Below are 142694 nucleotides of genomic sequence, written 5' to 3'. Positions count from 1 at the left end.
GTCACCTATTGTGATTTTTAAGCTCTAAGTCATTTCAGTGACTCATACAGAGATTTTCTCTATAGACAGATAGAAACATGTAAACAGAGGTGGTTCACACTTGAGCTCTGGACAATTTTCATCTTGCAGCATGATTCATATTTTAACCAGATGAGTACCATGACTTTTGAGATGGTTCTGAAACTAAACGAGAGGGAATACTCTGTGCGGGACAAACACTGTTCAGGTAAAGACCTCTGAAATCACCTGGGATGAATGAAGATCCTAAGATCCTAAAGTCGTGTGCTAGTTGTTGTTGTTTATTATAGACACAGTATAGGACATGGTGCTTTATTGAATTTTCTAAATTTTTACTATGATTTTGCTGACAATAAATTCATAAATTCATTTTAATATTTTAATGTTCCTTTTATTTGGTTATAAAATGTTTCTTTAACGAGTCTTAAAACAAGTCTTTTATTACACTAATTTCATGGTCACTCCTTTTCTAGAAGTAAGTTAAGGCAGCACATTAGAATTGGTAGGAGTGATTCATTTCTGTGGATCTCAATGAAATACTGATTCATCAATAGACACATCAGTTCAGAACACTGATAATGATTTGTATAACTCGATGTTCACAGAAGTCCCTGTGTTTTTGTGTGTGTGTGTTTTTTTATGTATTAAAATGTTTTTGTAAAAATATCTACCCTTCAGGATACAACACCTCTTTCGATCTGTGCATTAAGCATTTTGAATTTGATCTCCAAAAATAGATTTTTGGTTAAATACAAAACACTGCCATTCAAAAGATCTTATATTTTATTTATTTTAAATAAATTACTCTTATCCAACAAAGATGCATTAAATTGATCAAAAGTGACAGTATAGACATGTATAATGTTACAAAAAATTTCTATTGTAAATACTGTTCTATATTTGTTTATAAACTAATTAAATTTTTCCTTCATTCTAAAAAAAAAAAAAAAAGAAGAAATCCTGAAAGAATTCATGGCTTCCACAACTGTTTTTTAAAATTGATAATTATAAGAAATGTTTCCTGAGTAGCAAATCAGCATACAAATGGAAGAAAATTCAGCTTTGCCATCACATATTTAAATTACAATTTAAAGTATATTTAAAAAGAAAACAGTTACTGTTTTGTTTTTTTTTACTGATTTTTGGATCAAATAAATGCATTGAAAAACATTTTTTAATTTTACCAATCTCAAACTTCTGAACAGTAGTCTACAAATAAATATCAAAAGACTTTTTTATATTTAAATATCTAGATTATTTGTGCCATATATTACACGAACCTAGTAAAGGAAATGATGGGGTAGAATGGGATGTGGACACAACATGGGCCATATTCAAATCTGTGTCTCCCACATGAGCTCCATGTGTCTGGATCATGGGAGCTAATGTTTTTTTCAGACATTTCAATGCAGCAAATTTCCATTAAAGTTTCATGCAAAAAGAGATTATCTTCCAAACAGCATTCTGTTTAATGATGAAGGATTTTCTCATGCACATCTTGAATCTTCAGTCCAATCACCACATTTCCTCTGTCGATGCTGGAAATTCTTTATAAACCCTCTGTGCTCATTTCCAGAGATTGACAAAGCCCTGATGACTGTCAACATTCTGCGCATCAGTCAGGTGTAAAGAGGACGAGTTGCTATGGTTACCTGAAATGTTTCTCCATGGAGAAACTGTGGCACTGTACACATCAAACGCAGACAATCCATAAAGTCGCAATATGTAATTACTGTTCTGGGTAATATGACATGAAATAGTCTGTATAGCATTCAAGATGTGTCATTTCTGTGGAACTAAACATAATTGCAAGTATAATTTCCATGTAATTGACCTATCGGTAAGCCCCTCCCCTCGAACACAGATGAGCCAATGGCAGTTGATTATCAGCTGCATGACAACTGTAGGTTTCAGTGCCATAGAGAAACCCTGGAAGATCCGAAGCTTGCATTGGTTTGATGATGTTTATGGTGCAAAGATGGCAAAACAATGTGCCTGTGGTACTTGTAACAGTGATTCCAGGTATCCTGAGAGAACTTATTTTATTCCATTTCCTAAACACAAACAAGACAGAGCAAAATATCCCTAAGAATTCAACCCCAATCCCAAAGGTAGATGTAAACATTAATTTTCTGGTTGTCTTGCTCTCATTAAATTACGATCTGCTTAAGTAGAACGTTAATGTTATCTTGCGCTTCGGTAAGATGTATCCAGCTAAAACTAGCTGATGTTAAAATTAGTGAGTCCATGTTAATGTACAATCCTAAATAGTGAACTGTTATATATATATACTTTTAAAACTTTTTTGTCTAACTTGAAGTAATAAGGGAACTAAAACTACGTAACTAATTCACTAAATTAACTCAAACTAATCAATAAAATGTGTGTGTATATATATATATATATATATATATATATATATATGACAAAAATAAAAAAAATTACTAAAACTTTAATTTAAATAAAGTGAAAACAGAAAATATAAAAATAAAATCACTATACATTCAATATCAAAAATAACACAACACTGAATTGGTATCAACTACTGAAATGTTGGTGTCGTGATACTCAGTTCAGCTCAGTTTTTCTTGAAAGTCCCCTCACCAAATTAGTTTCTCACTCATCATAACTCACACAGCTTGTGTGAGAAGTTAAAATTAAAAGCAATAATTCAGACCATGATCAGTAGATATTTAAAAGCTCTCCAATATCAGACTTCTGCTCGTTTCCTCATTGCCAGGGGAGAAATATGGTGATTTGACATTGTATTAGAATTAGAATGTATTATTGTCATTCTGAAGTTTCTAATTATTACCCTTCATTGGCATTTAGGTGTAGACTTCATTAATCTCTCAGATAATTATTTCAGACGCTCTCTCAAGGTTTAGTGTGCCTGAAGCTCCAGATAGGAGAAATTAATTCGATTAAACTTAGTTTCACTGTGCTGTACCTTTCCTTGTCTCCATTTGGTATCTGTACAAAAACAGCTGAGGGTGAAATTCACTGAACAGTTGCAGCACTTTTGCACATGGTATTGTAACACACAAACATTTCTTTTATCACAATCCAACCTTAATCCAGTTTAACCAGGTGCTAAAATTTATTTCAATCATCTCTAAATTAAATAAAAATACATATATAATTTATAAATATATTTATAGTGTGGCCTGTTATTTATTGATTTTATCTCTATCATTGTTAAACTTCCATTGATTTTCATAGTAGACAATTATTGTCAAATTTTAGCACATTTTTTTAGGGATGCAAAATATGTCAGCCACCATATCGGTACCAGGCAACACATGCTAAATATTTCTGTTATCGTTATTGGCCTGAAAATAAAATTTGGCTTAAGAAATACTTAACTTGTTTGCATTATTAATGTATTATTTTATTCATGTGTACGACTTTTTATGATGAAATTTGGTAATGGGAGAGTAAATATCGGTTATCGCCTTAAAAAAAATTGGTTATCGCTATCAGACAAATTTTCATATCGGTGCATCCCTAAATTATTTTAGATTAGTATGCACATTTAATAGTAATTTTTAGATTTATCCTAATAATATATTTATTTGGTTTCAATGTTTCCTTATTTTGAGTACCACAAAGCAAAATTAAAACATTTCTTTATGAATAAAAAATAATTAAATCAATTGAAATGTTTTCATAAATACAAGATATATATATTTATTTTTTGATAACTAAGCTACCTGATGTATTAAATATGATACACCAAAAAAAAAAAAAAAACATGCATGATATTTCAGTAAATGTACTTTTATATTTACATTTATATGTTATATGTCAGGTCCCCAGCTAACAAAAATATATTTTTTGCTAACATTCACATTGAGTTATGAAAATGTCATTTCTGAATGTTACCTAAACGTTCAAGACATTCACTTTTGAAAATATTTTAATTTGATTTTTATATTAATTAATAATTTTTTTGAAAACGTTAATAGAACATTGCATTTTTTAATATTATCCAAATTAACTTTTGAATATTCTAGAAATGCTCTGAAACAAGCTGAATGTAAAACCTTTCATAATTAAAACGTTCAATGAACAATGTATAAATAATGTTTTTGTGCTTATGTTTTGAGGACATTATTAAATACCAGATAAATAGTACATTAATACCCTTATTGGAAAAACATGTGCTCCTAACCTTGAGAGAACCTTACCAGAACATTAATCAATGTTCAGAGAATGTTCTTTGTTAGCTGCGACTGAGCTAAAGAGTTGACTAAAGCAGAGAAAAGATGCTATACAGGCAAAGTAAAGAATTACAAACTGCAGCAAAGTACATGTGCACTCCAAACAGGGAGACTGGGAATTGGCATGCAAATTGTGTTCAGTTCAGATTTGAAGGTCCATTTCTACCATTACATGATTTGCATAATTCCTTTTTTTTTTTTTTTTTTTTTTTTTTGAAGCAGGAGCTAAAACATGCAGACATTGCTTTCAAATAAATGTTGCTATCAGCGATCACATTTATTCCTAGCCAGGGCCGTGCACAGACCTTTTGAGGGGCATGTGCTGAAACTGAAAAAGGGCACCCCCCCCCCCCTTTTTATATCAAGATTATTTAGTAAGCCTGCATAAAAGGAAGAAATGGTCACATCTTCATGACAAATTCAATAACACAAAATAATAGTCTCAAAAGCTTTAGATTTATTCACGATTAATAACAACCATAATAATAATATTAGATAATTAGATAATATAGATAAACAGGGTTTTAAGGGCTTCTTTAAACCTAATACAACAGCAACCTTCTGTGAGCCATGTATCTGGCAAAAATTTGATACTGTGGTGGACCAGGGATGTTGGTCTCTTGAAGGTCTCTTATTCACTAAACTTTCCCTAAAATAAGCCAGCAATGAAAAAATGAATAAAAATAGTGTGAAAAGTACAGTTGCAGTGAAAAGCATTTCTGAAGGATCACGTGACACTGAAGAGTACTGATGTAATGATGCTGAAAATTCAGCTTTGATCACAAAAATAAATTACATTTTAAAATATTCAAATAGAAAACAGTTATTTAAAATTGTAAAAATATTACACAATATTACTGATTTTGCTGTATTATGGATCAAATAAATGAAGCCTTGGAATGAATCATGAATTACATTCTGTATGATAAAATATAAAGATTTCAGTGATCTTCTGTAATTTTTTTTTTTAGTTACTACTACATTACTGTCGTAAACCATGTTTTACTACATTTTATACATGTCAGGACGAGCGGAGAGTATACCATAACATGATTAGCCTAAATGTTAATAAATTAAGTGTATCAGCAATCATAAATCAAAGAAGAAATTTCTTAGAAATATGTTATCTAGGTAACGAGGATCACTCGTCGCTGTGTAAGTTCCAGTACGAAACAGCGGGGGCGCACCTGTTATGATTTTCCGATGGTAAAAACAAACTATATGTTGTTGTATTACTTATCAATATATCGTTTTTGATAGAGTTGTTCCGATTCCGATACTAGTATCGGAAATATCTCCGATACCACAACAAATTCTGGCATCGGCATCGGCGAGTACATGAACCCATATACCGATCCGATACCATTTTCTTAAAAAAGACCTAGTTATGACCGCAAGCTTTGCCTAACCGCTGCACGGTTCTTCTTCGCTGCTCAAAATGCATTGAAAACACAGGAAGTTGTGCTGTGTTGCCACAAGCAACCCCTGTTTAGAGCAGCGAAGAAGAAATGAAAACGCGTTAGCAGCCCTGATCTATATATGACTGAACATTCTAAACTGCCAAAAGACAGTGAAGCCGCTACTATATTATAGATCAGTGGTTAGCAGTATGTCTCTGTAGTACCGGTAGTTACAGACTCTCGAGTATATTCAGTACCGGCAGCTGCGTTCAGTCACTTCCGTGTAAGTCAAAGCGCAGGGCTCCAGACAGTAGCCGAATATATACTAGTGTCTGTGAATATTAAACTGCAAAATACTATTTAAATATTACTCCCGCAAAATCTACATCTCTGTGGGTGACTGGCACAGATGCGCGAGAGCTCGCTGTTTTGTAGTCTCTGCTGTGTGTCATGAGGACACGAACGCATAAACCGTCACTTCATGAGAATTTACCGTTTCATTTGAGAATACTGTCATATCATAAACACAGACACTCAAAGATCTTCATGGCAGCCCATTAAAATAAATGTTTGGTTTACATGAGTAAATTGACAATATATAAAGCTACTGTTGTAGCCTACAGTAATAATAATACATCTCTATAATAATAATAATTATGCCTAGATGGTTGCTTGTTTTTTACTTGTTTTTTAATTGTTAGAGATTATCTGATTAATAGATCTTTTTTTATATTCCTAGACTTATTTGTTGCAGTTTTTTTATACAGTTATATTGTAAAACTTAAATACCTTTTTTAGTTTGCGGTGTTAGATTTTTGGCTGCATTTGAAGTTCTTTTTTGCATAAGAAAATAAATAATACTGTCAAATTCATGTTAGATAATAAAAATACTGTAATAAATACAGTAGTTCACCATGTATTTGTTCATGTTTTATTGAGGGATCTGTCTGAAGCACACCATAAAAAAATTCTAGCAATTTACACAGGGCTAGTAGTATATACAGCTGTATATACAGATATACACCCAGGTATCGGATCAGTACTCGGTATCGGCCGATACCCTGAGCCCAGGTATCGGAATCGGTATCGGGAAGAGAAAAAGGGTATCGGAACATCTCTAGTTTTTGACCAGCGAATGTGTGCAAATGTGATTTTTTTTTCTGTCCGTCATTAAAACGGCGACGGCGCCTGCCGCTGCGGGCATCACATTACATTTTCATCTAGGTTACAAACTAGTTTTTTTAGCTATATAGACGGAGCGCTCAGTTTTTCCTGTGGTAAAATGCATTTGGCCAAATTAGTATTTTATAAAAGATGAAATGCAACTGTATGCACAGACTGTGTTGGCTATGTATTGGCTATGACTAGATGGCAAATGCTAGCCCTCTCTCTCAGGCGACGTCCCACATGTCTCAGTCAGTGAGTCAGTCAGACATCAAATAAATAAAATATGAGCCTTTATAGACAGTGTTTAGTAGTACTTATTCAAACAACAAGATATTTATTTACCCTTTGCAAAACTTTGTTCAGCTCAGCTGGTGTCTACTGTGCGGCTGCAGTGGAACTTCAGTTGATTCAATGAATATAGAGGGGGCGGAGTTATCAGCTTACTGACAGCTTGAGGATCGAATAAGATTTACATAAGCTCGTTTTAAGAACTTTCATTTGGTAAAACAGACAGACAGACAGACAGACGTAAAGGGTGACCAATAGCATTGATAAAAAAAAAAAAAAAAAAAAACACCACCAAAAAAAGGGCACTTCGGAGTGTAAGGGCAAAAAGGGCATGTGCTCTGCACAGGTTGAGCCCTACCTGTGCACGTGCCTGTTCCTAGCAAATTCTAGCCCAATTCTGCTTGAAGTGTGTTTGTGTGGCAGTACACCAAAGAGAGAACGAAAGCAAGAAAGTGAAAGAGAGAAAACAGAGACAAGTGTGAGAATGCAGTAGCATGTGTGACTAAATATGGTGAGAGAGAGCAGTTGGGTGGACACAACAATTACGGACTAATTTATGATTCAGTGTCTGTGAAATTGGGCTTTACTGGTTGCCATAAGAGATATATTCTGAAAATTCCTTGCAAAGCTATTCATCCATAATGTCAAATGTTGTTGCCCAGAATTTCTCATCAGTGGAGACTGATGTACTCCACGCATCAGAAGATTTCTGTGTGTAAACATGGGGCTATTCTGAACAGCCTACATGTGTTAGTCTTATTGCTGTGTGTGTATGGTTTAAGAGATACAGTACATGTGGCCGCATGCGAGTGGCAGGTGTGACCACGATCGCCTTGATTACAATTTCACTTCTCCTCTGCTGAAACAACTGTGTCCAACTGAGTTTTTGCAGCTGAGGTCAATGGCAGGACATCTCACCGACAAACTGTTCTGATTGGTTGAGCCATATTTAAAGCCATTATAGACACAAACCTGTGACCACATATTCTATATCAATGTGCCAAGTTGCTAAGTTGCTTACCAACTTTAAACAGCCTAATTAAATGTATTTCTTGGTGGGAGAATTGTTACTTATTATTACTTATTTTATTATTATTATTAAATGTGACAATTCATAAAGCATTAAAGATTTTTATTAGGTATTTTCTGCAGTTATGCCAATAGGTGGCAACACTTGACTATCTTTATCATTCAATGGCTGCATCCAAAATCGCATACTTCCCTACTGTGTATAGCATTGTGTAGCATTTCTGAAGTGAAGCCAAACAACTGATCCTGATAGGTCACAATAACGATGACATGAATGAAGTGCGTCCAGATTACATTCATAAATTTCTAGAACATATTCATAGTGGTTGCAAAATAACTATGTGTTCAAAATCTACTCAGAGAGTATACAATTTATAAGATTATTTGTTAAAACAAAATTAATTCAGAAGCAAATTAAGTGATAGTTTTATGCGTGAATCATTGATTCATTCACTCAAATTATTCATTCAAAATTCCGATTTAATTCAGGAAGAGAACATCCTTTTTGTTAGAAAATGCGAATCATTTTTTTCATATTTTTTTGTTTCTTTTTTTCCGAAGCAAAAACAGACAAGTATCAATAATGTGTTAAAAAATGCAAAACTTTGTTTTTAACTTCTTATTTTGCTTGACTTATTATTACCTTTCAATATCTGTGCTGGTTTAGTGCCGCTTTAGCATTGCGCTATTAATGACAATGGTAAAAAGTGGGAATGATCACCTATTTTATGTTAATTTATGTATGTGATACATTAAGGCTGTGAATCCATCCTTTTTCTGAAAATAATTCACACTTGTGGGAGAAGAAGAGCTGTCTTAACATTGCAGACCGATAACAGTAAATTTGATTTGCTCGTGGCAGTTCAACCAGACCTGTAAGGACATGTTTCATGTTACCATGTAGAAGAAGAGGAACAGACATTCTAGACACTCAGTGAAAATCCTTTTAAGGTTTAAAAAAAAAGTGCAATGGTTTTACATTAATGTAAGAACAGTAGTAGATGTCTATTCACCCAGTAAAAGCCTTCAAGTGAGTGTTTATGAAGTGCCTGTAAGATCACATGAAGTAAGATGATGTCTAAGTCCAGTGGCTTACTTCCAAACAGATGATCCACACATTACGACCTACTCAAATTCTGTCACTATGAAAAGCAACAGGTAGAGCTAGTGTTTGAGCTCACCCTGAAAACCCTTTTCTTGCCAGGTTCAGTTGAACAGTCGGACCAGTTGAACAATAAAATATTTATTTTTACACAGTAGAACTATATACATGAAAATATATTTTCAAAAGGGGGTCATCATATCTGGAGCTTCTTGGCATCAGAAAGTCTGTTTTGAAAAAAAAAAAACAGTTCACACATAAATGAAAATTCACTCAAAATCATAATTCTCAAGTCTCATTTGTGTATTTTCAAATATATAATATGGTGCATAAAGTCATGCATAGAAGTTTTTTTTTTTTGGATCTTGATTTTTGTGTCCAAAATATTGTTCTGGAATGACACGAGAGTAAGTAAATGATGACAGAATTTAAATTGGGGGGGGGGGGGTTACTATTCCTTTAGGCTTCCTGTTGCTTAAGGTTTCGACTCAAGAACTGTTGAGAGGACAAAGCCAATCGATCTAAAGGTTTAATGATGGTTTAATTACAGTGTGCTCCTGAGCAAAGAACTCTATCAGGGATTTGTGCTTACAAAGATGCTGACTTAAAGTAAATGAAATACACATCACAAAAAAAGTGGTTCCTGAGCATCCTCTGAAACAGAACATTCAATAATTCATTGACAGAATGAATCTCAAAAGGATCTCACAAATGTTTGTGCACTTTTTCATGAAACGTCACCCATAAATCAGACTGCAAGTTCATTTCATGCAGTTTCCAGCCTGGGTAGTTTGAGGTGTGTGAGTCTCTCTTCTACGGGTAGATGGTAACACTTCAGTGGATTTGATGGAAACTCACAGTATGAGTCTATTCAATACAGATGCTACTAGAAAAATGTCTTAACAAATATTTGTGGCTGAAGATAATTAGCTGGATATTTATTTATTTTAGATTAACATATTAAATTATTTATTTGTGATAAGAACCACAAATGAGTAAAATATTAAACATAAACACAAACACACACACACATATATATCGTCTCCTTGGAATTATAAGGTTCTATCTGACATTTTTGTCAAAATTTAGTTATTCACATATTCTTACTCTGTGTCAACGTATTTACATTATGTGATAGATTTGTTTTATGTTGTGTACATTATGGGACTTTTTATTTTAAAAAGAATAAGGTTCTATCTAAACTTTGAAGCTCAATATCTCAAAACTACTCGGAATGCAGATAGAACCTTATAATTCCAAGTTTCTGAAGAATCATGTGACACTGAAGACTGGAGTAATGGCTTGAAAATGAAAATTCAGCTTCGCATCTCAGGAATAAATTACATTTGAAAACAAACTAAAACACAGTTATTTTAAACTTTAAATTTCACGTTATTAATGGTTTGTATGTTTTTTTTTTTTTTTAGTTCAAATAAATGTTTTAGCATAAGAAACCTACTTTAGATGCATTAAATAACTTAAAACACCCTCAGGAGTTCATTAGATGTCATGCCCAATGCCCTGTCAGTAATACAACGTCATTGTTATAAATTCAGACAGATCTCCAAGCTGGAGACTGCAATGATTGTGTGTGTGTGTGTGTGTGTGTGTGTGTGTGTGTGTGTGTGTGTGTGTGTGTGTGTGTGTGTGCGTGTGCGTGCGTCCATGCGTGCATGTGCAAAACTAAGAGTCTCAGATATATGTCTAACTGCTGTGGCATGTGTTAATGGCCTTCATTAGCACCACACAGTGAAGCTGCAGTAGGTAACAGGACAGTCACAACAGGACTGTAAACAGAGCGAGATATGACACAGACCTCAAAGGACCATTGACTGACGAAGACCAGGTTCTCTTTGTTAATAGGACAGGACTGGAATATAATTGTCTGAATATAATATACCTTTTCAAATGTCTGATTAATAGCATCTGCTCTGAAATTGAACTACATTTCTGCTGAATGTATCTATCAGAGAAGATGTAGGTCTTGAATAAAATATGACACATTAGGGATGTAATACCTCACTTCTGCCAGTGCAAAAATAGAGCTCTAATTGGAAAGCTCATATATTGTCATTATAATCACAGGTCTCATTGCTCACTGAAGTAACTCGAAAGTCGTGTAGTTTTTTGTTTGCTAAGGTGTTGCTACAGTATGTATGGATGGAACATTAGATACAATAATAGAATGAATGACAGAACTACTCACCCCCAGGAGCTGTAATGGCCAAATAAAAACCATATTACAATCACTTGATATTCATGATGTTGCCTAATGAATATTCAGTATACTCTGGCAAGAAAGCTTATGCCATTAACAGAAATATATAAAAAAATAAAAATAAACCTATTTATTAAGAACATAGATTGAAGCATTAAAGTAAAATATGACAACAATTTCAAACTGTAGCATGTGCCTGGACCAAGTACATATAAAAATAAAGCATTGCATAACCATTACATAACTATTTTTTTTAAATGCTGGCACAAATTATTGCGACAAAAGGCATGCATCATGCTCACACACCTGGGTTTAAACACTAAAAGCACCATGCAAGTAATGCACTCAAAAAACAATGTTGTTTTAAACCTTGAATATCTGAGATTGACGCCTGGCATTTGGAGGCAGATATTAATCAATTCACAGAGTGTTTCATTACATCTCACCGGTTCATTGAGGAAATAAATCCAGATTTACACACGCTACACTGAGCCCTATTTCCTCCTCCTGCAGGATAAATCATCCTCGTATGGATAGGCAGCTTTTGTGCTGTTGATTGGGTCTCACTTTGTGTTTCTTATCATTTCTGTAAAATGTTCTGTTGGTGGAATGATCAGACCCTTGCCTTATATCATTTCTATGTGAAAAAAAAAAAAAAAAATCTTAAAGCACGCAACCTTCAAGGGAATCGATTTAACAAAAGTCCGGAAAAAAGGAGGAAAAGCAATTAGATGAGTTTAATGAATGTTTTATCAAAGATCATGTCAAGGTTAGAAGATATTCCTCTCTTGATTTAATAAGCTGAAATGTCAAATGCTCCGACACGATCCGTGAGTAAGAATCCCACTCCCATCTTTAGAGCAATGCCAGACTATACACTGAGGAGAGGGGGGTGGATCTGACCTGGCCCAAAGCCTAGAGCTGTTCTCGTGGTGGCCGGTAAGTTCTGAGACAGATAAATATAGGGAAGATTAGATAAGACATTGAAACATTTCTGTATCTTTCCCATTTCCAACACACTTAGGGGGAAATTCAGAACATCCAGAACTGAAAAGAACTCAGAATATACCAAAACATGCTTTTAAAAGGTAAAACTAACACTCTCACTAGTTGCACTAGTTAGTTTCTATGACAACTCATTAATTAGATTACACATAATTTGATTCTGTTTATTATCGTGTATTTAACGTCCTCAGTTTGCTCGCTATCTTTGTCTGGTCCCTTGTCGTGTCATGTGTTTCATGCTGTAACACTTAACAATAAGATTCATTAGAAGTTAACTGTATTAATTAACATAAACAAAGCATGAATAATACTTTTACAGAATTTATTGGTCTTAGTTAATGTTATTATTCAAATTTCAAGTTGTATTTGTTAACATTAGTTAATGCACTGTGAACTGAGTTTGTTTCATTTAATAAACATTATCATTTTGAAAGTGAAAAGAAAGTGAAGTGACATTCAGCCAAGTATGGTGACCCATACTCAGAATTTGTGCTCTGCATTTAACCCATCCGAAATGCACACACACAGAGCAGTGAAAACACACACACACACTGTGAACACACACCCGGAGCAGTGGGCAGCCATTTATGCTGCGGCGCCCGGGGAGCAGTTGGGGGTTCGATGCCTTGCTCAAGGGCACCTAAGTCGTGGTATTGAAGGTGGAGAGAGAGCTGTTCATGCACTCCCCCCACCCACAATTCCATCCGGCCCGAGACTAGAACTCACAACCCTTCGATTGGGAGTCCAACCCTCTAACCATTAGGCCACGACTTCCTAATGGAAGTCGCTTTATCTTTTTAGTCTATTGTCTGTATAGTTTTATTTCAGTTTTTGTTATTTTAGTATATAAAGTTAAACTACATGAAAATGAGATGTTGCCTTATTTTTTTTAAATATGTGTTAGTGTTTATTTCAGTTATTTCAAGTTTATTACGGCTTTAGTTAATCTATGCACGAAATGCAGAAAACATCCAGATGCATTGCAATGCACAAAGATCTGGTTAGGTGGAATGCAAAAAAAAATGCTTTCTGTGTCAAATGCACTGATTTGAATGTGTTGTCTGTGTTGTTTTAGCATTCAAATTGTATCTATAATAATAGACATTGAATATTATATTATGAAGGAATAATTATCTCATTATTGCAGTCATACACACAGTACGTACAGTTTGTCTGAGTCGTGCACTCATGTTAATGGTGAGCTTTTATGCGGGTGGCTTGATGCATCGCAGATGTCGACTCACCTCTCAAATCGCAAAATGCTTTTACGTTGCATAATTAAACAAAGTCAGTTATGTCTTAAGATGGATCATGTGGTGAAACTTTTTGCCTTACTGATAATACTGCTATAATGCTTTTCAGATGCATGGCATTTTTCTAAACACTAAACTGATGGTCTTTTTTCCAACCATCTCTCAGAAATTTTGGGTAAAGGGAGCCCTCTAGAGACTAAAATCTTAACATTAGTTATGCCATTGTGAGGTTTCCATTTCAATGTAGTTCAAGTGCCCCTTTTTTAAATTATGGGTGTAACTGGAATTATATGGTTTGGGTAAGTAATTAAACATAATCTATAATCCATAGTCCATAATCCATTACGACTTTTCTTCCAGTGAAAATGCACATGCCCTGTGGTTTCCTACTTCAAAATCTGCTGACATATTAGTTTAGAACTGTTAAGGACTGCTTGTAAACAGCGATTGATCAGTGCATATATCTCTCCTGATCCAAACGAGACAACTGAGGTGTTTTTTTTATCAGCTGTTTAGACGCTCATTCTGATGGCACCCATTCACTGCAGAGGATCCACTGGTGAGCAAGTGATGCAATGCTAAACTTCTCCAAAATCTGTTCTGATGAAGAAACAAACTCATCTATATCTTAAATTGACCTCAGGCTGAGTACATTTTCAGAGAATTTTCATTTTGGGGTGATCTATTCCTTTAAGAACAAGATGTGACATTCTGAATTTGAAAATACTTTTTGTGAGCTAACAGTAGATTTTTTAATTGAAGTTACTATGGTCAAAAGGTGGAAAAACGCTGGGAACAAAGCACGCTGACAGTACTTATCGGAATCGAACCACTTCAGTGTGATTGTGAAATAAAGAAGCTGTGTTCATTCCTCTTAATTGCTATTCAAGAAAAAATCTTTAATTGCTTTTCCTCACAGTCATTCAGCACACTTGGCAACCAAATCAACAGCGAGCAAATTAGCCCCCGATCTGCAGCATCCCAATCGTCGATGCAGAGAGGTTATGAATACCGTCTTTGTTCTGCCCACTCAACCCCTTTACGTCCAAGAGGCTTGAAATAAAATAGTAAGATTCAAATCATTATAATGCATTCTCTAAAGAAACAGGATCTCCGATGACACACTGTTTAATACTGTACAGGGGTTGCCATGACAAAGACATCAGTGAAATACTGACCATGTCATGTCATTCTTGGAAGTGCATTAATATTCATATTTTTCACCTAGTGTACTGCATGGAGCCCTTGCATGTGGCCACATATGAAGCCTGTTTAACACGATGTTTGAGTACATTTGTCTGTAACAATCAACTTGTTGAACAACATTTATTATAGTTGGATTTTTACTTACAAATGGATTTGACACAGCACCTCTGTAAACACTCCCTCCATAAAATCAACCATTTAAAATGTTTATTTTTAAACTCCAAACTTTTTGATTATCTAAGGACTAATTTTGATATGTCAAATGATTTTGCTGGGGGAAAAAAAAGTTACATTTTTGGCTGTGGCCATTAATGAGTAACTGAGCAGCTGTACACTATGTCAAATTTTGCCCATAAATTGCCCACTGAAACCAGTGCATCCACAGAATATTCCTTCAAATGTGATTATTTTCGTCACATTGTTTACAAATGTGCCTGATCCCAATAACACTGTAAATATGCTGAATCCAGCGTTTGCTTAATAAATCCTGGTGAACATGTGGTATAAAGGAAAATGTGACCCAAGTCTCTCATAACTCAAAAAAAAAAAAAAAAAACATATATAAATGATGTTTATTCAGTGAGTTTTAAAAGGGGTCCGCTTTTACAAAACTTATACTTCCACCCATAAATGTCCACCTTAACAACTGTACTCAAAATATATTGGTCATGTTTTCTACAAATGTGCTTGGACTGGATAACATCGGAAACACTGAACTTAGCTTTTGCTGAACAAATCCCTGGTGAATATCTAAATAAAAGGGCTACTTGTGATTCTTAAAAATCTTAAGTATTAAGTACGCTATTAAATATTATGTTCGTTCATTAGGTTTCAGCAGTAGGCCTACCGCCGCTCCCTATACGCAGAGTAGGCTACGCAGTCTGTGTAGGGCACCATCCCAGTTGCGCAAAAAAAGAAATAAAAAAACTATTTCCGCTCGCACATCATGTTTCCAGCTGAATGTTCATAATTGATGGATGGACATCTATGCCCGGGTAAAGGACATCAGCAATCCGGCGCAGAGAGAGAAAAAAACCTGCATAAAGTTGGCCTGGCGTTGGACGTTCGAGAGTCTCAAATTTAGGGACCGTCTCTAAAGTTACATACGATATTGGTATACACTTTTCTATCGTCAGTAGCATTTGAGGAGAATGACTTACAGTCATAAAAACAACTGTAATTGTTCATCTAGGTGTCAGCTATAATGCAGAATTGAATTGAATGTTTGATATTTATTAAAATAAACTAAATCATATGTAAATTATGCTACTCTTTCACATGGGCTCAAACGCAAATTTGAAACTCTACAGCATTTGAGGAGAAAGACTTGCAGTCATAAAACAATTGTAATGTGTTCATTTAGGTGTCAGCTATAATGCACATCTTATATATATATATATATATATATATATATATATATATATATATATATATATATATATATATATATATATATATATATATATATATATATATATATATATATATATATAAAATTTAGGTAAAAACAAGGCCCGTTTATCACTCTCAGGCACATTCCTGTGAAAGTTTTTATTTATTTTTCAGGTTCCCTTACGAAAATTATGGTTTTAACAATAACACTCTTGTAGCCAAGGTAACTGCAAATTAACCATGGTTATACTTCAAATAATAATTTACAATGCCTTTACAATGACTTAAAATGCATTATATAAAAAACAATGAGGCAATAATGATTGGTTAATAATAACACTGTTCAAATACATAATGTAGGCAAATACAAAATAAACAATTTATGTACATGTTATTACAAATGAAAAGGGAGCCAAAGCCATGTAATTGCTTCTGTTACACTCACAGGACAATCAAGTCCTTGTTTAGGCTACTTACCAAACATTTAATTCAAATATTCACTTAATCTTTAATTTTTGGCCACCTTTTTGTTATAGATGACATAGCCTTTATAATTTATTTTGCTATAGATGACACAGCCTTTATAATTTCTTCAACAAAAAACGTGCATATCACAACCCTTACAAAAATAAACCATGGTTTTATAATAGTAAAACTGCTTATTTCCTTTTGCCTGATTTCTGAATGCTTGAGACTAAAATAAATTGGAGTCATAATAAAGTAATAGCCATGGGTAAATGTCGAGAGCTTCAATTGTAATTTGTAAATAATACAATTTATTAATTTACTTTTTTATTTGATTAAAGTTCTATTTTGACCCCTATAGTAGTTTTTTTTTTTCTTCATCATATTTGAGGAGGGGGGGGGGGGCAACAATAAATCCTGCTTAGGGCACCCATTTGGCCAACAGCGGCCCTGGGTTTCAGAGGGGTCAACATTTTAAAAAAATTCCTGTCATTAAATTAACTGAAGTCCTTATAGGTTCATTCTGTGTAGTCAAAATGTTTGCTAACCCTACAAGATTTTTTTTAAATAAAAATACTGGTAGTTTTTGTTATTTTTCATGTTGTTTACAACTATAATAATAGAATAAAAAATTATTACAGTGAGCCCTATCGAACTTTTATGCTTATTTAGTGTTTTGAAGATGCTGCTGTAAAGTAGCTATACTCATGTGTGTAAAAATAAAACATTATTTTAAACTCCTTTGTCGAGATTCAAATCATAACACGCAGCCTGAAACCAATCCCGTGCAATGAATTGTGAATTCATTCTTTGGTATAAAACCCTAGCTTTGATATATCTGCATGAAGATTAAGCTGGAACCAAATGTCTGACATCATTTTACCTTTAAAGTTAATAAACAAACCCATCAGGAGTGACCTTGCCTAACTTTTCTTCAGCACGCACGGACGGTGTTGAAAACAGCTGTGAAACTCTCATCACTTGCCTCCCTCGGTGATGACAGACGCCCTCTGAACTTCCCGGCTGACCCTCTGAACTGCAGTTTTAATGACCCGAGTCTGGCTCTCGGTCAGGTGCCGGCTCGTGCTGCCGTCATCGGACTCTTTGGGCTTCGCGGTCACAATGTTTCTCCTGGAGAGCTTGGATGAGAACGTGCCCATGTGGAAAAGCAAATCCCCGAGTTTATCAACAACATGGGAGATAGAGTTGAAGTAACGACGAATGCCAAAAGAGTTTCCCTGTGTTTTCGAGATAAGTCACCTTAGTTCAACCATAACATTCTAATGTGGCTGTCCAGTTAAAAGTGCCATTGGCGGACGTGCGCGACCTCGAGGGTGTAATTTATATTACATACACAGGGGGCGCTATAAACACTGCATATTCTGATCAGTGGAGCCGTTTTATAAAAACAGTCCCAAACAGTATATTATTGAGCAGATTTATTTAGAGTGTGACGAAAAGTTTTGTCTCTTTATCTTTTTCTCTGTGTCTGACCTGTGTTCCCTGGAATTAAACCCTGCCATGCTGGTTTCTTGTGGCCAGAGAAGAACTGTTGCCTGGCTGAGGTTTTTTCTCCATTACTGATGCAGTTTTGGTTCCTTGCCATTGTCGCCTTTGGCTTGACACTATAAATGTAAAAAAAATGCATGCAGTAAATCTTACTTTAAGTAGGCTCAGGGGCGGATCTAGAAAAATATTGATGGGGTGGCGAGAAGGGGGCAGGAATTTTTGAGGGGTGGCAACATATGGCAGACGTATATATACTGAATTTAGTCACAGTTATCGCAGTTTGATGATAAATATATGTGCACACTACAAAAGGGCACAGGTAGTTTTATCAAATGAAATGGTAAAATCCTCTCATAGCGCGCTGGCGTGCACATGTTTACCATACCTACATCATGCGTCAATATAGTGAAGAGCTGAAAACACCACGCGTGCTTCGGTGTGTGTGTGTGTGTGTGTGTGTGTGTGTGTGTGTAGTAGAGCACACATTCCCAGAGACGTGTATAACAACACCTTCAGGGCCGCTGCTGGCCAAATGGGTGCCCTAAGCAGGATTGTATTGTTGTGCCCCCCCTTCCTCAAATATGATGATGGAAAAAAACACCTACTATAGGGGTGAAAAAAGAACTTTAATCAAATAAAAACCAAATGAATAAATTGTATTATTTACAAATCACAATTGTAGCTCTTGACATTTACCTATGGCCATAACTTTACTATGACTCTAATTTATTTTATAGTCTCAAGCATTCAGAAATCATGCAAAAGGAAATAATTATAGTAATTACAATAATAACAAATATTACAGTACGTTAATACTTTTTAAATTATTATTTGAAGTAACAAAATCATGGTTAATTTGCAGTTACCATGGCTACAAGAACAATGATTGATTGTTTTCGTAAGGGAACCTGAGAAAAAAAAATCTTTCACAGGAATGTGCCTGAAAGTGATAAACGAGCCTCGTTTTTACCTAAATGATTTATGCTTTATTTCAATATATATTGAAAATGTATAAGGTGTGCATTGTAGCTGACACCTAAATAAACACATTACAATTGTTTTATGACTGCAAGTCTTTCTCCTCAAATGCTATTGAGCTTGAAATTTGCGTTTGAGCCCATGTGAAAGAGTAGCATAATTTACATATGATTTACAGATTATTTTAATAAATATCAAACATTTAATACAATTGTACATTATAGCTGACACCTACATGAACAATTACAGTATTTTTTATGACTATAAGTAATTATCTTCAAATGCTACTGACGTTAGAAAAGTGTATACCAATATCGCATGTAACTTTAGAGACGGTCCCTAAATTGAGACTCATCCAACGTCCAATGTTTTTTTAACTTTTAGTTTTCCTTTCTCTTCACTGGATTGCTGATGTACTCTACCCGGGCATAGATGTTCATCCATCAATCATGAACATTCAACCGCAAACATGAGGTACGAGCGGGCGCGAGCGCGGATGGGAGAATGGAGGAAGTTTTTTTTTTTTTGAACAACTGGGATGGTGCCCCCTCTGCGTGCAGGGAGCGACGGTATACACCTTTAATATTGCAGACACTAGTCCATATCAAGATTTGATTATATGCTCTACTTTTGATTTATTCATTAAAAAATGGCCGAATTTCGTGACGTTCTGCTTTAGCCAGTTCCAGTTCCACGATTAAATCCCTGTCGCTATTCAAACACAAATGGGGTGAATTTATGAATGAAAGTGTGAAAGTTCTGACACAAAACGAAGTTGTTACGTATCCTCACGCTTTTTAAAAGTGGTTAACTATGTTTGACAGAAAATCGAAAATTATTAACTTTTTTTTAAATTATATTTATATCTGGATATATGTCAGAGTTCGGAGTGGGTTCGCGAATCATTTGAGTCAGTTGGGGAGTTCGGAGCGGGTTCGCGAATCATTTGAGTCAGTTTGGGGATCGCGAATCATTTGAATCAGTTCGGGAGTTCGTAGCGGGATCGCGAATCATTTTTGTCAGTTATGGGGATCGCGAATCATTTGAGTCAGTTTGGCAGTTGGGAGCGGCATCGCGAATCATTTGAGTCAGTTCGGGAGTTCGGAGCGGGTTCGCGAATCATTTGAGTCAGTTTGGGGATCGCGAATCATTTGAATCAGTTCGGGAGTTTGTAGCGGGTTCGCGAATCATTTGAGTCAGTTCGGGAGTTTGTAGCGGGTTCGCGAATCATTTGAATCAGTTCGCGAGTTCGGAGCGGGATCAAGAATCATTTGAATCAGGTCGGGAGTTCGTAGCGGTTTCGCGAATCATTTTAGTCAGTTTGGGGATCGCAAATCATTTGAATCAGTTCGGGAGTTCGGAGCGGGATCACGAATCACGAAAGATTCGCGCTTGTAAATTTTCAAATTGGCCATAACCTTTAATTCGTTGTTGCCAACTGGGGTGGCAGCAGGGGTGGCAAGGCTTTCAAATGCCACCCTATGCCACCCCGGTAGATCCGAGTAGGCTCATGGAACAAAATCCAATGGATCAAATCCAAATATTTTTACATTCAATATTGTTAATTTATTTTTAATCAGAATCAGAAAGAGCTTTATTGCCAAGTATGCTTGCGCATACCAGGGATTTGTTTTATTGACATAAGCTTCAGTATACAGAGACAACAACACAATAATAATAATAATAATAATAATAAAATAATAATAAAATAATAAATAAATTGTATAAACAGTTGTGCTAGATGATAATCGACTAGAAATTGAGTAAGATGCAGGGATGTACTAGGATGGAGGGGTAAGCTAATCCCAGTAATCCTTATTTTACTAAAAAATAAAATACAATTTCATGTCAATCATCAGAAAAACAAACCACAACAATGAAAAACAGGATTAAACAAGAATCTAAAAAAAAAATCTAGGCAATCTATGGACAAAAACCATCAAAATATGTAATTAAAATTACAAAATTACATAAGAAAATGAACTAAGATTTGAAATGATTATTAAACTAGTTCCTCTCTTTTGGTTGATATTTAAATTAGTTTATTGCACAATTATAGCTTAACATCCCAGATGCTAAGCAATGATGTTAAGTGAGGACAAAATGAGCTGCTATCAAAGTTACTAAGTGTAAGAAACCAGTCTCTATTTAAAATAATAATAACAATGCTTATAATAAATTAATTTGATCATATAATTTTTCCAGAAAAATGAAAAGGCTAAATGTGAGTGTTGACCACAAGATGTCATTGTCTGGAAAGTTGATTCTAAATGCCTGTCGGTCATAACAGAATGGGAAAATAACTGCATGATACACTTCAAGATTTATTTGAAGATTTAATTTATTATGAAATGAGTGTCTAAAATTAGTGTCTGGATGTGAATGACTTTTGTACTGTATGTAAATTCCCAAAATGAAATTGAAGTAGCAAAATCCAACTGAAGGCAGCCATGTTTTATTTTTATTTTTTCATATTAGCACCTTTAAGACAATTTGAAAGTGTTAAATCAAAGCCCTATATGAAACTATGATGGAAGCACTGGTTGCTTTAAAAGGACAGTTCATAAAAAAAGTAAAATTCTGTCTTTATTTACCACCTTCATATCATTCCAAAACCATATTACTTGTTTTGTGAATTTTAAGCTAAGTGTATGGAATAAACCACCTCAAACATTCCTCAAAAATCTTAAAGCCATGGTCCCCATTCACTTTTACTGTAAGGAAAAGAGCAGCTTGGACATTATCTATAAATATCACCATTTGAGACCAACTAAAAAAAAGCTTTAAAAAGGTATTAGGTGGGGAAATAATGACAGAATCTTAATTTTGGGGTGAACTTTCCCTTTGAAATTGAATGGGTGCAGCTGTAGAATAATGTTCAATCATGACCCAAACCGTTTGCTTGTGCAGAACCATGTGGTCTGAAGTTTTTCAGCTGTTCCATGAAACCTGGATTTGGACATGAGGCCGGACGAGCTGATTTCACCAGCGCAAACGTGTCCCCAAATGGCTGATTTTCCTTCAACATCAGATATCCAATGACGACCGAAACAGAACGTGAAACTCCAGAATTGCAGTGGACAAGTACAACTCCTTTCTAAAGAGAAAAATGAATTGTTCAGTCAGACAGCAAGAAAATAAATCGTTTCCAGAAGCTACTGGAATCCCTCTGTGGAGGCATTTAATTTCACATCATTACATACTCCATTATTAAGCATGTAATTAATCCAGTGCTAATGGCAAGGAATTACAAAATTGCAAGTTACGGGTAAGTGAACCACTTTCAGCCTAGTTGAGAAGAACATTATTTCATTAACAGAGCTGTTGTTTCCCTTTGCATCATAGAAGACATGGTAAATTAGGAGACAGGAATCACTCTATATTTGTTTCACAGAGGAATGGAAACTTATTTCCAGCAGCCATTGTAATCATAAACCTTAGTGAATTTGAATCATGAGGCAGTGTCAGGTTGAGGGTGACTGTCGACACTATTTAGTAAAGAGGTTGTATGACAAACAATGGCCCGTTAGTGATATGATCTTTCTACAACTTGCTAAATAATGCATTGTGAAAACTCAAACATCCATTATTCAGCATGCCACACCGTTACCTAGAATAATGAACGGAATTAGCCATTGGGCAGTATCACATAGGCCAGGCGTTAATGCCCAACACGCAGGAAATTACACAGAGAGAATGCACCTCTGTACACTGGTGTTACACTATGCAAAAGTGCAAGATTTGTGCAAAAACATTCTTGGAAAACACATGATATTAATGTGATGTATGAAACAAAAGGCAAATGTTACCTCAGCTTTAGCCTGGTCGATAAATTGTGCACATTCCTCGATATATGATGTGATATTAGTGTCAGGTAGATCCAGTATGCTCAGTGTTTTATAGATGAACAGGTCAGGAAATGCATTTTCCACACCATACGCAACATTTAATATATGTGTGACCTGAAATCAATGGAAACACATTATAAGTCTTAAAACAAAGTTATTTTTCAAAAAATACTATAAAAATGAACTCACCTTATATTTCCTCAAAGTGCCAAAGTCATGAGCGGCATCTTGTGACCCTTTGAAATGAAGATAATTAAAATGAATTATTATTACAATATAATGGAATAGAATAGAATAGAATAGACTTTATTATCCCATTTTTTTTTTAATTTGTCTTAGACTTTAATACTACAGCCATCAATCGACATCACACACGTATAACATATACCACACAACTCCAAGATAACAATAATAGCAATAATAATAATTTTAAAATTACTTATTAAATTACACAAGTCTTTAAAAATACATAAAAAATTTATCAATACAATATATGAAAATGTACATAAAATAATTTATAATAGTGTTTTATACCATTTGTATTTTATTCTTATTTATAATTCTAATTTTAGATACAATTATATAAACGTACATTTTACTTAATGCATACATTAATTATTCAATATACAACAAAAATGATACATAAAATGATTTGTTTAGTCGAGTCAAGTCAAGTCTGATTTATTGTCAATTCTTCCACATACTACAAACATACAGAGAATCGAAATTGCGTTACTCTCAGACCCCCGGTGCATACATATAACATTAACAGTAGAGCCTAAAAATCTAGATCAAATATAAAATATAAGAAACAACTATGCAATAAGGGAATGTAAATAATACATAATAAAATAAAAAATAAAGTTAAATAAAGCAGCGCAAGGCACATAAAATCCTTGTAAAATTGTTAAATATATATATATATATATATATATATATATATATATATATATATATATATATATATATATATATATATATATATATATGTATGTATGTATGTATGTATATATATATATATATATATATACATTTTATACAGATTTAGATAGAAATGTCTATTCCAAATGATCAAACAGCCCATTCCGAGAGTTTATTACACTTGGAGTACTTTTGTACTTTTCTAGTGTCAAATGAGAAGATCAACTACTCACCAAGTAATAGATACGGTTTAATATATCCAACTTGAAGGTCCCAGTTATTATCCTGAATATATCCGCATGCAGTTTCAGGCTGTACTGTTTCCTCAACCACATGTACAGTGGAGCCTTTCCATGTCTCAATGATCCGCCTGCCGCTCAAAGTCGTTACTCTGGTGCATTGTTTCCGCAAATTAGCTTTGGAGAAGGATTTTATTTCTTGTGCGAGCGACTGCATCACATTTGCGGTGGAGATGTCCAAGAAGAAATGTAAAGGACCGAATTTAAGTTGCTCGTTGCTCCCTCACTAGTGGACTAATGCCCGTCTACATTTCTGTGACCTCGATACTACCTGAAAACTGAGAAGATTCATCAGCGCACCTCAGCATAATTACCCGGGGAAGACCAAAACAGCAGTGACACCCAAAGGAGAGAAATATAATTGCATATATGTCTTTGGTGGAGCCCCATTCGAATACGTTTTAAAAAACTTTTTTTTTTTTTTGATATACACTATACTGTTCAAAAGTTTGGGATCAGTAGGCCTTATATGTGTCTCTTCTGTTCATCATGGCTGCATTTATTTGACCAAAAAAATACTGGGAAAAAAACAGTAATATTGTAAAATATTATTAACATTTAAAAGAATAGTTTTTAATTTTAATATAGTATAAAATATTATTTATTTCTGATAGGCAAATCTGATTTTTTAGCATCATTACGCCAGTCTTCAATGTCAAGATCGTTCAGAAAACATTCTAATATGCTGATTTATCTATGTTGGAAACATTTTTTTTCATGATTATTTGATGAATAAAGTTAAAGCATTATTTAATATAGAAATCTCGTCAAAGTAGTCTTTACTGTTACACATCCTTGCTGAATAAAAATATTAATTTATTATTTCTACAAAAAATACTAGACATTGAGCAAGCACTACAAATGCCATTTGTTAATGGTTTCTAAATTATATTTATTAAATTACACTTTCATAAAAACATTTCAAATTTGTGTTGTTGAAGTTGCATTTACACGATTTTGATCAGCATAATTTATTTCATTGCTCGTGTGACAGCATTTGCTAATCTTCAGCTATTCAACTCTTTAGCATAAATAATCTCGATTTCTTTATCTAAACAAAAAAGTAATATTGTAAAATATTATAATAGTTTTCTATTTAATAAACTATAAAATATAATTTATTTCTGAGATGTAAAACATTCTAATATGCTGATTTATCAATGTTGGAAACAGTTTTTTTAATGATTATTTGATGAATAAAGTTAAACAGCATTTATTTAATATAGAAATCTTGTCAAACTAAATAAGTCTTTACTGTCATACATCCTTGCTGAATAAAAACATTAATTTATTTCAAGAAAGAAAGAAAGACTTCTACAAAAAAGACTAGACTCAGACATTAAGCAAGCACTACAAATGCCATTTTTTATGGTTTACTGGTGAATTATATGTAGTAAATTGGCTACACTCAACAATCGCATCTTCTCAACAGCACGAGGGGGGCGGAGGTCCTGCAGAGGGCTCTGGTCACATGACGTAATGACGTCGTTGCCGGAAGCAGCCTCGTTCTGGCCGTCAGGGCAACACCTAGAAAAAAAAACCACTCGTCCCCGACGACGCGCCTCAAGCCCGTAATATGGGCGGATTTTAACACTAAAAACCTACTCGTTCTGGCACCTTAACCTTTAACACTACACGAGGAATCCGTTGTGTTGTGTCTTAGCTCGTTTTAACGGACGTTTGAGCCATGTCTCGGGGCGCGCTGCAGCCGAGCCAGCAGAAGCTGGCGGAGAAACTGACGATCCTCAACGACCGCGGCATCGGGATGCTCACGCGCATCTACAACATCAAGAAGGTGAGAATAAGAGCTACTTGCATGTGTGTTTCGGACAGTTGCTGTAAGCGCACACATATACACACAAGAGGTTGATGGGGCCAGGCCCTGATTGTGTGCGTGCGCGCGTGTGTGTACGCGGGACACAGCCATAAATCAATGTTTACGCTGTATTCTGCATTACTGGCTCATTTGAATGAGATTTAGTACAGGCTTCAGCCGAAACGAGTCGATCTGATCCATGTAAATAATGATTGTTTTAATGGTGAGTTGAGGATAAGTATTGTCTTAGGTTTACATCCCCTGCGATCATAAAGCAAGATGCCATGTTGTACATCTATGTAACGTTACTGGCACTGTCTATTCAATGCACAAAGCCATGATTGAGAAGTCCTGTGAATATTGTGTGTCCAGACTAGGACCCTAAAGCATTTTTAATGACCCATCTACAGAGGATAATCTAATCCAGACATCTCAGCTCTGAAAGCGTGAGATTTTACAAAGATCTGATTGTGGCTAGTTGGTAGTGGCACGACAGTGCTTGATAAATCAAATCTTTCTGTTTGATATGTCAATGGGTGTGTTGAAAACGGCAGACTAAGCCCTTGCACTCCTTCAGCCATCATACCTGAAGCCCAGGGTATGTCTGACAGATGTCAGATCTGTAGGACTCTAAAGCACATCTGCTGGTGGTTTGACATTGTTGTGTCCTGCAGTTTTGCTATTTCATCAATTCCTTTTGATAGTGAAGAGTAAGTGTAATTGTTTGAGTTGTAATAAAAAAATTGGGCTATGATTTAAGATTCAGAGGCATTATGGGATATTAAACATATTTGGGTGAATATCACAGAATCAACATTATGTCTGGATCATATTTTAATACAAAATAAAAATAAATTTTGCTTAAATGTTTTATATTGTGACATTATTTTCATGGCAATATAAGCAGATCTTCCCCCGGAAATTCTCATTTTGTTTTTGGGAAAAAAATCCCTCATATTAATATGTACATTGTGCCCTATGTTTTTGTTTTTTTACTTTTTTAAGTGCACAAATGTGAATTTGGCTGGAAAGTGCTTCATTGTCACAAAGTAATTATGGTATTTATTTATTTAGCTTTTTTTTTTTTTATCCTCTGAATGTTCATAAGGTTCCCCTAGCAGTCAGAGGAGTGAAATATCTTGAATCATGCAAACATAACACACAAATTAAAGCCTTTCGTTTCTAGTCCGCATGCTCAAATAATTTTTTTTTCTTTCCCATTGCTTATAAAGCCAGTTTCTAAGGTTTTTGAGAAAGGCTTAGCATTGAGGCTAGCAGTAATGAAAGCAGTCCAGATTAGAGGTCGACGAGTGGATTAAAATCTCGAGTGGGTTTTAATATTAGTTACATATTAATCATTAAAGTTAGTTCATAGTTCATTAACTAATGTTAACAGAAGAAACTTTAAAATAAAAAAATGTGTCAATAATTGTTCAAATTAACACACTTCTACAGCTTTCATTTATCTTAATATTAGTAATGCAAAAGCGTAGCGTTGCATCTAGGAAAATTCGCAGGTATTGACTGAACGCATCCCATTCAATTCAAGCGGTGGTCTGAAACTGTTTAAGCACCAAATGAGCAAAAGCTTACTTCAAGTATAAACAAAGTGAGATATATGTATTTGAAGTCATATAAAAAATAAAAAAAACAGAGCAAACAGAGAAAACATCAATATATATATTATAATAAAACATACTTTATTAGAGCCACAGAAAGACAAATGTTTCATTGAAAAAGGCACTATATACAGTTTTACAGCCTAAGAAGTAAATTCATTATATACATTAACAATGATTTGAGGCAGATTTAATGTAATTTAATGTAAAACTGTGTGAATGGCGCTCTTTGGCGGGGTAGGATTTATTTCGGCTGCGTGAATGTATCAATTTTTCGCATAACGGCTTTAAAACTGACACTTTGCTGGCTAACAAATGCATTAATGTGAGCAGTTGGATATAGACTAATGCAAATAGATGATAAATAGATGGGCCGGTTTGAGAGTTTGACTAGGGATGGGTCACGATTTTCAGATATTTGATTATTTGATTTAATTACAGAATATCGATTAAGCTGTGCGACTATTTTCTAAGGATGTGAACCGTTCCCGAGGGCATCTGACCCCCAAAGTCCGGTTTGGTTGACTGTGATCGCTCCGTGCTGCACCTGGACGTGGTTGGTTGGAAGAGGTGGGACAGAGGGCGGTTCAGTTTAATTACGGTGCAGTACGCATCCAGTGTGAGCGCTAACCGCACAGGAGCAGGGAACTACTGTGCAGCATGATTCAGTGAACATTTCTGCAATAGATCTATAAAGCAATATATTGTGAGAGGGTCTTCTGTGTCACCGCTTCCCAAAAGACTCAAAATAATAAACCACAAAGTTAACAAAACGATGAACTCCACAATGCTGAACGAGAAACTTTCTGTTTCCCATGTATTAAGTCATGATTATGAGCTAGATGCATTAAAATGATTTGTTATTTGTTAAAGGAATAAAATTTTATATTCCACTGGTTAATAACAATAAACATTTTACCGCCCATAGGATATCTAAAAAAAATTCTCTGTTATGTAGATTTTTCTGAAGTAAATAACTATGTGACTATTTACAAGCTTTTAATTAACAAGCTCTGTCTATTAAATGCCACTCCAGTTATAAGCAGGTGATGGTGATTTTAGCAGTGATCAAGGAAGCAGCTTTACTGATTAGATGCGCATGATCATATCGTTAGATATATCGTCCAGCCCTAGTATGGTAAAATATGAAATAGGTTATTTTTATAAATACAGGTGTTAAAATTAATGTTCACATAAGTGCCGTCATTCAGGATGTTCACAATATGTTTTAGCGCGTATGTGTTTTAAGCCTAATATTCATGGCTGAATTAATCTGTTCTAATCTTAATTAATCTGTAAACTTTTTTTAAAATGCGATTTATGGTCATGCTCATTTTAAAAATAGAAATGTCCTAGGCTCCTACAGCCTTGTGAGCAGTTGATGATTGACTGTTATGTTAATAAGTTTGTTATCATACATATTGAAAGCCTGAATAGTCTCTCTCCCTCTCTCTCTTTTAATGGGTGTGTGTTTATGCGTGTGAGTGCATGGGTGCATGCATGGGAGGGGTGCGATTTTCAACTACTAATCGAATAATACCCAGTGATTATCGAATATTACTTTTGCATAAAATGCACATCCCTAATTTTGACTGTATGATAACCTTAAGCATTTTTTTTTTAACAAAGCAAGAATGTGTTCCCCTCAGAAACACATTCATATAAACACCCAAATCAATATTTAGGATTTTCTTCCAATAGTTTGTGCATCATGAACAGTGAGTGATCTGCCTGCTGCAGTATTTTTCTCTTTGTGTCCTTTGTGTCTTCAGCATCTCTGGCCTGTGTTAACAGGTGTTAAATTACATTTTGGAAAATGATTGCATTGCAACGCAGTTTGTGCAAGTCCAGAACAGAGACAAGTCGCAATAAGACAAAAAATGTCCGGTTGCTGATAGTATAAGTTCCAGGGGCAGCTCCTTAAGTTCGGCCATCCTACACACACGTGACTGACCGCTCGCTCACACCAACAGGAGGAGGAGGGCTGTGTTACTCTCTACACTGCACTCAATCTGAGGGTTTCTAACACTTTCAGTCTTTGAGGAGAGTGCATACCGGCATAACAGAAAATATTAGTGGTTGTGAAATTTTAAAATCGTTGTATACCTTGAAACTGGTAATAGGCCCATGCCTAATGGCAACAATCATGACATTAAACATTTGGGTCAGATTAGCGTGGCGTGTATTTTGGTCACATTGTTTTAACTGCTTGAGGTAAGGCGAATGTTTGCATCCTCTCAGCCTTGATGGTAAACATACTGCTGTTCTTTCTTGCTAATGCAGCATATATACAAAACAAATCTTCATAATTTTCATAATGATATGAAAATATGCACCACAGTGTAGTATAGTTCCAGCAATCAACTATCGGTGCCGATTAATCGGTCGACCACGAGTCCAGATCACAGCAGAAAGTAGGCTAGTGGAAGATCAGCGCTGTTAGCTTTTTTCCCTCCCTCTGGCCTTGAACTCACTCAGATATGTGATGTGAATTCATCAGTGTGTGTGATGCCCGTTTAGAGAGCATGAAGGTCTCTGGAGTGCCGCCTGTCTCTCCATGCCCACTGATGTCACTTGTGTATGTCTGACCTCACTCATTCAAAGTCATCGGGGGTCAACCTAATATTAGTCATATTCTGCTGTTCTTCTGTACTCCCATGCACCAGATCCATTCAGAATACAACAAGGTAGAGTAGACTTTATTTCCAATAATTTTTTTATTAATCTCATTATTTCTTATTGTATTATTTCTGTCAAATTTAGTTGAGGGATGGCTTTTCCACAGGAATAGAAATTGGGATACATGCTTTTGGTAGTCCTGTTGCCTAGCAACTGGCAGGCATTGCATTGAATGCTGCTCATGTTACAATGTGTTGGATACAGAGAGGGAGTTAAAATTATGTTCATAGATGTTTATTTGATTCTGACCATACATGACATGACTAGGGATGCACCGAATGTTCGGCAACCAAAATTTAAATAGCAAAAAAAAAAAAAATGACGTGACGTGATCAAATAGAGGTGCGTGCTAATGCAGCAAACATGATGGCAGTGAGGAAAAATTTAAAGCTGTCCGAGAAAGATGCAAAAATTATAACAAGATCCGTCAGCGAGAGACTGTTTAGTACTGCATCACATGTCTTCGATTTTGGTGGTTACTGTATGATGATTGAAATCACGAAATGCCCTTAAACAATTAAAAAAACTGAAGAATGTTATGTTTTTCTAATACAATCATGAATTGCATGTCAAACTGCGCTGCATGCGCCAGAGTTCAAAGTCAAAAGCGCGAGGAAAATCTGTGCTGAAACAGTGTTACTCGTCAGCTGCTTAGTAACATTTTTATGATTTTTTACAAGGCATGTGACAATGTGATTCGTCCAACAAATGTCTTTCCAGATTCTTAATGAGAATCATTTGCCAACAAAAGTTGACGGAGGAATTCCTGTGGGTTTCTGCCAAAATAAAAGCTGAGAAAAAAAAAAACCTCCAACATTAATAAATTTTATTATTGTAATTTTACTGTTGTTCTGTAAAATAAAATAAAAAATGTAAAGTAAAATATATATATATATATATATATATATATATATATATATATATTTATTAATTACAACAGCTATATTAATACATTTATTTTGACATTTACACAGTGTTCAGACTGGGATCTATAATATTTTCTAATGTTTTAAAATAATTATTTTCTGCTCAGCAAGGCTGCATTTATTTGTATAATAAAAAGTACATGTCTGATTCAAGAACGGGGTCTAAAAATGAACAAAGGCCTCCTGTAGTTAATCAATGCATTTTTTTTTTGTAAGAAAAATTTCCATATTCAAAACTTAATAATCACTTTAATGTAGCTTGCGCCAACAGTTGTACATTGAAGCAGCTCTGGGGGGGACCTGAAAAACCACGTTCGGTATTCAGCCTTTGGCCCAGTGTTTCATTTTTTTCAACTTCGGCTAAGTATTTTTATTTAGGTTCAGCCTTAGAAATTACGTTTTTTTTTTGTTGTTGTTGTTTTTTTTGCTATTTTTGCTTTGTAATATTTAATATCTAAGCCAACAGAATTAGAATCTTTGTTTTTCATATAGGTTTAGGCTATAACTTAAATAGACATATTCACCTCTCATCTTGCTTGTGCAATTTAAGCATAGACTGATAACCGTCTACTCTGACTTAGTTTTAAACATGAGTTGTGGTAAATGCTTATTGGATTTAGCTTAACTTAGTTTTAGTTGGAAGCAAAACCGTGTCACAGCAGAATCTTTCCATGGAAACAACCTCAGGAAGTGCATTCTTATCTCACAGTGTGTTTAGCTCAACATGAAATCCTAAGAGACCCCTTTTTCACCAAAAGAATGCTGGTGCCAAAGACAGTGCCCAAACCTGGAACCATTCTGGGATGAGTTTCCTGTACAATGATGGAATTCGCTGATAAACTGCCATAGTGTGCAAAGGTGTTGGAGTAATGATGTCTACAAGATCACAATATCAGAAGATTCTGTCATCATTTACTCACCTTCAAGTTTTTTCATACCTGTATGATTTTCTTTCAGCTGTTTAACACAAAAGAAGGTATTTTGAAGAATGTTGGTAACCAAACCAACACCATTGACTTTTATAGTATGGAAAAAAAATACTTTGGAAGTCAATGATACTGTCAGCGGATTGGTTACCAGCATTATTCAAAATATATTGTTTTGTGTTGAAACTCATACAGGTTTGGCACAATTTTATTTTTTTAAAGTGAGCAGCTTCCACTTGGGCTGGGTCAGAAGATTCGAATATTCGTTTGGTGGGTTGTAATTGGGCGTGACTTTGCCACTCTGTTGCCTGGCTACCAGTTTCTCCAAACAGCCAAGTAAATGTTATGCCAGCTACGCTATGTTAAATATAAAAAAGAAAAAAAAATGTCTTCAGTAAACATTTGCGCTTATTGATATTATACCCGTCGTCGCCTTCTGTTTATTTTATTTTTCACATCAAGAGCTGTCTTTTTTTATTTGTTATTAGTAAATCTTAATATCAGAGCTCCGTTAGTGCCACAGATGAAAATGAAACTGTATCCGTGTGACTGGCCCAGATCGGCACTGAAGGGAATGGTTAAGCAAAGCGAACCGTTCGGCCAGATGGTGGAAAAGTGTCTTATGAATCACCCATGAGTAAACGTCATGAATCAGTTCATCTGGAAGAGAAGACAAAAATGCAGAAGACCTCAGCTGCATGGCAGCACTTTATATTGAGTGAGGACAAGACATAGGCAGTGTGCAAGAAATGTGATTTGAAACTGGCCTACCACAACAGCACATCAAGTTCTGTAAGTTGTACGCCTATAGTATATTGTTGGTGTAAAAAAAAAAAAAAATCCTCTATGTTAATCTTTTATCCTCCATGTTAATCAGTAATTTATTAATTAGTTTATTCATTCTGAACGTGTCTCATGCCTTTTGAAAAGCCCCTGTGACAACTTTTGTACCTTTTTTTTTTTTCTGAAAGTGTGTAAAGAATCCAGCACATAGGAAAAATGAGTTATTCTTTCGAGAGCTACACCTCTAGGAGTAACAGTTAAACTAAATTCAAATGAATGAGCACATTTAGTGCTGTACTTGTATCATGTAGTACTCTTACCTGCTATTACTTCAGATTGAAATTGCACTGATAGTCAAAGTTGATAAAGTATAGATTCAGTTTGCGGTCTATGACGGTTCACTGTAATTGGCCCTTTGGTCTTATTCTGTGCATGAGATGCTTTGATGCATTGGAAGCAGATAATAATGACATTTTTGTTTGTTTGTTTGTCTGTTTTGTTTGTTTGCTCGCTCTATTCTTGCAGTCTGTTTCTGTTCGTCATTCTTTAAGTTCTAATTTCAGTCATTTTGTGAACATGTTTGGTTCCCTTTTACTTGCATGGATTATATTTCTTTGACTAATCACCAACTTCCTGGTCTTTTCTTGAACATGGACGTGAATTCTGAACTCAGCCCACAGTGTTCCTGGCCCCGGAGGAGTGAATTCTGCATGGTGTCAATGTTAGCTCTGGGAACGACTGCCTCTCAATGCACTGTGTGACCCAACTGACCCCTTTGCGTCCCTCCTTAGGACTCGAACCAACACACTAACCGGAACGACTTCCAATTAGTTCCCAAAGCTAATTTGTTTTGAAGTGAACATGCATGGTAGACGTTGGAACCTGTGTTTATGTGTAATTTTTTTCTCTTTCTGTTACAATGCTTCCCCAGCAAGGACAAGTTTGGAAGGTTTGCACAGCTTTTCACCTTCCTAAAATCTCAGCCCCCCCTTTCCCCCAGCTCTCCTACCAGTTTCATGTCCCATGATCTTTCTGTACGCAACTCACAAAAAAAGGCCCTTCCCAAACTGTAACACGTGCAGGACTCTTCTGTTTAATCTTTGATTTATTTCTGTTTCTTTAAAGAAGGGAGTTTTGATTGTTGTTTTCAGTCTTAAACTTATGCCAGTCTTGCAGATGTTGAGTGCTGAGTGCTGGGTGATATCGCTTAAACATTTCCTTAATTATATATCTCAAGATTTTATCTGCATTTTGGCAGATTGTTAATTTATGTATATGTCTTCTGAAATAGCTCATGATTTTTTTTAAGGAGCCATTATTTCAACAGCCATTGTTACTTTGTGTATTCAAAATGTTTTTTTCAATTAGTAAAAAACTAATATTTTTTCATCTTAAAATTATAAACTATACTAAAAACAAAGATCAATAGTTTTGTCAATGTCAGATCAATAAATATGTATCCCTGTTTTTTTTCAGTATTAATACATGTTCATAAAATGCCTCAAATTTGCTGCTATATAGCGTTAGCTATATAATGACTAAAGTAAACATTTTTTTTATTTTTTTTATAAATTACTAATAATGGCCAATTCACTACTATCGCCCAGCCAAATATATTTAACTATGAACCTTTGCTTACATTTGTTGGGGTAATATTATTCATGCACAAGGCTTATTTTTATTTTTCCCATTTTTTCCCTTTATTTGTTTGTTTTATTTTTACCATCCTCCTTATTTTCACAAACTTTTCTTTTAACTGCAAAGCACTAGTTGAATGTCAGCACCATAAAAAACAAGGAAGAACATAACCAGTCATTTTTGAGGCAAAGTGTAGATTCTCTATGGGTTTATTTACTCACTTCACTGTGATTGGCTGTTTTAAATTATCAGTGGGCACAGTGGAGCTAATGTAATTTAAATTTAATGGGTTTCATTCTGTTACCCTGAGCTGATTGCCGGTTTGAATTATTTCCAGGGTCTGAGTGTTTGTTTGTTTTTGTTTGTTTTGGGAACAACCTAATGGGCTTAGTTTAAAAACACGTTGTCTTACAGCACCTATAGCCTCTGTGTGTTGCCGTGCACACTGGAATGGTCTTGAGGTTCGATGCTGCGTTAGTCATAGGTGCATGTAACATGTCATGTGACCATACACACTGCCCTGCCTCAGCTGCACGTCCACTGACGCGATCCAGCTCCTTCACTCTGTAAGATGCTCACCTCTTACAGAACAGCCAGCCAATCAGACACACTGTCCAGCAAACCCACCATCTCTCTCTGGCTCTCTCTCTCTCCAGGACTGTTTCTGATCATACACTGCTGTCTGTGTTCCACTAACTGCTCTCCAACTTCTCACGCAGCACCTTGTCTGTTTGAAGAGCATTTTCAATTCTGTCCTCCCTTTTCCTCTTCTTCCCTTTTTATCTGTCCTTTCATTAGGGTTGGGAATCCAGAACTTTACAATTTTTAAAACAAAACCCCAAAACAATGTACTAAATTACGTATGTCGTTATGTGCTTACGTTCTTAATTGATTGTGAATAGACACTGTGCCCAACAAAATACTAGGATATAAATAATCAATTTAAAAAAATCTATATTTTTGTTTCATCATACTGTAGTTTGATTCCTAAACAAATTTCTCTTTTTAACAGATTGTTATTGATCAAAAGAGTCAAACATATATCTTATCTTTTAAAAAATAAAATCTATTTATGTGTTGTAAGTATATTTGGTATATTGGACTATAATCGATTATTTTGTGCTCCCTAAAAGGTTCTAAAAACCATGATAACCATTGAATCATTAAATTCCTTTTGATTCCCATTCCTACTTTCTATTCTACATGTCCTTCTTTCACTTTCAGTCTCTATTTTCAGTCTCAACATTCTGGTTCTTTCTTCTTCTTCTTCTTCTTCTTCTTCTTCTTATTATTATTATTTGTTTCTTCCACTGCATTTTCTAACTGTGATCAAATCCCTGCACTTTACCTCACTTTTCATCTTCTCTGATCTGTCTCAAACAGTTTGAATCTTTGTTTCATGATCAGTGGAATATCTGTCAGTTTTCTGCACGTTCACAGTGGTCGTGTCCGAGCTGTTGCACATTTAGCAATGATGTTTTTCCCTGTTCGTTGTAGGCCTGTGGAGATCCCAAGGCAAAGCCTTCTTACCTGATTGACAAAAACCTGGAATCAGCCGTGAAATTCATCGTTAGAAAATTCCCAGCCGTCGAGACACGCAACAACAACGTAAGTTTCATTTCATGAATCAAATATGTTTCAATGACTCTGAGTGAATGTTGTGATATTGATGATTTAATAATGGTTCACTCATGTTTAGATTATAATTCTAATTGATGTTTGATGTATTAAAGGTGCTGCAAGTGGATTTGTTTTTTATTTTTTTATTTTAAAACCTTTTACAGCACCTTTAATCAGTCCAAATTTGTGTTAAAAGAAAGTGTTGCATGTTTTCTCCTGCTTTCAGTGGTGCATCAGTAAATTAGGTTTTCCATGTTTAGGTTTTCCAAATTAGTTTTACCATGTTTACCAAGGATTCTCCCAGTTTTTCAGTAGACAGTGGAAGGTGTTTTTTTTTTTCTTTCTCTGTTTTCTGTTATTATATCAGATCAATCAAAATTCATAATGTTAAGAATACTCATCAATGCACCAGATAATACGCCCCTTTTCAAATTTGGTGCCGTGACCCGGATCATATCAGATGTTATGCACTATTCTCAGAGTTGCTGATAATTTTGATGAGTTTAATATTAGAAGTACACATAGTAAAATGAACAGTATCTAATCCAATGTTAGTGTTTGTTCAACAGCAAACTTGGAGAATAGTTTCTCTATGTCAGTGGTTCTCAACCTTTTTTTTTTTTATATATATACAGTATTTCCACAGTATTTAAATAATAGTGGTTAATTAATTTAATATATTAGATACATTTGCCACAATTAATTTTAAGATTCCAAAAGCTAAGACCTCTATTAAAAATATGTATGTTCAGAAATAATTAAGAGAAAATAAAAGAAATATGATTTGTTTATTTTAAGAGCTATGTTATTTTAATGTGTCATATTACGTTTGATGAGACTCCGCAGTAGGCCCCGTTTGAGAATGACTACCCTAATTGATGACTTTAGATCTTTAGCAAATATACAGCTTTTTACACATCCCCTGTGCTGATATTAAGTGGATGTGGTGTTGTGTGACAGTTGTTGTAGTAGTGAAACAAGTGCTCAATTATCTGTTTTCTGTGTTTCAGCAGTTTTAGTCTCCCATTTGATTAGCATCATACCCCTTTCAAAACCACAGTCACCAAGCCCAGTCCCTTCTTTAACGCTTTGTTGCCATTGCCACAACCCTGAACATCTCGGAAGCATGTTTAGCATGCTGTTCAGTGGTTACCATGGTGCTCATTCCTCAACCATCAGCAAGTGATTTAAACGTCAATGCTTATGGTTGGCAAATATGGAAAATGGAGGTTTAGTTTGAGATCATTGTAAAAACACAATGATCCAAACCAATGTTTTTTTTTTTTTTTTTTTATTATATGTTTGATGTAGTGTCAGGTTTATTAGGTCAGAACATGAGGTGATGTCCTCAGAGAGGAGCTTTCCCAGGTCTGACGGGCTTTCCAGGAACTTTTGGCCACACTAAACTTGTCCACAACATCACAAATAGGATGTATGCTTAATGTGGAATAATTTTTGTGTGGATCAGTCCATACAACCCAGAACAAAGATGCAGTCACCTTTTCCCCACTGGTGTTTATCAGATTAAGAAATGTCATTAGGAACATAAATCCAGCCCATGTTGCTTTAGGAATGTAGGCATGTCATAGATTCACACTTCTACTGGTTTTTCTCATGCATTCCTGCTATTACAGTCTGTGGTCTCTGTGCACACCTCAAATAAATTGTCCTGCTATGGGGAAAGTACACTTACCCCCTAGTTATTTGTCTCTGGTACCCCTTTTCCGCCGACAAGATCCTAGTGCCAGTGTCAGTACCTATTCTGACACAATTATGCAAATGTTTCAGCAGGATTTTCTTCAAGGCTAGACCACTCCTGTTTCGTACATTTGGAAGCAGCCGATTGATGTTTCTTTATCAGTTGACTGACACTACTTTTTTTTCTCCATTTGTTCATAAATAACATTTAATTTACAAAAGTCATTTTGTTCTTGAAATGTGAATTGAGTGCAAATAAATATGTTTTAGGTTTACATAAATTTTATGCTACATCAAAAGCAATGTGGTGGTATTAAAACTGATATCATTCTGCCTTCAAGTAAATGGATATTTGTGCCTGTCCTAAATCCAAGAGGCAACTCTGGAATATCAGTGAGCACCTTTTTGGAGGAAAAGGGGTAAAGATGACATATAACCCGAGTTTTTGTTCATAAGCCACAAAGGTGTTTTTTTAAGGGGGGTTGGGGAGAACTGGAAAATAATCAGCATCATGGATTTACATTAATTTATTTAATGGGATGGTCTCATAACAAATTAACCAAACATTTATTTGTTATGTGTGCTATACAATATGATTTTCATATTCATTCCATATCTCAAGTGTGTGTTTTGTGTTACTTTACAACCAACCACCATGTCTGTTTGAAGTGTTGGATATTTCAGATGCAGCTTTGCCTTCTACTTTGTGTTAAAGATGTTTAACTGCTTCTTGCAATGATGTGGAGCTGTGTCATGTTTAACTGTGTTTCAGTTGCCTTTTAGAGTTGTTTTATATTTCCTTTTTTGTTTCTCGTTTTTTTGCTTTTTTTTTGCATGCTTAACATGGCTATTTTCTGGATTATTCTTTTGGTAAGTTTGGACTCCATGTGAAGTCCCATTTGCTTTATTTAGTTCTGGCTCTTATGTATATGTAGTTTAACATTTCAGTTGTACTCACATATATATGTTGGTATTTCAGTAACCTACATGGACAAAAGGAATCTCAGATGGGCCCTATAAATCACTCTTAAATTATAGCCATCAATTGTATTTATTTGGAGTTGCTGTGATACTGTTTGGGATGTGTTCTGAGCTTCCTTTAAAGTGTTAGTTCACCCAAAAATGAACATTAGTCTTTGTTTACTTACCCTTGAGCCATCCTAGGTGTATAAGACTTTCTTCTTTCAGACAAATCCCAATCAGAATTGTATGAAAAATTGTCCTGCCTATTTTAGGCTTTGTCATTGTAGTGGGCTTTTGTTTCTTTTTAACAATCCAAAGCACGTTTTATTGCGGATACACGTGCTTTATTTAACGTGTTTTGGACTGTTGAACAGAAACACCCACCCAACTGCACTGATAGAGCTTAGAAGTACTAGGACAATTTTTTATATAAATCCCATTGGATTTTTCTGAAAGAAGAAAGTCATATACACCTAGGATGGCTTGAGGGTGAGTAAATAATTTTTTTTTTTTTTTTCATTTTTTGGTGAACTTACCATTTAAGTCTGTTACTGCATGGTTACATGCTTTCCTCAATATATTTATCCAGTCTGTTCAAAATAAGTTTGAAATTATATTTAGCCTGTTGTGCACAGCATCACAAAGTTGTGCCCCAAACACACTTTATTCTAAAAAGAGCGGAGATGGAGATAAGGAAACTTTTTTAACATTAAACTATGCCAAGTGGAAGAATCTCGTGAAACCTGCCAAGAATGTGTCCAGGTCATATTTGACCCCAGAATTCAGTGAGGATATTTTTTTATATTCGTGGTATATATATATATATATATGCAGTGATATTCTGTGAAAAAAAACAATGCTAAGTTTATTATATTATTTGTGTTACTGGCTTTAATTGATGCATATTTATAAAAAGAAAATAATTGAATTATTTATGTTTATTATTATTGTAGTAAACCTAAAATTAAGTAAAAAAATAATTGTAAAAGTAACATATTAAATAATGGCAATATGGAAATTTAAATAAAAGCTAATTTCTCATTTCCATTGTAGAAATGTATTTTATATATATTTATATAAAAAAAAAAAAAAAAAAAAATATATATATATATATATATATATATATATATATATATACATAAAATACCTTTATATAATACAGAGCCATTGTTAACTGAGAAGCAAATCCACGGTCATTTTCAGCATTTATTTGCGCATCTTCTCAGTTAACAATGGCTCCGTGTAGTAACAGCTGCTCTATGTGAAATCACGCACTTGATGGAATTTACCGCTGATTAGAGAACCAGCTTTACTGACAAGATACCCCTAATATATATATATATATATATATATATATATATCAGGGTTTCCGTTGTCCGGTAGTTGCCGGACATTGGCCGAAAAAAAAATGAAATGTCCGACAAAATTAAATCTCTCCGGTCAAATTGTCCGAATAAAATTGCCTATTAATCCCCCCCCCCCAACACAATCTGAATTTGAGAATAAGCCTAAAAAGTACAAAGCAAAAATACACCGAACTTTGGCTATGTTATGAAGGAACAGGCTCGTTTGAAAGTTATTAAACATTATTACATGGCTTGGTTGAATTCCAATGTGGAATGTGGTCTATTATTTCTTGATATCAGACCGCTGCGAAACACTAGCGGCGCCAGGATTTTGATTGTAGGTGGGCCTCCAGAAAACTGCATGGGCCAGTTAAAATAAGCCAAAAAAAAAAATAAATAAATAAAAACGGGTTCCCCTTTCATCTCCGTTTCAGCGCTTTTCTGGGCACTGAGGACAGCGACTCAGTAGCCTACCTGAATTTAATGTGTAATTAGCATAGGTAAAAAAAAAAATTCGTTTTAAATTGTTAAAAAGACATTTCAAGCTTTCTTAAGATATATTTCATGTCTGTGAGGCCTACGTTAAGTTTCGTTAAATTAGGATGAGATGCACTCCAGTTCACTAGCAATGCAAGTGGCCGCGAGGGCGCCTGCATGATTAGGCCTGTCGTCTGCTATATTTGCTTCTTATGTATTAAATCCAGGCAATTGGTTGATAAAAAAAATTATTAAAATTAAGATACAATTTATACAAAACGAAATTCACTTCAAAAAAGTATTTCTACTAATGCGGTTCACTTTATATAATCAGCGTAAATTAAAAAATAACATTATAATATTTTAACAAATATTAAACTAAATAAGCTTATTTAATGGCTACAACATGTATAGTAGACCTATAATCTCTATTTGTACAAATTGCTGCACATTCATTTCATTCTGAATTTTGCACACATAAGTTGAAAGGCATTTGTTTGTGCATGCATGTAAAACATATCTGCAACTTTTATCAAGTTCACTGATAATTATGTGTGCATTTATGAATTATTATCTTAATCTATAATGAAACAAGGATGAAACATATGCTTTGTTTGTTTAGAATGGAATGGATCGCAAAAAGATCCGAATGAAGAAATGAACCATAGTAGAAAATAAGTTAGGCTAATAAACATGTTGCATTCGGCGGCCTGATTATGTCATTTTTTACGTTACATAGCCTGCCTCCAGTTTTCCTCACCTTGACTAATTAAGAGGCGATACTTGACCGGCATATCATCAAAATGTCCGGAAAAGGAAACCTCTGCCGGTCAATATAATTTATTCATATTTATTTTTAATTTTTTGAATGTTTTGATTTAGGAGTGAAATGTGACCTGAACGTTTGTTTGCTTTAAGATTAAATCTTACAGTGCCAGGTCTTTGCATTTATTACAGTTTCATCTCCCTCTCTGCTGTTTTTCATAATATTATATCTACCTCATATAGGACTACAGTGTTTATATACCGAACTCATTTTACATGTAACCTCATAATCTAGTGGAATTATATCCTTCATTAGGATAGGATGTGGATATATTTCCATTGAAAGAATGCAGGGTGGGGATGGTGTGGTTTGATGGAATTTGTGTCTTTTGTCTTAAACGTAGTTTCTCTGTTATTGGGATTTATGGGTATCTGAAGTGTGTCATTAACTCTTTTAGCTCTAACCTGGTTTTCTGGAAATCCTGATCGATACTAAGGATTCTGTCACTAACTTGATTCTAGAGCGCATTTGCACTGCCCTTCATTCTGGCAAAATATGCTGAAATGACAAAAGTCTTCACAAATCATGTAGTTTTTCATTTTTGAGACCTATTTAAATTGGGTTGAAACTTTTTTGTGTAATATTATCCAAAGTCACTAAAATATAATATATTAGCTGGACATCATATACTATAGACATGGATGTCTGAAATTAGTATCTTCCCAGGTGCAGCGGTAATGCATTTTTGCTCTAGAGTTGCATATACCATAAAGACAAACAAATGGTAAAGGCCTGTATGTGTCAGGACTTGATGCAGGGTTCATTCACTAGTTGGACTGTGAATAATAAATTCTGAGAAATGCTGTCTTTGAGTTTCGACAAATTCACATCACAGTAGAATCACCTTAATTGAAACAATTCACAGTAGCAGTGTAAAGTGCATCAACAAAAATCTAAATGTTGAAGTTTGCAAGACTTAAAATAGATACATGCCTGTGAACATAAGTTACAATGCAGAACTATCCTAAAAGGGCAAGTAACAGTTCTCGTCAAATGTCTTGAAACTCTCTCGCATCTTTATTATTAAACCCTGCTCTGAGACTAAATCCAGCAGGCTGAGATTTGTGTGGATTTTCCAGTTCAGATGATCTAATTTGAACCCTGCTGATAAGTTTCCTAGTCAGATATCACAGTTATGTGACTTAGTTTTATGTGACAGTGTTTAATTTTCTCACTTGTTTTTTATTTTTTATTTTACAGCAACAGCTAGCACAACTACAAAAAGAAAAGTCAGAAATACTGAAGAATTTAGCCTTATATTACTTCACCTTTGTGGACGTTATGGAATTTAAGGTATGAGTGCAGTCCTGCTCTATTGACCTCATTCAAAAAACACCAACAGAACGAATTTTTGTGTTAAATGTCCATAAAGTCATTCTCAAGTAAATTGTTGCAGTGAATTGAATTGAGTTTAAATCCCCTTTCACACTGCACTTTGGACCTGGAAAATTGGCAGAACATAGCCGGGTCGCCTTCTGTGTGAACGCAAACATATCCCGGGATTGATCCCGGGTCGTGGACCTAGTAACATTGCCGGGTTCAGTCCCAGAATGAGCGCTGTGAAAAAAAGCCAGAACTAATTCCCTAAAGGCTGTGGCGTAGTAATGACACACGTTATCGGTCCAACTTAATCCCAAACTCACTAAACATCATATTAATAAAGTATACTATCTACAAAAAAATCAGATGATCCCTGAATATGAATTCAACGCGTTTAATAACACGTTAAGCCTTTTCCTCCCATAGAAAACCATCATAAGGCTTAACGTGTTATTAATAATTTATTAGTATAATATTTAGTGAGTTTGATTTTTTAAAATCACTGTCTTAGTACATTAAGCCACATTAAGCGTTTTTCTATGGGAGGAAAAGGCTTAACGTGGCATTCATATTCAGGGCTTATCTGATTTTTTTATATATAGTATACTTTATTAGTATGATTTTTAGTGAGTTTGGTCTGTTAATATCACTGTCTTATTACATTAAGCCATGTTAAGTGTTTTTTCCACGGTAATCGTTTTAGAGTGTCCCCTGTCATCCAGCGCAACTGCCCCCTCAAGCATCAGGTCGCGGAGCAACATAAAAAAGAACAGCTGAGACTGGTACCATCCGTCAGTTAGGAGTAGCTGAAGTTTCTGCGTAATCTGTCAAATACAGCCGTGAAAGTAACAGACTTACCTGCTGAAGTCACGGACAACCTCCGCATCAGTGCCCATACCCAAGAGAGTGTGAGCAGATAATGACGAGCTCACACACGCTATCTGTTTGAGGAGTGCATCGACTCCAACATGAATCCACTGTCCTGGTGGGCCAGTGGTGGCGCGATAATCAGTCTTGATTTCCGCTGCTGTGCAAAGTCGCGCAAATACGTGTAATACATGTTAGAACTCTTTGATTTCTTTAAAAAAATATATTGGAAAATGCATGTTTTCTTGTTGCTGTTTGGCATTTAACAATAAGCAAAAATGTTTTAAAACGTGTCTCTCTGTCAGTTAAAAAAGCAACAATATATGCTACATAACTCAATGATAGAGCTTTGTATGCAGCAAAATCAGGATAAATTAGGTATGTCAAAAAAAAAAAAAAATGGCGGTAATACCACATATCGCGCTATTGAGCCACCCATAATAACCGCAGGAGAAATTTCTTAACCGTGACAGCCCTAGTAGTAACACTACAGTACCAGTACCATGGTATTTTGCCAGAAATTTGGGAATTTTATTAAAGGAGTAATTGTGTAAAATTGTAGTATGTATTTGTGATTAAGCTATAGCATGTGTGAATTTATACTGAATGTTTTTAGACTACAGTTTTTCATACAAATAGGTCACCTAAAAACCATAGTTATATTTTTACCATGGTATTAAGGTGTTATATGTGTGGTTATAACTGTGTTTATCATGATTTAAATATGTGCTACTATGGGAGACGAATGCTTAATTAAAAAAAAATAATAATAACTTGGTTAGAGATAAATTTAACCTTATAAGTTGCTTATATGTTGCTGATTTTGACAAGGAGCCAAAATTTACCTCTTCATCCTACCTCAGGTGACTATCTGATGTTAATTTCTAAGAGACAAAAAGGAGATTTTATTAATATTATCAGGCAACCCAAACCTGTTTCTTAAGTTCACTCTTTAGAACATGCATAAATTAAGAAATTTGTTTTTCTATTTAGATATTTATTTTGGTCTGGTGTCTACAACTTTCACTTTGGAGCAAAAATCTGGCTTTAAACCTGAGAGAAAAAAATTGTGATAATTTTTTGCCCATATCGCCCAGCCCTATTTTATATGTACATTTTATATTTATGTTCATTATACACACACACACACACACACACATTTCTTTTGTATAATTCTTTTACATTTTTGATAAAAAAAAACATTGAGGCTTTTCTAAAACCTAAATGTTTGTGCTTTTCTGTTCCTCCAGGACCACGTTTGTGAACTTCTGAACAGTATTGACGTTTGTCAAGTTTTCTTTGACATTGTGAGTTGAATATTTGACAATCAATGCTGTCTTTGAATTCTCCGACATGTCAGATAAAACAAAGTGTATTTTTTCCACAATGCAGACAGTAAATTTTGACCTCACAAAGAACTACCTGGATTTAGTGGTAACATACATTACCCTGATGATGCTGCTTTCTCGAATTGAGGAGCGCAAAGCTATAATCGGCCTCTACAACTATGCCCACGAAATGACACACGGTTCCAGGTAATATATACTGTATATCAGATTTCATTATGCTGTTGTTTGGATGACAGAGCTGTGTCTGAGATCACGTATTGTGCGATGTTTTTTTGTTCAGTGATCGAGAATATCCCAGGCTTGGACAGATGATTGTGGATTATGAGAACCCACTGAAAAAGATGATGGAGGAGTTTGTCCCTCATGGAAAAGTAAAGATAAAAAATGTTTCCCATCTCATATGGAGGACATGGTTTAATCCGAGCTATTCTCTGCCTATCTCTCTCTGTGTTTCTGACAGTCGCTGCAAGATGCACTGGTCTCCCTGCAGATGGTGTACCCACGCCGAAATCTGTCTGCAGATCAGTGGAGGAACGCTCAGCTGCTCAGTTTGATTAGCGCTCCCAGCACCATGCTCAACCCAGCTCAGTCTGACACGGTCAGGATGTGCTATAGCCCTTGTTTATTTTCAGAGTCAGTCCCAAAACGTTCAGTTGTCATACACAGAGTCACAGCTGTCTTGTAAGGGAGCATTTTAACCGTCAGGTCTGGGGATTGAATTGAAACCCTTTTCATGGGTAGCAACTAGGGATGGGCATTCGATTAAATTTTCTTAGTCGATCGTCGGGAGAATTAACGATCGACTATCGATTAATCATTAATATTTTTATAATTATTTAATTTTTATAATAAAAAAATGCAATGAATACAAAAATACAGCGTGTTTTTCCTCGGTGAGACCTTTATTACAAGATCAACTTGTGGCAGACAGTTAAACTACGTTCAGGCAAACCGAACATATATCCGCGTGCATATGCAGTGCTCTAAAGCAGCGGAACCTGCAGCTGCTAGCAGGCGTTCTTAACCCTTTCGAGTCGATTAACGCATATATGCGTTTTGAGTCTGAATAAAGTGCTTCATTCTTTTTTCTGAGGAAATCCATTTCTCAAATCATCAACCACATCACATCTTTTTGGGGTGAATTATGTCTTAGTCCTCTCATCGCGAAGCAAACAGTAAAATAAAATAAAAACTTGAAGAACAGTCTCGCTGCTTTTTCTTCTGTGTGGGCGTATTCAAGCGCGCGCTTCAGTTTGAATCTGAATAGCGCGTTCAGCGCGGGGGCGTGGTCACATTAAATATAATGAAGGAAGATATGAAAAACAGACATTGCGTTGTTTTCATATGGATTACTTTATCTCAGAATATGTGTTTTTCGGAAGCACTTGTTTAGTTTAAAAGTAGACATTCCAGGCTTTCTATAGATATCTCTCTCATGTCTCTTCGTTGAGTATTCACGGAGTTACGGTTCATTTTAATGAAATGTTTGTACATGACGACCAGCGGAGACAAAGACTGTAGACAGAGCCTCATGAAAATTTGCCGGGATGCACAGGTACATCATTTGAGCCGTGGCCGTGTTGTACTTAAACACGGTATCGCAATGTTTGCAGTTAACTAGTTCGCTTTTTAAATTAAAATGGTCCCACGCCACACTTCGCCGTGACATCTTCATGATTATTCTTTGAAATCAAAACGGAAGATCACAGATAACCGAGTAGGGTGTCAAATATTGCCCCATGGTGGTAAAATATTTAATTGCTGCCACACAGTGAAATTCATTTAATTGCTTGAAGACTCGCACTACGCAACGCAACCTGCATTAGATTAAAAAAAATGCTTTAGATTAATCGATAACAAATTAACATGATCGAGGAAAATCTTAACGATCAATTATCGATCGTCGATTAATCATGCCCATCCCTAGTAGCAACTCCACTAACCATCTCTCATGCACGTTATAGAAATGAGTTCTACATGAAGCAGACAAGCCTAAATGAATGCTCTGTGTTGATCCCAGTAGTCTGATGTAAGCATGTTGCTAAGCTGACTAACCAGTTAGCAAATAGGCACGTAGTGTATACTAATACCATTAATTCTGGACAAAACTAAGTATCTCCAAGCAGTTTAAAAGAGCCCTAAACAGCATCTTACAGTGCTTAAAAATGAGGGGTACAAGCCAGTGTTGTAATTATTAATTAGCGCATTATTGCAGCCAATTAAGTTTTTCAGTTTAACGCATTCAAAATATTGAGCCCAATTAACGAAGGGGCAGGGCCAGAGTTTGCCACTCCACTCACAACTGCTGTTTCTGTCACTTTTCTCTTGACAAGAACTTAGTTTATTCAGTCGCAGAATGTCTTTACGATCACATCAAACCAGAGACATTCATTATTGAGACTTTAAGACCTGAAGTGAGTCATAAACGATAAAGATAATTGAGAAAATACGATGCTTGTCAGATCTGCGTCATGTTCAGCAGCGGCAGCCCTTAAGAAATAACAGGAAAAACAACCTAATAACCCAGCTGCTGTGATATCTGTTCATCAAAAACAAAAGAAGAGGAAAAAGAGGAAATTAGTAACTTTTTATACAGCTTTAAGGATTCATCTATATTTAATTTAGAATTTAGTGATTGATAACTTACATTTCTGTATATTTCTGCTGAAAGGCACTGATAGGCCTAAATATGACATTTATTATAATGGATTTATGTGAAGTTTGTTTCAAGTTTTAAGTCATTTTTGAAAAGTCTAGTAATTGTTCAAATTGATAACTCTCAATTATACTGTAATGTTGTATGGCTATAGTCAATGGTTAAATATTAGGGGGGAAACAATTTTATAAAGACATCAGTAGTATTCTGTATCAGTGAAACTGGCATTCAGTAATAAAATAAAAAAAGCTGCCATTAAACAAATATAAAAAATAAACTTTCTTAATGTAAATTTGAAGATTGAATGTGAAATTATTACACTATAAATGTTTATATAAAACCTTTAATGTTAGGTGGGATTAATCGCGATTAATCTCAGAAAATTTTTGCTACTTATTATTTTTTATCGATTGACAGCACTAATTAAAACTATTAAAATGTATTTTCAGTCCTTGATATAAAGCAGCGGTAAAATCATTATTAGATGGAAAAACTTCAACTTAAAAAACCTGAAGTTCTACAATCAGTAAACTGAAATTAAATAAATCCAATGACTGTGATATCGGATTTCTGAACATTGTTTATTTGATCAGATGTATTCTGCTGGTCATTGTGTTTCAGATGCCCTGTGAATACTTATCCTTGGACACCATGGAGAAATGGATTGTCTGTAAGTGTGTTATTAAAGACAGCATGACATTTTAAACTGACCCTTTTTTACTTTCTTATAGGGGTGTGCGATATGGCGTTTTTTGATCGTGGACAATAAAAATGTCTCCACGATCTGCTTTTGAAGAAATACTGCACACATTATATCAGCTGCAGTTCTGGCGCCTCCATCATATACTGTACAACGCCACATGCATTCACACCAGTGTTACCTCAGCGGTAGAGTTACTCTCTAATTATTTGCTTCATGTGCTTTTAAATGTTTTATTCGCACGTTGGTCTGACCTGTGCTTAAGGCGGTCGCACACCGGACGAGAAGCGCCGCGTCGCGTCGCGCCACATGTAGGACAACTCAAGGTATCGCACACTGGACGCGCACATTCTATATGCGTGAGCTCAATTTCGCAGCAAGATGGGAGAGTTTTAACTTCATCTATTATTATTATTTTAAATATATGATTTTAATTTATAAAAGCTGAGTTTTGAACGTTAATTAATGAAAAGAATCTGTGTTGTTATAATAATTATTGTTTTGTTGTATCTGTTGTCTAGGCAACTGTGCAGCTGAAAACGTAACCAAACACTTTTTGTAATGTTTTATTTGAATGAAACAAGTGTGCTGTACTTTAATTTCAGTTTCAGTTTATAACATCTGGGTTTTTTAATATAAAACTATGCGGATGGCGCTCTGTGGCGCGGCAGAAATTTGAACAGCGTTCTGAGTCGTAGCTGGGCGCCGCGGACAGACGCCGAATGGCGCCGCCGGTGTGTGTACTCACATAGAGAATAATGTGTTCGAATTTTAAAGACGTGGCGCGACGCGACGCGGCGCTGCGCTTCTCGTCCGGTGTGCGACCCCCTTTATTCTGAGCGCCTCATACACCCGAAGCTTACGCCCTAAAAGCCTCTTAAGCAGCAATTGATTATTAAACTAAGTTATCTTTTGTGCTAATACTGTCAAAACACAAAATGTTTACATGTAGACTCAGTTGGTAATGTCTAAAATGAAAGTAAACCGTTGAGAAAAAACGTATACGTGCCTGTATATTAGATGCGTGCAGGTCTTAAAGGGACAGTAGGCCTATTAAACTTGCTGCCTACTGTCATTAAAGGGGTAGATCACCCTAAAATTTCATTTCTGTCATTATTTTCTCGCTGTCACGTTGTCCCAAACCTGTATTAATTTCTTTCTTGTGCTGAACACAAAAGAAGATATTTTGAAGAATGTGAGTTGCTGGTCCACATTGAATTTGATAGTAGTAATAAAAACTAAGGAAGCCACTGTGGACCAGCAACTGTTTGGTTTTCCACGTTCCTCCCTTCTGAAATGTTCAGAAGAAGAAAGAAACTCATTCAGGTTTAGATGGTGATATATAAATAAAACACTATGACAGAATTGACAGACAGCTGACCGAATGTAAATTTTTGGGGGAGCTATTCCTTTAACGTTAATAAAACAACAAAACACAAAGAGAAAAATCATTCACTGCTCTTGACTTAAGAAATGCTTTAGGAATCAGTTTATATAGTGTTTTATTTTTACATTTGTTCAATCAATTTCTTGAATAATGCTCCTGCTAAATACACCTATTGTACCTGAACATAAACACGGTTTGGTTTATTTGTATGTTATGCTTAGTTGTAATGTGTATCTTTGTCATTTTATCTTTGTTATTAAAAAATAAGAACAAAGATTTTGATCTTCACCCTCTTTGGCCTAAATATCTGCCATTCCTTTTTTTTCTTTTTTCTTTTTGTTACATTGAAAGGCTTTGTTTTTATAATAGGGAAATTAGTTTGGCTGTACTGCTCAGACAACTTGCAAAATAGTAAAACTAACATGACAAAGAATTGTGATAAAATCGTGATATTAAAAAAAAAAAAAAGAAAAGAAAAAAGAAACGTATGTTGTATGTTGCCATGACCTTAGAGTGACCATATTTCCTCTTTTTCCCGGACATGTCCTCTTTTGGACCTAAAAAAATTCGTCTGGGATTTCTGAATTGCCCAAAATGTTGGGAATCTGGCTTCTACAGTCACAGTCCGGTTTTGTATTAGAGCGCTGCGAGGGGCTGTTTTCTTAATCCCGCTCCCAATGAATTTCTGACCACTTTTGGCCGCCCTCATGATTTTTGTGTCCAATCACGTCCACTCCCTGCAAACATTCTAATATTGCATACTTTTCGCGCATCAGGGAGCCGCTATAGTATTTAAATCTCTTTTGAATCTGCCATCTCTTTCTCTCCTCAAACCTTGAATCAGTCAAATCTGAATCCAGCAGGTTGCCAAGTCTGCATTTTTTTTTCTCCTATGGCTACTTTTAAACTGTTAAAGGGTTGATTTTCCCCATGGGTTAAAGGTTTGAAATTTTGCTTAATTACATTTGACTAAAATGTTTGTATTGAACCATTTTGCATTCTGCCTGTGATAAAACAGCTGTTTATGATCAATATGCATAACAGTGAATGTAAAATATGTATTTTAAGTATGGAAATGACATTTTCATATTTGGGATATGATCATTGCACTACTTTAACCCAAACCCCCGCCCCGCCTGCACCAACTGTCCTCTTATTAGAAAACTAAAATATGGTCACCGTACATGGCGTTCATGTGTGCACAAAACTACTAGGATGCTACCTCTATGTTTCACAGACACACCCGGGAAATGAATGTTGAATTGATTTGCTTGTTAAGATAATGTTAACCCATGAGGCAAGAAAAACGTCTGGTTACATAAGCCTAAGCTCTTTTCAATAAAATTAATGCAAAAGTTAATGTCAGGCCATTTCAGAATACAGTATAGGACGTACCGAATATTCTTCAGTTTTATGCAAAACAGAAATACAACAAATAGAATATCCGATCTCTGTCATATGGCCAAAATACATGTAAAACAAAAAGCTTTTATGCATAGTTGTGTTTGACACATTAAAACTGTAACAATGTATCTTACAAGATAACACGATGTAAGCTCGCTCTCAATTGAAATGTGTCCCTACATTAAGTCCTTGAATTTGAGGTTATTGGAGCTGGAAAGTCCTTGAAAGGTCCTTAATCAAGGTGTGGGAACCCTGTATATAGTTGTTATATCTCAGATTGAAGGAAAGCAACAGTTATGTAAATGTTGATACAAGAAATTAACTAGTCTTTTTGTTTAGTAGTATTGCATTTACATAATGTGGTTAAATTTTTAACTGGCCCAGATGAAATCCTTTTTTCTTTTTTTTTATGAAATTGGAGAATGTATTAAATACATTGTCAAATTAAACTAAATATTTAACAATATTTGTGAACGACTCCCTTTCCAATTCTTCAGACACAGATTCAGTGTGGGCCTGGTTTTTACACACATCTCTGATTGCCAGGAAATGTCTTTTTATGTAACACTAGTGTATCTGGTATATAAGAGTCTCTTTCTCTGTCTTGTGTCCTAGTCGGGTTCATCTTGTGTCATGCGGCTCTGAACACTGACCCCGCAGCTCTCAGTCTGTGGAAGTTGGCCCTTCAGAGCAATTCCTGTCTCTGTCTGTTCAGGGACGAGGTCTTCCACATTCACAAAGCTGCAGAGGATCTCTTTGTAAACATTCGAGGGTCAGCGATTTCTACTGGCACACACATTCTCACATTTTCTATAATTAATTTGCATTTTGTGTGTATCATAAATGTAATGTCAAAATTATCAAAATTTGGTTCATGCATTTCATATAAAGCATGTCGTTGTGTTGTGTATACATAATGAAGTTGATGTGTTTGTTTCCTTTATCTTCCACAGTTACAACAAACGTGTCAATGACATCCGTGAATGCAAAGAATCTGCTCTGTCACATGCGTAAGTGGTACTTCTGATAAAGAAATTGTAATAAAGTCATTTCTAATCAAGGTGTAAGTGGTAACTTTGTATTTCTGAAGATATCAAACCAAAACAGTCATCACTCCTCTATATTTACGGTATCTGTATTTTACATTTTATTTCATCCAGGGGCTCCATGCACAGAGAACGCCGCAAGTTCTTGAGATCTGCCCTGAAAGAGCTTGCTACAGTGCTCGCAGACCAACCAGGCTTACTGGGTCCCAAAGCTCTGTTTGTGTTCATGGCTCTCTCCTTCGCGCGTGATGAGATCATTTGGCTGCTCAGACACGCAGACAACATCCAAAAGAAAAGCACAGATGACTTCATTGACAAGTAAATCCGGTTTTTACATTTCAATCTTGAAATCGATTTTTTTTTTCTTAAATTAAGCTTTATGCTACACATTTATATATATTTGTAAACTTTTTTTTATTATTATTATTCCCAACAAGTGCAATTTCAATTAATAAAAAAAAAATGTTAAAATTTTTTCACTGTACCAAAGCACAAAAACACCATAATACATTTGCAGATATTTAGGAAACATGTTAAGTTCACATAATTGTTTCTCCAAAGAACAGCGCTTAAGCCAGTTATTCTACTTTAAAAATGTGCATTCCGTGTTGGAATGCCTGTTTTTGTTTTGGTCTGTGTGATTCTGTCCATTGCCAATTTACCCAATAATATTTTGTCACCCCGGGTTGCCAGAGAGCGGAAAAGTGTATCGCAGCCGTGGAAGCCAGCAAACGAACTGAGTCAGAGATCAAAGATTCTACCCGACCTAAAAAGCCTCGGCATCAATCTAAAAAGCTCTAAGACCAGAGGCATATTAAAACGAGGATAAATCAACTCATCAACTTATAATGTAAGGCTCGTCGCCTTCCATTGTGAGTTGAGCTCATTCCTGTTGTGTCTTTAAACTGACAACTGGATGTGGCGTCTGAGGAGGAGAGGGCGGGAGAAACAAATATTTTGAATTTGGACTGCAGTACCCATTCCAACCACTAGCTGTTAATATTACATACCTCACCTTTTTAATACTTTTAATAGCTTAATAGTTTAGTTAATAGAATATATTCATAATTTGAATATGCTTGTATTTGCATATTTTCAGTTTTCATGTTAAAGTTTTATTTTATGTTCTTTTGTCATTTAGTACTGTTTCTATTAGGGACGTAACGATTCACTCAATTCATGATTTTGATTTCATGATATGATTCGATTCACAAAATGAGATTTAAGACAAATTATACATTTAAATGTGTCCTTTTATTATTGCTTGGACAAAATGCTGCATGTTTCTTTGTGAAAATGAAATATAACACTATAATAATATAGCATTTGTGTATTATTGCTCTTTTGTTGGTTTTGATTGCTTCTATTGTCCTCATTTGTAAGTTGCTTTAGATAAAAGCATCTGCTAAATAAGCAAATTTAAATATAATGTAATTGTAAATAACAAAAATAAATAGAAATCAAATAAAAAAACATCATCATATAAACAAAATAAGGCTTTGTGTGCTCTTTGAATTTAACATTAGAACAATCACTGCATTTTAATCATGATCCAAACAAATATGCTGCATACATGCAACATGAGCAGTTTTTAATCTAAATTAGATTGTATAATTTTTTTTTTTTTAATCAGTAACAATACTTCTCGTTTGATTAAATCATTCAGCACATTATTTTAGTTTTTATATAATTTGTAGTGTTATATACCCTGACACCATCTTGGATCATAACAGCATCATGGGAGTAATGAGTAATTCATGTGATGAATCTTTGAGTAGGTCGTTTTGGTTTACGGTTTAGAAACAATGATAATTGTTTTGGTTTTTTGCGTGTTTTTTTTTTTTCAAGTCTTAATTGAGAAAATGAATGGGGGAAAATGCAAGGTTGTTTTTTACTTTCATTTTTGCTTGTGGTCTTAGGCACATCGCAGAGCTGATCTTTTACATGGAGGAGTTAAGGGCACATGTGCGGAAGTATGGCCCGGTGATGCAGAGGTACTATGTGCAGTACCTGTCTGGCTTTGATGCTGTGGTGCTCAATGAGCTAGTGCAGGTGAGACTGTCTGCACTATGAATCAATTTCCTTCCTACTGCACTAAAAGAAAGGACACAGATCAGTTACAGTTCCTTATGAGAGCAGCTGCTATTTGTAGTGCTCTCATGAGATGAGGATCAGTCATGTGCAGTTGGGTGGTTCAGACATGAACATTAGTCACATTATGAATCATTCACAGGATCTCACAAAGGGTGTAGTCTGGAAGAACTGAGGTGAAATACATGAACTTCACCACTAGATGGAGGACTAGTATTGCCATCCAGCTTTTAGACTCCAATTCGGAGCAAGACTTGCTCATCATGCTGTTTTAATTTTAAAATACACACATGAATGGTAAAATAATCATGTCTTCCTTTTTTTGTAGAACCTGTCTGTCTGCCCAGAGGATGAGTCCATTATTATGTCATCCTTCGTGAACACCATGACCTCTCTCAGTGTTAAACAAGGTAGTGAACCTCTCTTATTTAAACATTCATAATGTGCTTAGAAAACATGAAATCAGAATTGAAGTTCCTGGATTTATACGATTATTGGTGTGTTTTATAATCTGTAAAATCTATGTTTCATATTATTTCATGGTAACAGCATGGATTACAATGTTGTTATTTTTGCAAAAATTAAAAAAGGGGGTTACATATTAAAAGTACTTTAGAACTTTATTAATGCAAATTGAATATATAATAAAGGGTGGTGTATTTAATTATTTATTTTTTTCTAATATAACAATGTTTGGATGTCTGTTGCAGTTGAAGATGGGGAAGTGTTCGATTTCAGAGGGATGAGGCTCGACTGGTTTAGACTGCAGGTAAAATGCTGTCTGTCATCTGAGTTGGGTCAGTGCATGGTGTTTGCTTCTTCTGATCCTAATCAGACATAATTAACAGCTCTTATCTCTGCTTCCCTCTTGCTAAATAGCAGATGCCGGTTAACATAAAGCAACTAATACTCTCACAGTTTGAGATGCAACACAACAAAACATTTCATGCTGACAAATGTTTCTTGCAAAAGTTTGCTTATCCTTTGTTTTTCGAATAAAAGCAACATTTTTACATGCTGTATAAAAAATGGCTTAATTTGGAATTACTTAGAAACGAACCACAATGCATGCTGTTCTTTTGAAGCTCTGATTATTCAAGAAGAGCCCGCGCCTTTCATCCAGGCTCAAATAAATCAGACTGTGTCCCTGTGGAATACGCATGTGGGTGGGTGGGAATGGAACCGGAGATGGAGATTTGAGGATCTGTGAGCGTGTGTGGACCTCAAATGGATCTGGACTGCAGGCTTTGGGATGGTCCAGCTAGCGCTCAAATGTGTTTCCTGTGTGTTGGTCTGCACAGTCCCACAGCAGAGAAGCCATTTGACCTCTTCCTTAAATAGAATGTTCTCGGTTCAAAAGTGAATCTTTATTAAAAGATTTTGAAGCTAGATCTCATTTTCCACAGAAAGTGTTTTTTCCTCACAGACACTGCAACATACTGCAATGGAGGATTTTATTTTTATAGCCCTTACATGATCATGGAAAACCTGGAAATATTTGGGAATTTCAAAAGGATGCTTTTCAGGTCTAAAATAATAATAATGGAAATTAATAATATCTTGGCATTTTTATGTGTGTGTTTTTATTTCTATAAATAATTATTTAAAACTAATTTGTGGGAACCTTTTACGTTTAAATAGTCAGCATTTATTTATGGTTCACTTTAGATTCATGTTGCTGCAGTTTAGTATTTTTAACTGTATTACTTTAATATGAAATAATAATAATACTTTAATAGAATTAGATTTTTCATTGTTCAGCGAAACAGATGGTTCCAAATTTTAAAAACATTAAGACTTTTATTTTGCGTGTATGCATAAAATTGATCTGTAGTGTTAGAAAAACCATTTATATTGTTAAATCTATTTATTTGAGCTGTTATGTAGTCTATGCATTTCCTGTTTGGATTTGAAGTGCATTACTGATGCAGTTCCTGTCGGTGGAAGTTGCTTTATTTAATCAGTTTTTCTTTGGGATCCTTGTGTCAAGTCAAAGTTATCTGGTTTACCGACATTGTGGTCATGATGTTTAAAAATTCCATGGAACTTTACACAGGCATGTTCAATAAATGTTTCCATCACACTTGCCTTATAAGCTAGCCATCTTATATGACTTAATCAGTGTGTTTATTGCACTTTCATTAGAGTTACCACAATTGTTGCTTTTTTGGACAGATTAGTTCCTGTGGTAATGCCACGAATCCCACAAAAATAACTGAATTTGCATTGAAGCCAGAAGATTGCTTCAAAAACAGGCCTGGACCTCCTCACACAGGAGGGTTTCAGTTCGCCTCTTCAGCAGGAAGAAGCTGCTATCAGCCGAACAACTGTTTTCTGTGTTTGAGCCTTTTCCCACTCTCCTTCGCTCTTTTCACAGCCAGAGAGTCCTGTCTTTCACATGGCCACAAAAACAAATTGGCCCTTATAACAGCAGAGTTTATTCACTGCAAGGTCTTTAGCTCAGACTGCTCTCGGTTTGCCAGGACAAAGATTTAAACAGTCAGTGTGTGTGAAGCTGATGACAGATGTGTTGGATATATATGTTCAGCTATGTAGGTGAATCGCACAAAAACATTTCCTGGTCGCAAAAAATGTTATTTTAACTTTTTCATAATTTGTTTTTAATTCATCAGTTCTTTTTTTTATTGGTGGCTCTTTTTAATTCTTATTGCTTTAAGTTAGTATATTTTTTAACTGCAATACTTTTTTTTTTTTTTTTTTTGAGAATTTCCTTCTGTCTTCTATGGTTTGACAAAACTAATGACACAACTAACTAATACTTAAGAAAGCAATACTTTTATTCAGCAAGTGAATTGATCTATTGTGTCAGTAACGATGTGTATAATGTTAAAAAAGATTTCGGTTTTCATTGCTGTTTCTATTTATCAAACAAATCCAGAAGAAATATATCGCAGATTCCATGAAAATGTTAAGCAGTACAACATTGATTATGGTAAGAAATGATTTTTGAGCCGCAAATCAGCATATTAGATGTAAAAAAAATAATATTATGTAATAATATTTCAGTTTTAACTGCAGCCTTGGAGAGCACAAGAGACTTCAGAAACATTACAAAATCTTACAGACCCCAAACTTTTGAATAGTTGTTTAAGTATAGAAGTCTTAAATGTATAGTAGCAAGAAAAAGGGTCATATAGAGGGAAAATGATCATTAAAACTTATGACTGCTGAAAAAACAAAACAAAAAAACAATTAGACTTTGAATAAAATGTCTAGAATCATTCACTACTCATCTAGGTTTGATAGCAGAAGTTAGAAGTGCAGCCTTGACTTTGCAGTCGAAGCAGGGATGCCCTTTTCTCCTTTAATTTAGCATGCTTTCTTCTTGTTTAATGGAGCGGTTGTTGAGATAGCACTTGCCAGTGTAAAACAACTAACGGTTCACTCAGTTCATGTCTGCTCGTCTGCATTGGGCCTGTGCGTTTCCAAAGGTGCGGTCCTATTTATCCCTATGGCCGATTAAACTAGCAGCAGCAGTCTGCAAATGTACATCTAAAAATAAGCCCTGTTTTTCAATACTTTTTCTACTCCGCAGTGAACTTCAGTGCTGTACGATATGTTTATTGTCATTCCCCAGACTCCATAACCACAAGCTTTGTGAGTTAAGCACCTGCTGAATATCACGTGGCTTCGTCCTGGACCTGGCATGCTGCGTTCTTTGAATTGGCCGATCTTTAGATGATGAAAGCCAGCGCAGGGCGTGTGCAGTCCTTATTTTTTTGAGTTTTCTCACACTTCTTATGTTCAGGTTGTCTAAAAGCTAAACGCACTGGCTGGTTGCAAAAAAAAAGAGGATTTTTGACTTGAACACAAAAGACCGTCTTTATTTGATCTTGTATGCTAGAGACGAAATTGTGTTGGTTGGACATTGTCTGGTTTAACAGTATCAAGTTTACAAAAATATTTCCCAGAAAGCCTTCTCAGAAGTTAAGGATATGGTAAAACATCAAACTGGACTTTGCCTTGCTCAAGTTTCCAATCTGATTCGATGCTCTTCATTTGCTTGAGGATTTAATCATGGAAATCAAGCCCACCAAGCTCAGCCTTTGAGAATAGGTTGCGAAAATGTTGTCAGAATAATGAATGAACTTTGAAGATGAATGCTAACGATGATGTCTTCGTGTTTAGGCTTACACCAGCGTGTCCAAGGCATCTCTGGGACTGGCAGACCACAGGGAGCTGGGGAAGATGATGAACACCATCATCTTTCACACCAAGATGGCTGACTCTCTGGTGGAGATGCTTGTGGAGACTTCTGACCTTTCCATTTTCTGGTATGACCTCACATGAGAGAATAGATCATGTGGTAGAGTTAAACATGGAACAGGCAAAAAGTGACTTAAGAAGTCAGTATAAATTTTAAAACGAACAAAATTTTCATTATGTTAATTCTGCAGATCCTCTTACAGGTTCATTAAATTATGTTAGTTCAATTCAAACTTGAAAAATGTATGACCAATTTATAATAATTTAGTTATTTCTATTCATTTAATTGTCTTTTTTGCATGCAAAGACAATGTAAAATAGTTTTTTATTGTGTGGTACCCAGCCTTTTTAACTAACTACATTTTAATTCAAACTGCAAGCTCATAACTTTTTGCCATGACGCTGTCAATTCAACAGTGGCACAGGAATCACTGTCTAACGCAGAAGGCATATCTGTTCTCAGAAGGCCATAGCAACTGTCTGTTGTGCCTCTGTTTTTTTAGATATCTCTCTTTCATGCTGGGTGGAAAGCAGACAGGGGCGTCCGTTCAACTGATTAGATATGACTGTACCAGACGTTGAAGTGAACTGGCAGCCCATTTTCTCTTTCTTTCTGTGTCTCTGATAGCTTTTACAGCCGCGCCTTTGAAAAGATGTTCCAGCAGTGTCTCGAACTGCCGTCCCAGTCTCGATACTCCATCTCTTTCCCTCTGCTCTGCACCCACTTTATGAGCTGCACCCATGAGCTCTGTCCTGAAGAGGTGAGTCCCACTGACCTGGAATCAGTCCAGAATGCCCCGAGAGGAGTGCAGATGTCAGATTCACTTTAGTAACCTAATCGGAGAACAGTGATCTGTGACTTCTTTTGTAGATATGAGTGCGGAGAGTATTCTGAAGATGATGAAGCTTAAATTTAATCGAATTGTTTATGTCTGAAACTGTGTGTTAAAAAAAAAAATAACTGCCATTTCTTACCATGTACTGCAGAATCACATATGACATTTTTCAGTTATGTGTGTGTGTGTGTGTTTGTTTTTGTTTTCAAATTTTTAATGCAAGTAAAACACAGTAAAAGTGTAATTTAAAAAAATCACCGCTATTTTGCGAATATTCAGTTTATCACCCCAAATAATTGGCCACTTTTAGCCTCAAGTCATCACTTCCATTGGTAATTATAAATAAGCTGAGAGCTAATTTATTTATTTGTCCATATTATATTTTATATTTGCCACCTCTGGTTTAGTTTTTATGCAGACTCTGTATTTTTTGGGGGGGAAAAACTTTGTTTTGTTTGTTTGTTAATGTTCCCTAGTGAATATGGTCAGTGTTTCTTTTGAGAAGAGCAGTTTGGAAAAGATCTTTTCTCTTCTCCGTCGGGTCTAGCCATGGCTTAGCCGCGACCCATGCGAGGGTTCAGGATGGAGTCGTACTGTGAATCCGGAAGGCTCCACCAATTTACTAGAGCTGGAATGTCCCAACACACAGCATTGAGCACTATGGTCCATGTATCAGGATGTGTACAGAAAACCAAATGCTGAAAAGCATGATTTATTAAATCTGTAATTGAACCATGTGCTGGTGCAGCTACCCAGGCTCCCCGGGGGCATATGGCAGCCCCTCCGTGCACACACAAGGAGCACAACAGATTCCTGTCCCCCCCCCAAACCTGTATATGGCCGGCACATTCACCAAGTGTTTATTCCTGCCAAACATCTTACATTTAATTTGGTAAATAAACCCACATTTTCACTCCTAATTGGCGGACAAACGGCACCAAAACAGACAGAACAATGAAAGTTCTCATGTCATTGCGGAGCCTGAACATTGAGCTGTCTGAGAGCACTTAGAGGAATAAAAGAGATTTATTGAGCCATAGAAAGCTTGGGTTTCCCTTATTTAAACACGAAACTCCCTCTCTCAGCATGTCTCTGAAATGGTCTTCCTCCTATGTCCACTCCACACAGCTTTGGACAGCTGCAAGCTTTATTTATGTTGGAAAAGCACTAAAAGTTTCCAAGAATATTTCCATCCTCGCACTGAAAACTTTTTACAGTGGTTTAGAGAAACAACAAAAGATCACTGCGCTTCAGCAGAGGTTAGCCTCAGCATCATGTCGGATAGATGTGTTATTTCCAACCTGCACCGTCTCAGACTCTTTCCCTTAGATGCCCACGAAGAGCGAGGCAGAATATTTAGGTTTATAAACCAATGATGAGAGTGTTGAAGTGCTTGTCAAATATGAGTTGAAGCTTTAAATGACACTTTTTTTGTTTGTTGTGACGAAGGACCGGCCTCCTCCATGATGTTTGGGTTTTGTCAAAATGGTGCAGGAGTGAAGGGTTCAGCTCCACACAGGGGCAAAGGTTTTTTTGCATTGGTATTTTAGAGTGCATGCACTGTTTGCTGTAGGGAGGGAGTTGGGGCGACGAGACCAGCTGGGCCATAACAAAGAGCCTCACTTACACATGGACGGGTCACAAACAGCTCCTCACTGTGAGCCAAATTCACCTGAGCAGTTTATGTTGGAGTTACTTCAGCCTCTGGCAGCATGCCCATGGATCACTCAAGGATCATTTTCACATAGTCAACAGTTAATGGCATGCTGACAAATAAGACGTTTCTCCACCCTGGTCCAAATTATTCAAGTCATTTCATTTATTCAAATGAATATGTGAAGTTTGTATTATTTTAAGTCTAAGTTCTAAGTTAATTTCAGATTGATCGGCCCCTAAACACCACTGTTGTTGGTTGTTTCATCCATCCATCGGGTGGCCCTATCCTGTTTAATTGGGTGTTTCTTGGCCAGAATAAGGCTTGTTTAGAGATGGTATTACTGGGATTGTACTAAGGGTAATCTCAACTAATGTCTCCCTGCAGAGGCACCACATCGGAGACCGCAGCCTGTCCCTTTGCAACATGTTCCTAGACGAGATGGCCAAGCAAGCCCGCAACCTCATCACAGACATATGCACAGAGCAGTGCACCCTGAGCGACCAGGTCAGTGGCGCTCACACACACACGCTTTCAGCGCTGCCAAAACACAGAGGGACTTTTGGGAGTTCTGGAATTTTCCATGTCATATCTGGGATTTTAACAAACTTAACTGGGTTTACAAAGAGTTCTGCAAATTCACCAGGAATGTTCCATTCCATTGCAGTATGATCTCAATGAAATGAAACAGTGATTGATTTCCTGGACACAGTTGACAGCACTGATTCGATGACATACAGACAGCTTTAATGAATAAACTTGCTCTCATCCCCCTCTGATGAGTTTAATCGTCATGTTGTAAGCAAACAGTACAGCAGCTCATAAATCACTTCCCTCTTTGCTCTTTTCTGGACTGTGGAGGTCACATTTACAGGAATTAGTTTTAAGGTGAACATCAAAGCCATTTTTCTTCTGTAATCTGAAATATTTTGAAGTGAATCAAGCTATTAGGTTGGCAAAGACTTCGGCTAGGTCTTTTATTTTAGATTTTATGCTAAATTATATCACAATTTGATTGGATGGTGAAAAGTGGATGTTACAGGTGATGGGAGGAGAGGTGTTGAAAAAAAAAACGTTGTTCAATTCATTTGAATTACCATATGCAACCTGTTATATGTATTAAAACGCAAGGGTGCACATATCACAGATTAATTTTAAGGCAAGTTTAGACATTTAAGAACCACTATGACCAGTTAATTGATTCAAACTCATGAGTTTTAGACTCTGTTGAGTGTTTTTGAGTGATTCATTAGGAAGAATCAACTCTTAAGAGTCATTTGTTCTTGAGACTGAAGACCCTGACAATGCTGCATGGTTTTGTGTGTAGTCAGCGAAAATAATGCAACACAAATATAGCTATTTATGAGCTTTATTATTTCCCGACACCCAATCACTTATTACATTGTTCATGCTGTAGATTCTGCCTTAACATTTCTTTTGCCATGTTTTTTTTTTAGTATGTAAATCAGTCGGTTCCGTTATTCTAAGAAAAATGAAAAACTCTAAAAGCTCATATATTTTTTTATTTATAATAACTTGCACTGATGAATTGTGCAGAATATTACCAGGAACTTGTATTAAGTAGGCTAAATTTAGATATCATGTTGATTTGAAAAATGTCTTTCTCCTGTTGCTCTTCTGCACAGCTACTGCCAAAACATTGTGCCAAAACCATCAGCCAGGCCGTGAACAAGAAGTCGAAAAAGCAGACGGGGAAGAAGGGGGAACCGGAGAGAGAGAAACCTGGTGTTGAGAGCATGAGGAAGAACAGACTCCTGGTCACCAAGTAAGGATGAAACTCACTCTTCTTCTTCATCCTGTTGAGCACTTATTACAGTCTGGGTCAAATACTGTACTGGTTTCTGTAATTCATGCTTTTCATCAATGAGGGCATGTCAGTGTCAATATTACATCTTACCAGTTGAGAATCACTGTGTTAAACAAAACCCTGCTGGAGGACTTTACTGTATTATCCTCCCATTTAGCAGACATTCAGTCAGATCCTCCTTATAATATAAAATGGATTTATCCTAAAGCCTGTCATGGACACACATGAGCAGTAGTAACAGCATAAGAGCGGTCTGGCCCCATGGTGAGCAACACTATTGTGCAGGTTAAGCTCTCCTTGATTGACTGTGTAATCTGAAGGAAATTAGTTTTTAAGGCCTTTTTTTTTTGTTTTAGTCTGGACAAACTACACACTGCTTTGTCAGAGCTCTGCTTCTCAATCAACTACGTCCCAAACATGATGGTCTGGGAGCACACCTTCACCCCACGCGAGTACCTGACCTCCCACCTGGAGATCCGCTTCACTAAGTAAGTCAAGCGACCATCCATAATCTGAACAAAGTCTGGGTGATATTAATTTCTGGAAATTTTTTTTTATTATATATTGTATAACCATGTGATAATGCAATTTTTGGATAATGTAGTGTGTGTGTACTTGTATGTGTATTTTTATAGTAGGGCTGCACAATTAATCGAATTTGTAATTACATTTACAATTAAAGTATGTAATCGTTCAAAGCGTCAATTAATTGTTCAAAGTCCTCTTATGTTAATCGCCATGCTTAAGATGCATTTTTTCTTACTACATGTTATCTTAAGGGTTTTTCACATTATTTTAATTTTAGTTTTAGTATAACTTTATAATTCCTTTCATATTTTAACTTTTTAAGATTTTAAAGAAGAAACCGATCCGATGTATAGTTGACATTTGAGGCTTAATACTACAGAAAAGTACTAAACGTTTTTTCAGCTTGTTTATTTTCATATGAAAATACAACATGCAGTCGCATCAAACAATGGTATAAACATCATTCAATGTATAATGTGATAAACGTAATTAATAATCGCAATTACAATTTCAAGGCAATAATCCACAATAATGATTTTTGTCATAATCTTTAATCCCTATTTTATAGTATAAACATATTATTGTTGTTCATTTCTATAAAAATATTATTTATTACAAAATTACAAATGTATTATCAAGAATGTGTGTATTTATATAAAAAAATATATTATTGTAATAATAGTACCACTTTTAATTTAATTCTATTTAATTCTATATTTCTATTTTACATTTTCTATAAAATGTAAAATATATAAGCTTACAAAATTAAAAGTATTATATTAAGTATATATATTAAATATAAAGTTATTAATTAAAGTTATGCATTTCTAATAAATATTTTTATAGTATATATCTAGAGAGGTATGTAAAATATAAAACAAATTACATGTACGTACATACATAGATTTAATATGTATTTTTTCTTTACTTTGGTTGTGCAATGCAATATTAACAGTATTAAAAATAGTTGTAATGAGAAAAGCTATAATGTGGATCCGACTTTTTTTCCTGAATCCTGTGGGTATAAATATCCCAATAGCCTGAACTGAATTTGGCCTCTACCTGCATAAATATATCATTGCTTGTTTTATCTATTACATTACCCACAGTCCTCCCTTCATGATGAGGTCTATCCACACTCGTTCTGCCATAATATCAGTCATTTTGATTTGCCTCATAGGGGAGGGTTACTGTTTTATTCTGTGTCAAGGAAAATAGTTGTCCAGCTCTCCCTTATTAATTAAGCTGAGAACTCAATGGCTTAAAGAGCCTCTTGGGTTTATTGTTCGATTTGTGTAATTTATTGGACTGGCAGGGAGAGTTTGTTAGCATGAATTTTGACACAGCTCCAGAATAGCACTTGTCCAACTAAATAAACACCAGGCAGAGGAATAACAGGTATTTTCCACTGTTGGATTCAAAACTCTGACGCGGATGCATTAGCTGGCCCCTCTGTCCTGGGCTGTGAACCCCTCATGTGGTCATGCTTCTCAGTAGTGAGAGGCCCTGTTAGCAGATCTCACCACCCAACCATGTGCTGTTATTGCCCATTTCCATCTGACAGGGTCAATAGCTATGATTCAGGCCAAAGCATAAAAAATATTTAGTTGTTATGAACCTGTTTTTAGTGGCCACCATTGCTCAGCACCACATAACCAAATCCAATTTGACCCTGTTTAATTTCTTAACATATATTCCAGGTCTCCATAAGCGTTTATCAAAATGTCAATAACTTGCTCCAATTTCTTTCAATCACAGAATTTACATGTTTTTTGCTCATACAATATCCTGTTTTGCCCTGAAATATTCTACTAATATAGGTTTATTGTTTACAGGGTTATCATTAACAAACCTAAACAAAAACTAAAACTATAAAGAAAAAAAATATAGAAATAAATGTTAATATAGAAATCTGTTTTAATTCAGCTAGTTGCCAAAGAAGCATTTCTCAACTTAATTTACTTTGACTTCATGTACTAAAATAACTTATAACTAAACAATAAAATATAAAACAGAAAATATAAACTGATTCTAATTATTAATGAAAAACTATAATATCTAGTAATATATAGTTTCTTAGTGATGCTGAAATAGCTCTGGTTGTTTATCCTTTATATAATTTAGCTTTCTTACTTGATGGGTTTAAACATTAAAATACTTTACTTAAATCCATTCAAATACTTTAAACTTAACCTAAGCAGCACTTCATGTTGAATTGAATGACTTTTAAATGGGAGCTATTTCTGAGTGAAATTGAACATTTGGTAGGAAATGGATTTTATCTATTGTAATTTTTTTCTTGCATTGTTTATTCAGTTAGATTATTATTTATTTTCTTGCTGCTTTGTTTTGATTACATCAGCAGAAATGTTTCTGAGGTGTAGAAGGCTACATTTAAAAAAAAAAGTATGAGAACAAGCAGTTTGTTCATTTAGCATTACATGCACCATTTAATCATGTGCAAAAAAACAAGAGTCATAAGTCAGTAGGGGTGGTTCATGTTTGTTATTCAGTGCTTGCTGGCTGTTTCTGTCTCTTAGATCCATAGTCGGGATGACCATGTACAACCAGGCCACACAGGAAATCGCCAAACCATCAGAGCTGCTCACCAGCGTGCGGGCTTACATGACAGTGCTGCAGTCCATCGAGAATTACGTGCAGATTGACATCACTAGAGTGTTCAACAACGTGCTGCTGCAGCAGACCCAACACCTCGACAGTCATGGAGAACCAACCATCACCAGCCTCTACACCAACTGGTGAGACTCTACATACCCAAAATTACAGAAGGGCCACAGTGTGAGCATGAATGCCTCTATTCCAGAACCAAGTGTTCTGCATTCGTAGACTGTTGCCTTCTGAGACATCTTAATTGAAAAAGAACCTCTTAGGTGAGCCATTTAGAGCACTGTACATAGGAAGCAACAAAAAGCACTCATAACGCAATGCCTTAACTAAACTCAAATACAGTTTGATGCTCTAAACGGCATAAAAATATACACAAATGTTGAGTAAAATAGTCTATTTTAATTCACTTGAACAGTTATATAATTATAACTTTAAAAGTAAATATTTTAAGTATTTAATGGTTTTGAAGTAGATTAAATAGTGCCCTATAAAATCTGTTTTATTTTTCCACAAATTGCATTTTAATATTTCACAAAATCCCCATAGTTTTTTTTTTTTTTTAGGTTCATTTTTAAATGGTTTAAGTACATTTTAATAATAAAAAACACATCTAAACAAATTTATAAAACCTAAAAAATCTGACAATAATTCTTAAAAAATTAACACTAACAATAAATAGGGCCCGACAAATTACATTTGATTTTTTCAGAAATGTTGTTGTCTGATTTAATTTTTCTGATTTTTGTGTTGTTATGATTTAAATAAAACCATAAAAAGGTAGCAATTTAATTTGTTTTATTATTAATAGTATAAAGTAAAATCAAATGAAATTTGTGAAATTCATTTAATTTTTGACAAACAAAGTGCTACATAATGTGTTCAAACAGTTCAAATTAGATCATGGATATGATATTGTGTAATTGTCTTTAAAAAATAATGATTAAATAAAAAGGTGCCTGTGATGTCTTATAATGAACTTTGGCTTGATGTTAACCTGTGTGCAGGTATCTGGAGACTCTACTGCGGCAGGTCAGCAACGGTCACATCGCTTACTTTCCCGCCATGAAGGCCTTCGTCAACTTACCCACGGAGAATGAGCTCACCTTTAATGCAGAGGAGTATTCGGACATATCTGGTGAGGGGAAAAGCACTCTACAAGAATAAAGGATTCTCTTCTTTAGAAACAGTACACAATGTTTTCTACAGCTAGACATTGATTATATCCACAATCAAACTGTAATAGCACGTCTAAACATTTTTGTCTTGGTCTCTCAGAAATGCGCTCGCTGTCTGAGCTGCTTGGTCCGTATGGGATGAAGTTCCTCAGCGAGAGCCTCATGTGGCACATCTCCTCCCAGGTGGCTGAACTCAAGGTGAGTGATAAGGGTCTCCGAGGAGGAAGGTCTGCAGATCTTTGCCTTCATCTGAGAGCGTTTCTGAAGCACAATTCTCTGTTGGAGACGGCTTGAGGGCAATTAGAGCTTCTTTTTAGTCTCCCTATTAAACAGTGATTCCCACAGTTACTATTTTATTTTATTTTTTTGTCTAGACTCCGAGTTATTGCATAACATTTAGACAAAGACAGCTGAGAACTGTCAGCAATGATGATTTAACCACAACTCTAATCAAACCTGAACCAAATGTTAGTTTGATTACATTGAAGGTAAAGGGTATGAATGGTGTATTGTTTGCACTCCCTGACATAATGATTAAAGAATGCACTGCTTTTTCTTGGGCAGTTCATCTGTATGTATGTTTTCTTTTTCCAATATGCATTTCACAACCACCAACCAAAATGTGTGAACACAGGCTTGGCTCATGTCAGTGATGTCCTACCATGCAACCCTCTCTCCTTCAGCTGAAAGTAATTTGGGGGAAAAAGAACCAAGTTTCCTATCTGACCCACAATCAGCTGTGGAGTGAAATGGTTTATTCTGCATTGCTATTCTGCACCATGTTCACCAAAGGACTTTAACGCGGAACATGTTTTTTCTCTTGAGTTCAAATTATGCAAATCATTTGTTCACATGCCAACGCTGTTCCCGTCTCAGGCAGTTTCATGCCTTTAATCGGCTACTGTTCAAGATTGTTCTGCTTGGGTGTTAAAAGTTATTTTCTGTGTTCAAAATTAAGTTCAATCAATAGCATTTGTTTCGCATTTGTTGATTCTGATAATCAAATTGTCATAAACGCTGTTGTTAGATTTTAATTAATTTTAAAGGTGCATGTACCTTATGATGTCCTTGTCTGGAAAGATGTACAGACTGCTTCAGACCTATTCAGATAATTCTTCTGCTTATTTATCAAACCGTCTTTTGTTGCCCTTGCAGAAACTTGTGGTGGACAATGTGGAAGTTCTGACCCAGATGAGGACCAGCTTTGACAAGCCGGACCATATGGCAGCACTCTTTAAGCGACTCACATGTGCGTATCTGTTGTGGGACTTATAATTATATAAAATACAAAAATCAAACGTTGGAGTCAGTAAGATTTGTGAAGAAAAAAAAATTAAGACTTTTATTCAGCAAGGACACATAAAAATGATCAAAATACAGTAAATTGACAGTAAAATACATTTATAATATTCGATAAATGCATCTAGGAAAAAATTACAGTTTCCATAGAAATATTATGCAGCACAACTGTTTGAAATATTGATGATCAATTAGCATATTAGAATGATTTCTGAAGGATCATGTGACACTGAAGACTGGATTAATGATGCTGAAAATTTAACTTTGCCAGCAGAAATAAATTACATTTTAAAATATATTAAAATAGAAAACAGTTATTTTAAATTGTAATAACATTTAATGATATTACTGAATTTGAGCAAATAAATGTGGTATGGGTGAGCAAAAGACACTTCTTTCAAAAACAACGGCAAACATTTGAATAGTAGTGTACAGTGTATTCATATATTATTATATTAATATGTTTTTTTGTGAAATAATCAGTACCGGACAGATATTCTGATCACAGAGTATATACAATACTAAATGAAGTACTACATCTAATAAATTCCTTTTTTTCTCTCTGATGGTCTCTAATCTTGTTCAGATTAATCTGCCCATGAACAGCATGTAAAAACAAAGCAAACTGTGTCTTCATGTCAAAGTGGTCAAGGAATCATACTCAAAGCTACAAACTCGATTCCAAAAAAGTTGGGACACTGTACAAATTGTGATAAAAACAGAATGCAATAATTTGGAAGTTATTCCATTCCTTTTTCACTCAATTTGTACAGTGTCCCAACTTTTTTGGAATCGGGTTTGTATATTAATATTGTTAGACAAGGTGAGAAAATTTTGAATATTTTAAATCTTGTAAATTTCCATTCATCTCCATGTACCCCAGGTTGAGAAGCCCTGTATTAGACAGTATCTGTTTGGAAAGTCATGGTATGAGCTCTACTAACTCCCACCCGCCCCCACTCACTCCAGACTCTGCCCTCAACACAGAGCTATTTGTGCTATTTATTATAGCTTGTCCTCATACAGTCATATTACTGAGCTCAAATAAGAGCAGGAATTTAGAAATCCCGTCTAAAGGAATGTGGCCCATATACACACCAACTGCAGACCTATTTTAGTGGTACTAAAGGAGGAAAATGGCCTATTTTTGGAAGTTATTAATATGACTTGTCTTCTATTTCTGTAGCAGTTGACAGCGTGCTGAAACGGATGACCATCATCGGCGTGATTTTGTCATTCCGCTCTCTGGCTCAGGAAGCTCTCAGAGATGTGAGTTTGTATCCAGATGTCTTGTCTCGTCTCGTTTCTCTCGTTACTCAGACCACACTCACATGGACATCATTTCAGCTTAACAGATGAATGCTGTATGCCTTATAGCTGACATCTTGCTCAACACAATCCTACATTAGCTTTTTTTCTTCCATCAAATGCATAAGATGTTATGTAGAATTTCCAAGCCACTCTTTCTCATACAGTAAACATGGGTGATCATTTGTACTGCAAATCTCCAAAAAGACCAAATAAGTTGTCTATATTACTTTTACGCATCTTCTGTCATGCAGTGCAATGCAAAGTCATGCAATGTCTTGTGAAATGAACAGAGCTTCTGCAGCTCTCAAATCTGCTTTGCATTCTCATATATATTACCATAATATTAACGTGTTGTTATTAACTAAAACTAACAATATAAAAATACGTATAGTTGAATGTACGTAAAATCTTATAAATAAAATACAAATATTATCAATGAATAGAAAAACTACGAAAAATGGCTAAAGCACAAAATTATTAAAACCGTAGCTAAAATTAAAACTGAAAATATAAAAATAAAACAATGCAAATTTGTTAAATACTATAATGTGATATAAATACCGTATTTTTTGGTCTATAAGTCGAACCTGAGTATAAGTCGCATCAGTCCAAAAATACGTCATGATGAGGAAAAAAACAAATATAAGTCGCACTGGACTATAAGTCGCATTTATTTAGAACCAAGAGATAACATTACCCTCTACAGCCGCGAGAGGGCGCTATATGCTGCTTAGTGTAGGCTACAGGAGCACTGAGAAGCATAGAGCGCCCTCTCGCGGCTGGAGACGGTAATGTTTTCTATTGGTTCATTTCTCTCGGTTCATGTCAAATTAATTTTGATAAATAAGTCGCACCTGACTATAAGTTGCAGGACCAGCCAAACTATGAAAAAAAAAGTGTGACTTCTAGTCCGGAAAATACAGTAATACTGATTTTTATTATTATTTTATTTTCAAATGTGCCACCTAAAGACGCTTGGGTTCGGTTGTTTGAATATGCATAAGTCTGAAAGAGAGCTACAGTAAGATAAGATTCTCAGTTGAAATTTACTCACACGATCATTATACATATACATGTATATGACTTTAGAAGACTTTGAATGTAGCACACACAGGTGGTTCTCAATTCCCCACTGTGAGGACCCACTGCTCTGCACAAGTCTCTCTTATCTGACACACTCATTTCAGTTCATGTAGTCTCTCCTAACGAGCTGATGATCTGATTCAGGTTAGTTAAATAAGGGAGACATGCAAAATGTGCAGAAGAGGGGGTCCCCAGGACTGGAAATGAGAACCAGTGAATCATTAAAGACTTATTTATGTGGGGGTTTTTGTGCTTTTCGAAGCTTGGTCCTGTAAATCCCTGACCGTTTTATTTTGAGGAAATATAAACTCTGATTTTTGTGTTTGAAGCAAGTAATATTGGAATGAAGTGAGGTTGAGTAAACCATTCCTCTGTTTGAAGATGTTGTAGGCCAAATGAGCACTAATCACAGGTTTGTCCTTTTTCTCCAGGTGCTGTCCTGCCACATTCCCTTCCTTGTGAGCTCCGTGGAAGACTTCAAAGACCACATTCCTCGTGAAACTGATATGAAGGTAGGTGACATTCACACTTGCTGTCAGCAGTAACGACGGGCCGCCGGACCTAAAGTTCTCCCTTTTCTCAGGTTGCCATGAACGTGTACGAGCTGTCTTCTGCTGCAGGCCTGCCCTGTGAGATCGACCCTGCTCTGGTAGTGGCTCTGTCTTCCCAGAAGTCTGGTAGGTTATTTCAGACCATTAAAATGGTATTGCACATCAGGCCATTTCAAACCCAGATGTACATTTTTGGCATCAAAATATGAACTGGCTCAGTTTTTTCCTTTTCAGAGGAAAATAAAATGCTGTAACTGGAAGTGCTTTGGTTTTGGCCTCTTAAGAAAGTGCAGATTATGCCGATATGCATCAGGTGGTGTTGCTCTAGATATGTTAGAACGCAGAGTGTCCCCTTTTTGGAATTCACCTTTTATCAGCATTTGCTACAAAAGAGGTAGTTAACGGAGTTTGACGTCTGTGTGCACGTATTTGAAAGAAAATCTGAACAGGAATTTGTTTTCCAGAGTGCACTTTGGTGCTCAAATCTAAAGACCATTTCATGCTAAATGATTTACCAGAAATCCCTGTATTAAGAGCTTGGACGCAAGCTAGCTGGCTGTAAAAAAGGTTTGGTTTGTGTTGAAAGGTTAAGTGGTATCACATGGTTTATATCGGGTCAAATACTGCAGCGTTAGGATGCTCACTTGCACTGTGATTATGGTGTAACCTCACACTATAATACACACTCAGAAACATGCATTACATCCACACCCATGTTCACTTTAATCACAGTATCAGTTTACAATGTCTTATTATTTCTGTGGTGAATGATTTCACAAGAAAGTTTCAAACCTCACATGGCCAGGCCTATTTTAACCACAACCTCCAGAGTTAAAAATAATACAAATATCTGTGCATAGCAGATCTGCACTTTAGTGTCTCATGAGTGTCGTTTTCGGTGTTGAGGAGTAGCTAACTAAAAGCGATACTACTAACTTTTTTAGCAGTGTAATAAGAACTTGGTTATCGTCGCAATAGCATTGTTTTGCCAGTAACTACAACTTTTTGTAACAGTGTAATCTGACAAAATAATGCTACTTGATTTATTAATGCGGCAAGCTTTTTTTTTTTTATCTCTGTATTACAATGCCGTTTTACAGACGGAGGCATTAATCAAACTTAATTTTAATGAATCGGTTCATTCAGACTTGTTGTTCCAGTTAACTGGTTCAAAAAAAAGTCTATGCAAGGCATTTTACATCATCATTTAATGGAAATATTTGGTTAAATGCTGCTGTTTATCACAATATTTTTTATATAAGTATAGTATAAAGTATGATCGGTAATATAAAGTATTTTATAATATAAAGTGTTTTATTTTATGTAATTTATAAGTGTGGTGTTTTATTCCTAATACATAAACTATTGTTATTTTTTAAAACAATGTTATAAATGTATTCGTTTAGACTACTATTGAAATGTGTGCTTTTTATTTTGAAAAATAAAGAATTGATACTTTTATTCAGGAAGGATGCATTAAATTGCTCAATAAAAAAACTTTTTTGTTATTGAAAAATATCTATTTCTAACTAACGCTGGTCTTTTGAATATTTTATTCATCAAAGAATCCTGAAAGTTTACACACACAAGTTTTCAGCATGCTGAAAATTCAGCAAAGCCATTACAAGAAAACATTTGAAAATATATTAAAATCGAAACCTGATAGAAAACAGACATTTTTTTAATTGCACCTTACTGTAAAGAGTTACCACTACTTGAAATAATGTGCATCTTTGTGGTTTGCGAAGCTTCACATTTCATAGTAGCTTCCCTCGCACAGCTGTTTGCAGATGCATTTGTCCAGCATTGCTTATCAGACCCTCATCTGGCATTAGAGCCCGTTCGAGGAATCAGCTTCCTGAGAAGAGCCTTGTGCACCTAAACATATCTTATTCCACATAGCAGCTCTCCAGAGCTCCGGTGAACAGATTTCATTTTCTCAGAGCAGTTCAGACCCTCCAGGGCCTCTTGGCCAGAGCCGATGTTTTTGTTGTATTCCCCTGATGGTTAAATCCAAACGTCTTCTGTTTACTATCAAAATAGCCAGTCAACTCAAACTAGACTTAATTGAATCACACCAAATGCTGTTGCGCTAATAACATAAATAAGAGTTAATTTTTGGGCATTAGTGCCGTTTTTCTTGGTTCTTTGCACAGATTTTGGGACACTGTCCAGAGAGAGAAATGCAGTTTCCCTGCCATCTCACAATACTCAATTCTCTGTTTGTAACAGAAAATATTAGCCCAGAGGAGGAGTACAAGATCGCCTGCCTGTTGATGGTCTTCGTGGCTGTTTCCATGCCGACCCTGGCCAGCAATGTGATGTCACAGTACAGTCCTGCAATAGAAGGTACCAATTTTTACATTTCAGTCTTGCGCTGAACCGCTGAGAATGAAATCAGGTTACATCTGTGCTGTTTGAACTGTTGTCCGCTGGAATGACGTGTTTTAATGTGCATGGAATTTATTGTGTGTGTGTGTGTGTGTGTGTGTGTGTTATCTTTCTCTAAATCTTTAAAGGACACTGCAACAACATTCACTGTCTGGCTAAAGCGATAAACCAGATTGCCGCTGCTCTGTTCACTATCCACAAGGGCAGCATAGAGGATCGCCTCAAAGAGTTCCTCGCGGTAAGTAACAGTAATAGTAGTAGTTGTTCTAATTCCAGGCTTAAAGCTTTTTCATTTCCAAAACTTTTACTACACAACATGCCATTTACATTTACATGTCAACAATAAACACTCAATTTGTGCATCTCTCTCTCTGGTTCTTTGCAGCTTAATAAACCCCTGTAATTCTGTCCCATAGCTCGCCTCCTCCAGCCTGCTGAAGATTGGACAGGAGACGGATAAAACCACTACACGCAACAGGGAGTCTGTTTACCTGCTCCTGGACATGGTGAGTGAATCCACACCTCCATTACAAGACAAAAAAAAAAAAAAGATTATATGTTATGAGGTTTTAAGTACTAAAACGTTTTAAGTATTTTTCGTACTATAAGTAGCACCTGAGTATAAGTCGCATCAGTCCAAAAATACGTCATGATGAGGAAAAAATCATATATAAGTTGCACTGGACTTTAAGTCGCATTTATTTAGAACCAAGAGAAAACATTACCATCTACTCTGGCGGCTGTAGATGGTAATGTTTTCTCTTGGTTCATTTCTCTGGTTCATGTCAAATTAAATTTGATAACTAAGTCACACCTGACTATAAGTCGCAGGACCAGCCAAACTATGAAAAAAAGTGTGACTTATAGTCCGGAAAATACGGTATGTGATATACTCCTGAAAATAGAAAATATTTGGCTATTTAATTATTTAGTATTTAATTTTTATTATTTTATTTTATTTTATCTTAAAAAAGTAAAAGTCTCTTAAAGAGAACTCCACTTATCAGAGTTATTGTTACCATGGAAACAGAAATCACAGCCTGTGAATGATGTGATTCTTTTTCCCATACATGTTCAGACAACATACATTGGGGGGGGGGGGGGGATCATGTGATACTGAAGACTGGTGTAATGATGCTGAAAAATCAGCTTTGAATCACAGGAATAAATGACATTTTAAAATTTATCATCGAAAATAATATTTGACAATATATAAATAAAAATTATTTCGACTATTTTTTAATAAATGCAGCCTTGGTGAGCATAATAAATATAGTCTGGCCTGCGAGGAGCTGCCCGTCTACGACCGATGAGTCTGCATCTCACCTGAGCCGATAGTCAATACACAAACACACACACATATATATATATATATATATATATATATATATATATATATATATACACACACACACACACACACACACACAGACACACATATATTTTATATATGTATATGTATGTGTGTGTGTGTGTGTGTGTGTAAACACAAGGTTGCAAGCGAAAGGTTGGGGGTTCGATTCCCCGGGAACACATGATATGTAAAAATTGATAGCCTGAATGCACTGTAAGTCGCTTTGGAGTCGCTTTTATATATATATATATATATATATATATATATATATACTTAGAAATTATTTAGAAAAATGCTTAGCAATGACTGAAGTCAATAACGTCACAGAGTTTCATGTCATGAGTAGTTAATTTCCTCAGAATAGATATTAATTAGTCCTGTCTTTTTTTATATATATACTTTGTTGCTTTAAACCAAATGCTGTGAGAATTTGATTGAACCAAACAATCCCGTTCTGAGATCAATGTTTAGAACTGAAGAATGTTTTGAAATCCCTGTGGAGAAAATCAATGGGGAAAACACTTAAAAGAACCAAACCAACTGCTTTGGTTGCACACGATTTCTCCATGCTTCCATCGTTTTGTTCTGATGACTGGGAAAATGTGCTAAGGACTGTTTCTGTTGTTTGTGTCTGAGAGTCACGCAGCTCTTTTGATCTGTAAGGCTTGAGGGGGATTTGTCCATGGGATTTTTCATTCTTTGAAGCGCAATCTGCAGGATGCATTGAATTAGAGTGTAAAGGGAAGTGAGAAGGGGTTTTTATCAGGATGTGCCCACGTGTGTCAGTTGCAGCAGAACATCCCAATCCCATCACCCTGACATCTGTTCTGAACGTGATTGTTTTTGGCTAGATCGTTCAAGAATCACCATTCCTCACCATGGACCTCTTGGAGTCCTGCTTCCCATACGTCCTGCTCCGGAACGCCTACCACGCCGTCTACAAGCAGTCTGTGTCTTCTTCAGCATAAGAGTTGCCGTGTGTAGAGCACTCGAGCGGCGGATACTTCAGCCCTCATTCCATATTTCTCTGTAGGATTCTCCAATCTTATAGTCTTACCAGTTCAAGACTTTTAATGGGATCAAAACTTTTATGACACTGAATAAAGAAAAGAATATTTGTTTATTGACCACTTACAGTAATCAAGTTTGATCCCAGGGACTAGTGACACTAAGCATCATTTTGACCTCTTTTGTTTTTTATGGTTTGTGTTTTAATTTGCAATGGTTAAACATGGAAACAAACACATTAAATACTTAATTGTGTGTGTTGGGACATGGGGGGAGGGCAAGGGTGAATTATTAAAAACTCTAAATCATGCTAAATGCTTGTTACGATAACAGATGCCTCTATGAAACCGTGATTCTTTTTTGATGTTGTTCTAGTGTGGGTTACTGCGTGCTTCTCTCTCTCTCTCTCTCTCTCTCTCTCTCTCCCTCTCCCTCCCTCCCTCCCTGTGAATTTGCATTTATTTTCATTACATTTTGTGTTTCTTTGACATACTTGCCAAATTAATGGATATAACAGTATCTCATCTGGATTGAAACGGCAGAATTGTGCATAACTACATGTTCTAAAAGCAACCTAGTGTTGTCTGTACAAAGCATAGTATAATTTTTTAACTAACTTTCATGATGCCTTGTGGCATTGACACTCCATTGTACCGGTCTGTAAGCTATAATAAACATTCTTACATATTTATTGAATGTTTATTAGTTGTTTTCCCCCTCCTCTCCCTTAACCGGTTTTATATGTTTTGGATTTTTTGGAAATGACAATGTATCTTCCATAACATGAATAAACATCAGGTCAAATGCAGTTTGACTGGTCCACTTTAATGCTGTTTAAGTGATTTAAAGTAGTTCTGATAGTCATGAAAAACATGGAATTAACAGTAAATTGTTCTTTTTTTTTTTTTTTTTTAAAGAATTCAGTTAAACCAATTCACATATTTGTCTAAATGGTTTATTAATATATCCTTCTCCCAATTTTATTATTATTATTGATTAAATGTCCTTATCCAGAGGTCAAAAAGTGGGAACCCTGTGTGATTTTGACATTTCATTATGCAGGAATATGAAAAATGGCTTCTATATACAGCATTTTTATTATTCTGTTTGTAGTCCAAGCTGACTGGAGCATTGTTATTTCTTTGATAGGAGGCTGCTCATCTAAATCTTCACACATAAATTGAGCCAAAAGGCACTTTTTTTCGATTTAAGAGTAAATTAAGTGATGTAGTAAACATTTATTGAGGAGACTTTAACATTTTATTGTACAATATAAATTACCTTACAGTCATTTCTCAAATATGCCGCTAAGCATAAGATGCTAAACTGTTCTACATAAAGACTACAAACGGATGTCTGCTTCGTCACGAACACAACTTCACATCCTTATGGTAGTTGTAGTTTAGTAACTTGCTAGCATCCCGCGTTTGTTTTTTATTTTTCTTCCAGAAATCACGTCTGAGGTATGACACTGTGCTTTAATGTAAAACGTGGAATGCATGTTAACCATAAACCGTATTTTACTCGTAAATAAATAAAATATAAAAACACATTCCCAGGCAAATTAACCCTGCCTTGATTTCACGATTAGAGTTGTAACGTTTTAGTGAAAATTGTAGGCTATTCTAATTTCTCCATATTTTAATTCAAACATTATGGCTTAGCCTACACAATGTGCAAAAACATCAACTCTGAATACAAAAACATGCAGTTCATTAATTTTGTAAATCCGCTAAAACATAGTGTGACCCTTCTCCTTTCAATATATTATTGTTCTGTACCTGTTTGTAGCGTCCTAATCAACACAGACAGATGTTGATTCGAGGTCTGCCTTTAAATTAGCACCTCCTTATGTCCACAACTCTATGTACTATTTGACTTATTCAAGCAGCACTTTTTGTGTTGGTTAAAGTCGTTTACGGCAGCAATAAGTCAACAGTCTTGTGTTTGAGGGCGCAACAGGAGACTGAAGTGATGGAGGAGGAGGTGGGCTGCTCTTATTCCTCCTCCTCCAGCTGCTTCCAGTCGCTTTCTGTCAGCAGGAGCTGGAGGAGAGACCAGTTCACCAGCGCGCTCCTGAAGAGAGGGACCCCACGACCGTTTCCCAGGAGAGAAATTATTTCCGCATTATCATTTCAGCGAGACTATATAAAAAAACAAAAAACATGAGCTTTCGCTCTCGGTTCATCTGATACAATACTTCAGTATGGTGAATTTAGTTTGAGGAACGTTGTTTTGGGGAGCTTTTACGCGCAAGAGGCTCCAGCTCTCCTTAAGATCTTCGCATGCTTTTGGTGAATTATAAATAGCTTCATCTCTCAACTGTGTGTTTTTTTCTTCACCAATAATATGTTTCCCTACGAGATGTTCATCTGCGTCCTGGCCGTCGCCTGTCTCCTGGAGATCCCCCGAGGCACCGCGGGCGCGTCCTGCGAGCCCATCCGCATCCCCATGTGCAGGTCCATGCCGTGGAACATGACCAAGATGCCCAACCACCTCCATCACAGCACGCAGGCCAACGCCGTGCTCGCCATCGAGCAGTTCGAGGGGCTCCTGGGCACCCAGTGCAGCCCGGACCTGTTGTTCTTCCTCTGCGCCATGTACGCGCCCATATGCACCATCGACTTCCAGCACGACCCCATCAAGCCCTGCAAGTCCGTGTGCGAGCGGGCCAAGCGCGGCTGCGAGCCGGTCATGAAGAAGTACAATCATACCTGGCCGGAGAGTCTGGCCTGCGAGGAGCTGCCCGTCTACGACCGAGGAGTCTGCATCTCACCTGAGGCCATAGTCAAGGCGGAGGGGCCAGGTTATTCATGCATTTATTATTTTGTCATTTATTTATTTTTTAAATATGCATACGGAGAATTCAGGTCAATTATGATAGTCATATAAGTGTCAAAAAGTGACCCAAGTTATGAAAATTTACCTTATATAAATTTTTTTATGTAATGTATAGATACAGATTTTATTGTATGCATATAGTGTGTAATTTGTTTATATGTAAAGCGTGCGATCATTTTCAATAGTATCATTGTTCTCATTATTATTATAAGGGATTAATGTAGATAATTAGACTTTTGTTGATCTCAGTATCAAAAAGTGGGACATTTTGATTATATTTTTTACACTGTAGTGATTATGACATTATATTATATTTTATTATATTATAATGAATGTTGTCTTATTGGGGCACCTTTGACTGTCATCTCAGTTTCCAAAAGTGCTAATTTATATTCATACACTTTAGTTATATCTTATATCATGTAAATAGTTTGTACTTCATTATTTTATTTTATTTTTAAATATCTGCAGTCATGATCATCAATGGAATTTTGTTAAAACTATTTTGTTAAAATAATACTTAAATTCCTCTTCCCTAAAGATAATCCATACTATCAAGACCCTTCGAAATGTAACCCTGGTGAGATCATTTTTTGATAACTCTGAATTATTGTTTAACATGGCGAAATTCAAAGAGGGTGTTTCTGGAATGCATAGATGAAATGCAGTTTGAAAATTAAACTTTCTGGTTCTGGTTCTTGTGCAGAGGGAAATCCAGACTTCCCAATGGATTCACATAATGCTAACTGCAAAAAAGCGAATGGTATGCTATTTGAGTATCAATAATTTTTATAATTTTATATGTATATTTATTAGGATTTTTAGTTTTGTTTGTGTGCATAATTATTAAATATTAATGTGCAGATACGTTATAAATGCATGGTATAGCAAAGTGCTATAATGTTTTAGATAAACAAAAAATATTACTTTAAACATAACATTACTGATTTACTACAGTTGTACCTAAAATTTCTGAACATAAATCTTTTACTTTTTATTTTAGATCGGTGCAAATGCAAGTCTGTGAGACTTGCTAAAAAGACATATTCAAAGAACAATTACAATTATGGTAAGGCCTGAAGGTTATTTTACAGTTTACCTTGTGTAAAGTTCTAAATCACTCCTTTTTGTGATTCTTAAAACACAACACGCTTTCATTGTTCCTCTTTTCAGTCATCAGGGCAAGAGTGAAAGAGATCAAGACTAGAAATCATGACCTGAGTGCCATTGTGGAAGTCAAAGACGTCTTGAAGTCCTCTCTGGTCCACATCCCTCGAGACACCGTCACTCTTTATTATAATTCTGGGTGTCTGTGTCCACCGCTGACAGCCAATGAGGAATATATCATCATGGGTTATGAAAACGAGGAAAGGTCCAGGTAGCGCCTGATTTATGTGATGAGGATATTCATAGATTATATTCCTGTGCTCATAAATAATTTCTCTCACAGACTGCTGCTCATTGAAGGGTCCATTGCACAGAAGTGGAAAGATAAATTGGCACGGAAAGTGAAGGTATGAAAATAGCAGTCCCTACATTACAGTGGCCCCAGAAAGTATTTAGATACTTTGGTCTCCAAATATCGAAATGTTACTTAAAATACATAAATGTCATTGCATTAGATGTAAAATATCAACTCAAGCAGGAGCAGCAAGCAAATGATGCTTGATGATGCTTTTATGAGTCAGTTTTGCTCAGTGACATTTAATCAATGGGATTTTTCATGGAAGTATGAATTCATTTCTCCTGAATTTCACACAGGTGTCATATAACAGAGTAATCACTAGTGTGAAGAATCATGTTAAGAATCGGAGTTAGATATATACACATATAGATAGACAGACAGAAATAAAATCTAGCAAGAAAATGTTTTTCTTCTGCAAACTTGCAATTGAATAAAGTATCATTAATTTCTGTGTTTCATGGCTTTGACCTGCTGACATGAAATCGAAGACTGTAGAGCCTTTGAATGAGAATATGGAAAGAGGCCCCTGTTGCAGAGGGCAATGGGAAGTGACTAATGTTTTTGTGTGTGTGTGTGTGTGTGTGTCAGCAATGGAACCGGCTTTTGCCTTCGGAGAGAGGATTAAACTCAGACAAGAGCAACCCGAGACGGAGCCGCCACTAACTGTCCTTCGAAAAACCACGAGGACAAGCCCAAGGGAGAGAAGAGGTTCAGAAAACTGAAAAATTGCACTATTGTCCTTTTTTTGTTTTTAGTTTTTCATTTTTGGCTGAGACTTGTTTTTTTAGTCGTTGCTTTGTTTTGTCGTCGTTATATTCTCGTGAACAAAATGTTGCCTTTGCACAAACAAAATGTTGGTTTGACGTTGCTGTGTATACTTGTCGGGAAAGGGTGGTGAGTGTCGGGCAGCGTTTGTCCATCAAAGTGAGAAGGAATGAACGGGAGGGAGGAGTATTTTTCTAGCGGCGTTGAGGTGGAGAGCCACGGAGATGCCAGTGTGCTTTGACATGACGCAGCGCTCCATTGAGCTCTCTGTGTACAAAGTCAACAAAAGCGCTCTCATCACAGACTGAATTTTCCCCTCGGGAGGTTTAATCGTTCTTCTGAAGAACAATGAACAGTGTGGAGGGAGAGAGAGAGAAAATCCTTTGGCAGAAGCACAGGGATGTCGAGATGATCCAAGACGAGGAGTGTAACATTTTTGTGGATGACGAAAACAAGCTGTTGGGCTTTCTGAATGGTGTTCATTTACAAAAGAAAAAAAAGCTTTTTACATGATAATTCCTGTAGTTCTGTTCTCTTGTAGATATGCTTGATCTTAAATGTCATTCCTAGGAAGAAATTGCATTTGTAAGTGCCATGCAATTGAACTGGCTATTATTGTACAATCTGTACATAAAGCTTCAGAATCCACCGTGAGCCCATTATCAGTCTGTAACTCAGATTACATCTAGCTGATGACACATCCATGTTTGTATGTTAATGACATCAATTTCTCAAATAGACATTTTGTCTTCCAAGACAAACAAGAATATTTCTTCACTGTACTTTCTGTTCAAGTAAAGCTGTTTAATCTTATTCGACTCGGTGTGACATGTATTTCTTTTTATTTACACAGAAGAGACATACTGAAAAGCAAGATACATTTACTTGAGAAGCAAAATGACTTAAGATATTAAATAAATAGTTCAAACAAAACTTAAAATTAGCTTAAAATTGCAATGGATACTTTGGAGTGAATGGGTGCCGTCAGAATGAGAGTCCAAACAGCTGATAAAAACATAATAATCAAAGCCCAAAAAAACTCCAGTCTATTAATGAATATATTGTGAAGAAAAAAGCTGTGTTTGTAATAAACTAATCCATCATTAAGACATTTTTAACTTCAAACTGTTGCTTCCGGCTAAAATATGAATCCTCTATCCATAATATTGCTTTCTCCGGTGAAAAAGTCTCATCTGAAACAGGAGAGAAATATGCACAGGTCAAGCTGTGTTTGTAAACACAGCTTGACCTGTGCATATTTCTCTCCTGTTTGTAAGCAAAACAGTTCTTAAAAAATATGTTGGTGGATTTTGATGTTGTAGTTTACAGTTAAAACGCCTTGATGAATTTCTTACAAACATTTAGCTTTTCGCTTCATGACATATTGATCCATGGACTGGAGTTAAGTGGATTATTGTTATTTATTTTTTATTTTGTATTTGGACTCTCATTCTGACGGCACCCATTCACTGCAGAGGATCCATTAATGAGTGTGAGACAACGGGTCTTTGCAGGACCGCTGTCAGGTGAAAACTAATAAAATAATCCAAACAAATATATAAAATATGGAAATGCTCGCAGAGATGTAAGTTGTAAAGTGATGTTTATTTACAGTGCTAGAGAGATCTACATCTTGGGTGATCTGAGGTAAGTCCATTTTCAGCTAATTACATTTTGTGAAAAATCCATTAACATGGGAAATAAAACTGTGCTTGTCAAGCCATTTCATGGGATATTTAATTTAAGAGTGCTCCAGGTAAGTACGGGTAAGTAAATTTCACTATATTTTCATTTTTGGGTGAACCATTCCTTTAAGTCTCATCTTTGTGGTATTTTAGCAAAATAGATTTTTTTCTTAAAACAAGAAAAAATCTGGCAATTGGCAGATGTTTTTCGTGTTTTAGGCATAAACTCATAATCTTATAATTTTTATACATTTATCAGAAAACAAGACATATGTTAAGTCATTTTGCTTCTCAAGGAAATGCATTTTGATTTAACAATGTTTAAATATTTTTACTAGAAAAGGCAAAAAAAAAAAAAAAAAAAAAGTAGTAAGAATATCATGTAGTTCATCCACACTGCTCTGAAATCAAAACTAACCATATTTACTTAACTTTAAGTCTTAACACCAAATTTTGGAATGACAAAAAATAATGACTGTTTTCAGGCAGGTTTCCTTACCTGAAAACTCCCCTCGTCTTCCTTTGGCTATTGGACACTGGATAGAGTGCAAACCAAACTAGCATGCTGTTGTTTTGTGAAGCATTCCTGCTGTCAGGGAAAGAGAGAGAGTCTCTGTTTGTTCTTCTCAATATCGCGGGTCAGTACTGGGCCTGGCACTACAGTAATCTACAGTAATAGAGTCATACAGAATTACTCTTTGTAAGCAACCTGCTCCAGAGAGCTGATGCAATGACAGCAGTAGGCCCCTTGTCCACCATTAGGCACAGACTGCAATACAAGAGCATGTTTAGTGCACACAGATTCTGCTCTAACACTTAAAAGAGTTTTAAAATAACACAAAACATATTTTGAAACATATAATGAATGTTCTGTCTTATTATGCATGATTCATTAGTGCATGTTATTCCAAATAAAACATATATATGTACATGTGTTTGTGTGTGTTTTTATATATATATATATATATATATATATATATATATATATATATATAAAATATGTAGTCTTTACCATTTTTAAAGTTTGAAGTTGAAAAAACTTCTAAAACTAAATCCATTAAAAAAACATATTTACTTGAAACTATATAAACATTAACTGAAATAAAAGTATAAAAAATATAAAAACTCTTAAACTTATTTTATTACAGCTGGCTGCCAAGTCTACATTTCTCATTTTTGTTTAGTTTAACTTGAAGTACTAAAACTAAATCAAAGTTAATAAAATGAAATTTACCCTTCTTCATTCTGTTTTCATTTCATCTTTTCTAAAGTCATGTTATTGATCCTTTTGCCAATGATTAATCCATGCAAACTTTAAAATCCTTTAATATCCTATCCTATGCAAAATTATATTATTAGATGCATTTTATTGCTTATAAATGGCATTGCTCTTCTTTATCTGAACAGAGCCATCCATTCAATGAGTGCCGACCCATGTTATGTCATGCTGTCAGTTCCAACAGATGTTTTTGAAAAAGTACTCAGTGAAAAAATGATGTATCTGAAGGGCCGGCGTAATCACAGGCAGGGGGTTTATGGGGGAAATTGATTATTTATTGTGACATATATTGACCAGCGTGTCTTTGCCTGAGGATCTTATGGTAAGAGTCACCATAACCGGGGCTAATAAATGCCCTCACAATCAGTCTGTCCTGCAGCCCTCATATTTTAACCTGTTGAGATTTTGCGACATGTGGGAGCCATCAAACAAAATAGCGGCAATGTAAATCTCCTGTTTCCGTTTCTCTAGAGCTGCCGGTGGAGAAATGGAGGGGAGCATGTCTCTTCTCCTTCAGCATCTGGCCCTGTGTCAAACCAATGGCGGCCTCCCCAAAACATATCACTGACTTCACAAAAAAGACCTGTAATGACTACCAGAGGAGCACTTTAACTGCAGTTAAAATCAACTTGCCCACCATCACCGGATTGGTTTGACATCCATTATGCATGAGAAGGGAAAGAATGGCAGGCGATGCACTGATGTGTTCATTTTATGATGCTGAGCAGAAATGTTCCTTCTAAACTGATGTGTGATGTTGCCTCCATGCCGATGAAAAAGAAAACCCGTGCAGCAAGGAGAGATATCAAAGCAGACAAAAATATGCAGAATAAATAGATGGATTGAGTTTAAATTCCATGGAGTTGCATTTTCATTCAATCTCTGTGTGCAACTAAAGCTGTGGAAATATGCATCACTTAAGGCCTAAAACTGTAATATTCAAGTTCGTGAAAGCAAACACTAGCTAATTGTATGGGTCTGATGTGTCTGTAAGCAATAAACAACATAACGTAAGTGCACATTCTTAGTGTGCATTCAAGGGACCAATTAATATCTTATTCATTTGTGTAACTCATGTCATGTATACTTATGGTTTTAATATATTGTTACTCAAGGGGGCGATAGAGCTACCTTCAAATATTTGAGCCATTAAAAATAGTGAAACAAAAATAAACTCGCATTGAAAAGTGGTCAAAATCATACAGCCATTTGCTTTCATGTACGTGTTGGCCATATTCCACAAAAATATTGTTATTAAAGCCTTAATATAATTATTATATTATTATATTCAATTATATTTAATATAAGAATATGTACGTACAGCAATAACTTATAATTGACTGTAAAGTGTAAAGTATAGACATAACATTCTTGTAATAAAAGTTATCGCTACAAAACTCCCAGAAAGTCTTTCGTTGGCACAGCACACTCTGCTTGGGTCTGGTGCACAGAAGAGGACCAATAAAAATATGATTTGCTCAGCAAGAACAAAAATGAGAAAACGCTGCTGAGCAGAACAACTCTAACCTTATTTGATTTGGGCGACGCTAGCCAGAACCGCTGACAATGAGAACTGTCCCCGGACCCCCGACAGGACCTCCTCGAACTCCTGAACACTGAGAAAGTTTCAAAGACTTACTGAGCTTCATAACTCACAGCATAAAGAACTGCTGACAAGAGAAACCGTCCTTTTGGGTCTCTTTTTTCCCTTTTAGACGTTTCCTGTCACACCGTAGGGTCTGTGTTCATGAATATGAACGCTGATCAGAAACACATGTTGAGATGTGTGTGAAAAATCTTGGAAATGTTTCAAATGTGAGGCCAAGCTGCAATTACATGCTGAGAATAGTTTTTTTTTTTTTTTAAGGTCACAGTCAGTCATATTTAATTTGTATCTTTCCATTAATTCTACGTTTTTGTCAATGCGTGAATTAATTAATGCAAAACTAACTCAATAAAATTTGTATTCTATATTAAACCAAACTGATTGACAACTAGACTCTTTCATTCAACGTGTCATTCTTTAAAACTGAATTATTATTATTATTATTATGCCCTGTGATTATATCTGGAGTCGTCATATATTTGTCAGTATTAGCTACGTAAAATGCGTAAAACATTTTAAGTAGGAAAAAAGAACAGAGTGCACCTTTCAACTGTTCCTTGATAAGAGGGTTTCTTTGGGTTTCTGCTTCTTCAGTACGTGTTAACAGGGAAAAAGATATTCCAATGCTAATTAAGTTTTGCACGCAGAGGGAATGAAATGGGCATAGCAAAGCCAAGAGTCACTTAGCAATAACCCTTGCCAAACAAGGCAACAGTTATGCTTAATACATAATTTGGGCTTTTATAGGGGAGGTAACCCTGTTTTATATTTAACACATTTTGGGAATCAGTATCCCCTCTATATAATATAATTCAATTTGATGGCTCAAAGCATGTCCCTGCACTCTTACTTGCCAAAAATATTGCTATGTCCTGACAGAAGGAAGAGGTTAATTTTAAAATGATACCTCTTTTAAAAAGCGCTTACTTTCATTAAACACAGCCAGATATTTCCAATTTGTTTTCCTCCTAAAACAAATCAGGCAAATGCAAAGTCAGCCCGTCATCCTAAAGGTCCTCTTATTTCACCCGCTCAACAACAAAAACAGACACAGATTGGTGAGTTTTATATGTTTTTAATACACATGCTTTATTTTCTGCCATGAACACTGAGTTGATAATGGTTTTTATTTTAATATCTTTTAAAAATATAATATATTTCTGTGATGAAAGCTGAATTTCCATCAGCCATTACTCCAGTATAAAGTGTCACATGATGCTTTAAGAAATCATTCTAATATGCTGGTTTATTAATAGAATCATCCACGTCATGTTATTCATCAAAAGATCCCGAAAAAAGGTATCGGCACAACAGTTTCCAGCACTGATGATAAATCAGCATATTAGAATGATTTCTGAAGGATCATGTGACACTGAAGACTGGAGGAATGATTCAGCTTGGTTAAAGGAGTAATTATATTTTCCTTAAAATGTTCTTCCTAACTTCCGGCCTCATTATCATGTCATATATTACTGTGATGTTCTTTAAAACAAACTTTAAAATACTTTGTTCTTACTGGTGAAAATCAGATGGTCATCTCTGTTTTCTCTCAGGTAAATCACAGTGTAAGCTTCACAGTGAACATTACTCTCATCAGTGTAGTCCATATCAACAACAAATATATCTTGACTCCATATAGTGGTTATTTTGGAAAAAATCCCTGGGCCCGAATTCATGAAGAATCTTACTGCAAAAAGTAGCTCCTAGTGACAAAATTCTAAAAAAATTCTTAGAAATGTGGGCGTTTACTCTTAAAATTAAAGAAAAAATCCTAGTAAAGAAAAAAGTAACTCAGAAAGCATCTTAACCCTTAAAAGAGGTCTTAAGGTCAAACTTGTTAGGAGCACAGTCGAGGACTTTAAGAGGCTTAAGAGTTTCTTTAGCGGAAGAGAAGAAGAAGAAATGTGTTGCAGACAATGGATGACAGTGAGTTAATAAGACGGTATAGATTATATAATAATTTATAATTTAGTATATAAATTAAAGTAATCACTACATTACGATATTAAAATGCAACAATAAAATGCAACAATGCAGTAGTGATGATTTGGGTCTGTCACAACCTTCTGTAAGCAGAGTGATCACACAAACAATTACAGCACTTTCAGAACATATTGTGTCGCAGCTCGTTTAGTTTCCACTGGACATTCCCACCTTGCAGGCTCAAAAAACTGCATTTATGAATATAGCAGGCTATAGGTGCGCACAAGCAGGGAGAATGAACCGTTAATAGTTTGTGCTATACGCTCCCATGTCTGCTTCTTCTCCCTTGCTGTGACACACATCCCGAATTTTCCTTTAAGAATGGCCTTGTGTTCATCCACTAACTGGGCTAAGGGTAAAGACTGTTCCTCTGTCCAGTTTGGCTTTTCTCTGTGTGTGTGTGTGTGTATGTGAGAGAACAGTCAAATAGGAAAAATTACGCATGTAAATTCAAAGTGAGAATTAGAATAGAGCCTATACTTAAAATCACTCTTTTTTACCTTCTTGGACAACCAGCCAATCACAGTCTTCAAAAGATTGTGTCATACATAGCAGAAGGGTCAACCCCGCCTCCTCACTAAGATGAAAGTTTTTGTCTTTTCCTTACTCAGAGTTGCTCTCAGATCGGTCCCGAATCGCTTTTAAGCTAAGACTCCTACGTAAAAGTTTTTAAGCTAAATTAAGAGTTTTCTGAGAGGATTCTTAGAATCTTTATGAATACGGGCCCAGGTATTTTGAGCAGTAGGATTATTTAAAAAAAATATGTGCTAGTATAAAATTTAATTAAGTAGCCTATATAAAATTTCAAACATCTATCTTTCAGTACTTTTTTACTTAAGTACATAAAAAAATGAGTATTTTTGTACTTTCACTTGAGTAAAATTGAAAAAGGAGTACTTTTACTTTTACTGGAGTAATATTTTACTATACGTATCTGTACTTTTACTCAAGTACTTGATTTGTGTACTTCGTCCACCACTGCTGCCGATACAATCACCGATACCAATCTTTTTGAAGCCTTCTTTTTATCATGTAAAATTATTTATAGTAATGCTCTAATTAGGATTTCTTTTTTTAACAGACAATCATTCAGGGCTTGAATTTCATTTTAATTTTTGAAAATGAGGGGAGTTCCCCTTCTTAAGGGACTCTTGTGGGGGTATTTTTTTAATAATATATAATTATCTAACCTACTGTAAATGTTTGTTCATGCAGTCTATTTTAGTTTTTACAGTGGAGCAATTGTTGCACAATGGCTTGCACACAGCACAAGCCTGATTTCATGAGCTGTATGTTAGGCAGTCTTATGTGTGTGCGCTTTGAGTCTACAAGACTTAAAAAGAAATGCTAATGATACACTTTAGTGATGCTGCAACACTGCCTCGATAGAGACTGCAGATCAAACTTCCCGAAGTGATTATCGTCCGATAGCGATCGGTAGCCGATCAATCTGGGCACTCCTAATTTATGTATGTTTTTGTATGTATAGAACTTTGTCAGGAATTCCGAAGCTTTGGAAACCTGTGGAACGTTCTGTGGAGTTCTGATTCCATGTGGCTGTTCAGATAACTGACTCTAAGCACTTTCGTATGTGGCCTCAGTCTGATCTCCCTTATTGTGGGAACATGAATAGGCCTATTGCACAATGCAGTGCTGGACTATTTTGTTGAAATCAAGCCTGTCGTTTCCAATTAAGCATCAAAAGAAATCTGTGTCGCTGAATAAGCAACACTTAATGTATGTTACCATTATGGTTAGGCACCCAGAGGGCTGTGCACATATGCGTGAGTCTCCTCTGCAGGTGTGAAGTGGAGGATGATGAAGGCTTGTCTGGACTGTAGAGATCCAGCTCAAATGCATTGCAGATGTGTGATTTAGTCTGCCTAAGTGTTGCTGTTGCAGAACGTTATAACATCTGTAAAGCTTGTATTTACAGCTTCTTTTCTTTGCCCTCTGTCACCGAAAAACAACTCTGCCCTTTAATGAGGCCAAAGACAAGTGGAGGCTTCCTGAACCCGGTGTGGACACTTTTAGAAGGACGTCAAAACCTCAACAGCTGCTATCCGGTGTGCAGAGACTGCTGCTTAGTCTTAAAGAGTTGGGTCATGCAACAAATTACATTTTGGGATAATTGTTTTACTCTCGTGTTAATTTAAACTGCTATGATAATATTTCTTCTTCAGAACCATTTGAATTGTGACCAATTGTGCTGAAGATCTATCTATCTATCTATCTATCTATCTATCTATCTATCTATCTATCTATCTATCTATCTATCTATCTATCTATCTATCTATCTATCTATCTATCTATCTATCTATCTATCTATCTATCTATCTTTTAAATATATACTTTTATATTCTTTATGGATTGAAAGCCTCCTGAGCCTTAATACCTTCTGACGTCACATAACAGCTTTGTGTGAGAATTTAGATCAATATTCACTGAAAACCATCTCTTGCAGCTGGCAGATGTCATTTGAGGTCACATATATTGTAATTTTTGGGTGAACAGGTCCTTTAAACCATTACAGTCTGCAGCAGTGGACCAGGTGAGGGGTCTAACTTCAATTTTGAAGGGATTTGTCATGGTTCCTGCAGCAGTGTTTCTCTGAGCACCACATTCTCCAAGACTCCCACAATTCAGCCATTATGCTTTGTCTTGCATTTTTCCAGCTAACTTTGTATACGAATCGATTCATTATCTGTAAACAAACCTATTCCTCCGAAGGGGAAAGTCAACACTAATTGCTCAAATATAACCTGCCTCGAGGTTGTGAGGGCTGTGTTTGCTTGCAGACGAATCTGTTATGATAAGATCTCTGCGATGATAAACAGCTGCAAGCTTTCGGGTTTGCTTTTGAATGTTCTGTAAAGCCAATCACACGGGACAGACGTACTTTAGAAAACCTGCTTACAAAACCTCAATTATCATGTTTACATTGTCTGGACAAATAGATGCTTTACCGGTGGGTATCTTATTTACTTACTCATTAACATCAAAGACATTTCACATCAAACAGATTTACTAAAGCTGATTAGGCTTAATGGGCTTGGAGTTCTTATTTAATTCATAGTTGAAAATTCAGCTTTTAACATGTTTTTTTATTACTATTTTGTGTAAAATGTTTTTAAAAAGGGCAAAATTTGGGCAACATTTAATTTAAAAAAGTATAAAACTTTTATCATGTTATAAATTTCTAAATATTTTTATAATTTTATAAATGACGTCGGTATTTAAAAGCATATATTGTGTTTTTTTTCTTTCCACTGAACTCTAGAGTTCCTCTCGTAAAAACCACATTGTGGTTACAAGGTGCTACAGCGAGCTGACGCCAGAACTGGGAAAGTGCTGCCAGCCGAAAGAGCCTGTCCAGCAGCTCCAGGTGGGATTTTTCCATCTCCGAATGAAAGAAAATTAACGTGCAGCAATCCCGCAGGAATCACCAGGGTAACCGCAGCTCTGGGAACGCTGCCTCACCTGGGCAGGACATTCACACGGTTCCCATGATTCCTTTCCAGTGTTCTCTAATGGTCAAAATGACCCTGAACAATTACTACTGAACCTTGCTTTAATTTGGGGTGTGCTGCTTTTTATGGCCTTCTCCCCACCCTGCGTGTTACCCATGATTTCATAAGCGCTGGATGGGACCTGGCGGTCAGGGGGGTACACTGGGGTCACGCTGCTGAAGGATTTTCTTGCAGCGGCTATATGCGAGAAGCCAAAGTAAGCAGCGTGTCCTGGTGTCTGTGCAGTGGCCACGGGTGTGAGCCCTGTTCCAGCGCCCCTGCCAGGACACACTCTGCACACTATGTCCTGAACCCCTCCTTTGAACCCCCTCCTTTCTCTTCTCCCTTACTAAACTGATGAAGTTCGGATGATCTTGGACTGGAGGTGGCATTTCGGCCACACAGGCCCCTGTAGAGATGGAAGAACAAATAGTGAGGTGCAAGAGTTTTCAGGCTGAGGATCAAAACCTAAATAATAACTGGACAAAAATAACCATCAGCATTCCCATTCGTCTCAGTACAGGACCTGATTGATGCCATCTTTGCCCACTCTGACTTCACAAAGCTTTCACTAGCAGCTGTCTTGAGCTGAAGCGTCAGATGTAACATACAGGGAGATAATCCATACAGTACTAAACTTCAGACAGAACATCTATAATATTATGAAAAATCAAAAATGTATTGATAAAAAGTCTGTTTTGTTTTTAACATTTTTATGCTCACTAAGGCTGCATTTATTTGGTTCAAATTACAGTAATATTGTAAATTAGAATTAGAATTGTAGTTTTCTATAATTATATATTTTAATGTAATATATTTCTTTGATGGAAAAGCTGAATTTTCAGCAGCCGTTACTCCAGTCTTCAATGTCACATGATTCTTCAAAAAAACTGTTAAATTATTATTGAATTTTATATATATATATATATATATATATATATATATATATATATATATATATATATATATATGTATATTGTGGAACTCACAAATAGTTACAATACATTCAAATAGAAAATAGTTATTTTAAATTGTAATGTTTTATGACCCTTTATCACTTAATCATTACATTCTTACTGATAACCTTATAAGTTGACCCACTTCACATATAACCTACAGTAATCCTAGATCATTGTGGCTATCCTGTTTTCTCAGGAAATATTAGAAATATTAGAAATATAGTTCATGTGGGCTTTATAGGACTTGTGTCATGAAACCCCATTTAGAAACACTTCCATAGCGTGACAAGTCAAACAAAGTCAGTAACAAAATTGTAGAAAGCACTCTTCAGCACAAACAGGAATTGTGTCATGTTTAATAGCTGTTGTTTCTACAACACTATAGTGAATATTCATCACAATGAATGGCAACATCATTTCATGGCCTATGAGGATTAAAGCCACTGATGTTAAATCACCGCCTCCTAGTGGCCACCTGGAGAACATTCACTCACCTTTAATACAGAGATATCACTAAACAGACCTAAAATAATAATAATAATAATAATAATAAAAAGGTGTACTATACACTAAATCTCATAGAACAAACATAGCTTCTGGAAACTCAGACCATTAGAAGAAATAAAACCGAACATAAAAACAGCAGAAAACATATTCAACTACAGATTTCATCTATAGCCAGTGTAGTTATATGCTTCTACAATAATTTGGTTTGACAACAAACTAACGCCATGATAGATTTTAGTTTTGACAGAGCTAAAATGTTTTCTAGTAGCACATAAAAATAGAATTCTTAAAAAAAAAAAAAAAAAAAAAATCCCGAAATCCAACTTGAATTACATTTTCCCATTCCAAGTAAAATAGATTCCTTTGTATTTAACCAGACCATTTAATCATAGAAATCCAATTCAAATAGAGCAGCTGTGAGAAAATACATCTATTACAGTCATAAATACAGTCTGTGTGAGGAAATGAAGACACTTGACTGTACATTCATAGATTACAGAAAGTCATAAATAATTGCACTGCGGTGACCTCTTCTGCATCAGTAACACATGTAGAGGTGTTCGTTGAGTCCTGATTCCCTCGTCTGAAGTAGCTGAGGTGAAGCTGCTCCTTTCTACAGTCCGTTTGGCAGTAAACAAACTCAAAAAATCTCTCACGCTCATCAAATTGAGTTCATGAGTGTGCGTTTTCTCCCATCACTGTTTCACATACGACAGCTTCTGTGGATGTGTCCTATAGTTCATCCTATAGGGATGGAAACAAAAAAGATGCTATTGATTCATTTTATTTCCAAATAGGATTCTGGCTTCCAATAATTATGGACACAACATTTTGTGAAAACTGTTTCACAGTGGACAACCCCCCCCCTCCTTTAATTTTTTACATTAAACTCACAGCACATGAAAATATTGAAGGTCCTCTGAGCTATATATACATATATATACATATATATTTATTAAATTCAAGGAAATCCACTGTTAAAAGTTTTAAAAAAAAATTATAAATGCAAGATATTTCCAAAGTCAACAAGTAAATACCAAAATAATTTGCCATATTTGAGCAGCCCTATTTAAAAAATATTTGGCATTTATTGAATAATAATAAAACAATTATTATAATTTCCACATAAATATTAAGCCGTTTTCAATATTTATATTAATAATAACCATTATCATTAATAACCAAGAATAATTAAGCAGTAAATCAGCAAATTAGAATAATTTGTGAAGGACCATGTGACACTGAAAACTGGAGTAATGATGCTGAAAATGTACCTTTGCCATTCCAGAAATAAATGACATTTTATAAAATAAAACAGAAAACAGTCATTTTAAATAGATTTTACTGTCATTTTAATAAATGCTGCCTTGGTAAGCATAAGAGATCTCTTTCAAAAACATAAAAACTTTGAACTATTGTAGCTTACTTTAAGTTTGGAGGTTTTTCCCTGTAACGCTAGCTCCTGGAGTCGCTGTCTGAGAACGTCTGCGATGGCGGTGGCGTCTCTGCTGTTAACATGCTCTCCTCCTTGATCTCGCTAAAACAGGTTGGGACATAAAGGAATCGGTTAGAATATGTACAGAAATAACTCTGAGCACTAAATGATGGCCAGCAGTTGTGTTGTACCCGTGGGGTGCCCAGGTGCGGGTAGAATCGGACACTGGGGTAAGCCTTGATCCCGGCGCTCTGGCAGGTTTGGGGGTGTGCTTGACAGTCCACTTTACCTGCTCGCACAGTTCCCTTCATCATCTGCAGGAGGAGGAACAGGTGACTGATGCTGTCGAATCATTCATGAACACAGCACATGCACTGACCGAAGCTAGTCACAAGCCAGTGCAAACGTTTGTTTTTTGACTATATACAGTATGTAAATGAAACAACATTCCTCAAGGGCCATGGTGCTACATAAATAACAACACCAGACAACACAGATGAAATCAGATTCAAATGTAATGAACTAGCGGTAGGAACTGAATTAGAACTAAGAGAAGGACAGATAAGATCACGCAGGACTACAAAAAGTGCATGTGTGCAAACAAGTACAAACGTGGTTCCAGAAGTATTTTTCCCTTTCATTTTTCCCATAGGGATTTTAAAGATGTCTTCGTTAAAGCGTTGTAAGCCAAAAAACAAATATTCCAGCTATGAGGTGAATCACAATATTACAAACAAGCACAGGATTTGCTTGCCACAATTCTCTAATTGGTAAGATTTCTTTGCATTTCTTTGTTTAACGTGATTATTTATAGCAGACGTTTGGCCTCCACTGTACACATCGAAAAACTGCTTGGCAGTATTAAAAAGAAAAGAATGAATGTGATTGGCTGAAACACTGTATGCACTCTTCTCTTTGTTCCAGCTGTTAAATCATTTGCATCTATATTTACATTCCCTGAAGGAAATGCAAGTGCTTGTAAAGCAGCAGACATCTTTGAGAAAAAAGTTGCAAATACCAGCTGATGTCTTCACAAATTTGTCCTAATAAATGTCTTACCCTGGCAAGAACTTCAAACTCAGGAGCGAATTGCTGGCATGGACCACACCATGGGGCATAGAAATCCAACACCCAGTGATCCTTCCCTCCCAAAACCTTTCTCTTAAAGTCCTCGGGTGACAGATCCACCGAGGCACGAGGCAGAGAGCTGTGGACGGATCAGTCCAATGGTTAGAGCGCACAAAATGTCTACATAGACAGCATCCCAAAGAAACAGAACCAGAATTGACTGATTTGTAACACTGCAGGTGGGGAGACTTCAGCATGTTGCCAAGTTAATGACAACTCTCCACACATAAAGCTAAGCTAGTTAAAAACAGGCTACCCAACGTGTGTTTTGTGTGAAGAGAGATTTCTGCATGATGCAAATACTGAAAACTATTGTTGGTGAACTTATGGAAACTCTGAGTTACCTCAAGGCCCAAGACTTGAGGGAAAAGGCGTCCCGGTGCCATCCGTTGTAGCTCCTGTTCACAATGAGAGAGAAGCGCTGAATTTGTTGTACTGGTGTGTGTAATTGTGTTTGAGTTACAGATTGTAGGAAACACGCACTGGTACTGGTCTCTCCGATTACTGTTCTGAGGAAACAGACGGATCTCTGGGTAAGCGCGCACACTCTCACCCTGGCAGAATGAGTGGTGTTTCTGGCAGTCCACCGTTCCCACGTTCACGATCCCACTCAGCATCTAGAACACACACAGCGATAGGGCTGTCACCATCATGACACTTTTGCAATCAATTAAGAATAAAAACATCTTTTTTTCATGTAAAGTTTAAGCTTTACACAGATACACTTTAGGAAAAAGTCATTTATTCACACACAACTTGGGAACATTTAAATTTGAGTTTTTGCGAGAAGAAATATTGCACTTTCAAAAATGATGAGTAACAGGGTTATTATGGTTATTATAGTGCAATGTACTAAAATAACTCAAACTAAAGCTGAAATGAAAAATTAAAACAGAATGTGAACTGTATATTGAATGTGAGCATATTATGAGATTTTATCCAAAGCATATAAAACAAAAAAAATTATATGTGTGTATATATATATATATATATATATATATATATATATATATATATATATATATATATATATATATATATATATACACACACACACACACACACACACACACACACACACACACACACACAATAACTATGATAGTGAGTGACTAATATTATAGTTAATGGTATTAAAGCTGTATTTCATTTTAATATCCAGGAATTTAAAACTGTTTCAACGTTGTATGAATTATGATCTTTTAGATTTTGAGCTTTTTATTTCATTGCATCTATTATACATGCAGTTACTCAAATGTAATTTGTTTCCTGTCATTTCTAAATTCTGCTAAATTAGGAATTGAAAAGGAATTGAATAAAAAGTGCACAGTGGCCTTAGGAATCCCACATCGTGATTGAATCAAACATTTGTCGACAGATAGTTATGTAATAAGGGCGATTACATTAAGATCACGTGTAACTGCAAGAAACTGTAATAACAAGGAGAAAAGGAGATACTTTAAGATTTAGATGGAGTGTCAGTTGAATATATGAGAGCAGATACCCGTGCCATTCTCCTCCACTCTGGAAGCAGAGCCTGGCAAGGGCCGCACCACGGAGCGTAGAAATCCACCATCCACGTCTCCGAGGACTTGCGTCTCTTCACCAGCTCCTGGAATGAGTCTGGGGTCAAAGTCACCACCACAGGGTTCACCAGGTCCTGCAGAACACACAATCATCTATTACATCTAAACAGGTACTGTATATAATGTGTGTAATGTAACTGTGATGTGTGCCTCACCTCTATAAACTCCAGGATGCCGTCTGCAGAGTGATGGCCTTCATACTCGTGGATGCTGGATTTGTTGAAGATTACAGTTGTTGGATATGCATGAATGTTGTGCTGAAGAACGGAAAGATGCAAGAGATGAGAAGCAGCTCTCACCTGAACATTCATAGTCTGGTCAAATTTATTATTTATGTCAAATCAAAAGGGAAATATAAACAGTCAAAGGCAGTGTGAGGCAGGATCTCTTTGTCAGTACAATGCAAGATTATTATTATCAATTAGTTTTGCAGTTTTGCTGCAGAAATGGCACGGTTTACTAGTAACACATAAGAAAACGCACAAGTCAAATGCTTTGGTTTCCTGTTGCAAAGGTTCAGAAGATTTTATGAAATATCTATAAACAGATCCGTATACAGTTGCATAAGTATTGCTAATAATAATAATACTAATAAATATGAATATTCAAAAAATATGATGAATTGAATTAATCATGATAATGACAATATAATTAGTAATAATGCATTATATTATTACATGATTTAAATAATATGAATGTATAATATGAATATTAAATAATTAATTGATAAACTAATAATAATAATTATTAGTATTATCATATTATATTATAAAAACAATTATTTTAAATTATTTAGTGCTGCAGAAATGACACACTTCACCTTTACGCAATATGAAGAGAAAGTAAGATGAATGCTGTGGTTTCCTGTGACATAAGATTATGATGCTTCTGTAAACAGATCTGTACACCGTTACATATAATTACTGTAATAATAAAAAATAATTATGAATCAGTTATTTTAATAATATAATACAGATGATAACATCAATCAATAATAATTATTATTATTACTATTACAATCATTATTATAAACATCAGTTATGTAAATGTTGCTGTTAGTGGTGCAGAAACGGCAGCACTTTGAAGCTGTGTGAAGATAATGTAAGATAAGTCAGATGCTGTGGCTTCCTGTGGTTTTATGAGGATTCTATAAACAGATCTGGTAATTAAGACAGGAAGCTAATGGGGATCTGGATCCCTATTAAGAACACACTCTACAGACAACCACATTAAAACTCGCAAATGATGCCATCAGCTTCAAATGTGAGTCATGCACGATCAACTGTCAATTCTGGAACCAGGGTGAATATCTCCGTACCATATTGCAGAGCCTCTCGTGCACGGTACAGTCCAGGGTCCCAAACTTCAGCTGTCCAAAGAGCTGGATGGAGGCCTTTCTCAGCTCAGGGAGAAGAGCTCGGCATGGCGGACACCACTGTAGAGCAGAATAACTATCATACTGATTTTTAATGAAACGCAATTACAAACAAGGATGCAAATTAATTGTATGAATTTCAGTCATTTTACTGTGGTTGTGATTCTCTGCAGATCATTTCATTTCTCACCCTTCTGATCCTGATGAATCAACTATCGGCAAGAATTTACCATGGCAATGTAAGTACGTGCTTAGCAGATAATCATTAGCATTCAGCAGAGGTTTAACAGAGAGGTTTAGATGCAACAACTCACAGGAGCAAAGAAATCAACCAGCCAGGGCTCTTTCTCCTGGCTAGGGAAGTTCTCAGGCCTCAGCGTGGTGACGTGGGCATTCACACTCTCTTTTGCAAAGGCTGCAACATTGTACAGGACGTCCTTACCTGGAGATTTAACACCGAGTAACTGGCAGCAGAACTTTCAACATTTTAGACCAAAACCAAACGAAATTTCATCAATTCATATGAGATGTTTACAAGTTGTACTGTAACCGGCTGACCCAAAATTTCATTTAACCCTCTGATGCTGGTTTCCTACAGTGGAGAACTTTAAAAGCCATTTTTAAGCCATTCAGGGTGTGAAGATCAACCACACTTGACCCTTACTTACTACACTGCAGTTTGGGGTCAGAAAGACTTTTAGAAAGGATGCATGAAACTGCTCAAAAGTAATGGTCAAGACATTTATAACGTAAATTAAAATTGTGAACTGTCTAAAACAAATTATTATAGCTTCTAAAAAAATATTAAGCAGCACAACTGTTTTCAACATTGATAATAATAAGAAATGTTTCTTGAGCAGCAAATCAGCATACTAGAATGATTTCTGAAGGATCATGTGACACCGAAGAGTGTATTAGAGTAATGATGTAATGTAGAGTAATGATGCTGACAATTCAGCTTAATAAATATATTAAAATAGAAAACATGAATTTTAAATTGATATCGTTTTTAAAAATATGACTGTTTTATTGCATTTTTGGTCAAATAAACGCAGCCTTCTTGAGCATAAACGACAAAAAATCTTATCAACCCCAAAATTTTGAATGGCAGTATGTACTGTATTTTTCGGACTATAAGTCGCAACTGAGTATGGGTCGCATCAGTCCAAAAATGCGTCATGATGAGGAAAAAAACAAATATAAGTCGCACTGGACTATAAGTCGCATTTATTTAGAACCAAGAAACAAGAGAAAACATTACCATCTCCAGCCGCGAGAGGGCGCTCTATGTCTTCAGTGTAGACTACAGGAGCAGTGAGCAGCATAGAGCGCCCTCTGGAGACGGTCATGTGTTCTCTTGGTTCATTTCTCTGGTTCATGTCAAATTAATTTTGATAAATAAGTGGCACCTGACTATAAGTCGCAGGACCAGCCAAACTATGAAAAAACAGTGCGACTTATAGTCCGGAAAATACGGTATGATTTTCTTCTTCATATGCAATTATATTTTTATGACAACATAAATTGTTCTTATGCTTGTTTTGAAGTATAAATAAGCATGAATATATTAAGTTAAGATATTAACATTACATTATCCACGCAGATGGTTAAAACGCACTTGTTTTGATATTTAAATGCAGAATATTTATTCTTACTAAAGCTCTCCCAAACTCACCATGGTGAATCTCGAAATCATGAATTCCAACTCCTTTAAAAACAGCCACACAGGGCTTCTGTATATATAGAGAAGCGCACAGCTCTGAATCAGAGACGCAGTCCACCTTCCCCACCTGTGCAAACAATTAAACGCAATGAAACTAACACAACAGCACCATATAACAGAAGTTATACGACCTGTGTACAGTGTAAAACAATATTATAAAAGCAAAAGTTCTGTTGTTTTACTTGCTCTCGCGTTGGTCTCAAAAAAAAATAGGCAAAAGCACCATAAAAGTACTGAAAAGCAGTCCAACTTTCCAAAAGTTGTCTGAAGCCATACGAACTACCTATAATAATATAGTAATATAAATAATCAAGAACCTGTATGTGAGAGTCCTTCAGAAGAGCTTTGAGTTTTTTATATTCATGTGATGCCAAATCGTTATGTCCAAAGGAGAAACTGATGAGCCATCGGTGATGAGCCAATTTATGCTGAAATGACAGAAAAAAAGTCAGAAAAAACATACATCATTAAAAATAAGCAGGATGTCTTTAAAGACATTTTATGCCACGTAATCATGTTTTCTCCTGCACATCAGTTACTGTGTAAACAGTGGTACTGCAGGTAGCGCTGGGTGTGGTACAGAACAAGGGCAAACATCTGATGTTCATGATAAAGTCACCTGGAGTCTTACCTCAAAGCTGCTCTTTGTAAGAATCTCCAGGTCAGGCAGATGCTGCAACACTTGTGCATATATTTCTTTAGTATCCAAACTCTGGATAAACTGCAAGGTAGATCAAATCAAAGTTAAAACCGGCCTGTGAGATTGGCACAATTAAAAGAATAGCTCATTTTCGGATGAACTGTTTCTTCAAGAACAACTACAACTGTACAGGATGCATATTTATAGATAAGATCCCCACCAATACACTGCCTTTCTGAGCGAGAGAACTTCCAGGGGGAAAGACAGCAGTGGTGCTGGTGGTGATCTCAAAGCTGTCACACAGATCTGCCTGTTTGGAGCAATCCATCCATCCCACATTAACCAGACCATCCTGTAGAGAGGTTACAATGTTCATTCATGCTCACAAGACAATAACATTGGTTATCAAATGCTTTGTTTAAGGCTCGTGACACTGGAACTGAATTTGGTGAAACATGATCGGGTTAATGCATACCAACATTCCAGCAAGCTTCCGTCGTGTCTGAGGTTCCAGACAATCTGTGAAAAAAGAAGAAGTGTTTTCAGGATAAAACACAAGTGATTGTGGGTTTTGCATGCCTAACATTAAGCTTTAGTAGATGTCTCACCTCCAGAGTCTGTGCAGAAATTGATCAACCAGCCGATTCTTTCTGCAAACGCTCGATCAATCTCACTGAAAATGTTCCCTGAAAATTAACATTCATTTTACATACAATTTTCAACATAAATCAAAGGCAGTACAATAGACAATACTTTAGATTTTATATTACATTAATACTTTTTATAAATATTTTACAAAATGTATGTTTTGTGTTACTTAAACTAATTAAAATAATGTTTAAACTTTAATGAAAAAATGAATATAAGAATCATATATTATTATTTTTTTAATTTAGAGATGAACAGTTAGTAAACAAGAAATATAATTTTATATATACATTTATATATGTAAGAAATATATACATTTAAATATAAATATATACAGTACACACACATATATTATGTAAACAAACTTTTTTTTTTGGATGCAATTAATTGCAAATAATTAATTTGACAGAAGAACCTAAAATATTATTGTTACACCAAACAACACAAAATGGAAAAAGCAGGCACAGACTATATAAGTATTTCCCTTAAATACACTATTTTTGGTTAGATGTTATATTATCGTAATAATTTGAGTGAAAAGTTGGGACTGAAACATTAGGATTCATTTATTATTTAGTAGTAGCTACCATTTGCTTTAATCAGTCCCTCCAGAAAAACACGATTATGCGATCGACTGATTTAATGCATAATCAGCCAAAGGCCGCATATTTATGCGGGGTCGCATTTTTTCAAATACACCGCTCTTTTGCATAAATTGCAGATTTCAGAAAGCAAAATATGCAGGGCTAGCATGATTTCATAATCCATGTATTTTCATTGCAAAAAACTCACATATATATTAGCAGAAAGTTGAAAAATGTTGTGTTTACTTTGGTTTACTTCACACAAGTAAAGCGCCATTTTCCCCCTATTGCCATGGGAACCTTATGAAGTGACGTAATTACGTGACGATGAACATCATCTGCAAACCCCGCGGTGAAACCAGGGTGAAACTTGATGCGCGCAAATCATTCTTATTTGCCAACAAAAATAAGCGCAAAAGAACGAGCGTAGCAGTTTCCCGATTTGTTACATGTCAGTTGAGCCAAATTATATTGCGAGAACTTGCGAAAACTGCAGTTTGATGAAATAGAGAAAAAAAGGTGCTTCCCCCAACACCCCCTTCTCACTAGGCTACTAACGCTGTTGTAGTTTCATTCAGAAGTTGCTGCAACTTTACAGTTGTAAGATTGCACTTTTTTGTTACAGAACAGTACCAAAAACTTACAGTTGTAATTATATTAGTAGTATGTAAAATAATTTACGTTGCAGTAAGAGATTGCAACTTAAATATTCTGTGATTTAGTATGCTCGCTTATCATAGGAAGTAATAAGAAATTACTCTTTACATTAAGGTAGTAGCCTAGTGAGAAAAAGGTGTTGGGGGAATCACCTTTTTTTCTCTTTTTCCTTCCAAACGCAGTTTTTGCAAGTTCACGCAATTTCATTGCATAAAATTGCAAAAATATCCAGCATATTCCATCGCATTTTTTAAGAAAACGTGCCGCAAAATCAAGGATTTTTGCCCACAACAATCGCAAAAAAAATCCGCGTTTTTCTGGAGGGACTGTTTAATAATAACATGAACTCCGAAAAATATTTGTATTTCTAGATTTAAAGAAAATAAAATGTTAAAGGTCATATTAAAATTAAATACCTTGCCATAGTTCGGTCACTTTGCTCTTCACAAACTGCATTGCAAACGTGGTGAGGCTTGATTTTGTTCTGTCGCCATAGTATTTCTCTGGTTTCTGTTGGCACAATTACATTCATACAGACATTAAACATACATTATCTCTGGTTTCACAGACAAGGCTTAAACCTAGTCCTAGACTAAAATGCAAATCTGAGCTGTTATAACTGAAATAAACTTGCACGGTCTGATCTTAAAACATTCCAGTGCCTTTGTTTTGTCTTAAGATGAACATCAATAATGCTATTTTCCAAGGCATGTTTATAAAAATTACTTAACTGTCCTAATTAAACTATGGCTTAATCCTGGTTTTAGCTAAGCCCTGTCTATGAAACAGGACCTATGTATTATATACTGATAAAAGCAGAATGCTCTTACCATTCCCACTCTGAACACATAGAGACTGGGGTAGCTGTTGATGCCTTTACTACGGCACAGCATGCCATTATCACCGCAGTTCACCGCACCGATCCGAATCACACCGTCCATTTCCTTAGCAAACTCCCGCCACTGTGGGGTGCATCACACGTCAGTCATATAAGCCACAGTAACTTTAACAATCCTAGCATGTGCGAAGAGAAGGAGAAGACAGAGTTACGCACCGTGGGGGCAAGATCGTGGCAGTGCGAGCAGCGGGGGAAATAGAAATTCACAAACCAGACCTCGCCAGAATTTACAGCGGCGTCTGTGGAAAAATGAAAATAAAACTGGTGTCACAACACTCCACCACTGGAAGAAAACAAAACAAGTTAGGCCTCTATCTGAATACTACAAGATCAGCTAAAAAGAGTTGATTGGTGGGTTTAAAGAAAACTGACATGATATTTTCAGGTATTATTTCACACAACATGCAATAAATAAATAAATAAATAAATAAATAATTTTAAATAAAAATTTTATAAAAATCATATATTTTTTTCTGCATTATTCGTTTTTAAATAATTACCGTATTTTCCGGACTATAAGTCACACTTTTTTTCATAGTTTGGCTGGTCCTGCGACTTATAGTCATGTGCGACTTATTTATCTAAATTAATTTGACATGAACCGAAAGAAATGAACCAATAGAAAACATTACCGTCTACAGCCGCGAGAGGGCGCTCTATACTGCCAGAGATGCTGCTCAGTTTATGCAAAGTATAACTTTTTTGTCTTTTGATTTTGGAGTATAACATTTTGTGAGATTCAATCCAGCATTCAAAATGCTTTTTCTGATTTAAGATCATCACTTACCAAAGTCCCCTCTGTCTAGTGTAGTAATTTCTGCATCCTCGTCATAAATTCCTGAAAAACACCGTTGCATGGTTTTTCTCCAGTATAAAGTCCCACACATCTTCCTATTTATTTAGGTGTCATATTGTATTGAAACTGCGATCGACACAGAACATAAAATAGAGAATTGAATTACCAAAATCATATCTGTAATAGTTCCAGCTTTCATATCTTCCTCCTTGCTGTTCATCTTGCAGGCCCTTCTCTCCATACTTGTCATATTTCTTCCTCAAGTCCTCGTCCTTCAACACCTCGTAGGCCCGATTGATCTTCAAGAACTTCTCGTGGGCCGTCTCATCGTTCTAAAAAGACAATGGAAGTGCTCTCAGAGCGTCTCAAATGAAGGGAGACACATACGTCTGGCTGCTATGCCATAATGAAGCTACTCACCGGGTTTTTATCCGGATGCATTGTGAGAGCAAGCTTTTTGAAAGCCTGCCGGATCTCACGAGTGCTGGCCTCTTTTGAAATGCCTAGCAGCTTGTAGTAGTCTTCATCAGAGGAAACGGTTAAGAAAAGCCAAACTGCGATGAAAGCAAAGAGAAACAACTTCCTTGAGGGTCTCTGGTGATTCTGGAGCACCTCCATCGTTGAAGGCTGTGGTTGGTGCAGATCTTCAGTGTTTCAAGGTTGGAGAACTGCTCACAGGAGTGTGATGATTAACGAAGACACCTTGTAAGTGATGACAAGAGAGTGAAAAAAATTAAAAAGGGAAGAGAAATCAACTCTTGTGCTATTGGAAATGAACACGTAGATGTTTACACTGGGCGGAGCCACTTTCTCAGACCATCTCTGATCAAATTAACATTTATTACAGTCGTTTCTGTTTTTCAATAACAATCATTATTCATTATTTCAATTCTATTTATGATTCTTATCACTGTAATAACACATACTACACTATACATAGCATAAAGGCAGCTCAATTACACGCACTTTTAACTTAAACGTATTTTATATATACACAATACACGTGTTTGGTTCTCATATATACAAATATATAAAACACGTAACAAATATAATATCTTCTTCGCAAGTTGCCCTGATGTCTGAACAGTTTTAGTAACGTTGTGTAATGTGATCAGCTCGGGTTAACGTTAGTTTTGCAAAACTGTTAGTATAACAGCTCGATGTACATTTGGATCCAAACGTAAATGATTTGAATCCATTGTTGTTTGTTAGTGAGTGTTAAATGTGAGATTGCAGATCACTAACTGTTGGATTATCCCACTTATTATTGATTATTCCTGTCATAAAACTTTTGATCGAAATCCACTAGCGATTCGCAGAGATAAATGGAAGTAACATCAGCATATTAATTACAAAAAGTGTTCTTATTTTCTCACCTTTTGCTAAATATTATTTATTACTCTCCACTTATTCTCTAGTGCTTGATCTTTATCCTGAATCACCGGTGTTGGTTTGCAGCAGCGTGAAGCAAAGAACTATCAACTCCCGGAAGTATGTGATTTTTCAAAATAAAAGTGCCATTTGTTTTTCCGTGAGCTTGACGTTCTAAACTAAATTTTTTGTGTTTAAATGGTTGAAATTAGTCTAGCTGGAAAAAATATAAATTTATTCTATGTATAAATGTACTTAAAAGACTAAAATTAACTCACTGCAGACCCTTTCTGGTGTGAATCTTGTAAATGCAACAAAAACTCGGTTCAAACACATTTTACAAACCAGTTGCAAATGTTTATTTAAAGTGCAATCTATTAAATGCACGTAACAAGTCATGTGATATGACAAAGCTCAAATATAAGAAAACTTGAATTTGTTTCATTTTCATTGGTCTTTACGTAATCCCCATACATGTTATTTCATAGTTTTGATTACTTTCTATTATTCTAATTATTAATATATCAATACATACAATTGTAAACAAATTAAAAAGTTCTTGACATTTTATGTTGATCAATTTTAAACGGTCATGGGTCAGGCTTCATAGTAGCTGTGGGAACTGTATGCATATCACAGAGTAACAACTACCCTTTTACTTCATTTAATTAATTGACTTTCGTCAATCGTCTTTCATTTTTAGAAAACATTATTCTTCAGTACTACTTATACAACACGGACATCTTTAACAATTAACAGGACAGAGATATGCATGATACCGTGACCAGCTGGATGTAAACACTCACAGTTAATGTTTGTCAGGCAGCTGAAAACAACCTATAGGTCGTTTTAGTCTGTAGGGTGTGAGAGGTGGTCTATAAAATGTTACACATTCATAAAATGTTATCTTTATGAAACCAAAGACTGTATGCTCAATCAGTGTAATAGCTTCTGAGTCTTTCTCCTTCTCTGACCCCTGTGAGATACGCTCCATGGGTCGTGGTGTAGAAGTTCACATGTGTAGCTTCACCAGCAAACAACAGCTGAAGGTGCTTCAAAAACAAAGAGACATTACATCATTTTGTTATTAACTCTCTAAATGCAATCTGCTTATTGTCTTTTTCACTACAGCACTTTACACCAGGATATGAGGATATCAGTTTTGTTATTGTTAAAACAAATTATAATATTTGTCATTCACAGAAAGAAAAATAATAATAATAATAATAATAATAATAATTATATATATATATATATATATATATATATATATATATATATATATATATATATATATATATATATATATAAAGAAAGAAAGTAAATAAATCTAAATATTAATAAATACAATAATATATAATAAATAATAGTAAAATAACACTGGCTAATACATCGCACTTTGTTTGTAATCATCGTGAGTATATTAATGACAAAATAGAATCAAATCCTACAAAAGATTCCTTATATTTTGTCCTATATAGATAAAAATTCAATGCATATAAATATTCAAACAATTAAACAAGTTATTAGGAGATTATTACCTTTCTCCCTCTGCATTTATCTTTAGGAGGAAGAGGTGATGCTAATGCCTTGTGTGCTTTCACTCCATCCACACCATCAGGAATAAATGTGTAGGAGCCCTGGACATCAGAATCAGAGCCCCATCTGGAGATCAGCGTCTTTGAGACCTCTGGCACTGACCAGCCTGTGAAAGACCTGAGCAACCTTTAAAGGCAAGAACAGAGTTTGTCAGCATCATTACTGCCAGTCACCTATAACCATATATTTTGGCCAACACGTTCCAACACATGCTTCTCACTCTTCTTTCCAAAACTGCCCTAAGTGGCTAGATAACATTTAAGTCGGAGCAGAAACTCTGCAAAGTATTATGATCGTAATCTTTTTCACATTTTAGCAATGGTGTCTGTGATTCAGTTTTTTAGCAATTACAGCCCTTTCATGGATGTTGGCTGTGTGAAGTTCACTCTGGTGTAAACAGGTTATTCAATGTGAATATCGACATCCACTGTCACCTTCTTAGTTTACAACACTCCCTATTATTCACGTTTGGTTTATATATATATATATATATATATATATATATATATATATAGACACACACACACACACACACACACATATATATATATATATATGTATTTACAGTGGTTGTGTGAAATAATGTAAACATCTTTCTACAATGAATTTTTACTCATGCCTTGGTTTAATTGTTTCCTTAAAATTTTGGAAATTAAAGTAGAATGCCTCCCAGGCATTTTAATTGCAACTGTGTGTACAGTATTAGTGCTGTAAAGCGATCAATCACAATTAACCATATCCAAAATAAAAGTCTTTGTTTACATAGTATATGAGTGTGTACTGTATATATTTATAATGCACATATAAATACAAATACGTGCACATATATATATATATATATATATATATATATATATATATATATATATATATATATATATATATATATATTTATTTATTTATTTTTTTTTTTAAAGAAAAAATATGTTTATATATTAAATATTTGTATATATAATATAAAATAATAATAATACATAAATGTATATAAATGCAAATATTTTCTAAATATATACTGAATGTAAGTGTATGTATATATATATATATATATATATATATATATATATATATATATATATATATATATATATACATAATAAACACAGTACACACACACACACACACACACACATATTATATATATGTATTATTATTATTCAAACAAACACTTTTATTTTGGATACGATTAATCTTGACAGCAGTAATATAATATAATATAATATAATATAATATAATATAATATAATATAATATAATATAATATAATATTGTTAATTAATTGGCGAGTCTATTAAACAGCAATATGTGCCCATGGTAAAACGATCACGTCATATATTTCATCGTATGTTACCATACCTTACACAGATATCTCCTATTTCACTGTCCGGAAGCTTCTCCATATACAGTGCTTCTCTCCCTGTGATCCAGCCACACAGAGCTGTTGGATGACGGGCCACTGTATCAAAACCGGTGATCTTCTTAAACCACGTCTTCTTCCAGGTGTCTCCTTCAGACAGAGACTCATAAACGTCTTTATCTTCGGGCCCCTCTTTCCACACCATCTGAACCCCGGCGCAGTCATCGGGCCAGAAACTCTTCTCAAAAAACAGGAAGATTTTGTCCACTATCCCAAAGCCAAGATTCCGAATTGCAGACAGCTTTTTTTCCGGTAAGGGTGGCTCGAACATGGTCGTGGCTTTGTCTTTGAGAACCCCAAGAGAAACGGTGACGATCACATGGTCTGCCTCAAAGCTCTGTCCGTTTTCACAAACCACCTGAACAGGATACCTTTGGTTTTCACAATGGCCTTTTCTGACCAAGTCCCATCGGATGCTCTTGACAGGTGCACTACACTGGACAGTTCCCGAAGGCAGATCTTTCATTAGAACATCTAAGATGGCTCGATAGCCCCCGGGTCCCAAAGTGTTAAAAAATCCTCCCTCTAAAGCAGTGTAATAGCTAATCTGAGATGCAGACACCTCGTAGAGGCTAGAGCAAGCCTCGTCCGTGCATTCAGTCCTCTTACACCATTCAAAAACTTGCTGGCCCTCTTCTGTCGCTGCTAAAGAAAATTCACCAAAGGCATCATCCAGATAAGCACCAAGAGTTAGTTTCCTGTGTTTGTGCTCAAGTTCGTCATCAAAAGCTTTGTCGGTGAGCTTGCTGAAGTGCAAACACACCTGATCCACAGCCGTTTTGGAGACCTGCTTCCCATCTTCTTTGAAAAAGTAATCTCGAGGGGTTACAGAACGGGGCAGGCACATGTTTTTGGATGCAGAAGGTCCCTCGGATAGCAGGTTCTCCTCTTTGGCAATCTTGAACAGTGGATTTCCTTTCTGTCCGTGGATCCAGTTCGCTCCAACTTCAATGACGTTCTCTGTGAAGGGCTTGGTGGTGTGCACGCGACCTCCAATGCGTTCCTTCGCCTCAAGAACCAGGACATGTTCAAATCCTGCCTTCACCAACGTGGCTGCAGCGGCCAAACCTGCAAAACCTGAACCTACAATTACAACTCTGGCATCTTCTGGTCCAGAACAAGAGCTCATTCTTGCTGCTTTGCTGAGCTGTTTAGAGAGAAAGAGAGAAAAGCTGAAAAATTATAAATGTAGCTGTAAGAACCAAATAGCATCTGATAAGAGAGTAGTGAACTATGCTCTAAAAGAGGCTCTGTATGTAGGCTAGGCTACCTGTGCTTAGAAACCTGTAAAACCTGACCTTTGTAATCCATACAATATATCATTATTTACATAATCAGACGATCATGGGCCATCCAATGGCAGATGGACATTACATTCTATAGTAGCTTACGCAGCATGACGTTATTGTTTTACACTTCTACCTCAATATAACGAGAGTGTGAAGACAGCGACGTAATTTTTTTTTTTTTTTTTTTTTTGCAAATCTGAACTTCAAAATAAATGTCTGTTTGAAAAAATAAATAAATAAATAAGTAAGCTAAATAAATAAAATACTTGTAGAAAGTAATATTAAAAACAAAACTAATCAAATAAATAGATAAAATACTTAATTTTCTGTGAAGTTGCTTTGCAACGATTTGCATCGTAAAAGCGCTAAATAAACTTGAATTAAATACTCGTATAAAATAATCTTAATACAATTTAATCTTATTTTAATGTAATATGTACATTAGCCATCTTAGCTATACCGTTAATTTCTGTAACGTTAGTTGCAGTTAAAGTTTTTATAAATGGAAAGTAAAGTTTTTATAAATGGAAAAACTATCATTGAGGAGATTAACTGTTTGAGATTTATGCACAAGCAAATCTGTCACAGGAATCTTCTTAATGGAAAATTCCAAATGTAAGCTCTTTAAAAGACACTTTGGGGGAAAAAAAACTTTTAGAAAGCATAAGAAATAATAATTATTTTTTTCTGGATTAACTGCAGATTTCAACGGAAATGTTTTAGTGAATTACGTACTGAAGGCGTAAGATGGCGCTAGTAAACTAAAGTTATTATTTTTGGTGATCTCTGCGTCCTGAGGTAAAAGTGATTTCGCCTGAACTTCATGAACCGTTTATGAAATTATCATATACTTCGAAAACCTCTAAACAACTATAAGATATCCAAATAGGAAAAATACTAATTAAACGGAAATAATACACTAAACACGCTGGACACCATAAAACAGGAAAATACACATCTCGTTTGTATTTACCTCAGGAACGCCATCTGAAGTTTGCTGCAGCCATTACACAAAAAGTTGGTATTTCCACTTGTGTTTTCACTGTTTCTCATGAATATAGTTATTTATGGCTCATATTAGACTTATTTATATATTTAGTTCCTCAAGGTGTCTGAAGTAGCCTAATTCCACATGTTTACATCTGTTTTTCAAAGGCTTTTCAAGTCTGTCACCTCCCAGATTAAACCCTTTGTGTGAGTGTCGCAGTCTCTGCTTAACTAACGGACGGAGACCTAGCGAAGATCCGACGCCCTCAATCACGAACTCAGGGTTTGGAGGATTAGTTCGTTGCAATATTTTAAATATTTGCTTTAAATCAGGAAGGCGAGCCCATGGATATTACACAAGCAACGTGCAAACTCTGCGCAACAGTAATGCGGTGAACCTCTAACTGTCAGTTCACTAGAAAGGGAAAGTAAAAACTGATGGCGCTTTCGTTTTCTGACGCTGCATAGATGCATATCTCCTCCACATAGCTAAATCAGTGTTGCCAGATCTCGTGAGACAAATAAGCAACCAGGCCTGTGAAAACAAGCCCAAATAGGTTCTGGGAAGAGAAAAAAAAAAAAAAAATGTTGTGCACGGTTTTACAATTCGTGGCGACGGATTTTAAATTGTGGGTACAGATTGTCAATTACATCCATGTGGACAGATTGGTAAACTGAGCTTCAGGACAATGCCACAAGAGGGAGATAAACCACCTTTTAACATTATTTAACATTAGACAACTGATGGGATATCAAATATAGACCGATGTACCGAGTACACACAGTAAACATCTGATAATTACAATTTGCACATACAAATAAATATTATCCTGAATTAATAAATTCTTCATTTATTATTGCCTAATAAAAACTCTCCTACAGTCCAGTCAGTCACCATCAGTCGCAACTCGCGCGCATTTATTTAAAGTTTACGTCACTCACTGACGACGTTTTGCTAACCAGAAAAGAAAAAAAACAGATTGCTCTGCTCTGCCTCTGATTGGCTAGTACTCGTTGCCATCTGGGTCAGAGCCAATTAGAAGCAGGATATGGGTGGGGAAAAACTCTGCTGTCTGTGGGTATGGGGAAAAGGGAGGGACAGAGAGAACAGACTAGAGGCTTGTTCGACTTCATGCAGTTTTGCGCAAACCGATCGTCGGCTGACTTGAAGCAGTGCATGCCGGTTAGAAATTTTGTCCGACTTGATACAGCGCTGACGCCACGTGACTGTGACGTGTGCCGTCAAAGTACCACGAGAGCGATTCGAGAGTAGCCGGAGAACTCAGCCAGCGCAGCTTCTGAAGAGCGGCTGCACAGGTTCTGATGACGACACAACTGATCCACGATTGGCTGGATTCACTGATGACACCGATGACGTGCGTTTCAAGTTTATTGCGAGTCGGCTTCAGTTTCAGAAATTCTCATATGGACTTTTAAAACAGTTCAATACGTTTTTATGTCGTCTTCATCTTATAAATCATATTTATTAAATATTGTTTTACTGTATTTACTTTATTGTTAATATAAAGTTTGTGTATGTTTATTTTGCATGACTTTCTTTTTTATATAGACCTTTTACAGTATTCAGCAGCATAACCTATTCAAATGAGCATTTTTAAGAACTAAAATGTTAATCTAAAAAGCATACAATCTAATGTGGTCATAAATGTATGCTCCTATACAAATGATACATAATACATCATGTTCCTCCATTTGTTTGGTTTTTTCATATTCTCTAGTTTATTTAGCTGTGTTTATACTTCACCTGCATGTGGTTAGCAAACTGCTAACAACTTGCTGTAACTTCAACTGAACAACTTGACAACATTCTGTTCACTTCCAAATAGTTGGTCTAAATCACAATATAAATCCAACAGAATTGTGCTTTTCTGTATATGAAAATCAGTGGTGTTATGTTTAAAATGTTAAAAAGCTCAGCAGGAGGGCACTGTAAATCTTGTTGCTGAAACCTTCTTAAAAAACACATACCCACCAGGGAATTTTTTTATAGGTTACTTTTATCATTTTGTATAAGCAGAAACACCCATGTCATACTGATAAAGTATATATCCAATATGGTATCTTGTTTTGGAAGGCACCCTTCCAAAACACCAATTTATTTTATTTTTTTCAAAACACCACATACACACATTTAAACGCGATCAGGTAAGCAATCGCCACGTGATCTGCCATGACTGACGTAATTGCAGCAAACTACGGGACCCACAACGTGTCCGGCTTCATATCTCCGCTTGCAGCTCCTCCCCACCTGCACGCGGCTACTCTCGCCGATCGGTTGCATCCAGCCGCAGCCGATGTCGAACACACCTTAGAACTCCTACGTTTAAAAAGAAAACAGCTGGGAACAAGCCCAAATAAGCAACTTTAGAAACAAACGGCTTTACAGAAAACAAGCCCAAAGTCGCGTATAATAAGCGGACTTGGCAAAACTGAGCTAAATGTTTTTTACTCGTTTAAATTTTTTTCTAGTTGCCTGAACATAGGCTAGTGTAAAAAAAAAATCTATATACATATAATGTATTATTTACTTTTTCATTGATGATTGATGATTGCAGTGTTAATACTTTTATTTAAAGGCCTATAATTCACTGTATTATAAACCTGTTTTGAAAGCCCATTTTAAAAACGTTAGTTAGGAGTAAGCTAATAATATTTATCATCCTTGCAGCGCGTCAGTTACGCGGTTATGCGCTATGAAATAATTGCGATGCAAATTAATTGTAATATTAATATAATAATAACTTAATATTTCTATCACTAATAATCAGAATAAAGTAACAGGCCTACATTAATTGAAAATGCCAAATTATATAGGCCTAACTAAAGTGTATAAAGGTATTTTATAATTATTATTATGTTTTATTTTTATTATTATTATTATTAGGCTATTTGTTAAGTCGTTATTTAAATGAATAGGCCTAAAATTAGGAAACGTGCAGTTAATCGCTGGTGTCAGTCAATCAGTCTGTGTGTAATGAATGAATATAATACACAAGTTTCACTTTTTGTTAGTGAAATAAATAAACTTTTTGATGATATTCTAATTATATGACCAGCACTTGAACACCCACCCAGTGCTTTAAGTGGGCCAGTATGCACAGGTACCGCCACTTCCAAATATAGCTCTTGAGCGTACCACCACCTCTCCTTGCGTCCAGAACGTGCTTTTAGCATACCAGTGCGTTCATTTGGACATCTGTTTTAATAGAGGTTTTAATCCTTTGCCTTCATTGCCGCTTTTCAGAGCGCCCCTCACAATGCACGCTTCCTAATTCTTCCTAGTTCGGAGTATGGAGTGTGAATCATTTCAACCAGTTTGGGAGTTCGGAGCGGGATCGCGAATCATTTGAGTCAGTTCGGGAGTTCGGAGCAGCTTCGCGGATCATTTGAATCAGTTCGAGAAATCGGAGCGGGTTCGCGAATCATATGAGACAGTTTGGGAGTTCGGAGCGGGTTCGCGAATCATTTGAGTCAGTTTGGGAATGGCAAATCATTTGAATCAATTCGGGAGTTCGTATAGGGTTCGCAAATCATTTGAATCAGTTCGGGAGTTCGTAGCGGGTTTGTGAATCATTTGAGTCAGTTCGGGAGTTCAAAGCGAGTTCGCGAATCATTTGAGTCAGTTTGGGAGTTCAAAGCGGGTTCGCGCATCATTTGAATCAGTTCGGGAGTTCGGTGTGGGATCGCGAATCATTTGAGTCAGTTCGGGAGTTTAAAGCGGATTCGCGAATCATTTGAGTCAGTTTGGGGAACGCGAATCATTTGAATCAGTTCGGGAGTTCGTAGCGGGTTCGCGAATCATTTGAGTCAGTTCGGGAGTTCAAAGCGGGTTCGCGAATCATTTGAGTCAGTTTGGGGATCGCGAATTTGAATCAGTTCGGGAGTTCTGAGCGTGATTTATTTGAGTCAGTTCGGGAGTTCGGAGCTGGTTCACGAATCATTTGAGTAAGTTTGAATGCAGTAGTGCAGTAGCTCTTTCTAAGGGTATTTTTTCCAAATTCTTTTACACATTTTATTTATGTTCAGTAGTTCTTTCTAGCTCAAGCAACTCCACAAACTAATAAAAGGATTTATTATTAAGGTTGCCTGTTGACTGCTGCATATAAAAGCCCTTCAATATAGTTGTTGTTACCTCAGGGGATGAGGGGAATCATCAAAAAAAAAAAAAAAACGGAAATTAATTTTTTTTTTTTTTGGCTATAATAGAATACTGGCGCCTCTTTTGGGCCACTTAAAGCACTGCACCCACCAATTTACTTACACACATACACACCCGAAACAGCCTTTATCACAATTGGCTAACACTGCTGTCAATCAAATTCAAGAATAATGCAAAAATACATTTGATTTATTTTTGTTATTTGAGATGCTACAATAGTTCTCCAATTGTGCTAAAATAGAATAGCCAATAATTATTTAACAAATATTATATTTCATCAGAGTAGGCGTTCACTGCCTATATACGGCCCTGCTTTGTGTTAATACGATCCCTGCTGAAAGAACAGTTTAAATAAGCCTAAACTCAGATGGTCTAGCAGGCCAGTCATGATGGTGTTGTTTGCTGCTTAAATTTTAGAGATCAGCAAACTTGCCTAGACTGCTTTAAAGGGCCTTTTCTCTTCTCAGCTGGGGTATACTACATGACTTAAACATCTGACAGCTTTCCTAATTAACAAGGCTGCCCTAGTTTGACTATAATTCTCGAACTTTAGTCTCTATGCTATATAAATGATAACAGTTTTTGTAACGCGTATACTGTTTTGTAGACTGAGATGCAAATGCTTTGCTTATGGACAAAAAAGAGACACAATACCATATTACACTTATGCATAAGTTAATGTATAATATTTGAATTAGCAAAGAGGCAACAAAAGATTTTCCATTACAATGAGCCTTTCCGGTTTATTGACTTTTTCCTTTAGACAGGTGGTGTGCCTCTTATGCAGTAAATGATTAATACGAATGGAAATTACACATTAGACAGTATACAGAAGTGTCCTTTATAATTAATACTCAGTGTAGATGATTAACCTCAGCTACAAACAAATAAAAACTTTTATCTTTGTTAAAATATATTACAATTTATTGTAGTGCTTAAGCCACTCATGTAAAGTAGCTTTTAGTCAGTGCTTGAAGGTTTCCCCTTGAGGTGCATTAAGAAAAGATTACGTTGGAAGTTTACCAAACAGCTTTAATACAAAATCCTGTGTAAAAAAGACAGATCTGCAAACTTCATTTTCCCATATTGTCCATATTTTGTGTTCAAAATTATACTTTTAAAGTAATTGATTCTGCTTTATAACATATGGTGATTTCAAATAAATCAATTTGCATCTGCTAAAAAATACATTTAAATAAAGTAATTAAACATGTAAACATGTAAATCTAAAAACTGTAAAAGGAAATGATCCTGACTGTAGTGTTTTTGCATCACACCACTATTAGCATTTATACAGTTTAGCAATGAGATGAAGTCTGTTTCGTAGAACAGGGATGTATGTGTGCCCATCCTAAAACAGGCCCTTTTCTTTCTTCAGGTTCAGCTGCTTCCAGGACGGCAGAGCATAGAAATCAATCCGAGAAATCCCCATGATCAGATTAAAATCATCATTTGAGAGATAGTCCTGCATAGATGACAGAGGTGTGTGTTAGTTTTATCGATGAATAAATGTCCCAAAACATGTCCAGGTCAATTCTGCCCCCCAAAAAGAAATTAAAGTCTGCTATTAAGATATTTAATTGTGATATTACCATGTATGTAAATTAGAAAATGTCACAAATATATAATTTTATATATATATATTTGTGAATTTTTCTAAATGTATAATATATATACATAATGATTAATTGCATGTTGGCTTTGTGTATGCTTGATTTGTGTAAGAAGATCAGTTTACCTCTTTTCTTTTGGGGTCGACTCCATCAGGCAGGTCTTCTGTCTGAATGTTCACCAGATTCTCTGGAGGAAAGGTTTGTGTGACAGGAAGGGGCAAGTTACCACCTTGAGTGGAGCTACTTGAGTTGGTTTGGTTTGAGGTTGGCTGGGTGAGATCCTGTGTAAGATGTTAAGCCATTTTTACTTTCACTTGTTACTAAACATTTACTTTTTGCATTTAGAAGGTGCTTTTTCCCAAAAAACTTAAAGAACATTCAAGTTATAGTATAGATTTTCTCAGTTCATGCAACTGAACCCATGATCTTGGCTTAATGACATGCTATCCTTTGAAGAATGAGTAACCTACCACAGTAATTTTGATGAGATCAGTTGCATCTCCAAGTTCTGCTTTAAGCTGTTCATACGATTTCCCACCCTGAAAGAGAATAAAAAATATTTATCTATCGCCTGTGCTAAATGCTTGTGAAGTGAGTTGTCATGCTGAAAAACTGTCATGTCATCTACTTACACTCCACTTTTGTGGGTCCCAGGCGTGAAACCAGCCTGTAAAAGTGGGCGGCTCAAAGCCTTGCTTCACCACTAGGATAGGTGTATCCAGATCACGCCCTGCGGGATGGGATTTTAGATATTCCTGTGCTGTAACCACTGCTTCATGCCTCTCTGTGTCATTGGCACCTTTGCCGATCCACAGGTAAACCTGACAGAACATATTTGTGCTGTGATTTCTAGTGGTCCAGAAAGAATTTGAACAAACGCGATGAGAGAAAACCACCCCCACATTCACCTGATCCCAGATGTCCAGCAACATCACGTCATCCTCATCCAGGTCATCTTGGTTAAAGTGTGTAATCTCTGTCGCTATAAAGCGACCCGTCTGATTGGAGCACTCAAACAACCGGGGTGTGATATTGGAGTTCTCATCCTGAAGTCTAAGAATAGTCGAAATGTAGAGGCTATAGTATAGTCCTAAAACTTGTGAACTGTCTTTGTAGACAGCATTGCAAATATCCTTTGCAAAAAAGCAGTGCCGAAATGCATCCTCCAGTGCTAAACCCAGTGCTAATATTATTCATTATTTACATTATGTACATAATTTCAAAATATTTATGAGGTAATATTTGAGTTTGAATATGTCCTTAGAATGTAGATTCACTATTTAGACAACAAGGCAGCTGAATTTTTAATTTTCTTTTATGTACAATGTGCAAGTTTTACTGTACCTTTTGCTGCTGGCATACTGAGACTTTCCACCAAGGTTAACCCAGAAGTCAGCAGGTTCCTGGCCCTCTGCAATAACATGCTTCTCCCTCTTAGAGATGATGTCAGCCAGCGTTTTGGCCATCTCTCTCTCATCTCCACTGCAGCCCTGCACAGTAATATTTAATGCAAGTATTTATGCCAGACAGGTAGGAAACATCATCTGAAATATGGCAGATATTGTCAGTATTTGAAATACCAACCTTGCCATACCACAGGTAGCAGCACTTATCTGTGCTGAGCACAAACACATCGTTGGAGTTCAGAGAAGATGAGCGTGGAGGCACCTCAGTGGCACGTGTGTTGAACTCATTTGTTCCATGGACATGAAAGAGTCTTACTGACGGCTGAGAATGGGAGGAGCCTTCTCTGGAACTTCCTTCCTGTTATTCAATCACAAAAAGTCACAAAAACAAAGAAGGTGGATGGATGCACTACAAGGCTTAAAGGTTAGGTGTGTCATTTCTGGATTGCTAGCAGCACTGTTCAGAATTATTTCCATAACACCCCTACTGCCTCTTATTTGACAGTCCCACCTCAATTGTTTTTAAGGCGCCACACATTTCACGCTTTTCTTGTAGCTTACTTAAAATGTCCTTGCAAATTAAACGTGTATAGATGAAGGTATGTTCATAGCAAAAAAATATTTTAGCTTGTTACTGAAGCAGTACCCTCAAAAGTACACATTTGTATCTTAAATAGCCTTAAAAGGTGCATATTAGTATTTTGAGGCACTAATATACACCCTCCTAATAAGCACCCTTTATGAAGTGACTAGAGACAAAGTTGTAACTTTGAAGGTACTTTTTATTTTATTTTAATTATATTTATTTTTAAAACAGGAAGTGTTTTTGTGTTTTCGGTTTCCGTTGTTATAACTAGGGCAGGACTTAAGGGGCGGGGGCCCCTGGGCTTGAGGTTATGTTTGAGCCCCATACCTTCACTAAAAATGCCCTCAAATAGAACATCATTATGGAGTAACACAAAATAGACCAACATATGCTTTGAGGTTCATAAATAATACAATAAATATGCAACGTGTCTGGGATATAGTCAAAGTTTAAATGTAATACTGAATATTCAATATAATATAATAAACAGGATGTGCTCTCTCAGTTGAGAGAGCAAACCCTTAAATAAGTTTGAGCAAAAAAAAACAGAGATGTTGGCTTATAAGTATTATAAAATGTATTGTCATACCTTATGTCAGGTTCTGGCTTGAAAAAGGCAGCTTTCTGAAATCATATTTAAACTTGGTCTGACTCAGGTTGCTGATTTTTTCATTTTCGTAAACCAGACTATCAAAACCACCTAAAATCCCATAGATGTTTATTTAGGGGGTGAAAACTTCTATACAATAAGACTTATGGTGTATCTAAGCTGTCAATTGCTATAACAAAGTTTACCAACTCTATAAATAAATAAACAAACTATATAAACCCAGCATAAGCTGATTGACTGCTTTGACTGGTCTCCCAAGCTGGTTTTAAAATGGTTTGGACACTTTTTTAGCAGTTCAGGCTGTCTTATTTTTATTTTTTTTATTATTATTATTTGTTTAACTGAATCAACTGGTTTTAGCTGGATTAGCAAATATAAAAATGTTAACAACATGATAGTAACATTCATATCATGCAAGAAACATGATGACAAAAATGTTAGTAACTTTCTAATCATGCTAACAACATGCTAGGAAAATGCTTATCTTGCTAGAAATGTGCAAGTTATTAATCATGGTAAAAAAAAAGGCTAACACGATGCTAGTAACATGTTAATCATGCTAGAAAAATGTTAGCATCATGTTAGTAACATGCTTATCATGCTAACAACATGCTAGTAATTGCTAATCATGCTAACAACATGCTAGTAACTTTTTTTATTTATGATAAAACATTACCAACTTGTTAAACATTATAGAAACATTTCAGCATCATCCTAGTAACAGGCTAATCATGCTACAATCATGCTAGAAACATGCTATTGCTAATCTGGTTAATAACATGCTATTGACTTGTCAGTCATGCTAACAACATGTTAGTAACTTGCCAATCATGCTGACAACATGCTAATCATGCTAGAATCATGATAGCAGCATGCTATTAATTTGCTAATATTGTTCAAAATATGCTATTTATTTTGCTAATCATGCTAACAACACACTAGCAACTAACTAATCATGCTAACAACATGCTGATCATGCTAAAATCGTGCTTGTAACTTGCTTATAATGGTAGCAACATTATAGAAAAATGCTTATCATTTAAGAAACATGTTAATAACTTGTTAATCATGCTAACAAAATGATAAAACCATGCTATTAAATGTTATTAACGCTTGGATCATATTTAAACAAGTTAGTAACTTGCTAATATGATAACAACATGCTAGTAACATGCTTATCATGATAGAAACATGCTAGTAACTTGCTAATCATGCTATTAACATGCTAACCATGTTGGAAACATGCTATAAAAATGTTAGTGATATGCTAATCAGACTAGAAACAGCCTACCAACCTCCCCCAAACTTAAAACTTTCAGACCGCAAGGTTTTAAATCTTTTCTAAAAAAGTTACAACTTTTTTCAAGCCAATTTAAAGTTTGTCTACAAACATTTTAATCTAGTTCAGTCGATAAATTCAATCGAATAAAAACAATAAAATTAAATCACTATCAACAAAACTCATATTTGGATTATGCTTAAATGTTACATAACATTTTTTAATGTAGAATGTAAATGATTTTTAATGTAATGTAAATGATTGCAAAAATGAAAAAAGCTACTTTTTTTAAAAATATGAAACTAAAACCCCCAGTAGGTGCCAGCAAGTGACTGTCTTAATGAGTGAGTCAATTCAGAAACAATCAATTCAGTTAAAAAGCCGATTAATTTAACTTTGCAAACTACTGTACTAGCCTGATTGAATCATTTGCCTGTCCGTGTAACGCTTAGGGACCAAAACGCTGTTGTTCGGAGATGCAGCGGTTTTGCTGTTTGTTCTGTTTTCTTTCTGATGCAGCAAAACTGAATTTTTATGTCTTAAAGTTACTCTGTAAGTTGTTGTTTATTGTACACTTGCAATCATGTAGAAAAGGGAGACATACAAAATGTGCAGGACAGGGGGTCCTCCAGGACGAATTTGGGAACTGCTGTCATAGGCATATCTATCTTATAAAAACTCTTTTTTATTTAACAAACCAATTGGTACAGACGCGATTCAATACTTGTGTCCTTCTTTTTTGTGAAATAATCATAAAGGCCAGTTAATGCTGTATGATCGTGGGGTCGAAGGTCATAGTTGTAAGCTGTAGCCCCAGCTGGCCCATTTAGATCTTGCGTGCACAGTGTAAATGTGACTTATAATTTCTGAACTCTGACTAGCATATAACGAACAAATCAAACAAATGTAAACATAAACCTGCAAAGGCAGAGCCCCCTACAAGACTGGGCCCATGGGCTGCAGCTCACTCAAGCCCAAAGTCTGGCCATGGTTAATAACAGATGAAATGACCAAGTGCTGCTTATATAGAGAGAGACAGCCTGACAAACTTACCTCATAAACAATCATTTTGCCCTTGAATATGGCCATTAGGTGCATAGGCTCCTTTCCCATAGGAACACGGACCTGCACTGGCTCCCCATTATACTTCTGGTCCAGGATCACAGCCTGATATGCAGAGGCTGTCAGCTCCGCTGTGCTTGCATGGCGGCCCTAAAATGCCATCAGTATTCAGAATTGAACTGAGAATGCCTTTTAAATAACGATTAAATTCCTGACTTTGAATTGAATTTAAAATAGGATACAGAATTCCAAATGTAATGTAGGAAAGTGGAATTAAAATGTTTAATTCAAAGAAATTTGTATCATTTAATTGTAATTTTTAACTATAAAAGCATGTGAAACTGAAGACTGGAGTCAACTTCAGCTTTTAGATCACAGAAATTAATTAAATTTTAATAATATCTCACAATGTTTCTGTTTTACTGTATTATTTTTACTGTATTTTTGATCAAATAAGTGCAGCCTTGGTGAGCAAGACTTCTTTAAAAAACATTAGAGGAATCTTCTTTGTATAGGATTAAGTTAAAATGTACAATGATTAAATGGGGAAGGAAGAGACACTTACTTGCCACATGTACAGAATGTAGTGTAGTTTGCTGTTGACTTCATATTTGTAGAGAATGAGGTAACAGTCCCCACCGTAGAAGTGGCCAAGCCACTTCCTCTCCACAGGGACAAGCTCATTGTCCTCTATCCTCCATACCTGAGGGATGAACAAACTCATGTAATGAGTTTGTTTTCATGGAAATGAATGAAAGGTAATTGTAATTTCATCAAAGGTCATTTCACTGACCTCAGCTTCGCCCGACCCATCATCCACCATTTTCTGCTGTGCAGCCAAGTCAGGTCTGGCGTGCATTGAGGTGGCGTCAAACTTAATTTGCTCAACCTTGGCTACAGAAAGCAGAAATTATAACATAGTAGAGTCAGAATCATGGGTTCCTGTGGCTCAATGGTATTGTGTGTAGCATTGTGTTAGCATTGCAAAAGATCAAAGGTTCAATTCCCATATTCACTTATTCGAATCCTTGCATGGCATTTTAGTCCACCACTGCCAATGTTCATGACTGTGTTTGCAGTTATAAGACTAAAGATGGATTCTTTTTTCATCTCCTGGACTCTTGTTTTTACACATGCTTTCTTAACATTAGTTAACAATGTTCACCTATTTTTCCTGGACTGTGAGTGGAGCCCAATCCAACTGTCTGTCCCTTTTCTGTCCACTTCTGAAAGAGTTGCTTGAACACTGATGATTCTGCTCCTTCACTTACTGTCTCTACATAGGTTGATGAAGGATATCCTTTTGCCTTTATGTAGGCCTAGAACAATAAAACATAAAGTGAGATGATGAAGTGTTTCTTTAGCAAGAATTTGATATGTGATTAAATTAACATTTGGTGCAATACACTTTTAGTTTAGAAATATTGGGCATTATTCAGTGATAATTGTATACAAATGGCCAAAAATGGGTTTGATGCTATTTTTTGGGAAATCCACAATCTATACCAGATAATTTTTGTCCTCCAAAATAGTGACTTAAAGACTTGACTTTTGAGGCCTTGTATGATCAATTATTTAATAATCAATGATTGTATTCACATGGGTTTTACTCACAAATACTTTTAAATACGCAGTTGGTGAATGAGCTCCCTTGTGAAAAGCACACTTTGATTAGTGTTTTGTTGGTGTAAGACTCACCTCTGCTTTCTTCAGAGATTCTGCTCTCTCAGTTTTTGATGCCTTTTTGCCCTTCCAGATAAAGATCTTTATTCCGCCTTGATCCAGCAGATAGCAGTCCTGTCACAGGAATTACGTCAGTTAACATTTTTTCTACTTTTAAAGTGTCCGTTTTAGTTTCTCTTCCTTTTCAGCTAAGAAATGTTTGTGCAGAAGTGGTGAGTCCTTTTATAGACACTGCATTTTTGTTTTTGCGAGTGTTTGTAAGAACAGCCATGCATCTTTTAGATCACAATGAGGATTACACACTCGTTTAGCATTTGATTAGCCATCATACATGGAACTTGCTTGCCTTCGTTGTGGGTGCCCGTTTTGTTCCTCTTCTCCATTTCAAATCAATAATTTGTCTTTTTCACAAGATTTTCATTTAGTTTATATGTATGTTCTTGGTCTTGGTGCACAATTCATTGACAGTTCATGGATGCATGCTATAAATGTTTTCATTAACTTTGATCAAAATATGTCTGAAACAACTTTTATAATTAAAGTCAGAAGCTTCTCTTGCTCTTCAGCCTATTTCCTCCAACTATTCAGCTCCATATTTTAATTTAGCTTTCACTTTTCACAATCCAATCAATTTCCTAATTAATTAATTTCTCTCATCGAACTTCCTTTTTGTCTTGAAATAATGTTCGACTACATAAGCAGTTGTAAAGCAACAGCATTTCATGAAGACTTTTTATACTATATTCTGTCATATTTGCATCACAATCACATAACCAAATCAAACTGCAAGACTGTGTTCCTTATAGTTCTTTCTTATCTTAACAGGCATCCACTATGTAGGTGTACACATTGTGCTGATGCTGACTCAATGAAATGCACCTGTGCACTTTGACATATGGTGACACTTGACACTATATATCATTAGGGGCTTATGCTATCACTGTAGCCTTTACACATAATTTTTTTATGCTTCTGTGTTTAGTTTGCATCAGCTGTCATGGTTATTCATACCTCAGTTTTCAGCAGGTCTTGTGTGAGAGGTTTCACTGCCACCTCCTGCACTACAAGGTTACCCTGAGCATCTGAAATACTTTTCACACAAGATACTCGTTTTAGCTTGAATACATCATTTTCAACACATGCTTTCATTTGTAGTTAAAACTATTACTCACTGAAAGAGTTTAATGGCAGTCTTGAGTTTCTCATCCACAATATTATCTGGGATGGCATCTTTGATCTGTTTTCTCTCTCCCAGTGCCTGAATCATCAATTTCATAGCTTCCTCTGAAGATTTCTCATCATCTCCTTCCACTACAGTCACTTGTGCTCGACCACCCCTCTCTCGATCACGAATGTCCTTTGCTAGGTTCATTCCCTATGAAAACCAAAGCCTTTAGTGAACTTACAGTGCAGATGTGAGAATATAAACCCCTTAGCATCAACAATGTGTTTATGTTACTGAATAGGGTTGTCTTTGGATTGCAAATCAATTACCCTTAACCTCTCCATTCGGTTACTCTTGGGCCCATTCCACTGAATGAGCAGGCTCCCAAGGTCCAGCAGGAACACATCACCTTGATTAAAGCTGTTCCAGCTCATTTCCACCTGCGCACAGAGAGATTCAAAGGCATGCGTCATATCCACTGCGCCAACACCACTCCAAAGTTTAAAGTAGTTTAAAGTGTAAGGATCTTTAAACCGATAATGATATTTATCAATATTGAATTTTAAAGCCAATATCAGATGATAATATCAAGCATCCCTAGTTGTCTAAAATATGTTTTTCTGCCCCAAGGGACAGGCATCTGGGACTGGACTATTATTTGAAGTGTTACGGTAGGCCTGCAACCTTTCTGAGTGTCCACTAATCAGCATAATTCAACAGTGTAAACTTTGACCTATTTTGATGGGTTTTTTTACATTTTTGGGAAGTTACATTTTTCATTTTCTGCATGACTAACAAAAATGACTGATGGATTGTTTTGGCAAAAGAGCTACATGTATGCAATGTGTGTTCTTTGATTACTAGCATGACTTGAAATGTATTGAGTTACAATTACTCAATCTCAACATGCTTGATTAGCCTACATTTAGAGTTACTAAAAGTTACAAACAATTGTACAGTAAGTAATTACATAACTCAATAGGCCTAGTTACTTTGCGCCTCTGCCATGCAGGACCCATGTGTTCCCAGTTCAAACCCAACTTAGAACATAAATATGCCATGCAGGACCCATATATGCGTTCCCAGATCAAATCCATCTGGCTATCCCCACTCAGCCCATAAATATCCCATACAGGACCCATATATGCTGTATCCAGTTCAAACCCATGGCCACTTGTCCCATAAATATGCCATGCAGGACCCATATATGTGTTCCTAGTTCACACCCATGGCCACTTGGCCCATAAAATTCTATGCAGGACCCATATATGCATTCCCAGTTCAAACACATGCCCACTTGGACCATAAATATGCTATGCAGGACCCATATATGTGTTCTCAGTTCAAACCCATGCCCAGTTGGCCCATGCCTGTCCCTTATGGGGCCCATGTAATCAGCTCATATGGGCTTCCTATGTGGGACTCATACTAAAAAACCTACAAGGGAACCGCTGATTTCACCCAGTCAAAGCCCATGCCCACACAGTAACCATGGAACCCGTACTTAACCCATCTGGGCCTCACATGTTATCGCTGGCTGTGTATGGACTGGTGATTTTTAATCAGGCTTGTTGTAGGGCTGTGCAAAAAATCGAATGCGATTTTCATGCACATCTCATCAGTAAAGACGCTCCTGTTATTAGAAGAATATCTCCAGCATGTGCGTTCAGATCAGGGTTGCCAGGTTTTCACAACAAATCCTGCCCAGTTGCATTTCAAAACTAACCCAATCACGTTTCCAGGAGGTTCCCTGATAAAAATAGCTTCCCGGGGTTAAAATATAGGTTTTTTGGCAGGGTTGCCTTGGTAAAATTCGCATTTTAGGGGCTAAATATCACGTTATTGGTATTGGGGTCACTTCGACCCGCTGACATGAAAAACAACCACAGACTTGGAAACACTGGTTGGCATTTACTACACAGAGCCGTAATTCACTCTACACAAAATCGATGTTAAAATCGCAGGCGATTCTTTGTCGATTTTGAAAACGATTTTGTGTTAGTTGTCAGTAGACTATGGCTCTGTGTAGTAACTGCCGCTCCACCTGAACCAGTGTTGCCAAGTCTGCGATTGTTTTTCATGTCCGCGGTTCGAAGCAACCCCAATACCAATAACGTGATATTTAGCCCCTAAAATGCGAATTTTACCAAGGCAACCCTGACAAAAAAATTATATTTTAACCCCGGGAAGCAATTTTTATTGGGGAACCTCCTGGAAACGCTAGTTTGGGACTAGTTTTGAGCAGCAACGGGGAAGGATTTGTTGTGAAAACCTGGCAACCCTGATCTGAACGCACATGCTGGAGATGTACTTCTACTTACAGGAGCATCTTTACTGATGAGATGCGCATGAAAATCGCATTCGATTTTTTGCACAGCCCTAGCTTGTTGTGGGTAGTTGTTTTTTGTGTTGTTGCCATGAATAAAAGGAGAAGTCAAATGTCGTAGGGGTTTTACACCTCTGGTCGTGTTATAGTGGGTTTGAATTTCTTTATTGTGGGTAGAGCTATTAATACCTCTCCTGCAACCACATGCTTATTTCCCTTAACATGCAGCAGTCTGCGAATGTTGTATGTGTTTGTCTCCACTTGTTTCATCCCAGATGCGACTCCACCTTTTTTGTATCTGGAATAAAAAGATTAACATTGTTATCAATTGGAACTCATGTTTACTCACTCAAACTGTACCATTTTTAGTCAAATGAAATGAAGAAATCTGTTTTAGTAAACTTCCACATTTTTAACTTTGTGACTAAGTGACGCATTATCATAAGTCATGTGCTTCCTCACAGCTTCTTAAAATAAAGAGGCTCAGTGGTGGAAATTATGATTAAAGCGGTCATATGATGCAAGTACGTTTACATATTTAAAGAACTTGCCATTGATGTTTCAAATGAGTAGAGTATCGCTTGTTGTTCGTCGTTTTGCTGATCACAAATACAGACATGGTTTTATGTTTACACAGCGCGATATGCAAGGCAATGTGTAAAAAGACAGTTTAAGTCATTATAACCAGTAATTATGTCCCCATTGGATGCAACAAATGCCTCGTTTATAATGGGTTTTACTGGTTTTGTCTCGTCGCGCCGGGAGACGGCATCACAGTATGTTAAGGGGCGTAACATTTCTGTCACACATTTGAGGTATTCAGCCAATCACGACGTACTGGATAACTGGCCAATCAGAGCAAACCTCAGTTTTCAGAGCAATGAGCTTTGTAAAAAATTGACACGTTTCAGAAAGGTGGGGCATAGAGGATCAACAGTAATGTGTTTTTTTTTTTACCTTAAACTGCATAAACACATTGCATTACACCAAATAATGTTCTTTTTAGCAATGTCATATGACCCCTTTAAAGGAAAATATGTGCATTGTGCACATCCTCGTTATTGTAATGTAACATACATACTTTTTAAATGGTAATCCTTTAATGTATGGAGATTTAAAAATATACTGTTAATATCTTTAGTAATATCTTTTTATGCAGAATTATTTTTAGTTTTATTTATTTATTAGCAAAGTATCCTAATGGTCCTAAAATATATGTGATAACATATGTGACCTTTATATGTTTTGGTTCATTTGGTTTATAGATTCATTCAAGGTAACCCAATCAGTCAGGAGATGGCTTACATGATGCCCTGTTTAAAGTATCCTTGGAAAGTGGCGCTCTCGTGACCCTGGGTTTCACGATGCTGCACAGCAGCGCCCCCTAGGTGTTCATCCATCTGCGTGGTGTATATCGCTGCTGCTCCCTGCTCATCCTGGGAGGTGGCATTGCCCAGCCAATAATGGAGGTCATAGGTGTAGTTGTTGCTGGTCTTGTGAGTCTGAAAATGAAATGTTTTCCTTTATCGGTTAGTTTTTGTCAGGTTAAATGCACTTGAGTCGATTAGGACACTAAGTGCTGATACTTACGTAGAGTATTACATAGCTGTCTCCTTCAAAAAACTGTCCATATGTTTTAGGTGGACAAGGCACGAGCTCCATGTTCTAACCAGTAATTTAAAAAGAAGCCAGTTTAGTTATTTGCTAAAGATGTCAGTATCTCAGATGTTGAATGCACTGATTTGAAGTAGTATCCTTCCTACTTACCTCCACTCTCCACACCTGAAGTCCTGGTGTGGTTTTATCAAGGACTTTGGGAACATCGGTCTTGACATCCTGTGGCATGGTGCCAGCTTACGTCTCAGAAAATGCCTGGACGAGAGAACGAGGGAGGGTTGGAAAGAAATTACTTGAGTTCAGTGATCTAGATCGTTTTCTTAGAATTACAAAGCACACATGTCCTGTGCATGAGCTTCTCAAAACTGTATTTGTGCATTTCATTTTGCTTTCCAGTACACAATGACAAGCAAACAAATGTTTTTATTGCTTTTTAAGGATCCCTTTTTTTCTGAAATCTACACTTTATCCTTCATCTGACCTCACTGTTTAACAAAGAGAAATAAGCGAGATGAAATGCAGCCAAGTATGGTGACTCATACTGAGAACTGCTGCTCTGTGCACACACACACAAACACACACTGCGAACACACACCCATAGGCAGCTATTTATGCTGCCACACCCAGGGAACAGTTTGGGGTTTAGTGCCTTAAGACTGAGACTCAAACTCACAAACTTAGGGTTAAGAGTCAAACTCTCTAACCTCTAGGCCATGACTTATTATTTACTCACCTTCATGTCACCCTAAACCTAAAGGCAGTTATTTTTCTCTAAACATGGCATATTTGATATTGCAGCACATAAACTAATAATTAAATGGAAGATTTCCGGTTAATCATGACTTTTTTAACTAATAATTAAATCTGTTCTTCCAATGAAGCTATAATATGGCTTCTGAAGACTTTGGACGTTGTTTTTGGACTTTGAAAGCCATGGTCACTATAAACGGTATAAAACTGTGGAACATGAAACTGCGTGAACTGTTCCTTTAATATATTGTTTAATGATTTCCTTCATGATAGGCTTTCTTAGTGTTAAGTGCAAAAGAGGGTGCAGCCTAAATAAGAGTAGCGCACTTCAGTTTATGCAATAGTAAACCCAGACACTAAAACTAAAAAAAAAAAGTTTGAACGCTTATGGAAGAAAGATAGTCAGCCATCACTGGTAAAGGAAGTGAAAGCCTCATGTCAAATATATGTTGCTAACGTGTGGTAAAAATGCTACGCCTCCATATCCAGAGCAGTTATATTAAGTGTGGCTGAGATGTCAGGTGATGATCAAGCCCCACAATCCTTCACTTTATCTACTGCACTGAGCACAGAGTTCAAGCTGCAAATAAATGTTTGCTTAACCAGAATGTCTGTCGTATTTTCCATATAAACATCCTTAAAACATGGTTAATTCAATTAAAAGGAAAATCATGCAATGTGCCATTTCAGGGAATACGTTTTTGTTTAACTTTTTCTAAAAAGTTTAGTTCTATTATTGCATTTAATCTACAAGCAAAAAAGCTAAATTCAAGATTTATTCTAGTTATCTAAAAAGGTGCTTAATTGTTCTGAAAAGAATATCAAAATGTAAACATCTTCCTAAATGCAATCTTAAATATGAATTTTGCAAGATATTTATTTGTTTTTAATCACTAATTCAAGATATTATATCTGAAAACAAGACTAACTATATTATGCAAGTTCGAATCTCAAATTATTTGGTCTCGTTTAATGGATGTTTAGATATTTTACTGAAAAAAAAAGACAGAACATTTCATATTTTTGCACTGAACTGGCTATTGATTAGATACATTTAATCAGTACAGATTTAATTAAATAATTTAGCCATAACTTTCATTGCATTACTGATACACTTTTATAATAATATATTATATGAATATTCTCTACATTTGCTCACGTAACAAACTATTATGTTCTAAAGGAAGTTGAACATGGTTTATAATAGGGGACTATAAAAATTGGATTATATTTTGATTATATTTTGTTTACTTTGTTGTGTGCAAACCACCTATCTGTTTAAATATGCTGCAGGCTATGTGGCTAGTGAGAAACAGTGTCTCTGTTTCAAAACTATGGCTTCTCACATTGAAATACCAACCACATCCTTTCTACACTCACGTCCGGATCCTCACGTACACTGATTTAAGAAACTTGCTATTGCTTGGTTACTATCATCCATCTGTGGTATTGTTTTTAACAAATTAAGCAGGAAGTTTCAATCAAATCATGTAGGGCCATCGCATCTGACAATAGCGCTGACATATTATGGTAACTTAATGACATATTTCAGTCAGTGTGACATGCATTCATCCTCAAATTGTGGTTTATTTTATTTATTTGTATTAATTTTATTTATCCTACAACCAGGAAGAACCCCTTTAGAAATCATAATCTCTTCATCCAGGGAGACCTGGTCAAGACGGCAGGATACAAAGCAAAAAAAAAAAAAAGTAGTACAAAACTTATAAAAAATATCTTCTCACATCAAATTAATTTCACTAAAGATATTTTATTTATAAGTAGCCAAGCAAAATGTCAGATCACGAACAGCGATCAATACACACAGATACAGTATACACATCCTAAATATATATATCTAGATCTACATACGCCCTAGAGGATTATTTTCTGTTTGCAAATCCCAAATTTATGAGCTTCCTTATCAACATCTTTTTTTGTTTGCCTTGTACCTTGCAGCATAGATGTTGATATGGTCTGATAATACAGAGGACTCAATCTCTCTTGTTTGATATGATGGTTGGGTTTTATTAGGTTGTTGTATTACTGTCTCTAGTGCGAGCAGATTGCGCTGACCTTTAAGTCACCAGTTAAGTCACCTTTGTAAGTGCAAAGGTTCCTATTTCCTAACTAGAAGTTACGTTGTTAGTGCAATAATGACTTACAGGCTTCACTATGCTGTTACAGTTACAATGGCATAATCACAAATGATGCCCTCCAGAATTACTAGATGCAGAGTGTCAGAGCAAACAGCAAAGTGTGCAGAGTTTTTATTTAACCACCATGTGTTTGATTAGGCCTGACAGTGCTGTGTACAGAACATATCTCATCTCCACCTTTTTTCCTTATAACCTTGATTAATATTCTTCCTGTAAACTGCCCACCATGACCAATCCAACCTTCTGTTTCAGTCCAAAGCATATGAGGAGATCAGATTATGCAATGCAAGCTTATAATGTACAATGCAATATAGAAAAATAGCATGTTGTCAAGTCATTCAAAGATAAAGCCATTAATGGATGTTTTAGTCACCACTGAGATTCATTCAGAATGAATAACAGCAAGCCAGCTTAAACACCATACAGATTTTGTTATTGCCAAACACACTGTATACCAATGATATAAAGCGAAGGGTATTATATCCTAGAAGAGACGGTCAGAATATATTTAATGTTAGATAACAGATAAAAGGCAGAACATGAGCACTTTTGATAACCATAATTCTAATAGCTAGGGCATTTTTGTCATTTCAATTTTTTTTTGCTACAGATGATTTAGTTTAATTAATAATAGTGATTCATGCTAAATGTTTAGGCATAACCACTGAACAATGTTCAAATAAAAAGCACTGCTATATTAGGTACTAAATATGCAACTGGGTTTTCCTTTTTTCTTCTTTTACAGGTTCAACTTTTACAGTATACTTGGCTAATGAATCACTTTAACCGTCAATGTTAAAGGTATTTTTCTGCAACGGTAAGAGCGAGAGTAAGAGGAGCTCACCTGCCACCGGTGGAATCGAGAAGGAAGCAGCCAGGTAAAGGTTCTGCTGGTTCACAGCCAGTGGTGGAGCTTTCTCTACTTTACAACCCTTGCACTTTTATCTCTATCTGTGTTCATTCATTTAGGGCCATATATGGCAAGAGCAGGTGATATGCATACAGGTGTGTCATATCTGTGGTTACAGGCATAAGTCGTTCATCTCGCCCCCATCCCCAGTAGATGTCTCTGAGCAATAGAGTGAAACAGATATTTGTATGTTTGTTTGCCTCTCCACCCCCAGCCCATCTGGTGCCATGCATACTTGTCCTATACATTTTACTGTAATGTGTTGAAATGACTTATATACTATACACTGGCCACCTCCTTCTGACCACTGAATTTAATTTCCTGTTTCCCCCCACCCTGATAAAAAATATGAATTCTTATTTGTTGAATTATTTTATTACCATAACAATTATATGCACTATAGTGCTTCTCAAATGGTTTGGCCATGGGACCCACATTTTCCCATTGTAAATAAATTAATAAATAAATAAAATTGCGTAGAAACATTTATGATTAGATTTCTTTTTCCCAATTTACCTTCATTGTGTGATTTAAAAACGGTTGAAACTTTCCCAAAAATATCGCCTTTTGAGTTCTGCAGAAGAAAGAAAGACATGACAAGTCTGAAATAACAATAAAGTGAGTAAATGATGACAGGATTCTCATTTTTAAGTGAGCAATCCTTTTAAACTAAAGATTGTTAGTGCAATGGACCTTTCTGAAAAACTACAATTCTTCTTTTAACAGGAAAGAATACTCGAACTGAAATAACCCTGATTTGAAACTTAAATTCAAGTGCAAGAATCCGCTCTAATCTGGACTGGAATGCATTACTGGTTAACTCTTACATAGCAGTCAAAGGTCTGGACACACTTGGTTGGTAGAGAATCTAGACAAAGTATAGTAACTTAGACATGTGGAAGATAAAATAAAAGACTGATTAGACTGCAGTTATGGCTGCATAATTCCATTTGTGTTTTATAGTTTTGGGTATGTTTTACTTTAATAATAATATATGAAAAATCTTAATATAAAATAATGAGTAGGTGTGTCTAAACTTTTGACTGGTAGTGTATCTTAATACAAGTCTAAAGTCCATGCATTATTACTGGATGGATCAAGTATGACATAACAAGTGGATAAGGAAGCTTACAAACAGTGCTTTAAGTGGGCCGGTAGGCACCTGTACTCAGTACCGCCACTTCCAAATATAGCTCTTGAGCATACCACCGTTCATTTGGACATCTGTTTTAATAGAGGTTTTAATCCTTTGGCGTCACTGCCACTTTTCAGAGCGCCCCTCACAATGAATGAACGCTTCCTAATTCTTCCTAGTTCGGAGTATGGAACGTGCGTGAATCATTTGAACCAGTTTGGGAGTTCGGAGCGGGATCGCGAATCATTTGAGTCAGTTCGGAGCAGTTTCGTGGATCATTTGAATCAGTTTGAGAAATCGGAGCGGGTTCGCGAATCATTTGAGTCAGTTCGGGAGTTCGTAGCGGGTTCGCGAATCATTTGAGTCAGTTTCACTCATTACTCATCCCCTATATATTGGCTTGTCTCACATCTTGTGTTTGTGAGATCATTGTTAGGCTATATGTCGTGGTGGACCTTGTTTGTTAGCTTCATTGTTGTCTGCGTTTGGATGTCTGTGTTTCCCCAGGACCTCATCCACTCTACGCACTTCCACTCAGCTACAGACACTTACCTTTGGCTCTATTACCCGTAGTTCCTGTGCCATCCTCTCCTGCTGCCTACACGCCATCATCATCCGGTTTCCTCACCTCCTCACCACCACCTTGGAGTGTCGTCTTCTCAGCCTCATTGTTCCCTTGTGTTTGTTTGTCATCTCATTCCATTAAAACCGTTTAACTCGCATCTGTTTCCACACTTTCCGTCACCCCACCATCACAGTTCGCGAATCATTTAAGTCAGTTTGGTGATCGCAAATCATTTGAATCAGTTCGGGAGTTCGGAGCGGGTTCGCGAATCATTGAGTCAGTTTGGGGATCGCAAACTGATCGCAAATCATTTGAATCAATTCGAGAGTTCGTATAGGGTTCGTGAATCATTTGAATCAGTTCAGGAGTTCAAAGCGGGTTTGCGAATCATTTGAGTCAGTTCAGGAGTTCAAAGCGGGTTCTCAAATCGTTTGGGGAACGCGAATCATTTGAATCAGTTCGGGAGTTCGTAGCGGGTTCGCGAACCATTTGAGTCAGTTCGGGAGTGCGGGTTCACGAATAATTTGAGTCAGTTTGGGGATCACAAATTATTTTAATCAGTTCGGGAGTTCGTAGTGTGATTCATTTGAGTCAGTTCGGGAGTTCGGAGCTTGTTCGCGAATCATTTGAGGGTAGAAGTTTGAATGCAGTAGCTCTTTCTAAGGGTATTTTTTCAAAATCCTTTTGCACATTTTATTTATGTTCAGTAGCTCTTTCTAGCTCAAGCAAATCCAAAAACTAATAAAATGATTTATTTTTAAGGTTGCCTGTTGACTGCTGTATATAAAAGCCCTTCAATATAGTTGTTGTTACCTCAGGGGATGAGGGGAATCATCAAAAAAATGAGTTTTTGCCTATAAGAGTACCGGCACCTCTTTTGGGCCACTTAAAGTGCTGCTTACAAAGATTTAAAAATAAATAGGTGCAGGTTATGTCAAATGTTTTCTGTCATGATCTAGTTAAAGCCTGCCTTAGTGAACCTCAGCTTTTCTCCTGCATCCTATGCATTCGTGTAGTCTATGTATGTCATCAATGGAGACCTTTTTTTTCTGAAGCACATTTGAGCTGGTTGGATCATTTAGTTAAACAGACCATCAAAAATGGGTTGTTGATTATTAGTGAGATGTACAGTAGCTCACTGTTAGCCTAGTACAGTCAACTCTGTTTATTGTGCTCTGTTTGACCCCTTGCAACCAACACTGAAGCCTTTGTGAATGACATTGTGAAGGATGCATGGGAAACCATGCAAACTGAGAATGAAATTGCTCTGGATTTACAAATTTATGACTTACAAGACCCTCCCTTAAACTGCATTACACAGTCCACCATTAAGTGGCACAACAATATATATGATATATGTAATATATCCATCAAAAGTATCTGAAATCAGTAGTTACTCAGTTTTTACAGTTCAAAACAACTTATTCCTAAGGAATGTTTCCTACCGTTTTTATGCAATATATGTTTCTGTCCTTTGCAGCCGAGTGCTTGGCTCTGCTCCTATCTTTCACTTCCAGATTGTCTCTAGATGAACTTCTAAACGTGGACACCCCCCTTTCCTTCCTCAAACTCATTAACCAGGTGCTGCTGAAAAGCAGTCAGCCACAAGTGCTTCAGTTCTAACTCAACTCAGACCCTCCTCTTACATAAGCCAGGACACACATTAACTTGGTGTTAGTTCAGCTTCATGAAACTGCTTTTGTGAATGGGCCAGAGTTTGTGTAATGCCCCAGTGGAGGCTGGGCCTCAGCCATTCTGTGTCAAATAAAAAAAAAGCTGCATTTACATGGAAAATGAGGTAGGAATGCATAAAAAAAAACAGATCCAAATGATTGCATAACATCGTGTTTACAAAGATACCTTCATCAAGTCTGAGATGTAACCTTGAGGCCTGCTACCCAACTTGAATCCAGAAAACTGTTGTTTATATACAGTATATATATATATATATATATATATATATATATATATATATATATATATATATTAGAGGTGGGCATAGATTAATTTTTTTAATCTAGATTAATCTCACTGTGATTTTGAAATTAATCTAGAGTAATCTAGATTAAAATGGCTAATTCGAATTCTGCCGATGGCATTCAGAATATGTGTGTTACCCAAATAAAATTGACAAATATAAAGTCTTTGAGAGGGGGTTTATCAAGCTAGGTGGTGCATTAGAACATCGAGTCTGTGCTGCACCACATACATAATGCACACGGAGTGCATACGCACTGCAGACGGAGTATGTGTGAAACAGGCGTGAGCAGGGCCATAGCTGGGGGTCAGCGGGGCCCCGGTGAAGGTTGTACCAGTGGGCCCTGTTTTAAATTGTTTAATTTGTATGTTAGTTCATTTTTATTTATTTGTGCTATTTACACAATGTTTAAGTTTTTTTCAAGTTTGTAGGTGTCAAGGTACAGAAACCAAATAATTAAATGTAAAATAGCACTGGATAGTCTTGAATGTAAAAATGAAATATACAATCAAACCTACATTTATTCAGACACCTTCAACATTTCTCACATTATTACAGTTTTGCTATATATATCAAAAATTATATCTGGTGTCTGAATAATTTTTGGTTTTACTGTTAAAACTTCAAAGTAGTCAAGAGCAGTGAGTGATTTTCATTTTCTTGGATTAACATTACAGCAGCCAGTAGCTAAATTAGGCGCGGTCCCTTTAAGAGAAGTATTTGTCACAAGAGCAAAAATAAGCAAATTCGATGTTCAAATGTTTTGAGACGCCTTTCTGTGCGTGAGCCCTGAACACCAGAACGCTGCAAGTACTGAATTGGGCTCTTTAACATATTTTTGTTTGTTCAAACTGCGATTTATATTTGTTCGTTCAGGTGCAGGAGGGACTTTGAGGAGAACTTGGCAGAAGAGAGCTCGGTTCAGTGTCGCTGTCCGTGATACGCGGCTCTCGATCTCTCTCTCGTGCGCACCGAACGCGCTACTCTGTTCAGCTTTTCCGCGTCTTGTGTTTGAATGCTTTAATGTTTAAATCGACAACCGGTACGGCTTAAAAAGGCGTGAAAAAGATTAGCTTTCGTGACGATGCGCAGCAGTGGCCCGTCAACTGTCCTGATCATCTTTTTAGGCTGGCCTCAAAAGTCATCATAGCTTGCTCATAACTTTGAGAATAGATTAACGGCGACATTTTTTTTTATCGCCCGATAAGAGTCTCGCGCCGATAACGGCCCACCACTAATATATATATATACACACACATATATATATTAAAATATATCATATCAATCTATCATTATTGTTTTTTAAGTTTAGGTTTTGTAAGAGTATTTGATGTTTTTGATAAAAGACTGCTTTTATTTGATTCAAATATTATTAAATATAAAATAATATTATTGTGCATTATTTTAATCAGTTTATAATGATTTATTTTATTTTCAGTTGTTTAATTTATTCCTACATTGCAAAGCTGAATTTTCATCAGTCATTATTCCAGTCTTCACTGTGCCACATGATCCTTCAGAAATCGTTCTACTTTGCTGATTTGCTGCTCAAGAACTATTTCTTATTATTTTCACAGTTAAAAACAGTTGTGCTGCTTAGTATTTTGGTGGAAACCACGTTGCATTTTTGTCAGGATTCTTGTATCAATGTAACATTTTAAATGTTTTTTTTTTTTACTGTCAGTTTTGATCGATTGAATTCATTCTCACTGAAAAAAGGTATTAATTTCTTTAATACTTAATTATTATTTTATTTAATTTTTTACCTGTGCAGACATTGATGCTCACAACTGTCTATAATATCCAACTAATCTGTGCAAGAAAGAATACAGATGTTGTTTGAAGGACTATATGTTAATGTTGAATGTATGTATAATTATTCAGTTGGTTTTGTTTAAAACATTTTCCTTTCTTTTTTTTTTCTTTCTTTTTTTAGATAATGAGACATTATGGGACCTTGGAAGCCAATCTGAAGCCATTGATTGTACCTTCAAAGGAAAACATACTCAGTTACTTTCACAAGATAAAAATGTTACAATATCAAAAATAAAATATACATTTATTTTCATATCAGTAATTTGCATAGATTTTATTTAAACTTTCAAAATTATAGAAATAAAAATATTATCTTATTTATTATCTAAAGTTTTAAAATGGCTTTATGGCTTGTGCCATCTGATAACTAAATGCATAGCCCAAATCCATAAAATCACAAGGCAGTTACTGAAAAGAACAGTTGTAATTCCAACTTTATTTATATTTAAGACATTTACAGAGCCGTCAAATACACATATTCTATAACCTATGTTGAATGTTATTAACAATTAAAGATCAATAGGCAGTTTACAATGCAAGTATTCAGGTAACAAGTCTATTGTCTTAAAAACGTGGAAAGTCAGTGAAGAATTTGTATATATCGATTCTTATTTATTGAGAATTACAGTCATCTCAGTTTTCAGGTATTTGCATCTGGACAGACATTGAAACATAAAATATCAGTGTATTGTTAGTTTCTAAAACATAATTGCTTTTACAAATGCACAACTTTAGAGAAAAGTTTATGGCACTGGAATGACTCCACACATGTAGCTCAGAATTCCAGACGGGACTTGTAGTAAAAGTAAAGTTTGGAGGCTAAATGTATATGTCAGCAAAGCTCAGCAAGGGCAAAATTTGATTTCCCTGTATATATTTTTGTGTATACAAAAATGAAACTATTGTGACCAGTCTACATTACACAAAACATAACAAGCCTTTTTTTTACGTTAAACTGTTAAATACATCTATCAACATTACAATTTAAAATACATTTATATAAATGTAATTTATTTGCAAACATTCATGCCTCTCTAAAGTTGCTAAAGATCTCACAGGACATTAAGAAAAGTTAAAGATCTTCCATTTTATTGAATGATCATGCATCAGACACACAGATTAATTTATACAGACACGCTCTGCACTTCACGCATTCAGCACCAACAAGTTCTCAAGAATCTCCAGAAAATGTTGGGTTTTGAACTGTGGTCGTAGCATTCTGGAATAACGGGTTGGTACCCTGCAGAAGAAGAAGAAAACATCATCTAATCTTAATAAAAAGCATGAATACTGAACAGCTTTAGGCAGTTTGACTGAACATGAAGGGTAGGGGGTTTATGTATAAAGAAAACCGAACTTACAGATGTTTTTTCATGTTTTCTGTCTTTTTCAAATCTCTTCCATTCTCTAAGGTCACTTGCATACAGAACTGCCTTGACGATGAGGAGAATCAGGAGACCAATCAATGCCACAGCTGCTAGAGATCCTCCTACGATGGCTGCAATGTTTGGCCCCTCAGGACATTCTAACACAAGAAACATCAAGGTAGAAAGCTTTAACTTATTAACTTTTTTCTGTGTCAAACAATGCTTTTTGAAACTCTATAATGATATTTTATGAAAATCATCAAAAAGTCTATATATGACTAAGTTTGAAGCTTTTTGTCACTGTAAACTACTGTGTTATTCAACCTGGTCTCATAAAATATGTACCTCTGTGCACTTTTGGTGGAACTTCTTTTGTACGCACCTTACTGCTCATTTCGCTGCAGTTTCAAAGAGAATTGTCCACTGTGTGGCGCTAAAACACTGGTTAAATTCATGAACCCTGGCACGTTTTAATTATGTTGAAAAAAGTACGTATTGCTAATACGTACCTCTGTGCACTTTTTGTATAACTCCGTTTGTACGCACCTCACTGCACGTTGTGCGGCAGTTTCAAAGAGAAATGTCCACTGAGTGGCGCTATAACATTGGTTCAATTCGTGAACCCTGGCACGTTTTTTTTTATTATATTGAAATAAGTACATATTGCTTATACGTACCTCTGTGCACTTTTTGTGTATAACACCATTTTTAAAATACCTTACTGCATGTTTTGTCGCATTTTCAAAGACAAATGTCCACTGAGTGGCGCTAAAACAATGGTTCAGTTCATGAACCCTGACACGTTTTTATTACGTTGAAATAGGTACGCATTGCTGTGTTTTTATTATATTGCTTCTGGTGTGTATTATGGCTGTTCAGAATTCAAATATCCGGGGACTGTCGCTAAAAGTTGAAGCACTGTTGTGTTGGAAATATGCCCTACGCCAAACCCAACCCAAAAGCTACCCAACAGTGATAAAAAATGCAAAACTGATACAAAAACGCATTTGTTGATGCAACCGTGCCGTTTGTGAACCGGTTTGAACTGTTTTGTCGAACCGTTGTTCCACAGAATTCAAATCGAAGCTCCTTGCCTCTCAAGTACGTCTCTGTACTCCATGAGTTACCGAACAAAACTACTGTCTCTGAAAACCCATAGATATGAAGCTGGATACATGCGATTTACTGCTTCTAGTGTTCATTTATTTTGGAAACTGCAGCGGTATGTACTCATTGTACGCGTCTCGCTAAAAAGTGCACCCAGGTACATTTATGGCATGAGACCAGGTATGTGTTATTGTATATAAAGTTAATAAAGATTCTTCAGAAATTAAAGCAAAAAATAACATCAGGGTTCATAATGACACAAGCGCTGAACAATGACAGAGCCCAAGATCCTAGCACATTTTTAGTATTTCATATAATGTGTCTGGGTCTACCTCTGTCTTTGAGGACATTGACAAAGTACTTGTCAAATCCAAGCTGTTCCGTCATTGTGAATGACATCCAGCAGCCCTCTTTATCTTTGACTCGACAGTCGCTTTTGATCATTTTATCAACAGTATTAACTTCCAGATGTTGACAGGATTCACGGCAGCTCTTCTCAAGTGGCCCAGTCCCAAAGGCCAAACATTCAACACAACTCCTGCAGCAGGTCAAGAATATTTTAGTACACTTTAAATACACATAAAAATATTTAGTTTAAAATATGTAATTTATTTATATTATTTTATGTATAAATGTATGTATATTATTTACATTGCAATAAGTAACAAATACATTTGCATTAAATGTAATTAATAAAAATAGAAAATACCCTAATTTATATAGCTGAGAATATGTGAAATGTGTTTAATGGCTTATTCAAAGCTTCAGGTCCTTCACATGATTTCTGTAGCTAAGTTAATAGTTGTAGTTAGTAATTCTTTGTTTGAGTTAAACATATTTATTTTGTTATATTAATTATAGTTCATATTTTTAATAATGTAGCAGCTTTGAAGAGCTTACTGTTGCTTGTTCTGAGGTTTTCTTACCCTGACTCTTGACACGGACGTTGGCAAGTAGAACAGAATTTGCATGCTGGCACCTTGTAGCCTCTCTCACATTCACACTGGTTACATACGCATTTCCCACGGTTATGACAAACAACTCCGTCGATTTTGCATTTCTCGTCAGATTTTGCACATTGACAAGCTGCGCCCTCGTAACCTTCATCACACTCACATTTACCACATTTGCACTTGCCATGACCTGTAAAATGAAGCCACATTGCACTTAAGAACTTATTTTAAAAAATAAACTACAAAGCACATATTAAATATGAGCTTTTTTACAAAAATCACCTGCACACTGTTTATTGTCATATTTTTCACAGTGCTCATCGTCGCATTCACAGAATTCTCCATAGTAAAAGGAAAGATCACTCTCTGTCTTATGACACTGACACCGTCCGCACACACAATCTCCTTTGCCTTCGCATTCGGTCCCGTTGTCCTTCTGGCACTGTGCTTTCAATGATGCCACATCTTTTTGGCCTACTTGGCATTCACAGCGCTGTCCCAAGTAACCCTGTTCACAGCTGTGGACATGAGGAAGTTGCTTATGTTACAACATATATATACATATAGTCCTGCAATACGTCAAGAATATTTTAATATTTTTTAAACACAGTAAAATAATAAAATTGAATATATAAAATTAAATATATTGATTTTTATATTATGATTTAAATTTATATATATATATATATATATATATATATATATATATATATATATATATATATATATATATATATATATATTATACTTCATGGTATTTTGTATCTTTTATATGCTGTATATATGCTGTATTATTATTACTACAATAATTAGTGATGAAAATCTAATGAGGTTCACCATTGACTTAAGAAAAGCAATACATTTTTTAAAATAAAAATATTACACCTTATTTTTAGTTATGCATTTAAAAAAAAATAGCAATTAAGAGTAAAATATATTTTTTTCTGTTACCTGCAGCCGCCACAAACAACTTTACCGTGACCATTACAGTGAGGATGAAGTTGTTTGCTATCATCACATTCACAATCGCATCGAGTCTGAATGTTCACCTTCAGTTTTTCACTGAAGCCCAATGGTCCGATTTGGAAGCTCTGACTGCTAATGCATTTGTCTACTGTTACTGTCACATCAAAAATCACCTGAAGGGATTGTGGTAGGAGTATGGTTATTTACACAGTGTAAAGTTGTATAATATTGCATTAGCAAATTTGCTAAAATAATAAACTAAGATTTGCATCTGCATTTGCGTAAATGATATTTAGGAATATTTGAACTAATCTTACTCACCTCGTCATTAATGGACACATTACTACATTTCCCCTGTTCACTGTTTTTTTCTCCACCCTTACAGTCTGATGTGTATTTCACT

General features: G+C 35.9%; 7 protein-coding genes across 14 annotated transcripts in view; 2 read left to right on the top strand and 5 right to left on the bottom strand.

Moving 5' to 3' along the window:
• Nucleotides 1-21773: 21773 nt before the first annotated feature.
• Nucleotides 21774-24478, bottom strand: LOC128020124 (dual specificity protein phosphatase 19-like). Its single transcript, XM_052606747.1, has 4 exons — nt 24256-24478; nt 23291-23337; nt 23063-23215; nt 21774-22350 (listed from the first exon to the last, which is right to left on the bottom strand). The coding sequence occupies exons 1-4, from the start codon at nt 24476-24478 to the stop codon at nt 22132-22134; spliced, it is 642 nt and encodes a 213-aa protein (XP_052462707.1). The 3' UTR covers nt 21774-22131.
• A 1314-nt stretch (nt 24479-25792) lies between these two features.
• Nucleotides 25793-77139, top strand: LOC128020122 (nck-associated protein 1). 5 transcript variants are annotated; one of them, XM_052606741.1, is made up of 31 exons: nt 25793-26116; nt 34002-34019; nt 36206-36316; nt 42839-42931; nt 45076-45132; nt 45218-45360; nt 45455-45545; nt 45635-45772; nt 48452-48500; nt 51937-52093; nt 52275-52331; nt 52482-52685; nt 54287-54419; nt 54787-54868; nt 55169-55227; nt 58608-58753; nt 59314-59446; nt 61563-61682; nt 62822-62961; nt 63360-63491; nt 66072-66290; nt 67164-67294; nt 67435-67532; nt 68490-68583; nt 69823-69902; nt 71459-71539; nt 71611-71704; nt 73811-73927; nt 74098-74207; nt 74386-74475; nt 76175-77139. In XM_052606741.1, exons 1-31 carry the CDS (start codon nt 26009-26011, stop codon nt 76289-76291), a joined length of 3402 nt encoding a protein of 1133 aa, XP_052462701.1. In that variant the 5' UTR covers nt 25793-26008; the 3' UTR covers nt 76292-77139. The 5 variants fall into 5 exon arrangements, with proteins under 5 accessions (XP_052462701.1, XP_052462702.1, XP_052462700.1 ...); XM_052606742.1 differs by having other exon boundaries at nt 25795-26116; nt 42845-42931; nt 69820-69902; XM_052606740.1 differs by having other exon boundaries at nt 25795-26116; nt 69820-69902.
• Nucleotides 77140-77285: 146 nt separating this feature from the next.
• LOC128020123 (secreted frizzled-related protein 3-like) lies at nt 77286-82215 on the top strand. Its single transcript, XM_052606746.1, has 7 exons — nt 77286-79137; nt 79714-79752; nt 79879-79935; nt 80176-80241; nt 80346-80550; nt 80623-80686; nt 81226-82215. Exons 1-7 carry the CDS (start codon nt 78681-78683, stop codon nt 81298-81300), a joined length of 963 nt encoding a protein of 320 aa, XP_052462706.1. The 5' UTR covers nt 77286-78680; the 3' UTR covers nt 81301-82215.
• Nucleotides 82216-92755: 10540 nt separating this feature from the next.
• Nucleotides 92756-105895, bottom strand: dnajc10 (DnaJ (Hsp40) homolog, subfamily C, member 10). Its single transcript, XM_052606739.1, has 23 exons — nt 105777-105895; nt 104821-105102; nt 104567-104732; nt 104392-104442; nt 103761-103843; nt 103537-103668; nt 103123-103216; nt 101426-101503; nt 101293-101336; nt 101038-101169; nt 100809-100898; nt 100495-100605; nt 100130-100244; nt 98769-98896; nt 98398-98514; nt 97235-97336; nt 96998-97153; nt 95977-96110; nt 95838-95891; nt 95425-95572; nt 94557-94679; nt 94357-94467; nt 92756-93674 (listed from the first exon to the last, which is right to left on the bottom strand). Exons 2-23 carry the CDS (start codon nt 105016-105018, stop codon nt 93663-93665), a joined length of 2379 nt encoding a protein of 792 aa, XP_052462699.1. The 5' UTR covers nt 105019-105102; nt 105777-105895; the 3' UTR covers nt 92756-93662.
• Nucleotides 105896-106106: 211 nt separating this feature from the next.
• Nucleotides 106107-111550, bottom strand: zgc:66484 (uncharacterized protein LOC327557 homolog). 4 transcript variants are annotated; one of them, XM_052606734.1, is made up of 4 exons: nt 111046-111550; nt 108723-109930; nt 107313-107496; nt 106107-106823 (listed from the first exon to the last, which is right to left on the bottom strand). In XM_052606734.1, the coding sequence occupies exons 2-4, from the start codon at nt 109910-109912 to the stop codon at nt 106704-106706; spliced, it is 1494 nt and encodes a 497-aa protein (XP_052462694.1). In that variant the 5' UTR covers nt 109913-109930; nt 111046-111550; the 3' UTR covers nt 106107-106703. The 4 variants fall into 4 exon arrangements, with proteins under 4 accessions (XP_052462694.1, XP_052462697.1, XP_052462696.1 ...); XM_052606737.1 differs by having other exon boundaries at nt 111296-111550; XM_052606736.1 differs by lacking the exon at nt 111046-111550 and adding an exon at nt 110082-110234.
• A 4347-nt stretch (nt 111551-115897) lies between these two features.
• Nucleotides 115898-132492, bottom strand: vil1 (villin 1). Its single transcript, XM_052606733.1, has 20 exons — nt 132340-132492; nt 128737-128841; nt 128560-128634; nt 128275-128471; nt 127159-127267; nt 124973-125083; nt 124651-124853; nt 124490-124568; nt 123494-123592; nt 122961-123114; nt 122589-122689; nt 122361-122498; nt 121787-121945; nt 118437-118616; nt 118197-118342; nt 117761-117905; nt 117485-117673; nt 117323-117391; nt 116978-117133; nt 115898-116704 (listed from the first exon to the last, which is right to left on the bottom strand). The coding sequence occupies exons 2-20, from the start codon at nt 128812-128814 to the stop codon at nt 116591-116593; spliced, it is 2502 nt and encodes an 833-aa protein (XP_052462693.1). The 5' UTR covers nt 128815-128841; nt 132340-132492; the 3' UTR covers nt 115898-116590.
• A 5822-nt stretch (nt 132493-138314) lies between these two features.
• itgb2 (integrin, beta 2) overlaps nt 138315-142694 on the bottom strand; it is a 14142-nt gene continuing 9762 nt past the window's right edge. Inside the window, exons 12-18 of the mRNA XM_052606720.1 lie at nt 142613-142694; nt 142277-142464; nt 141608-141843; nt 141299-141515; nt 140705-140910; nt 139260-139423; nt 138315-139138 (exon numbers count right to left, since the gene is read on the bottom strand). The exon at nt 142613-142694 is cut by the window's right edge and continues 53 nt beyond it. Of these exons, the coding sequence (XP_052462680.1) occupies nt 139070-139138; nt 139260-139423; nt 140705-140910; nt 141299-141515; nt 141608-141843; nt 142277-142464; nt 142613-142694 (1162 nt within the window). The 3' untranslated portion in view covers nt 138315-139069. The remainder of the gene's footprint in view (nt 139139-139259; nt 139424-140704; nt 140911-141298; nt 141516-141607; nt 141844-142276; nt 142465-142612) is intronic.

This window comes from Carassius gibelio, chromosome A9 (genome assembly GCF_023724105.1).
Source record: "Carassius gibelio isolate Cgi1373 ecotype wild population from Czech Republic chromosome A9, carGib1.2-hapl.c, whole genome shotgun sequence".
Lineage (NCBI taxonomy): Eukaryota > Metazoa > Chordata > Actinopteri > Cypriniformes > Cyprinidae > Carassius > Carassius gibelio.
The sequence above is the reverse complement of the archived record's forward strand: the minus strand, read 5'-3'. Positions and strand labels throughout refer to the sequence as shown.

What these genes read in the sequence shown, in the direction of transcription:
- dnajc10 (XM_052606739.1), bottom strand. Translation starts at nt 105,018, where the DNA reads ATGGAGGTGCTCCAGAATCACCAGAGACCCTCAAGGAAGTTGTTTCTC. An exon ending in AATCGGAGAGACCAGTACCA is followed by an intron (nt 95,892 to 95,976) that starts GTGCGTGTTTCC and finishes CATTGTGAACAG; the next exon opens with GAGCTACAACGGATGGCACC. An exon ending in AGTTTGAAGTTCTTGCCAGG is followed by an intron (nt 94,680 to 95,424) that starts GTAAGACATTTA and finishes CTCCTCCTGCAG; the next exon opens with ATGATGAAGGGAACTGTGCG.
- zgc:66484 (XM_052606734.1), bottom strand. Translation starts at nt 109,912, where the DNA reads ATGAGCTCTTGTTCTGGACCAGAAGATGCCAGAGTTGTAATTGTAGGT. An exon ending in ATAGGAGATATCTGTGTAAG is followed by an intron (nt 107,497 to 108,722) that starts GTATGGTAACAT and finishes TTGCCTTTAAAG; the next exon opens with GTTGCTCAGGTCTTTCACAG. An exon ending in ATAAATGCAGAGGGAGAAAG is followed by an intron (nt 106,824 to 107,312) that starts GTAATAATCTCC and finishes TTGTTTTTGAAG; the next exon opens with CACCTTCAGCTGTTGTTTGC.
- LOC128020122 (XM_052606740.1), top strand. Translation starts at nt 26,009, where the DNA reads ATGTCTCGGGGCGCGCTGCAGCCGAGCCAGCAGAAGCTGGCGGAGAAA. An exon ending in GAAATGACACACGGTTCCAG is followed by an intron (nt 45,361 to 45,454) that starts GTAATATATACT and finishes TTTTTTGTTCAG; the next exon opens with TGATCGAGAATATCCCAGGC. An exon ending in GAATCTGCTCTGTCACATGC is followed by an intron (nt 52,332 to 52,481) that starts GTAAGTGGTACT and finishes TATTTCATCCAG; the next exon opens with GGGCTCCATGCACAGAGAAC.
- vil1 (XM_052606733.1), bottom strand. Translation starts at nt 128,814, where the DNA reads ATGCCACAGGATGTCAAGACCGATGTTCCCAAAGTCCTTGATAAAACC. An exon ending in GCAAAATGATTGTTTATGAG is followed by an intron (nt 118,617 to 121,786) that starts GTAAGTTTGTCA and finishes ATTGAATAACAG; the next exon opens with GAAGGAAGTTCCAGAGAAGG. An exon ending in ATCTCATCAAAATTACTGTG is followed by an intron (nt 117,134 to 117,322) that starts GTAGGTTACTCA and finishes CATCTTACACAG; the next exon opens with GATCTCACCCAGCCAACCTC.
- LOC128020124 (XM_052606747.1), bottom strand. Translation starts at nt 24,478, where the DNA reads ATGCAGTCGCTCGCACAAGAAATAAAATCCTTCTCCAAAGCTAATTTG. An exon ending in GCACTTTGAGGAAATATAAG is followed by an intron (nt 23,216 to 23,290) that starts GTGAGTTCATTT and finishes CATTGATTTCAG; the next exon opens with GTCACACATATATTAAATGT. An exon ending in TCGACCAGGCTAAAGCTGAG is followed by an intron (nt 22,351 to 23,062) that starts GTAACATTTGCC and finishes TTTTCTCTTTAG; the next exon opens with AAAGGAGTTGTACTTGTCCA.
- LOC128020123 (XM_052606746.1), top strand. Translation starts at nt 78,681, where the DNA reads ATGTTTCCCTACGAGATGTTCATCTGCGTCCTGGCCGTCGCCTGTCTC. An exon ending in AGTCAAGGCGGAGGGGCCAG is followed by an intron (nt 79,138 to 79,713) that starts GTTATTCATGCA and finishes TCTTCCCTAAAG; the next exon opens with ATAATCCATACTATCAAGAC. An exon ending in AATTGGCACGGAAAGTGAAG is followed by an intron (nt 80,687 to 81,225) that starts GTATGAAAATAG and finishes TGTGTGTGTCAG; the next exon opens with CAATGGAACCGGCTTTTGCC.